The sequence below is a fragment of the Macrobrachium rosenbergii genome, chromosome 12, assembly GCF_040412425.1.
Source record: "Macrobrachium rosenbergii isolate ZJJX-2024 chromosome 12, ASM4041242v1, whole genome shotgun sequence".
Classification (NCBI taxonomy): domain Eukaryota; kingdom Metazoa; phylum Arthropoda; class Malacostraca; order Decapoda; family Palaemonidae; genus Macrobrachium; species Macrobrachium rosenbergii.
Window position 1 is genome coordinate 110,613,891 of NC_089752.1, and position 144,179 is coordinate 110,758,069.

The following is a 144,179-nucleotide window of genomic DNA, read 5'->3' on the forward strand; positions in this document are numbered from 1 at the left end:
ATTTTACCCCTTATCACTTTTTTTTACATTTTACAAAATTCAATGGCTTTATTTCAAAGATATTTACTACAGACTACCCACTCGTGCAGCACATTATTAGGTTCCCGATACTTTATTTCTAAAAGCCCCATATCTTGACTCTGTAAAGCCACACAATTTTACAATCATTCTTAACTGGCGTTCATAGAAAACAATGGTATTTCACTCAGGTTCATCGATGTCTTATCTTTAATTGCTGGGCATCTAGAAGACAGGTGGGTCTTGACACACTCAAGTATACAATGGGCACGGCCTATCATCCTTTAATTATTGTGTACTGGTTGTTATTCTCCAAAACAGTCTGCCTAAAAGAGGGAAACTTAATCAGGTCCTGATAACGTCACTTCAAGCCACTTAAGATATGAAAAGCCTTGAAATAAATGTACTTTTCAATGCACCTAAAGCTGCTGAGCCAACATCAAGTTGCTAGAAATGTGAACTAACTTCTAAATGATACCAACATTTCCAAATTAACATCCTTTCAAAGCATAACCATCTCTTCATATAAAAGTAATTCATATTTCAAAGGTGTATATCTCAACTAAATATGCTTCATTAAATTTTAAAAAAACAGCTGCAACGTAGCTAAGATCAATGTGGTAGCGACTACTTTCTTTAAAACCATCCTTTTCTATGAAGAGAAAATTCACTAAGTTCGGATTTTATTGCATTTAGTTCATAAGCCCTACCTGTAAAGGGTGGCTGGCTGTGCTATTTAGATTACATGTACATGCAATGAACTTTTACAGCATAGTTCTCTTAAGTCAAGAGTAGTTTATGCGGTTATCTTAACCTGGCAGTGACCTTAGATTTCTACACAGACTTTTCCGTAAAACTTTCTGAGTTCCTTCAGAGAGATGTTCGATCTAGTCATTTTCATCACCTGACTCTTTAGGCCTAACTTCTCTCCCTTCCTAAGTGATCTGGATATAAACCTATTCCTTTTCAGCAGTTCATTATTCCTGAAAATTTGGACTGTCTTGAATGAGTCTTCTTTGGTGTACAGAAATTCGACCCTTTTGAGGGAGAGAACGTTTGTTTTCCCCTACAAAAATGCTGGAAGTTACTATAACTGGGAATGAGCACCCTTACACATCATAAACTAAACGGCTTTTCCCTGCAGCAACTAAGGAATTGTTATTTTTTACTCTCTGAGCAGTCCATTCTCAGAGTCAAATTCCCATTGTATAAGTCTTGTACGGATAAACTTCATTCTCATGATTATCTTCAGTCTACATTCCTTTTAGCTACTCCGAAATCTCCATGTAGTACACTATGAGGAGCCTTTAAATTCTTGCTTCTTTTTATGCCACCTCTTGCGTTTACTTTAGATCCCTAATACCCTGTTCCCCCCAAAAATTAATTTAATGGTTCACCCTATTCGAACGTAAGTCTCCAAAGAAACTACGATAAGACTTAATATTAAATAATTACGCCAACACTCACCTAAGATAATGCAAGTTTCGATGGCATAACTGATAGGCAGGTCTGTCTCTTCCTGGTGTCGTATTTGTACGTCCCTCTATTTTGGCTTATCGGGCGATTATCTCCGTTTGTTTTGATTGACTGTATCCTTGTTCTCTTGAAGGAACCACCTCACCTTTTGTCATGAACACTTAAAATTTTTCTCATTTTCTTCAATATTATTGAACACCCTAGGTACCATGTCTTCAGAAGCTTTTGTTGAATATTTTCATTTCAACCTGATTCCGTTAACCCATACTCATCCATGCACCTATGTGTTACTGCTCTTAGTACTGGAATATTGTATTTCTTGATGGTTCCTTTATTATAAAATACTCTGAACAGCCACGTACATCAAAACAGTCTGATCTACTGAAATGTCTCACATTTCACTAGCCTCATATTCTTCCTCCACCGCAAGATATTTCTGCTCATCTAACTTAGGTACATGCTAAAATCATAGGCAATCCTTAAAGCTAATTTTCTCCTTACCTATAATTTGTATATCGTTACGTGAACGTGTTTCCTTATGCATTATTATACCAGTTCCAAGATCTAAAGGGTTACTCTTTAAATCTTGATCAGTTCAGGTGTTGACAATCTGTTTGTATATTTCTACAGTTTTGCTTAACCTTCGATGAATGGTCAAAAGAATATCGTGTAATTTGTATCTGTCTCGATGATCCGTTGTCGTTGAATACAGTTTCTTCAAAAGAGGCCAAGTTCTATTATCCCAGTGGAGGCAGCATTTTCCATGAATTAATCCATTGTTCCTTATTATCAATGGTGAGCGCGCGCACACAATTTTTCATCTGGCCTCGTTGAATACTTAAACTTTTCCGAAGTTTTTATGTATCAAAGTGTGCCGTTATTTCTTGTCTTGCTTGCACTCTATATTGTCTTCATGAGCAGCCTCTGTACAGTAGTTCTGAATTGTCTTCATCAGCAGCCTCTGTACAGTGGTTCTGAATTGTCTTCATCAGCAGCCTCTGTACAGTAGTTCTGAATTGTCTTCATCAGCAGCCTCTGTACAGTAGTTCTGAATTGTCTTCAGTCTGTACAGTAGTTCTGAATTGTCTTCATCAGCAGCCTCTGTACAGTAGTTCTGAATTGTCTTCATCAGCAGCCTCTGTACAGTAGTTCTGAATTGTCTTCATCAGCAGCCTCTGTACAGTAGTTCTGAATTGTCTTCATCAGCAGCCTCTGTACAGTAGTTCTGAATTGTCTTCATCAGCAGCCTCTGTACAGTACTTCTGGTTCATGGTTCCTCAGGGCTTACTCCACAAACTCATGTGTATCTGGGAGCAAATATACTTGATATAGTTCTTGCTGGGTGTGTATTTCACTTGTTACACATCTATCTCTTTCCCATAAACTAACCAGTTTCCCTCATGCAGTCATGAGTTTACCTTCAATGCCTTTCTTATAAGCCGTAGTTATTTATTAGTTTCTTGCAACTGAATAAACGTTCTGTTTTTGACTTCCTCTTCTTTCCATCAAGTCAGTCCTTACAGTTTCCCCTAATGTTTGCTTTCAGACTTGGCATATTTACCCTGCAAGTTTCATTTAGAGGCTGGCTCTTGCATTTTTCGGTAAACCTTTCTAACTATTTCTCTTCATTCCTCGGATTTTTCAATATAAGCCGCCTTATTTTACTTCTTAATTTTGTACCCCTTACAAATTTATATTGGGCCTTTCTTTACCTCCGATTTTCTTCTCTTTTTCATTGTTTCTTTTTCCAATGTATGTATTGCCGATCTGCATGGTTTATCGTATGATATCAATTTTAATTATATCTGATCTTCAAGTTCCAAGTGGTTATCTTTCAGAAATGCTATGTTCTCTTTGTCATCATCACCATCGCCACCATTTGGGACAATTGATATAATTGTAGCTGTTTCTTTTTATCATAACCATTTATCGTCTTCCCCTTCATTTTTCCCCCCATCTTGTAGCATTGTGTTGAATAATTCCATGAAAGAATGAGCGTCTAGGAGTAGCCAAAGTAATGAACCTGCAAATAAAAAAATTCTCTGTAGGAAGCAAAACATACTTAAATATTTGATAAACTACAAATTTCCTGGATGCAATTGACAATTTCACCGACATCCCTCCCTGAAAAAGTGTTGGGGCAGGGGGGGGGACATTGATTAAAATAAGGAAAATAATTCCCAGGACTATACGTAATGGAGTGTTATTTGCAAGAAAATATACTACAAGATCCAACGAACACAAACTCCTCTTCCGACACAGCATTCGAAGAATGTTTTTAATATATTGTTTTGCCCGACAAGACACTTACCGGCAAGATTATTCAGCTGCTGTTGTTATCAATAAACTTATAGTATTACATCAGCCAAAAGCTGTTCAGTTCGGATGTCACTTGGTACAAAAATTTTGAAACTAAATATCAAATTCCTATGAACTGTACACGATATTTAGACCTAATTTCCTCGATGAAACTTATTTTACTATTTCCCATGTGGTACTTACACAGGTAAGTCAGAAGAACACTATTATTTTGAGTTCCATCTTACAAAACATTATACTGTTAAAAGTTTTCATTGAGATTTTTTCAGAAAAAGTTTTGGTTGAAAAACTGAAAAGTAAAATGGTAAGGTTTTTCAACCTCATCCGTGAAAACTTTGAGGAACCTTACCACAGACCATTCTGTAATATCGCGCAATCCGTAAGTTTTAACAGTGACAAACCATCTTTAAAATACAGGTTTCCCTTTTCTCTTTTACCAACAACTAGGTCAGTTAACAAAAAATATTACTTCATTTGGTTGTCCCGCCCCATTTTCAGAAATGCAATATATAAACTATATGGTGTACTTCTTTTACATATTCAATGTAGGCTACCTGAGACGCGATCAGTCATCCGCAACAACCAGGCCCTAAGAATTCTACAGGTCTTTTGCAACGAAAAGATAAAACTATGAGCCTGTCCTTTCAGGAACCATCCATGCATACCAGTATGCATAACAATGAATTTAATTATAAGTTGCTAGTACCCATTTAATACCTCGGCTCTGTTTTAGGTTTGAGCTGAAGATTTTAGGCTATGCATATTGCATATAATGTAAGGACCGAGTATGATGGTTGTACAATACGGGTGTCAAACAGAGAGAGCACAGCATTCAGAAATGATAGACGTACCCAGAAAGTAGTTAGGGTCATTCAGTTATTTAAACGAGCACAGCTAACATAATAGTGAAAGGTGATGAGTTGTAAAATGAAATATGTAGCATAATTGAACAGGGGTTCCCTTTAGCAAAGACGATTTATCAAAAGAGACCAAATGATAGATGATGTCCCAAAGAGCCTTTGATTGTCTTCCATTAGCCCTGTTAGAAACCTCTCAGAGAGTAGAGAAGTGACTTCGTGTTGCATTTATGTCCTAAAATACACCCAAACACAGGTAACCAAAAGATTCAAATCATTTAGCAATTTCATAAGTTGAGTGAGGCAAACGGAGTCCATTTAATGAAACATTTGAATTGAATTCAATTCAAAACACTCTTGAAACTGGGTTAGAGTGCTTGCAAAGCTTGGTGAATCTTGTAGTTATCACCTCCTCCTAACTGATTTTCGTTCTAACTGGTTGTAAAACTATTCCGCCACATGTCCAGTTTTGCTTTTTTTGAAATTACGAAAACCCCTGAATGGAAGGGAGACGGTCAAAATGCAGAAGAAACACTAACATATGATACAGTAGGTTTACATTAAGGTTAAATATATTTCTATAAAGAGCAAACTGAAACCACTTTGCTTAAGAAAACCAGACTTTAAAAGGTAACCGTTTCCTAACGTTCGTGGACTGGCTAACCGACAACTACCGCTGACAACTAAGACAAACCTTGGCATTTGTGGTTGGTCCTACTGTTTGCCCTTCTCGGAGCATCGTGTACAGATGCAGTTGAAATCTTCTGAGGTTAAGGTAAATTGCTCCAAAGAAAATTATCCGTTATGTTGAGGATGACCGCCACAGACCTGTAAAAGAAATTCAGTCATTAATTACCTTCAGAAACCGGTCGAGATTTTATATTTATTTATTTATATATATATATATATATATATATATATATATATATATATATATATATATATATATATATATATATATATATATATATATATATATATATATATATATATATATATATATATATATTATATATTCATGATGCTTCAATGAGCTAGCTTTTAATTATTAGCTTTTGATACCATGGCTAAAAATAACCATTTTGATTCTACGCAATGTGTCATTCAGCACGAATAACGAACATCGAATCAGAATCGAAGGATGAACCTGGCTTACGAGAATTAATGTTCTGTGGAAAACATCAAGCTTGGCATTACCACTTTTTACAAACTACACAACAACACGTTCAAACAAAATCTAAACGGAGCCAGCTCCTGAAGGCAGTCACGTGTAAGTTATTTAATTTGACTTTCAGAGACTTTCCAGCGATTAACCTATTTAAATTCAGGCTCCATACTTGTAAATACGAGTAAAATAATGGCATTGAATAAGTGTTTTTTTTTAATAAACAAAACAGAAGAAAAAGTCAACTTCTTAGCACTGGTATCAACCATCCAGCCACACGAGTCGTGAAAAATACATATGCTTACCCATTTCATAATATCAGTTCTCTGTTCGCTGGTCAAGCTGAGAGAAGGAATGCCATTTTGAAGTGCCGGTAGTAATAGTTCCTGCGTCCGATAGTAGTTGTAGAGGTGGTAGTCGTAGTAGCAGTAGTAGTAATAGTGTTTTGGTATGTAACGGCTCCATGTCTCGTTCTAGTTTGCTTGTGCTCGTTTAAGTCGTTTTGATACATCTGAAACGTCGTTTTGATGCACCGTCACTTCGATACGACTCAAGTCGTTCCGATACTAGTAATCTAAAGAAGAAAACTTTTTTTACAGACATTACTGGATTTGCTTTCACATAACCGCAATTTTATACCAACAAACATTTAGCCATACGTTATAGTGTACAAACTTATTTCTTAAAACAAGGCCGAAGTACAGTAGTCTATATAAAATCTAATTATCGTGTACATTCCACAATTATCCTTGCTCAACAATTCCGTTCGCGATGACTTCATTATATATACTACACCAAAATCTCAATCAGTCTCAAGTGATAATTTCGTTACTGAATTCACTACAAAAAGCAAAGTAGGATTAAGTTTTTAACAGAGTAGTTGTAATGAATCTCGCTCTATGAATGAAATGGTAAGGAAAATGTTAACGCTAATAACAGACAAAATTCAAAATACCATTGACTAACAAAAACTCTTTGTAGGAAGGTTTTTTTGTGTTCTTTAAAGGAATTGGATTTGGTGGTTCAATCGTTTTATCTAAATTCAACGCAGTGAAAAAGAAAGCAGTATTGCGCTCCAGTAGTCGAAATTAACCCCATTTTCTTAGTAACCCTATTTTCTTTAGTTCTATTGAAGTGATCTAGACTCGACTGATGTATCGAAAGAGATGTATCGAATCGACATTATGGATGTATCGAGACGACTTGAATGGAAACGAAGTCTTGTCTGAAAAAAAAATTATTCTACATTAATTCCTGAATAGAAAAGAATGGTCAATACAATTGAATTGAGATGAACAAGCCAGTATTACAAAGAAATAGAGCTATTCAATTTCGAAGCTTTGGGGCACTGAAAAACTTACAATGCTTCATATTGCTGTAGGACATAATTCAGCCTTTATTCAAATCTGTTTCAAATCCAAACCCAGTTATAATGATTAAACGTTTAAATACCCTTCATTAATGTTCAATGAAGTGAAAAATTATCATTATTTTCTGATATTAAACACGATCTCGAAATTATGATAGTCCAAAAAAGTCTGCCCACATGAATTTACAATTCTGACCGAATGGGTGACAACGGCTGTCACTTCATCACTAAATACTGTTTGAAGACAAAAGTAATGGTCAGTGTATCCAGATTTAGTAGCCTTTGTTTCAACTCCCATTTAACGTAATGAAATGAAGTGCATTCAATTGATTAACCTACGTTAATGATCACGGGCATTTTGTGGGGGGTGATTTCTTCGTTTGGCCGATGGTACAGAGTGGTAATGTATGAGTTAAGCTGAATATGGACAATTTCAACGAAAACTGTAGCCTTCTCTGATTAATTTCAATTCCAAATGCAAGTTATATTTTCAGATATAAACAAGTTCCTCTGTCAAAAAGAAATTCTATATACACAAGCCTCATGATACATATATTTGTAGTGTTTTCCAGCTAGACTCAAATCATTAAAGTCTGCGCTCAGTCCAGCCCAGTTTAAAATAAACTGACGTCACTCTAAGTCCAATTGAGCTAAATTGAATATAGGATTTAGGCCACAGGCCAAGCACTGGGACCTATGAGGTCATTCGGAGCAGAAACGTTAATCGACAGTAAAAGGTCTGAAAGGTGTAACAGGAGGAAAACCTCGCAGGTGAGCTGTGAATCAATTGTTAGGAGAGGGTGGAAAGTAAGATGGAAGAAAGAGAATTTGAAAAGAGGTACAGTAAAAGGAGTGAAAGGGGTTGCAGCTAGGGGCCGAAGGCACGCTGCAAAGAACCTTAAGTAATGCCTACGATGCACCGTATGAGGTGCACTGACGGCATTACTCCCCTACGGAGCACTCAAGTCCAAAGATCAGTAACTTTTGAATACCTAAAATATCAAGTGTCTTATTAATGCTGCGTATGTTTATAAAGGTACTCGTAGCCTTGAAGTAAATAATTTCCCTTGGTGTTGCTGTATGTCAGTTTTAAGTCGCAACGATCCGACAAAACTAACTAAACCGGGCAATTGAGGCATCTACAGTATAATTGAGAGGGGAGGGGAGGTAGGGGGCGCGTTTCGCTATAGGGTAATATATCACTTTTGAAATACAGATTTTGACTAATTTATTTACGTTGAGGGAAATTATCTCCAGCGATATTCTCATCACTAACTACGACTACTTCCTATTCAGGTTTTCAAAACTTATAGATTTGCCCAAATATTGCATGTTCCTGTAATTATTATTTGCACTGAGGCAACAAAAAGTTTAAGAGAATGTGGAAAAAGAATAACAAAAAAAACCTTGATAAGTTTACAACTATGATTCATAATGCTTTAAAATAAGTTTAGAATAAACTGCTATCCCCTTTGGAAAGCTTAGAAAACAACTCGTGAAGATAAGGCCTTTTAAATATTTTGAAAATCCTGTTCAACTTCTTGTAATTCAGTCAGCAACTAGAATATGTTAATAAATACATAAACTAAAATTAGAATTGTCAACTAACACTGGAAAAGTCAAATGACACTGGAAAAGACAATGAATGATAAAAATTTAGACATAGCTCTTTTGAATATATAAAGTCTCATCAGTAAATGGCGGATGAAACAATCCTACCAAGTAGCTGATAAGGTTTATGATCACCACCACAGGCAGATGACCCTAGGTAGAGACTTCGGTCCTGCATAAATATTTTGCTTAAACATCCATGAATGATCAAATCAATCCAGTAAACCATATTTCTTACATTTTCCTAAACGTTACTTTCTGTAACTAAAATCGGCCCCCCCCCAAAAAAAAACAGCAAACAGCACTAACGTCTATAATAGTCATTTCAAAGATTTCGCAGGCAGTCTTCAGTCAACTGGGAGCAACTTTTGTCAGTGATATTTAAGATACCCATTTGCTTTTTGTTCGCTATTTCGGCGGAATCACAAAGTATATTCTTTGCCTCTGAGGTATAAGACTAAATACTGTGTAACATACCACTCCTGCCAGGAAGTGCCCCATACACAAATTCATGTGGAGAAAACCTGTAATCTTCATAACTGGCTTTGCAAGTCATTGTCTTACTAGTCACTGTATTACCATTGAAAAAAACTCAGCAGTTAACAAAAAAAATTGTTTGCATTATTTTGACCAAGAAATCCATTGCGAAATTTTACGGGAAAAAATTATTAGGTCCTCATTTATAATATTCTAGGTGTTTAACGCTGTTGCTTCATTGCAACTTTTTATTTAAGCAGGGTTGACCATGTACAAATACTCGAATCTTCAAAAAAAAAAAAGCCAACTGAACTAATTACTGCGCATAGTTGACGATTCAATGGTCTAGGGCAATTTAATTTAGCAATTTATTAAAGTAAACAAATCTTCATTCCACACCCGGTATAACTAGAGACCTACGCACGTTTCACAGACTGCTCAGGAACCAAGAGCCTGTGTCAGAATAAACAAACACTCACTGCTCTCAAAAGGTAAGCCGTACAACAAATACGAGACGAGAGTTCCTCGCGAAATTTGCGTTCTAAATGACCTTTTACTTATCCCTGTACTTAACAATGAGTTCTCTCAAGAATATAATAAAATCTGTTGCCTTCATTGCAGACATGAATTATTTCATGTGTTTAAAATTGAAATAAACCTATTATTAAACAATAACAAGAACAATATTGCCACTAACATAACCCTATTCCTCGTTGGTAAAAGTATGGGAAGTTTGCGAAATACACATTTGATGAAGTAAAGCAACCGCAAGGTTTTCTAGTATTGTCTCCATTTAAAAAATAGGTGTCATTATTGGTTGAAATAACCATCTTCATACAAAAAAAGAGAAAAATTATCTCAATGCAGTGGAATAGGCTACTGTTGACATACCTTTAACATATACAAGTAAACAATGGCCGTTTTGTTCCTTTCATTTGTGAGTTTTCCAACGTACGGTCCTAATATTGCTTAACCATAAGTGTCTTAAAATAAAAGGCCCATAATTGTTTAAAGTTACCAAATGTCATTTTTTATCAGATTATTAGGAAGGGTCTTCGTTTTCTGGGCCATTAGTTTTTCAAATTCAAATTGTTCTACAACTAGTCCTCTTAAAAAATGTAGACTATTGCTGAACTATGAATCTACAAATACATTACCTACGTATACATCCTAAAGGGTAATGTAATAAAGACCACTGAATTCCACTTGTTAATGGCCTTATAAATAGTCGCTGGATTCCGTTAGAAAAAATAACACGAAACACAAGACAATTTTGACGTACAGTGAGAACCACTCCTTTATAGTACAGCCTCATATACCCGTACAAGTTATTCTTTGTCACCTAAAAAAAAAAAAAAATTACAGTTTAACCCCCAGCTACGTTCTATAAATTCAGATCCCAAAAGACCAAAAATTTCAAGTACAAGGTTTAAGCTAAAATGAAGATTAAATGCCTACATTCTAGTTTCGAAGCAGAAGCAACTTTTGTTATGGACGAATGTCTGTTCACCTAACTAGAATTGCACTTAATTGTTTAATAATACCGAGCTCTACTTTCCTGCATTCTACGCTGCATAGGCTACAAAGCCAAACTTAGTCCCCCACCCCTTTCAGCAGATTTACTTGTAACACAAGTTACTGGAAGCACACTTAAGAAACCATTTTGCATATACTTGCAACAAAAGCAAGCTAATCATCCATAGCACAACTTGGTTTTATTTGTTACTGTTAAATGTATTAGTTCGAATATAATCGCCATATTAACTAAGATATAATAGCTATAAAACAATATATGAACTTTAATAGTACCGTCATTTGCAATGTTTCCAAGGCTGCCATTTTAAACTGTCAGAATATGAAGAGTTACCCAACGAAGTAAAATATCCAATTTGCGGTTTACTTTCATTAAGTATACCTTGACATGGGCTAGGATGTCTTAGGTTTTTTTCTAACTTTAGCACTTCGTAGTTTTAACACCGTAATTTACATACAGACCGTCAACGTAAACAGTGACAATTTCTAACTACTTCAGAAATAGTCTGTCTTTTTCTCCTGCTGAATGTCCTCTTAGGATAATATTCAAGCAAGCATGCTTATTTATCAGTCCCTTACCACAGAAATGACCTATAAAAGGTTCAACAGCACCAGCAAATTTTACAGATTTCCAAAGAACGGCGTCTCGCCCTTTTTGAAAGCAAATACTAAGAGGTTTCTTTAAAAAAATGCTAAAACAATGGCATAAACTTCAAGTAAAACTGCAGCATATACTTCCTCATTTGATGCCACACTTCAACAACGGATTCAAAATTCACAGCTTTACCTCTTTCACAAAACACTTATGTATCACTCCAAGACTAGCCACAGGAACTATTGATCTCACCACAGCATAACTGGCACCCACAACTAGTTAGTAGATACACTGGAGGCTATTGTTAGAAATAATTGTAGACTGTGCGTTTCAATATCAGAACACCGGCTCTTCCAGTGCAAAATCAAACACGTTGTAAGTGGCTAATACCTTGCTGGAGACTACCACACCTGGCCGATTGACAGAGAAACCTGTTACGTCATAGGTCAGGCGGTGGAGCGAGCTACCAAAAAGGGAATGAGGTTATTAAAAGCCACCAGCTCGGTATAGAAATCACATCTCACAGCTGTAGTCCAATAATGGTTCGTCGATCAACTACGCAGGAGGAAATGAAAGATAGATCAAAGGAGAAACGGTATACAAGACTAGCAAATAAGGATTTAGCGTGTATGCGCGGATGAAGTAAAAGGAAAAACATATTTAATGACGGGGCAATATTACTCCAGTCCGAAAATCTTTGAGGAGCACAAATAGAATAATCTCTCTCTCTCTCTCTCTCTCTCTCATAGGGTACCATCAGCTTCAACAACTATTTACCCGAGACCACTTAGGGCAGTGGTTCTCAAACTAGGGGTACTTACCCCTGTGGGGGTAATGAAGCCGTTTCTGGGGGTAACGAGGCACTTTCTAAAAGTAATAGTTCTTTGGAGGAAAATTCAGTAAATACCATGTTTCCCATTAATAATGCAGCAATAATTCTTTATTTTCTATTAATTACCAAAGAAATAATGCTTTAATTCCAATCTGTAATAAAAGGAACAATGCTTTAATCTTAATTTTTTGTCAAATGAATAATGTCTAAAATCTAAAATCTTTATTTCTTAAGACTGCAGTAAAAGTAAAATTAATTTCTCACATATAAAATACATTAGAGAAGAAATTTTTTTTTCTTTATATTATAACTTCACGTAACTGAAGAGGAATGGGGTAGGAGTAATGGTGATCTATCACGCCACTGCACTGCCGGGGTAGGTAACGATACCAACAAATTTGAGAACCACTGACTTAGGGAATTGTGCAGATGATTCACTCCAGAGATAATCGTCGAAATAAGCGAAGGTCATACGGTATAGATAGCTTAGCTTTCCATATAAACTGGCTACCAAAGATTAAATTGATAATTTACACAACTACGGCTTCATCGACCAATACTAGTCACGACGCGCATGCAGGTTATGCTTAAGGCTGATTCACATTATACCATCACGTCAAAGACACATCACGTCACGGTCCCATCAGCCGTGCCTTGTATTCACACAATCCTTTAGCCTACATTCCCGTTCAGTTCGTGCCCAACATCAGCGACTCAGATTTAGCGTTAAGAAACTTGCATAAGCACCGTCACGTCACGTCAAAATATTCTTTCCAAGAAAACGTGTCGTGATGTAACGGTGGCCGCCGTGTGCTTGATGGTGTGAACAAGTCCATTTGATTACATGTAAGAAATTCTCACGTACTTTGACGTGACGTAATGTGTCAGTGACGTGATGTCATAATGTGAATCAGCCTAACACGCCTCTCCTATACTTGCGCTACGTGAGAGAATGTCGGTCTACAGAGAGAGAGAGAGAGAGAGAGAGAGAGAGAGAGAGAGAGAGAGAGAGAGAGGACGCGAATGAATGAAAACGCTCTCAATTCCTAATTTATTTACGGTTAGAAGCGAGAAATTCCTGATTTTTCCTTCAAACCCTTGACTAATGAAATATATTACTGGCGGGTGAGGCTGCGGATTCCAGCTGTCACGGGTAGTCGTAAATTATGATTAAAAGCAATTTGGAAAGCTTTGCTTTAATTACTGACAGATGATACAGAGTTTTACGAATGTAAATAGTTTGTTCATGGTCCAGTATGTGTATAAATTTGCTGTATGCACAGTTCCAATTCGTGTTAGAGTTCCGCGTATTTCCCCCCAGAGAAAATGGCAAAAAATCTACACAATGGCCTTCCGTGACTTGGATGACCCTGTTTACAGTAAGTCATTCCGTTAATAAAGACAATTTCCTTTTCGTACTAAAACCTTAAACATTTTAGTTAAAAACCGTCCCGAACTGGGATATATAAAGATCTTGATCACACATTTAAATGAATTTTGAAAAAAGTGGTCCCATCCACGAAAATCCGTTTCTTATATTTCAACAAGCAATTTACCTTTGATCATGACTGTTCCTCTTCTTACCGTTTATAGCAAATTCAACAGGTAATTAGTCCTTGTTACCTTAGTCACTGATTTTATTATGCGAAGTCGAGACACCTGCTCGGTAAATACTTAGCCTTTGGTTGCCACTTTACAGTAAATAGGAAAATAGTAAGACTAAAACTTAATTCATTGTCGTCATCGATTCTGAATTTATCGGTCGAATTGTCTCGTCTATCCATCATTTTCTATGCCTCATTTAAACATTAAATGTTTATTTTTAAACACTCTTAGCAATTCGAGACGAAACATATTTAATCACAATGTAACTGACAACCTGTGGTAAGCGCCGTTATCAAGATACAGTGTATTACTTAGCTGTACTCTAACTCCACATAACCGGAGAACGGAAAAGACTGTCGGAAGTCATAGCTGTTGAATTCAAGTCCAACGGTCCACTTCAGGCCTCTCATGCCAGTCACCGCCCACTCCGATCATGATGAATGATTTAGCCTGGACTCACAACACGCCTACGTATAAGACCTCCAGAATTTTCACCAGAATTTGGAATCTCAAAATACTGAAGGGTACATCAATGGCCATGAAGCTTCGAAGGGCATCAGCCCACACAGAACTTTGAAAATGTGCGAGATATCTTAAATTTTACCTACACAACACTCCTTTCGGTGGAAGTTTTTACTAGTCAGTGGCTAGTCCAACCTTCATCGTTTCCAAAGGTAAGAATAAGACCCAAGAGTGTAAGAAAAATGAACTTGAAATGCATTGTCCTCACCCAGGCCTTGTCATTTAGTTCACATTTTCTTGCGGACACCATTCTCCTTGGTGTTTACAACTGCACTCACGCTGGTTCTTTGAACTGCCGGCAGGGATAGTGGGTCTGTCAAAGAATGGCCCTGGCCAATCCGAGGCCTTCACGACAACCAATATTTGTATTGCTCACTTTCATTGGCCGAAACTTTTAGCTTTTGGAAAAGCAATTATAAGCTACTTTCCCATTGGTTGGTGAAACCAGACCCAACTTTCTGAAGTATTTCTATAGGGACCATTGTCCTTTGATAATGAAAGTATGTATGAATAATTTATGTACATTCAAGTACATAAGTGCACAAGTCAAAAGAATTTATTGATGAATATATAAATACTGAAAGAAAATATAGAATAACAAGGAAATTGCGAGGTAGAAATGTGAAGAAACGAAATCCGAACTATTTTCAAAAATATTCTCATATATATAAGTATATATCATTACACTAAAATGCAAAAGTACATAACTATATATTCAATGTTATCATGCTTGTACATGCCACGTTTCTATATCTATCAGCATATACGCATTTTGGAATACACACACACATTATATATATATATATATATATATATATATATATATATATATATATATATATATATATATATATATATATATATATATATATATATATATATACTCCCATTCATCAGATTATGGGGACATCATGGATTTTGGCATATGGTGCCAAAGCAAATGGTTTTCAGTTGCCTGACATAGGTTCATGAGCACAAAAGCTAACGCATTGATACCAACGTTTTCATGGAAGTGTTTATTGTTAAAACTACTCGACTATTTTCTGATAATAGTATACAAGAGTAAAAATCTATGGTGCCTACATATTTCCATTTGTCAATGCCCTCATTATTTTGATATTAAGCTTCCTTCTCTGATTGATTGCGTGTTGGGTCGACAAGTATTTTTTTTTTTTTTTTTTACTCTTGTCCTTTACTTCCTCGACAGGTCTCTGTCAGATACAGCTCTCGGACTATGAAGTCTAGTTCGTATTACACTGTGTCAACCTTCTGCTTAATTGAAAAATACACATGGAAATTAAAATTCTGTATAGATTTCAGTATTACCATTAAAGCGTCAAAGAAAACGTAATATCATTTGAATGACATGAAATATTTCACAGCAAACTAACCCGAGTTGTTCGTCTGGTATATTTACACTTTTAAAATGAACGATAGTTCTGATATGCTAATTAATTTATGTTTACATAACTGACTGACTGACTTTCGACAGTACGACCAAAAGGAATGACATGAAATGAAACGTCCATTTTATTAGTGATTGTATTTTATGCAAAATAATTTCGGACAACTTCAGTCCTACACAAAATTAAAAGCTTGATAAAACTTTTGCAGCAATACAGTATACCTCTTCGGTTATGGTGACTTTTCTCTCACAAAGACCCAAGTAGTTCTTCATCACCAATCTTACTAATAAAATTTCGTAGTATACTACACATTTATGTCCTCCATTATAACCAAACTGACCCTAACTTAGATCTTGTGTGCTAAATTTTTATCATACTAAAATTCTTAACACTTATCTTTCTTTTAATTAACACTTAACTTTTTTTTTAATTGCACACTTAACTTATTGTCCCAAACACTTCCTAGGACAAAACTCTAGGCTTCTATTACCTGTATAACTCAACTGCAAAAGTAAGCATTTATCAAGGCTTTTACACTTGTATACATAAATACAAAAGTCACTATAGTGAAAAGAAATTAACTTTTATATAACCACAGTAAGGAGGCGTATGGAAGGCAACATGCTTGTGGAAGGTTACTGTAGCATACTTTGCAAACAAAAGCCAGATTCTGCTTCCAAAATTTCATCCATTTGAAGACAGCAATTAAAAATGAATTAAAAATGAATTTTATTTAGGAAGGAAAAATTTACAAAATATAGATACAGTATGCAGGGCACACCTCAAAAAATTACTTTAAGTACAGTAGTTGCATAATCGAATATATAAAAGTATTATAAAGAAAAAATATCAGAGATAAACTGACTTGTGTCACAAATAGGAGACTCTTGGTGGGCAGCATTCTCACTGCTGGCTACAATAACGTCTACATTATTACAAAACATGAAAAGGACATTACAGTCTTTACCCATTACAATACAGCAATTTAAGTTTTTTTTTACCACTGTGTTCTTAAATTCCCATAGCAATGATACAAAATTAAGGAAACAAATTGTACTACATTTTTTCCCTAATTTCACAGAAGATAAACACAGGAGTACTGCAAAAGAAAACTGTAAGTTAAGACTCCTACCAATAGGGAAACCACCATCACGCCTCTATTTCATTTTCTGACTACTTGCCACACTAAGTAAATCAAACTTTGCCATACTCAGTAAATTAAACTATGTTTTTATAGAAAAGTTATTTAAAGTTTTGTTTCAAGGCATCACACCACCTTGTACAGAAGAGTTGCTTAAAATTCTGTGTCATTGTATCATAATGTACAGGTGTCCTCCATTTTTCCTATGAAAGAAAAATATTCAGTTGAAGACTCAAGTTGGTTATAATCACCTACAATTGTAATGAAAAGGACTTGATATCCTGGGAGTTGAATATCTGGATTTAGTACTTATTAAAATATATGCAGGTTAGATTTGATCTGCATGGAATACACGGGACAACTGCACAAAGGTAATTAATTATTAGCATCAGTGTACAAATATATGTGAGGAAATGGTTAAGAATGTGATGAAGCCAGTAAATAATCACATCCCAAATCCAATACTCATGGCTCTGTCATCCATGTAGAAATGAACTGATAAAAAACATCCCACAATGTGACATAAGTAAATTAACATTTATAACAAAGCTTTAAATTTACGAGGAAAGAATAAACTCCAGAGGAAAAGAATAATCCATTACAGTAGATCTTTCAACTCAAGGCAAGCTGTAAACTTTCAAGATTACCCTCAACAGACAATGATAAGGCTCTCTTGGTTATCACAGTACAGTACGTACTACCAAATATATTTATTGGCTTTCTTGGATAGTGAATAATACCTAGTCTATTTATTAGTTTTGGATGGCAAAGTTACAGGATATTTAACCCCCAAAATACTTATGAAACTGAATTTCAAATCATCCATTGCCTCAACTCTTTCTAGTTTTCATTTGCCTTGTAACTTTATCCTTGCCATTTAATACCAACTCTCTTTGGCTTGCAAACACACCAACTCTCTCTGGCTTGTAAATATTTAAAAACATGCTTGATTCGCCCCTGCAGTTTCTCTCCCCAAAAAATTGCACCTTTACCTATTTTACTTTCTCTGATTTGTCACATCATCCAATAATATTTTTACAAGTCATGGAGACATATCACACCATTGTCTGACCAAATTTTTCACCAACCCAGTTATTTTCCCATCTGCTTTTTTCCAATATACTGTGCTGTAATTTTCAGAGCATGCATCATCAGCACCCTTCACATTTTCTCTAACCTACTCATTTAGATCATTTCCCTCGTCCATATTCACCTTAGACATGTTTGGCAAGCATCTACAATCACATTTTCATCATTGTCCTGCAGGCAGTTAACTGTAATGGTTGACATCTACTTTAATTTTTTTTTTTTTCACTCACTCAATTGTTCTCCTGACATCTACAATAGTCACCTATTAGCATTTTTAGCATTCTAAATCTTACAATGACCACTGGCTTGTAAAGATGCAGTGATATCTGAAGATACTGGCTGAGGTTCCCAGATATCTCTGTTCAAAACCACATCGTTTAACATTTTATCAACTGGGATGACATGTCTTTTCAATGAATAAATGAACATTATTTATAAAACTGATGATACCTGGAGAATGAAATGCAGTAACTGGCTATACTTCTACCTTTCCCACAGCAGATCAAGCAATTAGTGAAATAAAAACAGGCAAGATGGCAGACTCTAGGGGTAGGACATCCACCTTAAAATATTGACTCTGTTGTGCTAATCTGCAAGTAGACATTCAGCACTAGGCTCCTCTATCCCTTTCAGGCATTAAGGCACATGTAAAGTACAAGATTTACTTGTTGCATGGTTGCAAATCAATATTCCTAGTTTAAGCATTTATACGCATCTTGGAGATCATGAAATGATAAGGATGTCGATACAAATATAAAAACCTTAAATATGAAATAGCAAATAAAAATGCTGCGAATATATGGATTCCTCCTTACCCACTCACAATAACATATTGGCCATGAACATGAAATTACAGGAACACTTAGTATGGTATGATAAGATGTATTTGGTATAATATACTGACACTTTAATGTTTTATTCCTTTTTTTTGTTCCTTTGCATTTTAAAATATGATTTGGCAACAATTCTTAATGTCAGATGACTATGTGCAAATGCATCTTCCCAACATGTAAATAAAATCAGCATGGAACTTCATGAGATTCCTGCAAAAGCTGGCTCAAGTCAGGGAGTTATTCAATACAATTTTCCAAGTAGGCTACATAACACAAAATGAAGAGGCCCTTGTCCCACGATCAGTCTTCCAAAGAGTACTTTTGTTATCAGCGCTACTTATAATTTTCTGAGTAATTATGCTCAAGATACCACTGAAGCTGTAGTTACATTATACATTTCCACAAGGATAGGTTACATATTGGCTTGTCTTTCTGTTACCACAACAATGCAACTCCCTTTCACTATTGCATGAAGCAAACTATCCCTCATATGTACTACTTTCTACACTTATGGTACTAAAATATCAAAAAGCTTTTTTTGTAAAATATACATACAAATAATGAAAGCTAGTTCACATTTTTTTCCTACCCAGTGTGTACACCATAACTCAGATTTTCTTATAATACAAAAGAACGACCAGAGACAGCAGAAACAAAAAGGACTTAGAAAACATGAATCTCTGTTGAAGGTGTTCTTGCCACATCATCATCCAAAGTTAGGAGACCCTGAAACAAAAATTCAAAAAAGGAAAAATAAAATTAACTACTTTCTAAATTTCATTACTACTACTTTACCTAATATGTTATTCTGTGGTTATAACTTGCCCCCAAATATTTCAACTATAGATAGTATTTATGATGTCTAAACACTGTCAGTAAGACTGATTTTGTAGCATTTCTTCATAAGCATAATGATTGACGTTGGTAAATATATACTATATATATATACTGCACTGACATTTTTTGTCTAAAGTTTCAACCAATACTCATTTAGAAAGCTGAGAGATAAAAGGGGGAACATCTACGAGTACATACATTTTAAAAGCTTATCTTCAGTAAGTTAATGTGGTGTTTACCTTACTGCTAAGATCCAATTCTCATGAATCTGTTGAACTATTTTCTTGAAATTCATTGCAACTTTGTCCTTATTCGACACACCAAACACCTAAATCTTTGCAAAACTCTTCATGTGATCCTTGTTTCCCCATTACTGAACACATTTACTGGTAGTGGGTTAATGTGGCTTTTCTTAGCAATATTCACTTCAGGGTGTGACATCCCTGCCTACAAAAGTTTGGGAAGAAAAAGGCTCTTTAGGCTTGGCAGGCAACTCTTCTAGGAAAAAGACACTCCGAAATCAAGCCAGTGGGAAGAAGGGACTCTTTAGCCTTGGTAGGCAATCCTTCTAACAGAAGGTTTCTGAATACATTGTTCTCCAACCATAGCCATTGTACCATGGTCTTCCGTTTGAGTTCCCTAGCCTGAGGGTAAAATCAGGAATTTATCCTCTTTTTTGTTCACAGGCTGATGAGAAAGCAAAAGATGCTTGGTGGATTATCAAGAAGGTGCCTTTGTCTTTACCTAATCTTTTCCTTCTGAGCGTTTTATTTCTAAATCCACCCCAACTGTCCTTCCCAAGGTTGTAGTGGCAAACCTGGTGGATTTCTTTTGCCTTACAAGGTGTGCCAGCCCAGGTTGTGACTAGTTGCTTCTGGCGCTTTTTTTAAATACCCTTCATTACTGTACTGAGTTATCACAATAAAAAATGTATACACGTGCAAGAACTCTCCTCAAATTAAAGCATTGTGTAACCACCAAAACAACTAAACATACTTACAATGAAAAATGTGTAAAGAGCAAGTGATGAAAAAAGGTGCCAAACGTCATGAGTATCAAACACCCCTAAGAATGCACATGACGAATTCAACCCTCGAGAGTCAGATGCAGACGCCTGAAAAGATTACAGAAGACTACTGTACATGTTTTCTTTTATCTACAACTACTGGTATCATACAGTCCTAATACTACCATTAAAAACAACTCTTCAAAGCAAGCAGTACATGTCGCAAAAATATATACAGCAAACATTGAAACCTGAATTATTAATCTGGTCTCTTTTCTTAGTTTACATTCCAGTTGGAGTGTTAAAGAAAGCCAAGGAACAACTTTTTTTCCCTAATTAAAATAACCATAAGTTTCCTTACCCCAAAGTTTGAAAACCATTTCCATCATATTCATGATGAAGGAGTTTGAATGAAATGCAACCTAACTGACTTGCTGCTGGGTCAGGAAGTTGGGTAAAACTTGCTGGTAAGGAAACTCAGTCAAGAATTCTTCAGCCTGCCCGGAAAAGACCTTAGGTACAGAGTATTTAGGTTCCAACTTCTTTTATGACCTGAGAGGGTTAATTAGTAATGCCCTGGCCTCCCATATGGAAGACCAGGGTCATTCCTGATGTGTCAGATATTTACATACATACATACATACATACATACATACATATATATATACATATATATACATACATATATATATATATATATATATATATATATATATATATATATATATATATATATATATATATACATATATATATATATATATATATATATATATATATATATATATATATATATATATATATATATATACATACATACATACATACATACATACATACATACATACATACATACATATTTACATACATACATATATATATATATATATATATATATATATATATATATATATATATATATATATATATATATATATATATATATATATATATATATATATATATATATATATATATATATATATATATATATATATATATATATATTAGAGAGAGAGAATATCACAAAATTTGGTTCAGAGAGCAATCCTCACACATTGAACAAGCACCTGACCATACAAGGCATGGTATATTTGAAATTTTCCCTTGACAGAAAATAAGCTCAAATTTTTCAAAAGGAACCAACAAACAAGGTAATCTCAACAACACTATGATCATTCACCAGCCAACCATCTTCATTCACCTCTCAATTAATTAGCAACTGAAGAATTCTTGACCGGATTTCCTTTAGCTCATTTTCATGTTACTTGGTTATATGAGTCAAAGGCAAATTTTAAAATAAAACTAACCTCAGAGTCTGTGTTATGAAAGCCAAATGCTGACAAAGCTAGAGTCCACAAAATGAAGGACAGTGTAAGACATATCCATGCCAAAGGCGCTCCCTTCTCTTTGTATTGGAGCCTCTGAAAAACAAAGAATAACAAATTTAAAACTATAAGTTCATTGGATGATTCTCAATTCAGACATTACAGAACCTACTTTTATGCAGTCACCAGCGTTTATTCAAAACCCAATACTTGAAATAAATACTATAGTATTTTCCAGGACAAGATATTCAAATAGTACGGAAGAGCTTCTTTTTTATAGTAACTCAGATATTTAAGTACTAGCCTTGGTTATGATGTAGTTTCCAAAATAAAGGCCTAGGTTTGTCAGGCAAACGGATAAAATGTATCCGTACACATTGGGGTCTGCAATAGCACCATAGAGGATGAGGCTACCATTTGCGATGAAGCCAGAGACTATTCTCAGAACATGAATTGGCGTAGAAGTAAGATCTTCATTTCTTATGACCTGAGCTAACTTATCACGTACTGGTTTCCATCCTTTCCATACTTGTAACATCTTCATGGGGGCTATTATAGGGGGAAAAAGAATCTCAAGATTACAAAGTTATTGATAGTTCAGTTCATATAAAGAATGTTGTAAATACTGTTAAAATTTGCACTGCATCAACAAAGAGTAAATTTGATCTTTAACACTTGCCTTTATAATTGGTAAAGAGAAAAAAAAAACAAACCCACAGGTGGTCTCTGTCCACCTGGCCTTGGTGCTGGCAATCCACTGATAGTTATACAAAATATTTCAGGACATATTTCAGTAACTATTTCTCACACTGTTGTGGACTACTGCCTCATGTTATTCTGTCAATGCAATAACTATTCATAATGCTGCCAACTCATCATGTTATGGGTACTGCCCATGATGTTTCATAATATATACATTATTTGAAAGCTGTGTAACAGCAACAACTTTCACTTGATTTCATAATTACCATGCTGTGTAAAACAGACCTATTGATGTTTTACTTGACAATCACTGATGTCACCCTCCCATACATATTCTACGGGTGCCAATGAGTTATCTATTCCACAGATTTGATATTCAGTAGCAAAGGTAAACATTTGTTCAGTAAATTCATGGGTGGAACTTTAGTGGTAAGCTGACTGATATCGGTAATGGTTCTACATACAATGACAGTTGTATATTTTCATATCAATACTTTCACTCACTTGACATTTGCAAAACATGTTTGTCAATGTCAAGATATTTGTCAAATGTACTATATATATTACTCTGTCATGATTTACAGTAGGACAATGGTTTTACACCATTAAAGAAACATCACTGTAATATTATTAATATTTTTCGAGTAATAAGTATTTGGAGGCCGGCACTTCAGTGACGTGCTGTAGTAGATTTAATGAACAACACGCCAATCGGCACAGGTTCGTTATCACAGCCAAAATAGGATGGTACAGAGATGGAAACACCTCTGATGACTTAAAAGGGATTTTTCCATTCAAGAACTATCAGTGTGCCAAGTGAGCTGATGCCTGCAATGTCCTATTTGGAGCAAGTGTCCTCATACCTTGACAAGCAGCAGTGTTTAATGAAGAAAATATATCATACATGATAACAAACTATTAAGTGAAGCAAGAAAATCAAAACAGCAACTCCTCTGTACCTGATAAAACATAAAATCTTGGTGCCACCACTGCTTATGACCATTCTTATATTACAGATTAATGGTCAAGACATCTAAGTCTAAACTTAGACTAATTTTTTTAATAAAAACCTGTAAAATAAAAAAAATTCTTCTAAAAACTATCAATTATATGCTATACTAACACAAATGCCTTTTATATCAAGTGGGTGGATAGTTCAGAGGTCTGGTTAAACAAATCATTTATAACGAATAACTAACCTACTTATTTACGAATAAAACTGTAAAGCTAAAAGGTGCAAGTAAATTTTTCCCTCAAATTCATGTTACAACTGCAAAAACCTGGAACTTACAGAAGGACCACACGCCGTAACGACTCATCAGTACAGTTGTGGTTAACAGTAGGACTAAATACAGCAAGCTCATGCACAACCAGAATGCCAGCCTACTGACCCATTCACGACCTTCTGCCAGCAACAACATTGTTCCAATTAGGCCCATGGTTGGGTACACATGATGTGTGACATCTCCATGTCTAAGACCCCAAACACAGATGACTGCTGCTACCGCCATCACATACATGAACATCATATCTGTTTCAGAAAAGGGGTAAAAATTCAAAATCAGTACCAGAATATTTTTCATATCTTTGATTAGAAGATAAATATTTTTTAAATATAAACTGTTAAACCGTGTTGCACTGCCTAAAGATTTCATTTCACCCATTTCTAATTAGTCTTTACCAAGAAAATTCTAGAAAATTTTTGCTGGTTAATAGAATCTAATACTGACAGAAGTACCATATCTTTGCCTTTTATGGGAATGTTTACCAAATCGATCTTTTTTTACTTCTTAACGATGTTGCATGACTGACTGGTTCCAAGATGTTACATGACTTATTGGTTTCAAGATGTCCACTTTGAATATAAGTTTTCAGATGGTTGATTCAAGTTTTCAAATGTCTGACTATTCCTCTACTGTATCAAACTGGTACTGGCAGTACACACAGGAAGTCTGTGATGACTTGGCCCTTCATCCTGCTGGCCCACTTCATGAAGAACTCCATGTACAATATATAATCTTTCATTAACATTTCCATATCCCTTCAGGCAATATTTTCCAAGTATACTGTATACATTTCTAAGTTAATAATACAAAATTTCCTGTGGTAATTACTGTAGCACCTCAACATTCATGAGGGTTGCATTCAAAATTCTGGCAAATACTGGACATTCTTGCATTTCAGTGTCAAACTGATAATCTTTCATTACGTATATGTTTATGTATCCTGTGCAACACTAGGGAAAACAATATCATTAAAGAAGCTTGTACATATTTTATATTACATCCACTCGTCACTAATATAAATATCTTGTTTTACAATGTTCCTCATGTACTATAATTCTTCAGTAAATTTTCAAAATGTTATTTGTGTTTATAACATAAGAATAGCCATAATGAATGTCGAGGTTTGAGAATGTCTTGTTATCAAACATAGAAAAGCTATCATCTGAAGGTTTTATATCTGCTCTGCACCGTAATGCCCTGTACTATGCTAATGTCGATATGAAATGCTTAATTTTATATATATTGATGCACATAACAATAAACTACTTTATGCATCAAGTTTCTGCTGAACACTGAAATGAACAATATTAAACTTAATTCAAGAGTCAGTCAGGAATCATACAATCAGGGTAAAGTCATTCACTTTTAGATCATTGCTCAAGGATTTCGTCTTCTTGTTACCATTTATATCGATAATATACCCTATACAGTAGTACATCTACATATAAGCATTACTCATTGTTAAATGAGAACTGCAGTGCTGTAGTTCAAAATTAATTCTTTGGAACAGCAGACAAACCTTTCCCATGTACATGTTCTCAACTTGACCAACATGTGGTCACACCTCTCATGATGTGTAAAAAGAGAACTATATCAAAAAGCAAAAGAATAAAAAAGAACTTACCAAACCGTATGGTGACACTATTTGGGCAAGTGTGATATAATGATGACATCAGACCCTGTATGACAAGACCATAACCCAAGGACATGAAGAGACCATAATGCCTGCTGACACCAACACCCTGAAAAAAATTCATGCAAGTTTACACATTTATACTAAACCACACACCTCTCGGTGAAATTACTTGAAATTTGAAAAACTTATTTCAAAGAACAAAATTAATCATTCCATAGATGCATTACTGAAAAGTAGCCCAACTTTGCTGGGAATAACTCTCAAGACACTTCAGTGCTTGTTAAAAAGAATGATACAGGGTACCTAATAACCAAGCAAATATCTTCAGACATCTGGGCCTCCTACAGCTAACTACCTAACAAATTAGCAGTGAAGGATTAGCAGGGCTGGGTAGTGCAAATGGAATTTTTGGACCTTTTCTTAAAGCAAAACAAACAGGCATTGAATCTTGTCTTGAAGTAAAACAATCAGGTACAACCTGAGACAGTTCCTATATTATTCTTCCTCTGAGAGTGTCGAACTATCAGTAAAGCAGCAGCAGGGGCAGAATGGCATTGGATATCACTGCAGAAGACTCTGGAAGTCTAGCTAAAGCTTTTTATGTTGAGGGAAGCCCTTAAACCCTTCTGACAGTGAAAACTTTGCTGTCAGCCGAGAGACTGAGGCTGGAAGGTAATTGCTCCACTAGGTAGGTAACCCATCTCAACAAGTAAGATATGGGAGACTAGGTCCAAAAAACAAAAAATCTGGTCTTGATGACAACTGCACAACTATTGAGGGTCTCTGCCCAATCATGATATGTACTCATGATGTGATTCACCACCCAAGTAATTATGTACATCTTCCTTAAAGAATCTTTGTGCTTAACATTGCCAAAAATTATAAAATGAAAAGTATAAGTACAAAAATACCAAAGTAGACATTAGTGGAAAAGTCAGCTTGCAAGCAAACAAAATACAAATATATGTGTATAAAAGATAAGAATAATGTAGACGGTAATACGAGTATAATTTATTTACAAGACTGGTGAAATTTAAATTAAGAAAATGCAAAAAAATAAAAGGTATAAAAATATAAATGGAAATATATAAAGTAGGAAGTAATATACACTCAGTACAGAAAAAACAACTACTACTACACAAGGAAATGTACATACAGTATTATGATAAGGAAATTTATTATGACAAGGCCAACCAAACAGAACTGGTTCATTGTTACCAATGCAAAAGTCTGCATCGCCATCCTCTCACACATGCAAGAAAATGGCACTTACAGCAATAGTCCTTTCCTAACTACCGTCCTTAATGGTGGTAAAACCTTCTCATTGCAATGCTGATTTTCTACTCGGCAAACAATAAGTTTCACTAAAATTCATTTAGTGCATGAGCATGAGCAAGAGAGAAAGGTGGATGTATAAAGTAAATCAACACAATTATTGAATACATTCAACAATTTTAATAAATTAGACATCAGAAAATGTAGGAATTCCCTGAGAGCTGCAAATTGTTTCAGAGATGCACATGAGTAAGGCAATTAAGTCATTACAGGCCCAGGGATCTGTAAAGATATGTATTGGGTTACTACCAAATTACTTTTTTCTTTCAAGCAAGCACTAACATGCCTAATAATCTGGTAACTTTGAAATTGGGCTAACTGTATATAATGAGTTTGAAATTATAAAAATTGTTTTCACCTTACAAAATAATTTATAAATGTTATAGGAAATTCTACCCATACATACTGTTTCAAAATAAAACAAGCACTTTTCCTACACCAGGACTCACGTTCTTTATTGTAGACCGACTGGGATTCCTGCAGGTCAGCTGCCTGTGTCTCAAAACTATACGTGAGAAGGCAATTCCACCACAAATGTACCCAATATTTGTGAATACCCGTGCAAAATCATGAAATATCCAAACTCCTGTGAGGCAGCGAGAATTGAAAAAACACTGATCTTCATCACCATTGTAAGACAACACCTGAAAATAAGAGGGACCTGTCAACTACATGCTGGTGTACAGTTATGACTGAAAAGTTCTTAAAACTTTTGTCAGGCCAACACTATATCATCAACTATTCACTCAAATAAAATGTAATTTTTTAAAACGGGAAAAGCTTATTAAGTTTCTGCTACAGTTAAGAATGATAAAAACACCTATAACAGGAATCTTACAAGATAATCTTACAAGATCAAGAACTTTGTTAATTGAAGATATACAAAATTTAACAAGTTGGCAGATGCAATAGTTAAGTTTTGTACAGTATTAATAGACTATTGAAACATTATACTTGTTTACCCAAAGAGGGAGTTCTCCATCGTAACAGAGAACCACAGCCCGATTACAAAAGTAAATACTGTACTTCCCAGGTGGGAAGACCGAAAATGACAAGTTTAATGAACATTAAAGTCAAAATTTCATAATTAAAATGCCTTTCTGATAATGGCCATAAAAATGGCAAGGAAACAATGTCCAAAGTTGCAATAACTAACATAAAATATGATGCACAGCATTAATATAAAAGTACTTTAAATTATAATGAAGTCAATTAAAACTGGGAAGCTACCAGTTCAAGCTCACATATCTAGTGAGATTTCCTAGTGGTAATACCTAAAGATTTAACATAATGATCTCTAACAACCAGCAGAGCTTCGATGTATAAGACATGGGGCAGTCTGGGATGACGAACGAAATCCACAAGTCAAAGTTTTGCATGGACCTAATAAACCAAAACCAACTTTCTGACTTTCTCTTATTTATGAATAAAGCAGTTGTAAGTATGACGCTTTGCCTGTGGCACCTTGGTCCCCGACTCCTTTGATGTAATGTCAATGCCTATTTATTATGTTTGTGATACTACAGTTGATTTTAGCTTTTTGGTTTCATTTTACCTGTGATTTCGAATTCTGTTCATCATGTCACTTACTAGTACCTTTTTGGCACCACTGTACAGTTTAAATACTGTTTATGTGGGCTTCTTAGCTTTCTTTATAAGCCAAGTTTTATGAAAAGTGGAAACAAACAATCTTCGGTTCTTTTGGAACATAATGAAGGTGATCCGAAGTTATAAATGTAGTATAATGAGGAAAATGTCTGTCGCAAGATGTATTGCATTATGATCTGACATCATGTGTAGGGATGCATTTTTTATGTACATGTATACAATATGATCATAAGAGGTTGCATTCATTTCAGTTTTCCTTATGCTCCAAGATAATAATTATCAAATTTTCCTCATGCTCAAGACAATAATTATTACTGTAATGTTAATTTACCAATTCCTGTCGCACAGAATTCTGAACGTGTGACCAATAAGCATGACTACATACATGTTCAAATACACATCCCACACTTCTCCCTCCCTTATTAACCCAGAAGCTTGTCTTGTGAACGACTGCCAATTCTTGAAGATCATTAAGGCTTCGAGTAGTGCCCTGAAGAATGTGGAGAGGGTTATGGAATTGTCATTATCATTACTGCATCTGCATCCAATTCTATATGCCTTCAGTTGCTTTTGCACAGTTTTAATTATGTCCTATGCTAATAATCATGTCAATTTTCTCCTGTTTTGATAATGGTCTTACATTCAGACAAAGGCAAAGGTGGTTTAGTGTGTACAGTTTATCATACCTTTCCTGGCTACTTGAAGTTTGCAAGCAGTTTTCTGTTTCACTATGCTGTAGACTTCTGCCATTCAGGGGCAAAAGATCTGGCATTAGGTGATACTCAGGAATGATAAGATTTCCTTAAGAATTTAGGTGGACATCTCCCATCAGGCCTTGGAGTGCTGTGGATTTCAAGGAGTTCAAGATGAAGTGTATTGTTGGGGTACAAGTCACCTTTGGGTGCAGTCTTCATGATGAGATGTCTTGCTGCCTTTATTGCTGATTATGTTTGCCCACTGGACAGACGGTAATGGGGACTGATACATCAGGGTGGACAACCCAACACTTTGGGAAGTAATTTCATTTTTTGTGAAGTGTGGTCCTCCATCTGTTCCAAGTCAAACATGGACACAAAATACAGATGAAACAGGTGGTTAAAAGTGGCTTTGGTGTCATTACCACACAAGAGCTACTACAGGCTAACCAGAGAATGTCTGCATAATCCAAAATAGATTCATGAAATGCTGAAAAAGTAATCACACAGATTCAAAGGCCTTGTTGGCCAGTCCTCACTGATGAGGTAGAGTTCCTCTTGTTGGGTGAGTAGCAGAGAATGGCACGGTTCACATGCCCATACAGTTGAAATACCAGAGTTAATTTCAAGCCACTAGACAGTCTGATGGGCTACCAACATATTTGCAGTTATGCTGTCATGGCTACCATGGTAACTTGTTAAAACTTGACAATGGAGAGTTTGTGGTGCCAAGACTCTTCCACCATTAAGTTGCAGGTTACTCTTTGAGATTGAGATTACAGTAGTTTACCTGTGCCTGGTAAGGTAGGTTGCTGTTTGGGCATAGCTTATCTGTACACCTCCAATTACGATGCAAGTTGTCACTGACACATTCACTTGGCCCTGGGAATCCTTCCTCATCATACGTGAGAAATTGTTGATAGGTAATATTTATCACTGCTGCTCAAGGAACCACTGAGCACTGAATCAGTGGTTATAGTATGCATTGTCGTCACATTTCTATCAATTGCACTGTGGATAAAAACAGCTAAAGCTCTCATTATCCAAAGCAAAGGCCAAGTCTTCATGAGTCTATCATGACTGGCAAGGGAGACAGAGCATCCGGGATGCACAGTTATGATCCTTTATGCCATGCAGTGCCTGGCTAAAATGTACGTACTCTGACACTTTCTTTCCAAGGCATTGTAGGCTCAGATTTTCAATACAGTCCAGCATATATGAGCTCAATATGGGTACCAAAACAACAATAATCTGTAATATAAGTGGATTTTGGAAGACCTAGTAGGAAATAACTTTGCATGACCCATAATGAGGCTAAGCATCTAAAGTTCAACTCTGCTAAACCAGGTCTAAAAATCTTGGAGAAATGAGAACAGCCCTGCACTAAATGTAATATGCCATTATTGTTCTAGATCATTGCATCGTCTAGACTCTAGGCCACTATCCTGATGCATTCATTTGCAAAACAGTGGGTAATGAGATGTCTGCTTGCTGACACAGGTTTGAGAAGGACTTCCTCTGCCTTAAGATAAAATAATGGAAACCCTGTAATTTTCATCATAATTTATACATACTCGAAGACAAGAGTGTATCTCACCTTTCACTGAACATTCATTTCAAGTGGTTGCTCATTTTCATGTTACTCCCTTAAATTTGAGATGGTATTTTAATTCATAACTTTTCTCTCTAATTTCACCTTCAATAACATTTTCTTCTGCGATGCCACTTTACTCTGTCACCAAATCAATGAGCATATTCTATACAGTAATCAATTTTACTATATGATCACCTATCCTTCTGTATGGAGATAATTAACTTCTGAAGACTAGATAGCATTGCTTCATGAATGGTAATTAAAGCGCTCCTGCAATGATCCTTGCTTGTTCAATTAGCCTGGAGTTTTGCCTCTATTTACTAGCCCCTTGTCAAGGGCAAACATCCAAAACTATTATAAATAATGGCATATCTTTCCTAGTTCAATTTTGGAGGATCTTATACACCCTCAATTAAACTTTCCCATAAACCTTTCTACGAATGTGCAAGAGATTTTCTCTTTCATGCAGCTTTAATATTAACTGCATTACTCCTTGTAGGAATTTTATGACTAATTGTCTACTGGCGTAGAGAACTCATCACTGTTTCAGTAGTGCATAGTCCACAAAGTGATGTGTCTATTGCTGGTTCAAAAGGAAGACTTATTTTCAGCTGGTGTGCTATTGTTCATTATCAAAAAAATTACAATTGTCATATAATGAATTCTCATGAAGCTCTCTACGGTACTTGGCGCCACCTGCCAAGGATCATCATGGTCTGTCTTTTTTTTTCTACATTAGTTTTATGTTCAGTATTTGGCTTTTAGCGTTGTGTTTTACCCACTGGGAATGCATTTCAGATAGTAGTAGTGCTAGCAGTACTGGTAGTAGTAATTGTAATTGTTGTTGTTGTTGTTGTTGTCATATAATTTTGAAGATCTGGACTGACACTTTCAAAGTCATCAAATACATCAGTCTGCTATAAAATTCATCATATTTTATCACATACTTTTAAAATACAGTGTCTGCACACAACTGAATAAATGACAAATCACATCATTCACTTTTTTTTTGTCCTGTAAACTGATGGTTCATTCAGGTTTAATTCAAGACTCTCACCGTGGGTTCACTTTCCTAAATGTCATGACTTCCACAAATTAACCCAATGCTACGTGGATGTCGTGCAATTGGAACTTTAGAAGTTCAAGCGAAGATGCAATGCATTACTACCCTAATATACTATTCTTCTTGCATTTTAATATATTTTATCTACAGTGTTTATTAATTTATTAATTTATTTTTTTCATTTTTAATAAGTGGGACCTCTTCTTTATGTATTTCCCTTTACTTCCCCCTCCTAATGAACACCATACTCTTTGGAAGCTTGAATTTTAAGTCAATGGCCCCTGTGGGCTTGTTCCATATGAATAGTTCCATATGAATAGGTTTCATCTCCTGAATAATAATAATAATAATAATAATAATAATAATAATAATAATAATAATAATAATAATAATAATAATAATAATATCTGGTTGTATTATTATAATCTAAGAATGAATCTATCCATAATAGTATGGTACAAGCACCACACTGAGTTCCATTTGTTCAGATGTTATAAGCTGGATTTATTTTCTGGCCTAACTCTCACCAAAAGTTAATGGATCTTGAAACAAAATGAACACATACTGGATTTTGATAGACAACAGTGAACATACACTATCTATGAACACTATGTCAAAAAATGCATGATACCATTAAATCCTGTACATACTGTACAAATGTACACTACCTTCAAATATGACCTGATGAGTTCCGCAGTTGGTAGTACAGCATATACAGCCATGATTAGAATATTATTTTGGAATCCCATTTCAGAGACCTGAGCTCCAGCAGTCTTTGACTGAAAATATGCATACCTCTTCCACCATACCACGTACCTATATAAGATGTACAGAATTAGTAGGACGAAATCACTCAACTTTCTACGTTTTGAAAAAAAAATCTTTGAAGCTCTTTTCCTCTACAGTACTTGTATTAAAGTGATACATCATAATTACTGATTAACTGCAGAACATCTCTATAATTTATTTACTAATTACAGATAAAAGTTGAATCAGCTTTTCAGCTTTTTTTTTTCAGAAATTTTCAAAATTATACCCCAAGATTAAAAGTGGTACAAAAAAATTTGTTACTCTTAATTCATCTTTTATACAAAAAAATTTGTTACTCTTAATTCATCTTTTAAACTAGTAATAAAATGAAAGGCTTACACAGGATTGACTGAATCGGTCATTGCTTCTATTACTGCATCATGAGGAACAACTGTTGTTGGTGGATAGTATGGCTGCTGTATGATTTCTGAAAAATATGCCATCCAAGAATTACCATTAACATTTATATAAAAAAATACTGGAATGCTATTTATTAAGCTTAATTTTTCTAATCATGTTACACCCTTATAAATAAAACTCAAATTAAGCAACATGAATTTTATCAACTTGCAAAGGAACAAACTCCAAATAAGCTTCTTTTATGGGATACTAGCACAATTAAATAGTATGACCGAAAGGTTTCAAAGATGAGTAAGGACGAAGTTAGAGATGTTAGCAGACAATCAAAAAACCAACTTGCTGGTAGGTTTTACCTACAAACAATCAGGCTGTGATTTTACTACTCCCCATTTAAGAGTTCTCTTAAGATATAGAACATCAGTGATAATACGACTGAATGTTGGTTTATATTCACATTGTTCAATTGAGGGCTATATCATGAAAACACAGTAAATGTTACAAATACTACTTTCCTGTACCTTTCCCCTTACACGACTTTGAAAGGAACAACTAATTAACCTGGAAATGTGGATCATGGCCACACTACTCTCATACTCAAAATGCTTTGTTCATCATGTTTACATATTTTTTCTGGAGATTTCTAAATAACTAGATAATAACTAGTATAACTCATTCTACATTTCACTGCAAATATCCATACAGCATTTCCTTCAGCATTATTTTGTAAAACAATTACAGATTACAATCTATGTGGATCTCTTTAAATTTTTCTCCAGATGCTGTGCTCAACACAGCCTTCTGTGTTATTAATTCATTGTGTATACATAGAGGTAGAGTGAGAAGGCACTACTGAAAATCCCTCCAATTACACCAGCACAAGGCATGGGGATTTAATATGGTTCACAAAATGAGTACTAGTCACACACTAACAAAACAAAGACAAGATCATAAACTAAGAAAACAAATAAAGGAAAATGAATCCCTGCAGAAAATTATGCCAAGATTTGACTACAGAGAACAAAAGTTTACTTGTCACTGCAAAATGGCCAAGTAAAACAGCTGTGGAATATACAATATTACTACTAAATTACCACTGAAGGAATCCCACGACTACAGTAACAAAATCCAACCCAAATAGGAACATTTAACAAGCAACACAAAGGAATAATGGAAATTACTCTTGGAAACATATGAAAACAGAAATCGTAGGAACAAATTAGTGGCCAGTGAGCCACCAGCCAAGAAGACAAAAACACACACACAAAAAAAATAGAAATTCACAATCATTAAAAGCTATCATCATAATGAAGAACATACCAGTAATAACAAGAAGTGGGAATGAAAATGAATGGTACATCATAACAACTCATAGCAAACACAAAAAAATGCTAATCCTAGAATGAATCTTAGAGGATGATAATGCATGGTTTGAGCAAACACAGTAAGGCCTTTGTCTTTCAAGACTGAACAAACTGGTGTGACCAGGGAACCACTCACACAAAAGGCTATTCATGACTAATGTTGGGAATGACTAAAAATGACATCTGCCACCCCTTTGGAAGCAACAAATGACAAAATATCCATGAAAACATGAACATGATCTTTCCATGTAACAAAGTGACGAACACCTAAAGGGATAAGTACAACAAAGCCATGCACTGAAATCCTTTCCATCAAAACAAAGATATGTCCAGTAAATGAGTGAGTGTATTATTAGAATTATAACATGGTAAAAAAAAAAGAAATACCAAACCACATTTGCAAATATCCAAGTGGATAAAAATATTTACCTCCTGAAGCTGGTTCATTAGACGTAGAGGATTCACTGTGAAAGCTCAGAGCAAAACCCCTACCTGCTGATGGAACTCCTCCTGATCCCGGTGACCCTATAACTTGTGAATATCCAGATCCAGATCCAGATCTTGGTATCTGCTGTAGTGGAAGGACAACTTATGATTCCAGGACACATATATTTTTTGCTCATCTGTTTTCAAGTGCTTATAAGCATTTCCAGGCAATATTAATGTACCGTAGTAACTTTTTACGTTTTAAGAATTCCATAAGCATTAGCTACTGTACAACAGTAAGTTCAATATAAATATACTTACACCATTGTCAACACCAGGAAGAACTGCAACTCCAGCTACTGCATATTCTCTCCTTGTAGTTTCAGAAAACTCATCGTCTGGTAGTAATTCACGTTGATCATCTTCATCCGCTAAAACTGCATGTCCAGTTTTATTAAGAGTTCTGAAATCATTCCTTCTTTCTAACTGCCAAATCTTAACTCAAAAGTACTCTTAAAAATATTAGCAAACCATAGTTTATAAAATATTCAAAAGAGGAAAATCATCATTAATTACATCCAAGGAAATCTTTCAGAGAAAATTATTTCAAACATGACCTACCTTGAAAGGCTTGATTTGATCATTCTTAATGATGAAAGCAAATTTAATAAAAAGTATGTACAGTATATAAATAAATTAACTCCAGTACAAAGAAATGGTCACTCGCACAGGCTTACCTATCAATGCACTTAAGAGTCACTATAGCAATGCCAAAAATCATCCCAACAGTCAAGCTTCCCGTAGCAAAGAAAATGTACCATGTGGCCCCAATGGAGGAGTGATTAAAAACTTCAAACTGGACAGTCTTGGAACGTGAAGAATGGTTGCTCACATCTGTGAAACATCAATGAGTTTTCTCAATACTTAGGCAAACAGTACAACAGTATCAGTCAACAGCTAAATCTGTAAGGTTCCACAGCGTATGTCTTTCAATTAATGCCCAAAACAACATGAACTGTACAGTACAGTACTCACTTTCGAGTGTCAGAGTGCAGCGATCATCATCAGGCAGAGGCCACATAATCATATGAATGCCATCAGGAAAGTCAATTCTACTTGCTACCATTGCTGCTCTGGTAGTGAATGTCTGAAACCGACCACCACCAGCCCGCAGACCAGATTCATCCGTGATCACAGGACACTGAGGAATTGTAATCGTAACTAACATTTATTTCATAATTACACTGCACATACCTTAGTTAGTGTGTATATTCTCCATCCATTCTTGTTAATTTACTGAACACACCTTACAGCAATTTAGCACTAATTTGCGTGGAACAGCAGGTAATATGAAAGGTAAATGGTCATAAGGGTGAGAAGAATGTACTACGTGACATGACTTTCACCTAAATACGATTCAGGTTACGTGCGGAGTGTTGGGAACAGTCATGGGTGGGATAAAAGCAGTGTTGCCAAACCATTTACTTACATTTATTATTATTATTATTATTATTATTATTATTATTATTATTATTATTATTATTAATTTCTTTGGATTGTTCTGATTTTTCACTCGAAGTACCAACTGACATACTATCTCAATCTTCACTGGTGTGTGTGTGTCACTACATCAATAAAATTCTCCTTTCTCAAGAATGTATGACTCTAGATTTATCACATTCACTTCATCGTTCATAAAATCAATTTTCATCTTTTTGATAGCATGGCTGCTGCTCGTCCTCAAAGGAATTGCTCTTACAGTCCCACGACGCTTCATAAGACAGACTAAACAATATCGAAAATTCTCTCATAGCTGGTCGTAGCCAGAATAGGCCTTTGATTTAACACAATGATTGAATATAAAAGGACTCAAGGGCAAGAGGGTTCTTTCCATTGCCTACAGTGATTAACTGATTTTCCCTTCATCCTTCTCACACACGTGACAACAGCATGGGAGTTGGCCAAAATACCCATTACTCAGTGGCAGTAAGCAGATGCCAAACAGGTCACTCCCGAAGAATTTTACTTTCGAGTTGCTGTTTTGGCAAAATTTGTGGATATCATTGCAGTACGATGGAGCTTTCAGAATGTTCTAGGACTATTTTGGCTGCAGTTGCAGAGCCCTTTATGCAAATCCTGTGGAGAAGATATGCAATTTCATGAAGTAGCACCCCAGGGAGTTGCATGCTGCAATTTCCAGATGACTGCTACTATCCAATTATACTGACTCGTTCCGTGTGAGAGTTACAGTGCCCCTTCTGAAAGAAACATAACAACATATCCCTATAACTGTTCATTTCAACCAGTCCTAAGGTTTCGGATAGGGAAGGGCAGGTAAAGAGAATCTACACAAAATTAGGAGCAATTGTTGTCCAGGAACTCAAAAATGAAGGTATTCAACTGGTAGCTTACCTAGATGACTGGCTTATTAAGGAAGTTACCAAAGAAGAGTGCCTACAAAACCTGAGAGTAGTAGCCAACATACTCCAGTCAAATAGTTTCCTGATAAACTGGAACAAGTCCCACCTCACACACAATGGGTGTTTTGTGTGGTTGGGGCTTTGTCAGGATATCCCTTGTGGTTGGTTGTCTTCCTTGTCAGACGCAGACCAGAATTAGGACCTGTAAAGGTTCCTTACTCAATCTGGGCTTTTCTGGTAAAGTTAGGTAGAAGGGAACTGCACAACAGGTTAAATTGACTCCACTGGCTGTGTGGGTAGCAATACAAACGGATGTCTCCTTTGTAGGTTAGGGGAGGTCATTGGGAGGATCATCAGGTAGTGAGAACATGTTCACCTGTTTTACAAAGATGTCTCATCAATTTTCCCAGAGCTGAGGCTCTCTTCCTGCCTTTCAGAAAGTGAAGCCTCCAAAGAGGACCCACATTGTGTTGGTTCTAGACAATATGATAATAATGACATGTATCAATAGGTTGGGCTCCCCTTCACCCCTTCTCTGTGTAGTCATGCTGTTTCTCCAAAGGATGGCTCGGGCAAGGAAGTGGCATTTGTCAGCATTCCACCTCACAGGATAGCTTATTGTAATAGAAGACTCCCTGTCAAGACAAACAGCAGCCTCAACTGGGTGGTTGTTAGACAAACCCTCCTGTCAAATAACTGCTAAAGTGTTTCCACATCCAGAAGTGAACCTCTCTGCCAAACACAAAAACTATCAACTTCTAGTGTATGTCTTCAAACCTGGACAGTCCAGCAATAGTGAGAGATGCATTGCTACAAAACTGGAACAAATGGAGGACATTCTACGTTCTTCCTCCATTGTTCCATATTCCATGGCATCAAGAAGGCCCTTTGCTTTCCACTAAGGCGCCTATTGGGCAGAGACTTACCATAGCACCTACCAACATAGTGTAGCCAAATTCAGTTGATGTCATTGCAGCAGTGTTCGAGGAGCATTGCCTCTGATGACTACCTTGCACACTTTGAGACCTCGCTGAAAGGAATACATCCAAAAAAGGCCAAGGATGCACATATTCCCTGGACACAATGTGAACCAGGAAGGAGGTGGGGTTCTGCTTTCTAATTGGGGTCACTAATACAATTCTCATAGTCATCAGAGGCAATGCTCCTCGAACACTGATGCAATGACATCAACTGATTTTGGCTACACTATGTTAGTAGGTGCTATGGTAAGTCCCTGCCCAACAGGAAGCCTTAGTGGAAAGCAAAGGGCCTTCTTGATGCCAAGGTAATTCCGAGATACTGCTGGGGAGGGGGACACAATAACCCTGTATCCTAATCCAGCATAACTGGGTAGGTCACTTTAGAACCACAGAGAATAACACACATATATAGGTTTATGTTTTTTTCATATCCATCATTGTTAAACCCTAATGGGTATCCTGTGTAACATGAGGTAGGTAATAACTTGTGTAACTTTACCATGGACCATTTTTTGTCTGGGTTGTTGGGCTCTCTTAATCAGGAGCTATGACATTTTGCCACTGGTCAATTTCTTTTGTATGCTCCTTTGAGGACAAACAATGGTTACACTATCAAAAAACCCAATTTTAACAAAGGAAAACCTTAATTTCGGTGGCCGCTGTGAGTCCTCAAACCCACCCACTTTCCCCGACAGAAAGGCATGAGAACTTGTGGTGTGTTTTTCTTTCACAAACCTGGCGAGTAATGGGTATTCTGGCCAACTTACTTACTGCTGTCACATCTGAGGAGGTGAAGGGAAAACCGGGTAATTGATGTAGGCAAGGGAAAGAACCAACTTGCCTTGAGTTATCTTATACTCTATTACTGTGGCAAATCAAAGGCACTATTCTGGCCAAGACCAACTGCAAGAGAATTCTTTGATACTGGTTGGTCAGCTTTATGGAGCCCTCAGAGACTATAAGAGTAATTCCTTTACAGACTAACAGCGGCTACCAAAGATACGTTTTTCCAAACCTGTTTTTTGTTGCATGTTGATCATTTAACAGCAATCTATTTTCTACTGACAGTGCTAGGCTGGTAGCACTGAAAAAATACTGGATATTAATCACTCAGTTATCTGTATTCACATTATCCAGAACTTGACATTATCCAGATGCATCCAGCCCCGGGGGACCAAGGATATAGTATATAATGCTGTACTGTGAAGTTAAATTTCATCAAAATTGAAAAACCCACTCCTCAAGTTAGCAACACTGGGTGGGTCTAAGGAAGTGTTGGGAACACTCCTACACTCCTAAACAGATTGACAAAGGCTTTTGGTGGGGTGGAAGGCCTGGGAAAGTTTCTTGGGGTTCAGGGAGGGGAGCAGTTGGCAAAAATGCGTGGGAAAGAGAATTATGTTAATAATGCTGCTCACAGGAATAAGCAGGCAGAGAGAGAGAGAGAGAGAGAGAGAGAGAGAGAGAGAGAGAGAGAGAGAGAGAGAGAGTTATTGGGGGTAACTGGCTGAGAGAGGAGTTTCCTGGGTGGAGAGAGGGTGGGAAGGCCTTGCAGGATGGGTGGAGAGGGGTAAGGAGTATAGAGGATGAATGAATTTTTACTTAGCATTTCCCAACGTTCTGTGTGAGAGAGAGAGAGAGAGAGAGAGAGAGAGAGAGAGAGAGAGAGAGAGAGAGAGAGAGAGAGTTTTAGTTTGCCATTTCAGATGGTTTGTAAAGTAACGTAAGTTTTGAGAGAGAGAGAGAGAGAGAGAGAGAGAGAGAGAGAGAGAGAGAGAGAGAGTGTAATTGTCGTTAGTGAGTGTTTCGGTTGCTGGAAGAGGGATAAGGGTCGTTAGTTGGAGTTTGTTTACGGCGCTGTCTGTCTGTGAAAATGTGAAGGAGATTTCGGTTTTGGGGGAGTCTTAGTCAGAGCTAGTGCCGGTCAGTGGTTTCGTGTTGGACAGTTTTTTGTATGTTTTTCCGAGAGTTGTTAGTTTTCTTGTTGGTGTGCTATTTTATTGTGTGTATATGGTTCTATTTCCTTTTTTTTTATTTATATTTCCTTGTTGTGTAGAGTCTGTTTTCAGTTTTGTTTGTGTGGTTTTGTGTGCTGTGTTGGCGACCGTGGACACCTTAATCCATCTCCCAGCAACTGAGGATCAGGGTGAGTGTTGTGTGTGGTTATATGTTCTATGTATCTGTGTTGTGTGTTGTTTTTGTGTTTTTGAATTCCGCCACATTATATTGGCGCCGCCCAACGTGGGGCAACTGGTGTTGCAGTTGCAATTAAGATTGGTGGCGGGTAGTGTGACTGGAGGAAAGGATGGAAGAGGAACTGGTGAGGTTGAGAGAGGAGTTGCGGCTGTCAAGAGAGGAGAATGCATGGTTAAAGAGTGAGAATGAGAAATTGAGGCTTCAGTTGGAAGAGATGGGATCATTGGTAAAAGGAGCGAAAGAGGAAATAAAAGGAGAGATGAAAGAGTCAGAAGAGAGAATGGAAGAGAGGGTGGATAAAAAGTTGGAGGGAATGATGAAAGGTGTGGAAGAAATGGTGAAAGGTATGTTCAAGGGTGTTTTTGGAGAAGGGGCTGTTGGAGGCTGGTCCTCTGGAACGTGTGAAGGGGCAAGAGAGAAAGAAAAGGAGGAAGAAGTGAATGGAAGCGTGAGTGATGAAAGTGATGTGGGAATAGGAAGTAAGAAACGAGAGAATGAGAGGCAGGGTAAGGAAAAGGGGAATGAAAAGCAAGGGAAGGAACAGAGGGAAAGTAAGGATAAGTCAGGGGAAGAAAAAGGGAAGAAGGGAAAAGGAAAGGAAACTGGTATGAAGGGTAAGGAAGTGGGAAAGGCAGGAAAGAAGGGAGAGGGTAAAGATAGTAGTGATAGTTAGGTGGATGGAGGTGAATGGATAAAAGTGGATAAAAAGAAGGGGAAGAAGAGTGTAATGAGAAAGATGAATGTAAGTGCGGAAGTGGACTCTTTGTATTCGGAAGAGAGTATGAAAGGACATAGTGAAAGTAGCGAAAGTGAGAGTGAAAGTGAGAAAGAAGTGAGAAAGGCTATGTATGTGAGGGAGGTACCCCAGTGTGAAAGGTATAATGAAGTAGGGATGTGCATGATTTCTTTAGGGAGTATGAAAGGTTTTGTCAGGATAAGTATGGGGAGAGTAAGAGAGTGTGGGCACGAGAATTAGGAGAGTATTTGACTGGGTTTTTGCTTGATATGTATAGGGTTATTATGAGTGTGGGAGATGCTGAGTATGACAAGGTGAAAGCTAGACTAGTTGAGCAAGCGAGGCGTATGAAGGCGAGTGTTGCGAGGCGTATGAAAGCGAGTGTTAAGTATAAGAGGAAGAATGGATTTGATGAGGCAAGAATGAAAGCTGGGGAAACCTTGTCACTGTATGCTTGTAGGCTGGAGACGTTGGCGAGGAAGAAGTTTGGGGATGATGGGATAGATGAATGTAAGGAGTTAGTAAGAAAGTTGTTAGAGACAGTGCCAGATGGAGTGAGAGAGAATTTGTGAACTTGAAGCGGAAGGAGAAGAAAAGATGGACGAGTGAAAGGTTGACTTGGGGAGAAATTTTGGAAATTGTAGAAGATTATGAGCTTGACAGGGTTATAAAAGAGAGCAGAAGTGTGAGTGTAAGGGCTGGGGTAGATGAGAGAGTGCCAGAGTTTGGAAGCTTTAGGGATGCAGTGTTGAGGGGGGCCCAATGAGAATGGCAGATAGTGTAATAGATAGGAGTGTAAGAGCAAGTAATGTGGAGGTGCCAGTGAGGATGAATGGTGGGTTTGTAAAGGGAACAACAGGTTGGACGGGTTAGGGATAGTAGTGTACAAAGGGGAAGGTCGCTGAGTGGAAGTCGAGCAAGTGTTTTAGATGTGGAAAGGAAGGACATACAAAGAATGAGTGTAGGTGGGCTTTAGGAACGTGTTTCGGGTGTGGGCAATCAGGACATTTGGTAAGTGAGTGTACGAAAGATAGGGGGGTTAAATGCTACAGGTGCGGACAGGTGGGTCATATTGCTAATGGTTGTAAGGGTACCCGAGTGAATGTAATATGTGGCAACTGTGGTAAGAATGGGCATTATGTGAGAATGTGTTCAGAACCGAGAGCGAAGTGTGTCGAATGTGGAATTGAAGGGCATGTATCAAGTGTATGTAGACAAAAGAGGGTGACTGTGACAGAGAATTCGGGAAACTGAGTGTGAAGGGGGTTCAAATGGGTGGATCCTCCAGGATGCAAGCGGTGCGTGTAATGCATGTACGTGAGGGGTTGTTGCATAAGGGTATTGGTATGTCTCCGTGTAAATATGTGTTAAATTTTGAAAAGATAGTGACACCGAGATTGGGTATATCTGAGAATGATAGGGAGGTATGGAAGAAGGCGCATGAGAGGTTTGAAAGTTACAAGGTGGGCAAGAAAGTGTTGAAAGAAGTAATCGAGAAAGGGCGGTTGAATGTAAATAAAGTCATGCGTGAAAAATTTGAGGGTCCGTATGAAGTGTTGGAAGTTGGTCCAAGTGGGCTTAGTTATGTTGTAGGGGAAGTATGTGTAGATGGTAGTGTGAGAGAAATACGAACGCATCATAACCAATTGCGTAGATGGAAGGATGTGCCGGATTATGTGAGAGAGAATGGGGTGTATAAATGGTTGAAATTGAATGTGGGTGAACCAAGTATGCATGAGAGCTTGTGTATGGAGGATCAGCAATTGGTTTTGATAGAGTATGGTAGGAAACGTAAGAAAGGGAAGAATGTAAGTGAACGGAATGATCGTAAGTTGTGTGATACGGGTGTGAGTGCCAAAGTGAAAATGAGTGATAAAGCGTGTAATACGGATGAATGGGATGGTATGAATAGAACGTATAGCATATGCGGGTTTGATATAACTGAGTTGACTGAACGTGTAGGGGTGAGTGAACGGTTGGAGATGAGCAAAAGTGTAAGAGTAAGAGAGCGTAGCAGTAATAGACGAGTGATTGAAAGCATGAATGAATCATTGCAAGAATTGGAAAGGTCAATGAGCGAATGGGATGGGTTAGTTGAAGAATTGGGGGAGGTATTTGGGAACGAGTTAGAGGGTATAGATGAGACTGTGGATGAAATTGAGAGTGGTAATAGTGAAGAAGATAGCGTGAATCTGAGAGAGAATGGAGGAGAAAATGTAAGTCTGAATGTTGCTGGAAGAGAGAGCGAGTCTGAGAGAATGATTGCGTGCCCGCGAACGCGTTCTAAAGGACCTGCTAGTGAGCATCCGTGGGTGTTGCGTAAGGCAATTTGAATGCAGTGTGAAAAATGTTGGTTGGAAAATGCTAAAAGGGGGAGAATTATAGAGGGATGAATGAATTTTTACTTAGCATTTCCCAACGTTCTGTGAGAGAGAGAGAGAGAGAGAGAGAGAGAGAGAGAGAGAGAGAGAGAGAGAGAGAGAGAGAGAGAGAGAGAGAGAGAGAATTTGCTGTTTGAGATGGTTTTGTAAAGTAACGTAAGTTTTGAGGAGAGAGAAGAGAGAGAGAGAGAGAGAGAGAGAGAGAGAGAGAGAGAGAGTGTAATTGTCGTTAGTGAGTGTTTCGGTTGTTGGAAGAGGGATAAGGGTCGTTAGTTGGAGTTTGTTTACGGCGCTGTCTGTCTGTGAAAATGTGAAGGAGATTTCGGTTTTGGGGGAGTCTTTAGTCAGAGCTAGTGCCGGTCAGTGGTTTCGTGTTGGACAGTTTTTTGTATGCTTTTCCGAGAGTTGTTAGTTTTCTTGTTGGTGTGCTATTTTATTGTGTGTATATGGTTCTATTTCCTTTTTTTTTTATTTACATTTCCTTGTTGTGTAGAGTGTTTTCAGTTTTGTTTGTGTGGTTTTGTGTGCTGTGTTGGCGACCGTGGACACCTTAATCCATCTCCCAGCAACTGAGGATCAGGGTGTGTTGTGTGTGGTTATATGTTCTATGTATCTGTGTTGTGTGTTGTTTTTGTGTTTTTGAATTCCGCCACAGGAGGTGTTTTGACTTCTTTAGAACTTTTACTTTGTTTAATGTTTTTTTTTTGTTTATGTTTTTTCACATTTAATTAAATGATATTACTGTAAATATAATAAAATAATGATGCATAACAAGAGAGAGAGAGAGAGAGATTCTATGCTATTCTAAGATATTCCATTATATTAGTAGAGCCCTTAACAGACACACAAACGTGCACACAAATACACACACTTGCTATCCTTTTCTCCAATATCATTTCTCATTTTTCTTTGGTACTTTTTTCATACAGTAATTTTCACTGTATAATATCGGCACCTCTCTCGTTGGGACTTTTGACATTGGGAATCTTTATAGGGCAGGGTCCCGTGATTGTGACAATCTCACCCTTTACCATACACAACTCCATTTCTTGGAGCTCGCTCTGGGGGTAGTAACCCCAGCTTTACATTTAGTTTTTCTCTGGTACCTAGCAACGGAATTACCTAGAAATAAGTGCTGAATGGACTATTTCACCGGGTGACACGGGACCCCGATCCAGAAATACTTTTAAAACCAAAAAAATTAAGAAGACAATAAAAATGACAAAAGCAAGAGAGGGAGAGAGTGGCAGAGAGAACAGAGAGCAAGCTTTTGCAATTGCTACTAGCTTAAAAGCACAATATCACTTAACATGCCCTGTTGTAGGTGGAAACACGTACACCATTACACATCATTGTGATTTTTTGGCTTTTTAAAAGCTGATAGGCATGTGTGTCATAAATATACCTTTCTCTTATCGGTTACATCCTGAAAGTATTAATGCACTCGGTAAAAAAGGGATTTTGACAAAGGAAAAATCTATTTCTGAGGAAGGTCCCGTGTCACCCGGTGAAATTCCATTACAGCACGAATTTCTAGGTATAACCTTGCTAGATATACCAGAGAAAAAGAGCTTTCAGGAAAGCTGGGGTTACTACCCCAGTCGAGCGTCTTCTAGGAAGACGTCGGTATAAGGAGGGGGTGAGTGAATACCACTACTACCACGGAAACCTACTCGAAAGATCTCTCCCTATCAAAACCCCGGAACAGAACGGTGAGCCGTTACAGCCCCCACACCAAACACCCGCCAGGACGGCGACACCAGCGCCACCTACCTCATTCCATGCTAGCACTAACCCCAGACTTGGCATGTGCAAGAGGGGGGAGAGTACTAGGTGATTCAGGGAGGGTCACCAGACACGGGACCTTCCTCAGAAATAGATTTTTCCTTTGTCAAAATCCCTTTTCTGAGTCCAGTCCCGTGTCAGCCGGTGAAATCGTGATAGAGAATCATGCCAAGGCTGCAACTACCAGGAAAAAGAAATGGGGGGTAATCTGAAGAAAAGGCAAAAGTTTACCAAAATAATTTTAATTAAGCAATCTCTTCCGTGTAGCAAGAATATTAAGACTAAGGCATACTAAATCTAAGGCACATCAAAAAACTTAATACTATGAAACGTGGGGAGGTCCCCGGCACGACGGAGAAGAGGCTCCAAAAACCTTAAAATTACTTAAGCAAGGTGAAACATGAAAAGCGCACAAAATAACTGCAAATATAACCTTAATACTATACACGTAAACTTAGTCTAAACACGTAAGAGACAAAATCAATGAGCATTAACATATACATATATCTGGGGTACGTGGAGCCAAATAAAAACTGTCCAGTACCCCATAAGAAAAACAATCATGGCATGTCAGATTACACTTTTTCCATCAACAGGTACAAGAAACGTCAATATGAGGAGCCAGGCAGTGAGGTATAATCAACCAGGAGAATAAGCAGAAAAGCAAATGAGGCAGGCGGGCGGGGGAAAGGAAAGGACAAGGATATGATTAATTAAGGTGGGGAGATGACACTTCCCACAGCTATGGTAGAAAAATTTCAGGGCTTCGAGCGATTTTAAATAGTGGCGTTTAAACACTAGAGGTGATTTCCAACCCATAAATTTAGATAACTCTGAAAAGTCCATATTATGAAAGTAATTAATGGAAGTAGCAACTGCTCGAATATCATGAACCTTGGGAACTGAATCTGGGTTGGCCTGTTTAATGAAATATAGAATTTGTTGTCTTATAGCATTTAGTGAAAGAGTACCACCTTTCTCCCTGATAAAAAGAGGACCCGACTTACTCTGTGGAGTTCTTAAAAGGTAAGATTTAAGTGTATAAACTGGACATAAAGACTGGTCTTGAGGAAGGGGCACCACCTTCCAAGGAGACCACCTGTCCTGTGGGTCTTCGTTCTTAGCTAAAAATCTAGGGTCAGGGGAAAGGAGGACCTCTCCAGACGGGAGGAAGTTCACATAATTATCACCTCTAGTGAGAGCCGACAGCTCTGAGATTCTAGCACCTGAAGCCAAGCTAATCAAAAATAAAGTCTTCCTTAACAGATCCTGATAAGAGCAATGAAAGTTATCCATCTCTGATGCTAACTTGAGGACGTCATTGAGAAACCACGTAACAGACTGTGGGCGTGATACTGGTCTCAGACGAGCGCATGCTCTGGGGATAGATGAAAAGTAGGAATCTGTAAGGTCGATTTTAAAGCCGTAAAGAAATACTTTCTTTAATGCTGATTTGATTGTGGTAATAGTGGCCGGAGCAAGGCCTTTCTCAAACAATGATCTAAAGAAGGAAACTCCTAAATTAGCTGTCATGATTTTGGCTTCAGATGCTTTTAGGAAGGAGGCTAATTTTTTGACTGCTGAGTCATACTGTCTAATAGTAGAATCTCTTTTATCTGATTCTAAAAACAGAGTGTTGACAGGGTCAATGTTCGCTCCTTTTTGGGCTGCGAATTTTATAAAGTCCATAAAACTAGGGCATTCTGAATTCTTGAGGAAGCTGACACAGTCTTGGTTTGTACTGTCTGAGTCAGAATGGGCTTGGGAATCCGAAGACTCCAGTAATCCCAGTTCCTGAAGAAGAGGGAACCAATTGCTCTTCGGCCAATAGGGGCTACTAGGGCTAATTGACCTTTGAATGTCCTGAGTTTGTGTAAAACTTTCAGCAGTAAATTTATTGGGGGGAAAAGATAAATCTTCTCCCAATTGTTCCAATCTACTGTCATTGCGTCTATGGCGTACGCCTGAGGGTCCAGGTTGGGGGCCACATAACAGGAGCTTGAAGTTGCTCTCCGTTGTGAACAGATCCACTTGGAGGCCCGGAACCCGGCGGCAAATCCATTTGAAAGATTCCACGTCCAGGGACCACTCCGTCTCCAACGGAGTAGTCCTGGACAGGGAATCCGCCACCACGTTCCGTACCCCCGCTAGGTGGGTGGCTGACAGGTGCCAGCCGTGCTTGTTCGCCAGGGAGAAGATAGCAACCATTACTTGGTTTACTCGGCCTGATTTGGAGCCGCCCCTGTTGATGCAATGAACTACCACTGCGCTGTCCAATACCAACCTGATATGAATCCGGTTGGGGGGGCGGATTTTCTTCAGAGTTAGAAAGACCGCCATAGCTTCCAGGGTATTTATATGGAACTGCTGAAACATTGTGGACCACGTTCCTTGTACTTTTGTTTTGGTGAATATCCCCAGCCGCTTAGGGAAGCGTCTGTGTGAACAACTAGTGCCGGAGGGGGAAATTGAAGCGGAACTGTATTGGACAGGCCTCTGACCGAGGTCCAAGGTCGCAATCTTGTCTTTAAGATTTGAGGAATGGAGGAGACCTTGTCTCTGAGCTTGACATTGGCTCGACTCCGCCACACTCTGTTTATGTCTTTTAATTTCGCTTTTAATAGCAGGTCTGTCACTGAGGCAAACTGAAGAGATCCAAGGACCCTTTCTTGGGACCGGCGGGATGCTGATGGATTTTTGAGGAATCTCCTGGTGAGAGATGCTATCTCTTTCCTCTTGGGAGGCGGAAGGGACAGCGTGTGAGATGACAGATCCCACTGGAGACCCAACCATTGAAACCGGGACTCCGAGTCAGACGGGACTTCTCTGTTCAGTTGAAAACCTAGCGACTCCAGGAAATTGATGACTATGGACGTAGCTTTCTGACACTCCGAACTGTTGGTGCCCAAATTATCCAATCGTCCAAATATGCTGCTAGGGATATCCCTTGAGACCGGAGTTGTTGTACTACCGTGTCCGCCAGCTTTGTGAATATCCTGGGCGCAATGTTCAGACCGAAGGGCATGACCCTGAAGGAGTAGGCCTGATTCCCGAGTCTGAAACCGAGGAACTGAGAGAAGTTCCGCGCAACCGGGACGTGATAATAAGCGTCTGAAAGATCGATAGAGGTGGTGACGGCTCCACGCGGAAGTAGAGTCCGTACTTGAGCTACCGTAAGCATGCGAAATTTGTCGCATTTTATGTAGAGATTTAGACGCGACAGATCCAGGATCACTCTTTGCTGATCGGAGTCTTTTTTGGGAACAGTGAATAACCTGCCTTGAAACTTTAGGTGCCTTACTTTCTTTATTGCTCGTTTGTTGAGCAATTCTGTCACGTAATCCTTTAGGATTGATGTGGGTGGCTGGTAAAACCTGGTTAGAGGAGGAGGGTTTTTGATCCAGCTCCATCCTAGTCCTTTGGACACAATGCTGTGTGCCCAAGGGCTGAAGGTCCATTGGTCCCTGAACCAAAACAGGCGACCGCCTACCTGTGTTCTCTCAGTGGGAGGGAGCGGGTTTATTCCCCCTACCACGTCCAGGTCTTCCCCTTGGGGTGGTGTTGGGCTTCCCTCTATGAGGGGCTTTGCCTCTTCCTCCCCTTGCAACCCTATTAAGGCCGTGAAAGTAACCACGGCCCTCATATGTGGGGTTGTACGCCGGTGAGGCCACATAGGAGGGTGCAGCTGGTTGGACCAGCACATACTGTTGGGGGTGAGCCTTGGAAGTAGAAGGCTGCGCTACTGCCGAGACCGGGACGGCTTGGACTACCGCCTGATGGTGGGGCCTCTTATGCCTCCTGAAGCGTTTACCTCCTCTCGATTGGGGGCCGGCCGATTCTGGGGTCTTACGCTTATAGGCCGAAATGCCCCAGCGAGAACGAAGACTCTGGTTGGCCCGTGTAGCCTCGGCCATAACATTCGTGACCTCCTCTTCAGGGAAGAGGTTAGGTCCCCAGATCGAGCTTTTCACGAGCTTGTTAGGCTCGTGGCGGATAGTCGCATCGGCAAAGATGAACTTCCTACATTCCAGTCTGGCCATGATAAATTCAAATAAGTCAGACTGGAAGCCTGCCAGCAAGGATTTAGCCAAAACTTGGAAGAAAGGCTCATCCGAGCAGGAGACGGCAGTAGCTTCAGTAAGGCATACGGAGTTCAAGGACCGCTAACTTAACCCGAGCATCAAACTCCGCTTTCAAAAGAGCTTCCGGCAGCTTGGGGAGCTGCTCACTGAATTGCGTGGAAGCGCAGAAGGGGTCCAGCTTCCCGACCGTGAAAGTGGACGGGGCTTCTAACCAGAACTCATTACTTCCTGGGAATACCAGGGAAGTAGGGGTCTGTCTCCTTAGCTGTGGTAATGGATTACCATCAAAACGCTCGGGCCGTAGCCAGAGCGACTTTGTCCAAGCAAGGGTGGGGTAGGTTGTCTCCCAGGGCAAACATAGTAAAGTTGCCCTTGAAAGGAGTCAACTTCGTATTGTCTGCCTGCCACTCCGTCAGAGTGCGCAGAAGAGCCGACTGAGCTTGGTCCCTAGGGACGATGACAGTCTCCCTAGGAACCTTGTCTGACCGAATCCAAGCTTCCTCCGTAAGCCTCACGAAGCCTGGGTAAGGGGGCAGGAGATCGGGGGGGAAGAACTCCAATTCCTCCAACCGTCTCGTGCCAAGACCATCAAGTGTCAGTTTGCCATCATGTTGGATGGCCCGGAGTGCAAATCGCCAAGGGTTACCGACATCGAACGGCGGGAGGTCCGCAGTGTCGGGGATAACATACTGTGGTTCGGCTGGGGGTGGGTGAGCCATTCCCGCCAGTATGTTATCATGACTGGCCAACTTCTCGGAGATTTTGTTAAATCTCGAATCTAGGTCCTCCGTAAAACGCTTATAGAGCTGATTGGCAAAGGCCTCTGCGTCGAAAGCAGGTTGGCGAGGAGGGCTTGGTTTTGCAGCCCTCTTACTCGCGCCTTTGCTGGAGGAACCAGACTTGCTCCCGGAGGCTACAGGTCCTGAAACCTTAGCCTTCGACGGGGGGAAGGGCGATGCCTTCTTGGAAGTCGAGGACTTGTAGCCCTTCGCCTTCCATGAAGTCTTCAACTTCAACTTGGGGATAGCAGACGGAGCTCTATCACCCAAGGAGGAAGACTTCACAAAACCTGCGAAAGAAGATATGGATGAAGCAGGGGAGTCAAATAAAGGGGGGCCCGCCCCAACAACCTCACTTACCTCACCACTTACCACCTGGTCCTGCTCTATGTTCATTGGTTCCAGGTTGAGATCCATGGCGGCTACGTCCTCCGAGACCTCAGCGTAGAGGATATCCACTTGGGGTGGCTGGGTCTCATCCCGGATTTGCTGGATGATAGGGGTGGCAAGGTCTTCAGGCACTGCGGCCGCCACCCGTGCGCCGGGGTAGAGCAAGTCCCTCAACCTGGCGTCGAGGACGTAGGGCTTCCCCGACGGAACGTTCCTGCCAAACCCAGCCACCCAGGCCCGGAGGGATTCCAAGGCAGACTTCTTGGAAGCTTCGTCCGCCTGTAAGAAAGCCAACAATTAGCTAAGGACGAAAACCATTCCGGGAACCTCATAAACAATATACCATATATAATATGAGGAGCATAAAGCAGGAGTAATGTAAAGACTGTTACTTACCGACTCATCCTGGACAGTTGTGCAGAGAGCGAAGCAAACCTCACAACCATCAGGGTGCCAGACAACCAGGTCATCCAGTCGGACCGCACAACCAGCGTGGGTCCGACAAACTACGTGACCGTAAAGGTTGTTGGAGGGAGGCGGTGCACCCGGCTCCTCACAGCGAACAGTCTGTAAGTAGAAAAGTACATGAACCTCCCACCCTAAGCAAACTAAAGCTGGCAGGCCGGGAAACTCAACTGCAACTGGAATACTCGGCGGAGAAGAACTCCCTAATCATAAACTGGGCCAATAAGCTCTAAATTACCTAGAGTGGAAGGTAAGGTTTTTCAGACCCCGGAGTACTCTGGGAATGAAGAAAGAGAGACCAGGAACTAACCATAAGGGCTGCCAGTAAAATAACGGCGGAGCCCCCGGGTATAGGACCGGACTCACTTATATAATATATATAATGAATTAAGGAGAGTACTCCTGTAGATAAACAGACTTATCTAAAAACAAAAACAAAAATAATAACAGTAATAAGTGATGGTAAGAACTCAAGAGGACGGAAGGATCCGCTCCTCTATAAAATGAACAACCTTCCGCCCTTACTTCCCCGCCGGAGAAACAAGACGGGTAAAATGCTCGTATGTTCATAACATAGGCTGAAGCAATATTGTTACCGTATCAACGTAACCCGACGGGGAGACGAAAGTAATGGATAGTGACTCGAACACGTTCGAGTAAACAAACCACCAACCCCAATACAGCGATGCTAGGGACGATATGGGAGGGAGCGAATCCCTCAACCAACAGGAGAAGTCCCTGAACTCGGAGAAAACGCCATCTAGCGTCACCCGCACGAGTAGAGCAAGGCTGGAGAGAGGAGGAGGGGGGAGGAGGAGGAGTAGGCTACCAGGAAGGAACAGGAGACGGGGAGAAGCTCACCCGCTCAACTGCACCATACCTCCCAGACAATGAATCTTGGAAGGGTAGTATGACTGGAAGCAACGCAACCCGAAGCCCGACTTCTACCTAGGCGAAGCCTAATATGGACCTAACCTAAATATAGGCTAGGAAAAGGAGGGCAGAAGGAGAAGGAAGCAACAGGGAGAGAAATTTTGTGCTGAGAACCAACCAGGATCGAGAATGGCGGGCAAGGGGGCGACTAGCCTAGAGGAAACACATCCCAAGAACTCGATTCCCCCAAATGGAGGAAGAGAACTAAGGGGCTCACTCTGCCCACCGAAAAAACGATCCCGGAGGAAACCGCAACAAAACTCCCTCAACCTGAACTCCACCCAGGGCAAGGGATGGAAGCAATCAAGCCTACTCCACAAAATAACCATCACTCATAAAAACTAAAATGTGCTCAACAGAGAGCGTAGCCTACCACGGGGAAGCGGTTAGATCTGAGGCTGCCACCAGCACCCGAGGTAAAACCACCCAATAAAATAATAAAATAAAACTAAAACTAAAAGAGAGCACCATCTTCAAGCAAAAATTAATTAGCCTAGTAAGACCAAAAATAACAGGAACCCAACCTGGAGGGGGGGAACCTAGACGGGGCATCACTCCCACAAAGGCCCGTAGGCCAATGAACGTAATTCATAAGGCCACCTGAGGAACCACCAGGAAGGGAACCAAGGGGCAAAACTATCTATAACGACGAGAGACAACTCCAACTGAAAAGAACAGAAGGAGTCGCCTCGCGGTCGACATGGCTGGCGGGGGACGCCGTGGCGACATAATAAGATCTCAATATTTATGAAAATACGAGACCGTAACAGCCAAAAAATAGAACAAAACCCCACAAGAAGATGGTACTTAACTTGGAAATGGTAAAGCTGCTCGACGCCATCGCAGAAAGCAGAAAATTCCAAAATAATGGAGACGAGCACACAAAAGAAACAGCGATTTCACGTGCTAGAAAATGGAATGAGGTAGGTGGCGCTGGTGTCGCCGTCCTGGCGGGTGTTTGGTGTGGGGGCTGTAACGGCTCACCGCTCTGTTCCGGGGGTTTTGATAGGGAGAGATCTTTCAGTAGGTTTCCGTGGTAGTGGTATTCACTCACCCCTCCTTATACCGACGTCTTCCTAGAAGACGCTCGACTGGGGTAGTAACCCCAGCTTTCCTGAAAAGCTCTTTTTCTCTGGTATATCTAGCAAGGTTATACCTAGAAATTCGTGCTGTAATGGAATTTCACCGAAGCTGACACGGGACTGGACTCAGAAAAGAGCATTTTTCCCATTTGTCCAGTCATGCATGATGTCTCTTTATTGAACGGTTCATGAGTGTTTGCTGTACTGGAGAATCTTCGAAGGTACAGTACAGTACACTACCAAAGACAGTAACATGGGAATTACTTTCTTTTTCCTCTTTTCACTAAACATGGTCAACATTAATATACTGTACAAAAAAAACCCAACAAACACTCATTCTTTACATGAATTGGGTATGGAGTTGTCCACTTCCATACCGAATTCATGTAAAGAATGAATGTTTGTAGGTTTTTTTGTACAGTACATTAATGTTGACCATGTTTAGTGAAAATAGGAAAAAGAAAGTAATTCCCATGTTACTGTCTTTGGTAGTGTACTGTACTGTACTGTACACAGTACACCCACCATACTGTGCATTACACACTAAAGAAAATGAAGGGGTTCACTTCTTTTGTGTACAATGTATTTTAAAGTTTTATACTGTATTGCATTGTTTAATGGTTTTAGGCGTACTGTATTAGAAACAAAAGATACTGTATTCGGTAGTGTACTGAATGTAGTACACCTACTGTATTGTGTATTGCAAAGAGAGAAAAGTACTGTAGTTTTTTTTTTTTTAATAAAATATATTTATACAGTATATTTCATTACAAATATGGGAAAATAAGCTAATAACTGCCTCTGCCATCAAGATTTGTTTAAAGTGTGACGACTGCTGTTTATAAACATATTTAGTGTTTAGAAGTGCTTTGTGGTTAAGTTTACCGATGTGATTAGAGTCAAGATTGAGTTGGTGTGTGCATGTGGTAAGGATGAATGAGGACAAAGGCTCAAAGAGGGCTTGGGTGGAGCCCTTTAAGGGCTAAAGATCAAAAGGGCGGCAAAGGACTAGTTGGAATAATAAAGTGATGAGGATTTGGAGAAGAAAGGTTTTAAAGAGGAAAATGCTTTCCGTAAGAATAGTTGGAAAAGATGCATCAAGGTAATCCAGCCCTTAACTAGTGGATAACAGCGGGGCTTAAGAAGACAGATACATGATAAGAGTATAGACAGCCTACAAAACACATTTGTGTGCAATAAATATGCTATAACTCATAGGTTGATTTTCATGAGAAATGTTAAGGTGTGGACATCTAATAAAATACTAAACTTTCTGAGAAAAACTGAAATAGATCAATGAGTAAAACATAAAATTTAGGCTATACAGTAAAACTAGACCCTGGAGCATTTACAGCCATTCAGCACAGACACTAAAATGAAGAAGTTGGTGTGGCTGGACAGCAGGATAAGAGAACTAAACAATAAATGAGTAAGATACAAGGTTCTAAAGGTAAAACTGGGTGAAAAACCCATACGCCACAGTTGCACAAGAAAGTTAAGTCTGCAAGATGTAAGAAAGCAGGAATAGATGTAAAGTAGAAGGCTAAAGTAGGTGAGGCTAGAAGCCAAAGGGAAGCTGTAAACAACCTCTAGTAATGCCTACAGTGCACCATATGAGGTGTAATGACAGCACTATCATCCTCTGAGGTAAAGTTACTTTACATATGGTCTAGGGTAGACTCTCGGAAGTTGATTTCCTTACCTTTGCATTTTGAAGAGCAAAAATAGCACATACTGTGTTACTATTATTTTTGCTCTCAGCTGATATTAGAACAGATGTCTGATCTCCAGTCCACTGATACAGTCTATAATCTGGTGAAATTGGTGTTGCTTTCAAAACAGCAAAGTTACCCATCCTGAAAAATACAACTCATAATCATGAAAAACATTGAAGAGTACAGCTGTCATTACTACAGTAATGTAAGGTATATTCAAATGAATATGACACAGGCTAAGAGTTATAACAGAAACTAAAAGGACCAAGTGCTCATGTGAATAGTTGTCATCATAAGACTCATAAGGAAATGACTCAATCCAGTGAATCACAAGTTGACTGCAGTGATAGTTAACTTAGACAGCCTCTCCTTAAGGGCACTTCCTCTCTGTCACTGAAGGTCTTCATAATCCTTAAGTTTGAATAAGAGTGAAAGATGCACCATACCTCTATGGAACATCAATTCAGGTTTCAAATGAAGTGTGTTTCCATCACTTACTGATGATGTCTGGTTTTATTTTCATTCCAACTTTTACATAAACCTTATTTCCTACAGTAATCTCTTGATAATCTACACTTCCTTGTCAACACTAGAATCTTGACCATCCCTTTCTCAATGCAACAGCATGTTATCACTAACACAGTAAAAACTGCACAGAAAGGTGTGATGGGATGCTCAAAGTGAAGATCACACTGTTTGGAAAGGAGCATAAAAAAAAAAAATCTATCCAGTGAAGCAAACTAGCTAACCATTGTATGTTAACTAACTGGCTCAATGAGAATGTTTTACTGCATTGTCGCACTGCATGACCGTTACTTTCAATCTTTACATGGCAAACTGTACAACTTGTACAATACAGTAACTAGGACAGCTCAATAATGTAAGTGCAGTAGTATCGCACTTGAATATGCACTATTATTCAACATTAATAGTAATTTGGACATTGTATTATCACCTTTCTGTTATGCTTATCAATCAACAACAGTCTTTATAGAGCACATTCATTCTGCACAGTACCTTTGGAAGTCTTGCGTCTGGTGATACTTGGCATGAATATGTAGGGTAGGCTAGCTTGCTGTGACAAATGTTTTGAATTTGCTTGCTAAAGTGTTATATTATTATGTAATGACAGAAGTAATTCTTACCTACTTGAATGTCATACAGTTTTCAAGTTAGCATATATTTTCACAAGCTAGTCAGGTTTGGGTAGCACACCCTAAGCTAGCCTAGTCATGATAACTTTTCCTGCATTTTGGATGAATTCACACATCCCTTGGATGTATTAATGCAAATAGTAGGGGGTCACTGTACCCTGACCTCACTTCATTGATCTAGGTGTAGAATTTTTATGTAATAGGCAGCTCCCAGGCCCTCTGCTGACAAATAGTACCTTCTCAAATTAATCTTCTATTTCCTTCATGACAGTTGTATGTTTACTCTCAGCTTCAATTTAGCATCTGCCAGATGTGACTGTTACATTTAATCTTGAAAGAGTAGTTTTAGTTTTCTGTAGAAGAAAACTACTGTGGTGGATTTGTCTGTCTGTCTGGCCTCAGATCTTAAAAACCACTGAGGCTAGAGGGCTGCAAATTAGTGTGTTGATCATCCACCCTCCAATCATCTACCATAACAATTTGCAGGCTTCTAGCCTCAGTAGTTTTTATTTCATTTAAGGCTAAAGTTAGCCATAATTGTACTTTCTGCAGCGCTATAGGTACCAACATAGGCCACCACCGGACCATGGCTGAGTTTTATGGGCTGTGGCTGAGGCCACCAACGAACAGAAAACTTGACTGCACCGAAAAAACTTCGGCACATTTTTTACTTGTTTTTATATAGGAATTGCTACCTATGTACAATATAATGTTTATGTGGTACACCCTATTATCAGTTTAAGAGAAACATATACTGTACTGATTATGAAATGACACCAGTTAATCATCTGGCATTAACATTATTTGTCTATGATCTGACTGACCTTTTAGGTTACATCACCTTATTACAATATTTATGTACCTATATTACTTGTCTCTCTGTCCATCTACAGCTACCTAGTCTTCCCTTCATTCTGAGTTTGAATGACATGAATGAATACAATTATAATGGACGAAACGTTTTGCATTCAGGTTAAAAAGGTGTCACGATACCTTACGACCTATGCAAGTCAAGGAAATAATGAGCAGGTACATCAGGTTGAGCTGGCTACATTCCTGAGCAGATCATAGATGCTGGCACAAGCGAGTCTTGATGATCAAGGGGTGGTGGTTGCTGTTCCCTTGGGTACATATTCTGGTCATATACAGTTTGGGAAAGTGAAAAATGATCAAGGGCTGGTAATTGCTGCTATCTCTGATATATATTCTGGGCATCTACAGTGTGAGACAAGAGTTGGTACTTTTTGATTAGGTCTGTAACTGGACAGCACACTGCTAAGTGTATAAATGAGGCAGGCAACAGGGAGTGAGCATTCTCTATATTTAATGTTACTACCTGATGCCTGAACTGTATGAGATCATCTTCACCTGTGTGAATTCTCAGCATAGTGGTGAGAACATCCTAAAATTTATTTGTTTTTAGTGTGGTCACACTTTACACTAGTTGCAAGCCAAAAAAAAAAACAAAATGGGAGTAAGTGGTTTTTCTTCAAAAGCATCCATTGAAGTTAGAAACAATTATCATGAAAAATGTGGAAAAGACATAAGAATATGATGTGAAGTTACTAAAGACATAAGAATATGATGTGAAGTTACTCGCATAAAACAAAGACGTATACTCTGGCTATGCATTTATTGCTAAGTGTTAAATATTGCTTAGTGCTAGTGCATGAGTAGCATCAAAAGAAATAATTCATAATGATAGTATATGGAGGGATAATGGTGTTCACACCTTGCTTGCAAAACTTGACGGTTAATGTTTACGAGACAAGGATGACATTTTACTGCTCTTCATAATCTATACAACTCCTTTCAACATAATCAAAATAAGAACACCTACAAATTTCAGTAAATCTGAAAGTGTGTGTCACAGATTTATGCACAAGGTTTTAAATTACCAGATCTGCAATGGAGTTTATGTTTTTGGCTACTTGTAACCTATCATAACTTGAGATGCAACTGGTTGTCTACAATCACAACACCTTTGAAATGTTTTTTTGCTTAGTGGACCATTAACTTCAACCACTATCACTATTCAAAACTGTAGAAATTAAGACAGAGTCCACTTCTTATGGTGGGGAACAGGGTCATGTGCACCAACGTTTATAAACAACTCACGGCAACCACTCTGCGCGTGGAAAACTGTTCTCTAGAAGACAGTAGCACATCACAAGGTAACAGTAACTGGCAAGTTTTCTTCTGGTGCAAATACGTATGAATTGGTTAGCAGTAAATAGCTACACCCTACTAGTAACAATGATCAACATTATGTGCTTCATATACCAATGGGGCCTATAATTGCCATCAACTGAATGAAAATTTTGATGGCAATCAAAATGAAGTTGATGAAATCCATATCACATGAACATAACCTCTTCACATTATTGAACTAATCCAAAACAGGATGCTCAACTGCTTTTTAAGGTAAAGTTTGGCTGAGAGAATTACTGGAACCATTTTTGCCATTCTGAATTGTCGTAATTGTCGAAGAACTATTCTACAACTGCTTACCTTAGGCAACAGTTACTAAGTCTTCTTTAAAGCATTTCAGCTATTTCTTGTTGGACTGTGGGAGTGTTAACGTTACTCCTGATATTGTTGAATGTAAAAAAATACTATATTTGATAAAAAAAAAAAAAAAAAAAAGCACAAAGAAAGCAAAAATGATTGTCAATTCATGCATCTTCTTGGACTGGAGATGTTATGCATGTTTTGTATATTAAAAGCAAGACATTCCATGTAACTCCTGCGCATAAGACATCTTATGAAACCAGACCAGTTAGTTAACAGTGATTTGTTCTGGTACAGTAAAGTGAACATGTTCAGCTCTAAGTACTCATACGTGCAAGTACTGCAATATTATTCTCATGTTCAGTATTGAATATTATTTGAACTATGTCAAGGACTAGGTTTTGTTAGTTCTACCTCATGCAAAAGGATACGATTCCATATTGAATGCTTAACTCTGATGTTCATGTGTTTTGTACTGTATCACTAATATTTATGCATGTTTGTATCTCTCTCTATTTCTTGTTTCTAGATACAATGTCCTCTTACCAATAATGAAGAAAGAGGGAAAATTATCTTTCTTTACCCAACAACACCAAAGATATTCTGACAACTTTACCCAACAACACCAAAGATATTCTGACAAAGATGGGATTTAACAGTAACATCTCATTTCTATCATTTCATGTAAATACTGGTGGCAGTAAATGGCAACACTAATATACAACTGGCATCAACATACAGTAATAGATGCACATGTGAAGCAAGAAAACTGCAAACACAAGGAAGTGTCTCGGTGAAACTGCCTCATTTCCTAGTTAACCTCCACAACACAAATCTGAAGAGCAGTCTGTGCCCATGAAAGAACAAAATCATGGCGATTTTCAGACTTAAATTTATCAAGATACAAAGTTGATAAAGAGAGTCAGAAGATACACAACCACATAGGCACGTAAGGGAGTGAATGCAAAAGTAATGTTATGAACACAAGCACAACTGGACTTGGGACCAGGTTGTGACTTATGGAGTTTTGTGTCTTCACCTTCATCATTCCAACAAATTTCAAGAGAGCAACAAATTTCAAGAGAGCAATTCATTCAGATACAAACATGGTTAGAGGTAAAGAGCACCATATGTAATAGAGGAATGAAGCTATTAAAACGTGTCAAAACACACATTGATTTAGACCCAGAACCAGACTGTGGCTTAAGGTCTCTACAGCTCTTATACTTTCTTCAAATATGTTAACTGTTTTGATGTTTTAGCAGGGTTTGAATTATTTTCTTTTTATTGCATTCACAACAGGAAACCTGAATGATACAGTACTTTACTGCTATAATGTCAAGATAGCTGACTTCAATATTTGCCAGCAAATTAAAAATTAGAAGCAAATACTGTATACCCAGTATGTATAATCCTACTTTCCTCATTTCTTTTCTATTATGTCTGAACCTCCTAAAACAATTGGCATTTTTTCTTAATACACATTTTGTAGTTCTGATCAACACATTTTAATTTTGAAAATGAAAGTATGGTATATGAGAAAATTGCAAAGCTGATGTTCTACTTATTATGATATAACTTTCAGTATAACCAAAAAATTTCACTATACTCTGATAGTATGTTATGAGCTTTAGTTTTCAACTCCAAGACCTATCAATGATGAGAAAGGAATCATTTTTAGCTTGTTTTATTGAATTTCCCTTATTTGAATGAAACATTCAATCAGCTTCCTTAATACAGTAATAGCATTCACCCAGAATGAAAACTATTTTCTGCCTGAGTTCCCCATAAGGCCAGAGGTTATGTGACATTTTACAAACAAAAGACTGAATGATCTTAAGTATTCATTATCCCAAGTTAGTTATCATCTACAGTTGTATAGACACCAGTGAAAGCAAATCTAGCACCAGTATGTGTCCAAATTCTTCATGCATATATAATGACGGAGCTATGACATAAAATTTTTTGTGGACAAAAGGTTATAGGATTTATACCTGAATTTTGTGATGTGGTACAATACTTTTGGGCAGGCAGTAAAGGTGAACAGCATTTCAAAGACTGTATTACTGTACCACTTACAGTACTTGGTGTTGGGGAGCTCCCATAACAATACTGACAAACATCTTTGAAAAACAGGATGCTGTCTACCATAAATATCACCAATGTCCATTAAAGAAAACTAATAATTTCCGAGAAACTTACTTCAATGCATAACTTTGATTGTAGAGCCTTACATTCATGGTTATATTGTCTGGGCTGGATGTTGTAATTCTGACCTCGACTGTTTCTTCCTGCTGCTGTATAGGAGGGCACAAGAGGCTTGCTACCGATGTGTATATCTGACTGGTGGAAAGAAAGACCAATATGATTAAGTGAATGCAGCCATCTTTGACCAATTCTTTCCTTGCATTTCTTGAAAATAGTTAACCAGAGAGGTTCTAAGTGATTTTGCTGTGAAATACTGTTTCAAACTCAAAATATAGGCTAGGTAGCTTCAAATTTCAAATACAAGCTTTCTAAATTCCAAACATTTTCCTTGAAGAAAAAAACAAAAGGGGCTTCATTGTCAATACAAATGACATGGAGGAAAGCTTATAAGCATTTCAACAATTATCCCTACAATTCCAAGAGCAAGAAAAGGGTACCATTATTCACTGTAATGCAAAACCTGCATTATACACTATTACCATTTCAGCTTTCAAAAACTAGTCAGTACAGAACCCTTTGGTTTTTACTGCTCCAGAAATAATTATCCACAAGATGTTGGCAACTGAATACCTGTAGTATTATTGATTAACTAACCAACTGGGTATATTTATAAAGCTTAGCATCATTATCAATGACTACTGACTGCCTAGTAACTGAAAGCCATTTACGTACAGATGAATAAGATGTTCTATTTCTTTAAAAGGCTTTATTTCCTCACAGCAATGTTCATCTTGATTCATGATAGAGAAATTCTTTTCATCAAAATTCCCATCCTAATTAAGCTGGTTACAAAGGTTTCCTCTCAAGATGAAACATGACACCTGGAAAATTTTATTTTGTGCTTTGTCACGATTCTAGTTATTTACAGTCGTAGAGTTTCATTCATCCCCATTACTGTGTTATGAGGTAACGTGCTAGATTATCTTACCTTCAGGATGCATATAGTCACTGCATCAGAATGCTTGTCATTGCCCTCTGTCCAACCAATTCTAGGTATTCCTGTCTCCTAACCAATAACACCTCTGAATTATACGCTCCATTCACCAACCTATTACCATCCATTCTCTTCACATGACCAAACCAAATCAAAAACAACTTTCTCATCTATGCTTTCACCTATGATGGAATTTTCACTAGTTTGAAGTATTTCCACGTTCCTCATCCTTACAATATTTCTTGTGCCATTTACATATGCACCACACAGAGTTCATATCAATAGCTTCACCTTATTTTCTTGCATTCCAATTCAACATTCACACTTTCCCTCCATTTAGGAGAGCTGATTCTACAACCCCTTCACTTTATAAACAACACTGTACATGTCTCTTCCAAATGTTCAGCACACATCCCTCTACATTTCTTGCTTTCCCTGTTACGTCATTCTTCCACCATCGATATTAAGATTCACTGATTCGGTTTCCTGGTTGTCATTTTCCTTCATATCTATACTCATTTACAATTACTCTCAACTTCCTCGTCTTGTAAGTTCATTCTGTTACTAACTTTTGCAGTTTCTCTTCACTGTCCCCAATCAGTACTACATAATCTACTGTCCCTTTCCTGACTTCTCACATCACTCCACCCATAAATAGACTATACGGTACATCAAAGAGCCTTGGAGATTAACAGCTAGATAAATAAATATACATATCTGCTATTAAAACCCAAGATATATACAGTATTTTTATACTATACTGTATAGTCAAACCTTGACTAATGGGTAAGAGAAAATTGGTGTCAATATTTATGTCATAAATACCTGTCACTGGTTTACTGAAATATGTTGATTAAATGACACTGGTTTTCATGGCTATAGTTGTGTTAAAATAACTTTGTAAAAATCCTTTTAAAACTCCCAGCTTTTTATCTCAAAGGCTAACTATTATTCTAATACTTTCTACTTCTTCAATAGCAGGCTGCTTGACCTTAAGTTAAAAACAGCTTGGTATAAATTGGTTCTAAGTCATATGTACAAAGGTTCATCTCCATATAAAAGTGTACATCAATATAAGGGGAAATGTGTACAACAGAAGAACATTATGCTAATAACAGAGACATCCATTCATCGTCCTTACAATTCTCCATGATTAGGGAAGGACTTCGGAAGTGTCCAAGAATTCAGGAAGAAATTCTGTTGGGCCGCAACGAAAGTTGGGTATCGGTCTGGATGCGTATAGCTCAAATGGACATCTAGTTGCAGTGGAGAAAGCTGGAAAAAAATCATTAAAAAATAGCAACCTACATTTTATTTAAGTACTTCACGCACAACTTCAACAAACTTATTTAACGTCAAGAAGTAAGAGTAAGTTTTATTTCTACTTATTGAGCAGAGTCTAAAAAGGTTACAATTATGACACACTGTCATCTTAAACAAATAATATGCTAACTTATGAACTGTCAGTAGGGGAAATGTCTACATTACCAAATTATCCTAATATCATGTATCTTTAAAGAAAATTCTAATATAGTAATACGGTGACTATTAAGCAATAAATGGAGGCTGTTAAGAATCAGTCATTAACAGTCTACATGTGACAAAGGAATTTCTTCAAATGACAGATTTTAGCCTTCAAAAAGTATATGCTTTTGTAACCTAGAAAATGACTCGCAAAATACAATATTTTGAACAGCCTGATAAGGAAACTGTAAACTACACTGTAATATGTTGATGGACATACAAAACTGAAGATTTTGCATTACCATTTAGTGTGTTTAATGAAAATGTAAAAAGGCATTTTCCCAACTTACCAGCATAGGATTATAGGTGCAATTGAAAATGCATGGCCTTGTCGAGTTAATGATCACATTATAATTGAATTTGCATGAATTAAGGGTTGCGTTGAAGGCTGCACAATCAATCACAGAATTATTTGTGCTCTGAGTAATGTCTGGGAGTGCAGTTGCCGTGGACATTCCTGCAGCTATACATACAAGGGAAAATATCTTCAAGTGCACCAACATCTTGAGAACCATTTAGTTGTTGTCACCTGGAAAAAATATAATAAAAGATAATGTTCCTTTCTGATACCAAGCTACAAAATTTCAACGTACACAGGTCTACATTATAAACAAGCCTAACATGAAGAGTGATCAGGTAAACTGCAGCAACTAATAATTATTGTATTATTGCTTATGTGATTACAATCTTGCAGCTGAATGGCCTTCACGGTCCTAGCACTGGGCCAGGTGTCCCGAATTTCAACCATTATTCATTATATCTAATCAACTGATGGGCAACCACGTGTCAAGACTTGACACATGGTTGACACTGTCAACCTGGGCCAAACTTCATTGGACAGTCAGCCAAGTGTCAACCCAGAACTAATTTCAACAAAAGTCAACAAAAATAATTTTTTTTTTTTTTTGCCATCATAGGCTATTAGGAATGATCTTGAAAATAAATACAATATTTCATTAACAATAGTAATACTGCTAAAGACTCATATACATATTTTCATATTGTAAAGATCCAGTATGACACAAAGACATAGAGGAAAAAATCATAGTATGAAAATACACTTAGTATTTTAATCACACTGACGTACTCGAGGAATTCTTACTCGGGATGCAACATTCTCGCCAAATTCCTTACACTGATATACTATACTTATTGTAGCCTATATGCGACAGTGTTTTAAGAACTAGTATTGTACTTAATCGTTCAATTATATAAAAAAAAAGCAACGATATTCATAATCAGCAAAATTCAGGAACACTATTTTAATCTCAGAAAAAATGGCTAAATGAACGTCATCTAGGCATGAAAATTTTGATATATTGTAACACATTCCTGAATCACATTTAATGTTCATGTGTTTTTTTTAAATAAGCTAATTTACCTTCATTTTTTTAAACGATCTAATGAATCTTATCAAAAACAATTTGTCTTTTGTGCTACTGTGTTACAACATTGTACATAACCCTAATAAATATATATGTAATAAGTTTTATTTCATTTTAGGAAGAAAGGAAAGATTATAAACATAAAATGGCAGCAGCTTTAGTCCCTCCAAAAAACTTTGTATATTTTGTGATGGGTGATTTTAAACTTTTGATTCTCTGGAAGGTGTAAAAAAATTGAAAGCTTTTAATTTTTGAACAGTGTAATAAAGTTGAAACTTCACACTCTTTGGACAATATAATAAAATTGAAACTTCTTCTTTTGCCAATGTAATAAAATTGAAACTTTCTAGTTTTTGGACAGTGTAATAAAACTGAAACTTTCTAGTTTTGGAACAATGCAATAACACTGAAACTTTCTATTTTTTTGACAATATAATAAAATTGAAACTTTCAAGTTTTTGGATAATGTAATAAAACTGAAACTTTCTATTTTTTAGACAATATAATAAAACTGAAACTTTCTAGTTTTTGGACAAGTAATAAAACTGAAACTTTATACTCTTTGGGCAATGTAATAAAATTGAAATTTTCCAGTTTTTGGACAATACAAAAATTGATACTTTCTATTTTTGACAATACAATCAAACAAAGTTTCTAGTTTTTGGACAATGTAATAAAATTGAAACTTTTTCTTATGACAGTGTGATAAAAGTGTCCTTTGGACACTGTAATAAAATTGAAACTTTCTAGTTTTTTGCCATTAATAAAATAAAACTTTCTAGTTTTAAGACACTGTAATAAAACTGAAACTTTCTGTTCTTAAGGCAATGTATTAAAATTGAAACTTTCTATTCTTAAGACAACATAAAATTGAAACTTTCTATTCTTAAGACAACGTAATAAAACTGAAACTTTATACTCTTTTGACAATGTGCTAAATTTGCAACTTTTCTTTGGACAATGTGATAAAATTGAAACTTTTTCTTTGGGCAATGTGATAAAATTGAAACTTTTTCTTTGGGCAATGTGATAAAATTGAAACTTTTTCTTTGGACAATGTGATAAATTTGAAACTTTTTCTTTGGGCAATGTGATAAAATTGAAACTTTTTCTTTGGGCAATGTGATAAAATTGAAACTTTTTCTTTGGACAATGTGATAAAATTGAAACTTTTTCTTTGGACAATGCAATAAAACTGAAACTATACTCTCTGCACAATGCAATAAAACTGAAACTTTTTCTTAGGACAATGTAATAAAATTGAACATTTTCTTTGGACAATGTGATAAAACTGAAATTTTCTTTCCTTTGGACAATGTAATTAAGTCAAACTTTTTTTTTGGACTGTAATAAAATTTAAACTTTATATTCTTTGAACGCTGTAACAACAGACTAAGAGTTAATACTCTGGAAAAATATTACATAACATCTTAAGACATCAGTATGCGTGAAATTCGGTACAGAATGTATTGCATTTTCCAAATATTGGACTAGAAGCTCTGGACAAGGTGACAGGTTTTGCAAAATACAAAATCGATAATAATATGGTATTCTCAAAATTAATAAAGCATACTACACTCGACATCAAAACGAACTTTTAAACCCTTTGTCAAAATGTACTTTTAAACCTCTTGTCAAAATGTGACAGTAACTCAAAATTTACCAACATAACTTCTAGAAATTCGCCTGGTTCCAACAGAAGCAAAAAAGCAAACGACAGGTGTTCTGCACTGTGTGTGTGTGTGAGAGAGAGAGAGAGAGAGAGAGAGAGAGAGAGAGAGAGAGAGAGAGAGAGAGAGAGAGTGTGTGTGTGTGTGTGTGTGTGTGTGTGTGTGTGTGTGTGTGTGTGTGTGTGTGTGTGTGTGAGAGAGAGAGAGAGAGAGAGAGAGAGAGAGAGAGAGAGAGAGAGAGATTTCGTAAAATCACTTGAAGTAAAATGCAAATAACACTAAAGTTCAATGTGATTAACAAACAACTGAAACAGCCGCATTCGATTACACTGCAAAATATTCAATAAACAAACATTAGGGAGAAATAAGAAAATATGCGGGTATCGACTGCTTCCCAAAAATTCATGATTTCATCTGAATAATGCTTGTGCTGGAAGCTACATAAGAAACGAGGTTCATCTAATATACTACACACACACACACACACACACACACACACACACACACACACACACACACACACACACACACACACACACACATATATATATATATAATAATATATATATATATATATATATATATATATATATATATATATATATATATATAAATTGAAATGTTCTACACGACAATTACTCAATTATGGGTCATGACGACAAAAAGTGGGTAACTTTAATAGTAGCCTATATTAAAGAACAGCAAAATATCAGCGTCAGCATCCGTTAGTTTCAGAATAAGTACGGGTCCACTTTGCGTACAATGTAAACATCCGTTTGTTAATCCTACGTATTACAGTGATAATGGATGCGTAAGCCTCACAAGACAGGAAGTCTCGGAAACAGGTTTCCGCATCAGTTGCATTAAATTCTGTCTTTGTATTGTTCTGGAATTTCGAAAGCTATTGTACAGTACATGTTGCGAGCGAATTCATCGCTGGGCTATGACAGCGCCGAGCAACACTAATCTGTTACTAAATATTTAAATATCATTAACAAGCATGCACTATATACTGTATGTATGTATGTATGTATGTATGTATGTATGTATGTATGTATGCATGTATGTATGTATGTATGTATGTATGTATGTATGTATATGTGTGTATATATATATTATATATATATATATATAAATTAGATATATTTACACACACACACACACACACACACACATATATATATATATATATATATATATATATATATATATATATATATATATATATGTATATATATATGGTCAGTCACTTCGTTGTTTCCCGACCAGGCGGCAGTTCGAATCCCACAGGTGATGAAGCACTAGTCACTTATAATTCCCCTTTGGTGCAAGTTATTCCCCCGAGGTGTTGTGAATTGGGCACTAAATTAAATTTTGTGGCTAAATATTTGTGAATAAAAAAAATATCCTTGAGTATATATGTATATATGTATATATATATGTATATATATATATATATATATATATATGTGTGTGTGTGTGTGTGTGTGTGTGTGTGCATAATATACATACACACATATACATAAACCTGTATATACATGGATGCATAATCAGGGTTTCATCGCTGAACGACTTCTCGCTGTGACATTTAAATCAATATATCAAGCACACGTGATTTTGAGCGAGCTTGCAAGTTGCCAGCTTACCTGGTTAGGTTCATATACTGCGGTCACTACGGTCACTAAACACAAACGATTGCTGGCCAACTAAAATTGGAACTAGCAAGGTTAAGGTCTAACTTATGCCAAAAATATGTGGCCATAAGCAGTAGCCTAGTTGAAGGCAGTTTCCCGGAGATCCAACTGAAATCCGAGTCATTCCGAGTCAAATTCGGACTCGTTGCTACACGTGCGTCGTTGCCATTTCTCCTAGACAGCAAAGCGTTGTTATGCCTCTATTTTTGATCGATATTATGCACAAGTAAACAAATGACACTTATGGCAGTATCATGCAGTGATTAAATCATACTTTCATCTTTGACATGCGACGGAACTCCGAAGAAATACAAGATTCAAAAGCCTAAAATACTCATTTTGATTTCTTCAAGTTTCATCAATCACCGTAAGGAAAGTAATTCGCTTTAGTATCAATCTGTTGGACTAAACACTAGAAATACACTTTTTCTACCTTATTTTATTTCACGAATATAGGAGGTAGGCTAATTTATACACCACTACTCTCGTATTGATTCGCCAGATTCATCTTACGCCATTTTGCCAGAACAAACCTGTGGTACGTGCATTTGGGGGAGAAAGCCTGCAGTACCTGTTCCGACAGCTTTAGTGGATGGCTTTGTTTGCAAGTTGTAATCTCTGTCTTTCTCTACTTCACCTTTCGAATCTCTGTCTTTCTCTACTTCACCTTTCGAACAACGAGGTATAAATCCCGATTTAGGCAAAAATACTCAAATGCTAGAATGTGGGCCTGGCCTGCACTGATACTATTCACCAACACACTCAGCCTACTCACCTCTGGCCTTAAGGATTATCCAAACTAGCGTATAAAAAATGTATTAATTATACTTACTTCAAAGCAAACTCAACACTACCCTGTATTTCGTAGGTGTCTGTTAAGTTGTAACTGATCACTGAAGAACAGATCAACTAGGCATATATTTCCGAAGTCCATTTAGAGCTAGCATTTATTTTCACCTGGCTGGTGCCAAAAATCACACACATTTAGCAACGGATCGTCTCTGTTTTTTTTAAATCATTAATGAATGCACAATCCCGGCAAACTCGGGTATAGTTCACATATGGCCTTCTCACAGGCTGATGTACGTTTATGTACGCCAAAACAAAGTTACCTAAAGGTAACACCTACCGCTGAGACAGACGTTCACAAAAAATTTCGTATGAATCTTTAACCACAAAAGCAATGTCTAGAAGTGCAGCGACTTCACTCAACGTCTGCGAACCGCGAGCCCGCGCCGTCGCAGTCGGACTTGCACGCCGTGAAACGTTATCGGCAAATGCACTTCTCGTATCTCGTTTTATGTATTGGTAGGTAATTATCAGCTTCGACTTTTTATTGCTTACAATAATCCTCAATCCTTTTGATTACCTCTTTCTGTAGATTTAGGAACGTCCGTTATTTTACACGTGAAAAAACAAATGTGCAGATAATGTCGTACTTGGCACGTTCGCTGGTTGCATCATGACTCGTCACCGGGGCGGTGGGATTCCCGCCCTCCCTTATTACAGGGTCCCCGCCCAAGGACCCCCAACACATACGCGTCGGCGAATGGCGCCCGTCCTTTACCCCCAGCAAAGTCAATGCAAAATCTCTGTCAACTTTTTTACTGACGTCATAATAAAATAGTTTGTGCATATTTCAGCGTAAAATAAATCCTAATTTCCTACAAGACGTTCTGTTTCGCAGACGCGGAATGGAAATGTAACCTGTACGTACGTGGTATAAACGTGTCCTGCATAGCTTCAGATTTCTGCATGTCTGCAATAGCTATGATACACGACGATTGCTTACGTTTCGGTCAACCGGTCATGAAAGAAAATCACTGAAAGACTCTGTTACCATGTTCGTATACATTTATTTAATTCAAATGTGTATGTAAATTTGTGAAGCACAAACATCAATTCAATTATCGCGCGAAAACATTTGTTAGAATAATTATTTCTTACGATTAATGTAAGAGTAATTCATCACCGCAAATTATAGATAGATTACTGGACAGTAATAATAAATGCAAAACTCACGAAATATTATATTTACTGTTGAATCGTGGGTGAACTCCTTGTGCAGGAAACTACTGTACTACCATAGGCCTCAGGTACTGTGCAGTCAGTTATTCATCCCAGCTGATTCAACGTTTTCTTCTTTCAGCGTCTGATTTTCACCTCCGTAAAGGTGTCGTCTCAACAGTCACTTCACACGTTCCAACCTTGCCTTCCACAGTCGCGAATTCTCTTCCAAATTGTTTGCACTTAACCTGAAAACTTCCTTGCTTACCGAGTGAACGAAACTGTTTATTTGGAAAGCTTTCAAGTGAATCCATCTACTGTTTGTATGTCTATTGGATTCCTCACTCACCATCATAGAATTGATAACTTGCATATACTGTCATCATTTAAGCACTGTGAAGGGTGCTTGGATATTTTCAAATGTGAAAGATTTCTCGCTCCTTCCTTCCCAGATACGTCAGTTTATTGTCACTACCAGCTGCAAGTGAGTTGAGAGACTGCTGAGACACGTAACCGCGCTCTCGTATCGAGGGGGTAAGCTCTTGTGTTTCCGGAGAACTCTTCGATAACACAGGTTTCAAGCTTGGATTAAACTCTCTCATCCCCGAGGGGGGGGAGCCAGCTCCCTTAGCCCCCTAGTTGCACTTACTCTTAAGCCTTTTACTTTATCTCCATTCTCTTTTCCTTCCTTCAAGTCTTGCTCTCAGCCTCTCTATTACTTATCGGTGCGGCTGTCCAACCACTCCAACTCCCTCTCTTTTCATTGAAGGGCCTAAAATGCCCCAGTGCGTGGCATGACAATTTCCATTTATTACTTGTAAATTCAACGGAAAGATGTACTGTTAAGTACTATGATTACATTCTCTCCTACTATCTTAAGAAAAAAAATTATATATATATATATATATATATATATATATATATATATATATATATATATATATATATATATATAGGCTATATATGTGTGTGTGTGTGTGTGTATATATGTACACTCTGTGTGCAACATATGTGCTTATGTGGGCAGCTCCTCCGTAAAACACAAAATGACAGTTACTACTGCCACATTCATCCTTTTAAACTACTGGATCCAGGATTAATCCGAAATGCAGAAAATCTCTCTCTCTCTCTCTCTCTCTCTCTCTCTCTCTCTCTCTCTCTCTCTATATATATATATATATATATATATATATATATATATATATATATATATATATATATATATATATATATATATATATATATATATATATTTTTATATATACATATATCAGTTATGTATATATATGTAATCATATATGTGATATATAATTTATATATGTGTGTGTGTGGTTTCTATACGTTGAGGCGTGCAAATAAATAAATATAAATGTGTGCAGGTGGGTTTTACATGAGTAGCCATTAAAAGATTTGTCTGAATAATGAATGGATAGCAAAACGGAAGAGATTTTCCGCATTTAGTCTTCTGTTATACAAGTGACGCTAGTCAGAAGAAACCCTTCGCTATCTTTCAAGGAATTAACCCAAATTCTAGTGACTGCTTTAGCATCAAAATGATCAAACGTCATTCTAGGGTACGACCATCCGTTGCTTTTGCCCCGCCCTCAGGAGTCCGAAAAGAATGTGGACACGAGTTCATGTGATCGATGATCGGTCTGATAACCTTGATTATCCAGTCACGTTGCAAGAACACACTGTTTTCGTGAGGCTTTTATTTTTATTTGCTGAACACGAGAGCAAGTTCCGGTGATTATTCTTGCATAATAATAATATAATAATAATAATGTCTGATGCTGATGTCCAGTTTGCATACTACATAGCGTACGAAGTCAGTAATTATTATTATAGCATTAATAACCTAACCGCTTCTTTTCGATCCTCCGAGGAACTTCGGAAAGTTGGATTCCAAACCAGCTGTCGGCGCTAGCAACGGTTTAGAAAATACGCTTATCTAATCTCAGTTTTTTTTTTCGTCGTGTCGCGTGACGAACCATTCGTGTTTACGACAAACGCCTAAGAGTGATTCTAGGAATTATAGAACTTCCCACTGAGCGATTATCCATTTTTTTTTTTTTTAATTTCCGTCCCTATTCGAACGAAGTGTTGAAAGAAGCAGAATGACGGCAGTATAATGAGCCGTGTATTGTCCAATTATGCAGTATCGTAATATAATTAAAAGTGTACGTACAGTGCAAATGTGTGTACACATATTCAGTGGATGATAGAAGTACCCAGTATTTATAATCTCACGTGCAGTCCAAAGCTTAAAGTCGAACTCATTAGTTAAAAAAAAGTCGTTTATAAAAAAAGTTGTTCACCTCTCTCTCTCTCTCTCTCTCTCTCTCTCTCTCTCTCTCTCTCTCTCTCTCTCTCTCTCTCTCTCTCTCTCTCAGGTAGATCAGTATACCGACATTTTCTGATCTAAAGATGAAGTGAATTATGCTGTTTTGTTTGCACCATGAAATTTTGGCACATTCTATATTTTTACGTTTTGCCTTTTACCTAAATTCGTTAGCCAGTGGGACCGGTAGACTGGGTGGAAGAAATAAACCGCTTCTTCAAAAATGGAAGTTTATAAGAATCATGGAAAAATCAGTAATATTACATATATATATATATATATATATATATATATATATATATATATATATATGTGTGTGTGTGTGTGTAGTGTACGCTTGTCAGTACAAACCCAGAGGCCAACTGCAAGAAATATAAAGTAATTCTTGCATTTGGATCTATGGCTTTGTAGTGACAAACGTTTCCGAAAATGTGAAGAATTCGAGAAGTTAAGAGGGCTTTGTGGCTATTACAATTACACTTGTATCTGGTAAAAGTTACCAGTAGATACTACATTATATATATATATATATATATATATATATATATATATATATATATATATATATATATATATAAATTCTGCCTTCATCGTGTTGCATTGATAATTACTACTTCACTTTCACCTAATGCTGGAAGAATCATTAAAATCAGCAGTACGTATCTCCATGCTTTTATCATAAACGCAGAAGACATTCATGCTACCTCATGCACAGTTTAGCAATCGTTCTTTCACAAAATTTCTCCATCTCAAGAACTTCAGAATTATTATTCGTCTTTTACTGAGATACGTTCTTCTCTGAAATTTCACCCCGAGTACCTTCATATACAGAGCTTTGAAAAGTGGTTAGAATCACGAGGAGGGAAGCATAATTCAAAGTGAAATGCGCGACACTGCAGCATCCCCTGCATAAGAGTAAAGAAGAAGAAGTAAATCAGTCTTGTCTTGTTTCTCAGCTCAATCCCTAGTTGGGGACACTGTTTTTAATGAGCTTCATCCAACTGGGTCTACCCTGTTTTCAGTGAGCTTCATCCAACTGGGTCTACCCTGTTTTCAGTGAGCTTCATCCAACTGGGTCTACCCTGAATGGCGCTCTCCATAATTGCTTTAGGGAGGTGTTTCATGGAAGGATGCTCTTCCTTGCTCCGACCGTCCCTATTCATCTGGGTTTGTGATTTTTCTTTAATGAAAAATAGATCTGTTTGGCATTTTCACGTCGTCTTCACTCTCGCTGATGTCAATGAAAATGTTGCTGGCTGAAGATTCAAAAATAATTTTCCAGATAATATGATGTATCTTACATAAACTGGACAATAACTGAATCTGGACCACCCAGATCCAGGCCTCCCTACATCACACCAGAGGCTGCCTTTCTTTTCTTTTTTTTTTTAACACAAAGGCATTAACTTGAGTGTATTTGTTTTGCACCAGAAGTTCCTTTTTTTTTCACAGATTGGTTGTGTTGTGAGTGGCAAACTTTTATCAATGATGTTTGTCTGAAGCTTATGATATACATATCAGAAGCTCTGATATCAATGCAAATAAACCAAAAAGTATCGAAATCAACTGTTGGTACTTGAATCAAACAGGATCTGTATGGACATCCGGTATCCAATGACAATATTCTGTTTATGTAAGGATGTGAAAAAAATATCGTTGACAAAAACATCTTGGTGTATCTGATACAGGATACAAAATATGAAGTGTAAACACACAGCAACAAGATTACCACTACCACTGCTACTACTTTACCAATACTAATAGTAATAGATGACATTTTAACTGCTTAAACGATTCTCATAACACTGCGCTCATATTTTCTATATGAAAATCAACCAATAGTTTTATGTATATTTAAATTGTTTTGTTTTAAATATTTTAACAGTTAACTAAGCTGCTCGATATGTTGAAACCTCATGTCCCAATTTTCATAATAAAATATTGAAATAATGAGAGTAACCTGTTCATTTCTTTATGTTGAACTTTTCTTGCTTTATTTATTTACTTTTCGTTGGAATCAACAAATATAAAATTTCCTCCAATAAACAGAAGCAATTTCTTGGATAAGATGCAAACTGGCACACACTCAAAATACTTATCTAAAATCTGTACGGATAACCCAGAACATCTTAAACAGCATACAATAGAAAATATGACAAACAGGTTCACACTACGCAATATACACTGATAGGTCCAGATCTTCGGCAAGTGTAAGTTTGCAGCCATATTCCCCAACAAAACATACCAACATTCCTTTCCTAAAAATGCTTCCATTTTCACCCCAGCATTATATGCCACAGCATCTGCCATTATCCATTATAATAGTTAAAGATTTACAGGTACCAGTAAAGAAATTTTGTTTCTCAGCAACTCTAAAAGGGCTACAGAAACCATTCAAAATTATAATCTGAAAAATTCTTTATCATAAGATTAAATTATCATATGAAGATTAAATCATATAAAAAATTCTTTATCATAAGATTAAATTATCATATGAAGATTAAATCATATAAAAAATTCTTTATCATAAGATTAAATTATCATATGAAGATTAAATCATATGAAGACTGTAAAATGTTGGATTCTTGCCCATCTGGGTATTAAAGGCGACGAAGAAGTCTATAAAGCAGCCAAAACTGCAACTAATATGGCAAGAACACATGAAGATATTCCTATTACTGACTATAACATCACTAAAACCCATTATAATCAATAAATAGCAAAATATATAGAATAATGAACCTGATATAAAACAAATAAAAATAAGGTATATCAGGCCTAATTTTGGAGTATGGAATTCACATCAGAATGAATGACACACAAGTTATTTTGACTCTTCCTTGAATTGGCCACTCTTGGTTGACGCCTGGATATGTGATGAATTACCCACATGATCCAATCTGTACATGTACAGAATGTAGAGTAACACTAACAGATAAACATTTGTTTCAAGTTTTGGAAATAATTTAAAAAATGTTGTTGCGATCTCCATCATTTTCAGTAAACCCAATTATAAAATTTTCAAAACGCTGTAATTTAATAAAATACAAAATTTATTGTTAACCCTTAATGGGCAGGCATCATCATATGAGTATCTATGACGTGTTTTGAGGATTAATCATCATATGAGTATTAATATTACATGCCATACAATATGGATGAATTTAACGGGAAAGATGTTTATATCAATTCAATGGTCGATAAATGACTTATGGCAACTTTAGCAGCTCAGGCTCAACACAGGAGTTGAACTTGACAGAAGGGGGGATCAGTTTGCCTTGAGACTTGAAAGCCGGATGTATTGCACATCTCTATCCCATGACATCTTTTTATTTGTTTGCTCATAAATATATCCAGGGATTGCTGTTGGTTTTAGTTCTTATCTTTTATGATAGTATGTCAGCTATAATTGTAATTTTGCAAATAAAAGCGCAAAGAAATGTTAGAAAAACATGTATACCTCAGAAAAAGTTACTGCATCTCTCCATCTCAGTAAATCTCATAAATATTTTACAACAAATATACTCAGAATTTGTTACTGATTTTAGTTCGTATCTGTTATGATACCGTGTGGGCTGTAACTATAATTTTACAAAATAAAATAAAATAAATTATTAGAAAAAATATGTATAACTTGGTAAAATTAGCATATTTTTACATGTCTTGTAAAAGAGGCCCCGCACAGGGTTGTAAATAATCACTTTCAACTTTCCATAGAAGACAGAGAAAAACTTTTAAAATTTTTTTGTATTGCACCATGTGCATTTGCATATCTTCCACTTTTCACTGATGTGTTATTTTTTTTTTCTTAAACTGGCCAGCCTTAAAGTTTGCCCACTCTGAGGGTGTGTTTAATATGTATTTAGCCCGTCCCTTAAGGGTTAATAAAGACAAATCCTTCAGGCCAGCCCTGTGAGAACTAACTGAACCTCTCCAATTTTTATGTTCTCAGTTGGTTCTTCTGCTGTGGCTATGTCCTCTACTTCATTTTGTTCATTCAGAAGGTATTCAAATACTGCATCCATCATTCCAGTATTTCTTGTATTTACAAGTTTAATTTCTTCATTTTCATTATTATGTACTTTCCCCCACTTACATTTCTCCAGCTTTCCTATGGCATTTTCCTGTTCTAAATACTTTCTCTTTCCCCTTTGCTGTGTTGATATTGTATTCTGATTCCATTCCTCCCAACTCCTATTTGTTCTTGACACCTGACTTTTTAACCGCCCTTCTCTTTTCCCTGTATACATTCTATCGCCTTCAATGCAAGTCCTCTGCAAGAGTGTGAAGGCTCTCTTCTGTTCAACTGTCCTTTGTACGTATTCATTCAACAACAACAACACCATCCTCTCAAAAAGAAAGGAAGAAAAGTAGTTAAAAAAAATCCTTAGTAAACTACTGTATATTAACATACATATCACTGTCCAAGAAAACCAGCAATGACCAAAACTACCAGGCAAAGAGTACGGTGATACACAGCATTTAATTGATCCTGGAAAAATTTATATCCTGGGAAATCAGCGACCTGTTTACAGCTTTGCAGACACACAGGAGGGAGACTGCAGTAGGAGGCAGCAGCATGGTATGCCTACAAATAACTTTTTTTTCAGATTCTGAGCAGTGGATAGTATGTGGTATATCCAAGTTCTACTCTTAGAACTATTTGAATGTTTTTTATACTGTATATAATTCCAATCTGCATGTCTGAAATCCTTGTATGTCACAGGCTGACTGCAGACAGATGATGTACAACTTAAGAGTTACTTTTGCATATCAAGGTTTCTGCCTCATAACAAAACTCCCGTGTGTCTTTGAAAAAGACAGGTTCTAATTTTTAAAATCAACCCCCAGAAAGCTTTCAGGCACATCCTACAATTCTGACTGACCTAAATTCAATATAGTAAGAAATAGAACTTTCTCTTATTTATTTGATGAATTTAAGTCTCTGAGCTGAAGTTGCTGCAAATTTATTGATAACATTTGACACAGAAGGTGTTTCAGCTCTATGCACCTGAAGAAGAATAAGTGCTTCCAAACAATTTTCCTCCATGGCTGATCATATCACAGGTAAAATTTGCTCAAGTTTTGAAAACAACTGTCCAGCCTTTGCAGTGGTTATTGGCAGTGTTGCTAGGAGCTGAAGAAGCAAATGTATATTTGGAAAAATGAAGTACACTCATTTAGAGCAGATATAGCTGTTCTTGGTCTTTCATCTTTTCAACTTTTTCCCATTTCTGCTTCCACATTTCAAATTCACTTTTTATAACACTTTTTGGATCTAAAAATATATCAAAATATAATTCTAATGCTGACTCCAATTGTTTCCACTGCTCTTGAACTGAAAGGCTTGTTAATGAGTATAAGATACTTGGCCATTTTTTCCCCGAAAAAATATTGACAATCTTGAAAAACTGCTTATAATTTTATTGTAATTAATACAACTATTTAATGTCAATTGGGGGGGTCATGGCGCCCCCCCCTGGCCCACCCCCTGGCTACGCCACTGCAATCAGCCATTTTGGCCTAATGGGTTTGTGAGACAAATTTAAATTTTAAAGTCCGATTACCTGTTTCACACAAGCCATTATTTATATTGAGATTTCCACCTCCAAGCCCTACTATTTCTTTCAGCGCATGGATCAGGAAGCAATAATAACAATTTGAGAGTAGTCCACAGAGAATATTAGGTAAAAAGAAAAACTCTGCAACTTATAGAGACAAGGATTTTTTATGAGACCTATTATTCCACCAGTGAGACCAGGAGGAGAAGAACTGGCATCAGCATAATTACCGAGGCCCCCATATAGGTCAAACACACTTGCTGAGAATGAAAGCATTGCAAGCATATATACATTCTTCAGAAAACCTCAATAACAATTAAATACTTTTTCATAATTACCTTTCCAGCAAACTTGATGAATGGAAATTTCCAAGCCAGATGTAACAAAAATTTATGAATACAGAAAACCCCCTGTATTCGCGGGGGATGCGTACCACACCCCTCCGCGAATAGCTAAAATCCGCGAACACTTGAAACCCCTCTAAAAACACTTAAAACTGCCTATTTTGATAGTTTAGAAACAAATAAAACCTCTAAAAATGCTTATACCTTAGTATTTTAATAGTTTTATCATAAAAGTGCATTTAGTCATGAAAATGATATGAAAATATAATAATCAGTGAATATTTCTCTTTGAAAAATACCTTGAATGGGTGAATTTTCCACAGAGAAATCCGCAAATACGTGAGTCCACGAATAGTGAGACCGCTAATATAGGGGGTTTACTGTACTATTTTGTGCTACCTGGGAACAAATTGACAAAGGAACAGTGCAATGGGTACCACCTACAGTGTGTCTTGCACAGCTCAATGCAGACAGCACTAAAGATTCTCTGCAGCATCCCCTCAATCCCCAGCTCCATTGGTTTCACTAGCAGATCCAGTTGGGGGCACCTGGGCACATGCCCCCATGAAAAATAACAACAAAATAATAATATTGAAGAGTTACATAAAAATAACATAAATGAGAAATATAAAAATAGGAAAAAATAATAAATTTATTATTGAAATATATATATATATATATATATATATATATATATATATATATATATATATATATATATATATATATATATATATATACAGGCAGTCCCCAGTTATCGGTGGGGTTCCATTCTGACGGAGTGATAACTGAAAATTGCCGATTTTCGCACTTATCGGCAACAAAAACGCCAATTTTCAGCTATCAGCGCCTCTGTTAGGTATGTCTCGGCACCAGTGCCTAATTATCAGAACCGATAAGCGGAAATTGGCAATTTTGTTGCCAAAAATTGCGATTTTCGTTGCTAGACAAGCGCTGTAAAACCGGATCGCTGATAACCAGGGACTGCCTGTACTGTACATATATATACAGTAAACCTCCCGTATTCGCATTCTCACGATTCGCGGACTCACATATTTGCGGATTTCTCTGTGGAACGTATCTACCCATTATTCGTGGAAAATTTGCCTATTTGCAGTATTTTTCACTGAGAAATATTCACTAATTACTGTATTTTCATATAATTTTCATGGCTAAATGCACTTTTGTGATAAACTATTAAAATACTCAGGTATAACATTTTTAGAGGTTTTCTTCTGTTTAAACTATCAAAATAGACAGTTCTAATTGTTTTTAGAGGGGTTTTAACTATTCGTGGACGTTAGCTATTTGCAGGGGGTGTGTACACATCCCCTACTAATCTGAGGGTTTACTGCATATATATATATATATATATATATATATATATATATATATATATATATATATATATATATATATATATATATATATATATATATATATATATATATATATATATATATATATATATATATATATATATATATATATATATATATATATATATATATATATATATATATATATATATATATATATATATATATATATATATATATATATATATATATATATATATATATATATATATATATATATATATATATATATATATATATATATATATAATATACATATATATGTATGTATGTATGTATGTATGTATGTATGTATGTATGTATGTATAATATGAACATTGGTGGCCCCTATGAAATTTTTCTGGATCCGCTAGTGATTGGTTTCTACCTTTAAATGTTTATCTGATTCCTTCAACCTTTTCCTACCAAGCTACCCAACTTCTTTAACTTTGCTCCAATTTTCATTATCATTCAACAACAAATCCTTCAGATGAGTTATATGAGTCACGGTTCATTCTCAATATGATAAACTTCATTTAAGATTTCCATCTTAAGTCTGACCCTGACTGGCTTCTTTCATGAGGAATGGGCCAGTGGTTTAAATTATATAATAATATAAAAATGTATAACTTGTACAGCTCCTTCTTAAGGTGAATTTCACACTGGATATTATGCTACTGTGATTATGACAGAGTTAACGCCCTCTGGGATACCGGAATGTGGTCCAAGTATACATAATGAGGTCTTTTGTCTTGCAAGATCAATCAAGTAGGTGCACCAAAGAGTTAACTGCAGTGAATAAGGCTATTCGTAATTATGGGTTTGAAGAAAAATGTTTTATTGTAAAGGCACTGCTAATAGCTATGGCTGCAAGAAAAAAGGAATATGCTGACATTTTCATTTATTCATATAAAAATCTAAAGCATTAATTAGAAAACATTATTTCAAATAAATGGCATGATATACCTGGTTTGTAATTGTGTGTAAAACATTAAACAGTTTTATAAGACAAAGATAAAAACAATAAAAATGTTCTGAAGCACATACACAGTTCATCAATGTTAAATACAGTTTTAAAAATCTCAGTAGAATCAACAAAACTGAATAACTCGCAAAGTAGTCATCAAATTCAGTTATCAACCAAATATAATTGATACAAAGAAATTTCCAACTAAACTAAACACTTCCTTTACACACATCCAGGTGGTGCAAGTCTGTCAACAGCATAACCAATGGCTTAAGGCACTCTAAATATTACATGCATATCTTATCTAAAACCAAAAAATAATTACGAGAAATTGTAAGGAATGTTAAAGCCTATGCAATGAAATGTTTAGAGAAGTATATGTACTATCACAGTAAAAGTAGTTACAAGAAATTGCATAGCATTTGCAAAGTAAAAATTCTATTCATGAGTGCCATGGGATTTTATTATGCTAAAAACCTACTGTTTCTACATCCTGAATCTAACATATGGCTTGTCAAGCATGTTAATGACACATATATACAATAATATATATAAAGTATATATTATATATATATATATATATATATATATATATATATATATATATATATATATATATATATATATATATATATATATATATATATATATATATATATATATATATACTTGTGTGTATATAACATATACTGTATATATGTATATATATAAAACTAATTCTGTACTTTTAAGCCATGCACTACCGTCTTTGGTCCCTTACTTCCTCTCAGGCAGAACTAAAACAAACTGTTATTTTTGTATGTTGTACTGGAACATAATTAAATTATAGTATCACTGTAAATGGGTGAAATTAATAGATAATTTATTTATCATAGAAGGGACAAGATTATTCCCTTTGATAAACAAATGACTGATTAAGCTTCAATATTTGAATAAAGTACCTAGCCAACATTGTTGTTAAGTACTTAAAAGATATCACTAATATCAGTGATTAGGGTCACATTTCATACGATGTGTGACTTATTAACAAGATATTAAGCTATTCTCTCCCTCTCTCTCTCTAAAAAAAAAGTGTTAAATTTTCAACTGATTAAAATTTCAAACAAAACTTTCATCTCCTTAAATATTACACCCTCTATCCTAACCAATAGTGCCGTGTCACATAAAACTACATAAATTAGAAACAAGGTTACTTATATATTAAAAAAATATCTTAATACTTGTCTTGTTAAAATCATGTCTTTAATGCTCAAAAGTAATGTGCATTTTTTTAAAGGAACCTGAGGATTAAGGAACACTAGTCTTTCTTCTCCATCCCAAATGCCATCTCTAAGCTAAGGGGGTCAGTTGTTTTGACGAGTCTTCTCCAACTATTTGCTTAAACCCTTCTTCCCCAAATCCCTCCACACTGAATCACACCATCTAATCCCTTGCCTCCCACTCAAACTTCTACTCCCAACAAGTTCCACCCAAGCCCTTTTCCCCTCCTTCCTTCTCACCACGTGCCCAGATCATCTCATAATCGACTATCATATCAGTAATCATTACCATTCCTGCTCTTCTCCTAATTTCTTCATTTCTTAGCCTCTTATGCAGCAAGGTCTCCTTAACCACTTCTTGGGTTTTCTACTTCTCATCTTGATATCTATCACTGGCAACCTATGTTGTTTCACACATGCTGACCCAGAGATTATCTTATCCCACACTGCCTCCAAAAGTCAGAACTGATGGATGCTGTTGTCAAAATCATAAGTGGCATGAATGGAAGAACTAACGTCTCTGTATGAATGTTAATGCATGCATGATTTAATCAGATAATGTATCTGGGAGTGTTCAAATCATTATATAACCTTAGTGGAAGTTATGGCCAATTTAATGATGCTAATACTCAGTAAAGAAATTTTTTACGCAAGATTCCTTTGCATACAGGTTGGGCAACTCTATTTTTACTTTTTTAACATTCTTAATCATTTTCATCCTCTCATTTCCTTACGCTTCAAAATTTAATGAATGACGTACATTACCAATTTATTAAATACAAATGTCATATTCAGCTTTTAATATTAATTCCTTTGAATTCCTTTGGAGTTTTGAAAATCACTCTGGATTTGAAGAGGTCAGAATGATGGAGGCTGATTACTGCCCAAACTATGCATAATCAGTAATGGACCTGTAACGTGAGGCCAATGGTATGGATGTAGCATTAACTCTACTAAGCATTGCAGGTCAAGTCTTTGAAGTGTTTAGATAATCAATTACAATCTAATTACAATATAAGAAGTCATTTACTTCAAAAATAATTTTGGGGTTCTGAAAGAATTATTCCTCACAACACCATCTATCACATTTCATGCAAAATCACAGAGAGCCACCTGCACAAAAGAAAATATTCTAACGTAAGTGCAGGATTCATACAAACACAAATTACATATATTACAGGGATCATCTTTTCATGGGAAACTATACCTTTACCAAACTTTGGACACTGAGAGACCAAGATCTGTATTATTCTTGAAAATGCACTTAATTCATTGTTAAGTATATGTGGAATTCTATAAAAAAAAATATTCAAATATAATTTTTCTCATTGATCACATTACCTTTTGATATTCTGAATGGAGTGCCTTCCTTAACAAGAGTTATAAAGAATCATAACAGAATCGATGTTATTTTTATTTTGTCGAGGCATATTTGGTAAAAATATTAGCAATATATGGGTAGAACAGCTTAGTGTTAAAAGCATTAGACTCACATTTGCAAGATCCATTGTTCAATGGCAACTTAACCCAACCTGTCGAACGACCTGTGAACTGGCATTTACCAGCATCTCCTGGGAGCCCAACATGGAGCAGATCAGGGGCTAACCACTTGACTCTGTTACTCTGAGGCCTAGCAATGCACATCACTCTACGTGTCCCTAACACCATTCAATGGCATGGGACTGACTTTGAGTAGCAATATGTTACATTTATTTATTTATTTATTTAAAAGAAAATCATGGAGCATGTGGATCCAGTTACAAAGCATCAGTAGCTTTATGAATAAAAAACCTCACATTTACCGTCAAAATCAAATCCGCAGTAAGCAATATGGACAATGTGACACACTAATTGTTTTAAAAACAGTTTCTGGTGCATTTTCTGTTTTCTACATGAATCATAGAGAGTCCAGTTCCTATCTGTCACTCTTGACAACTTCTACTCTTAAAAATCTAGGTGTTTCAGCAAACCCTTAACAGCTAAACCATGTACTAACTTGAGAAAAAATAAAATCTCCATCTTAAGGAAAATACATATCCCCATTTTCTCTTACTAATAGGAAAGTTATCACCCTAAGGTAAAGAAGATATATTATCTTTTCAAATAACTCTTACATAAAAAGGTAAATTTAAAAACAGACACTCTGCAAAGTACACCCGAAATGCCCATACAAAAAAAATTGCCAATGAAAGTATGAGAAAATGGCAAAAATTTTCAGTGGGAAAATATCATACCTGTAACCAGAGAATTAAAACAAATACTTTATAAGCAAAATTGGGAAATAAATTTAGATAATGTTTTTTTCTATTTCAGAATGAATAAATTAAACCAGTACTCTAAGCCCCTGTTCAACATGCAAGAACCTACTGATTTTCTATATACAAAACATAAAATACATCCTAACTACTATGATTAGTCAAATTCATTTTATGCATATTACAAAATGCCCTTAAACTATTTTCCGTTTTACACACCCGCAGGTTGTACTGCAATAACTTACATTGTTTACAATGAACTAAGTTTGCAATGAAAATACAACTTCACACATTCACATAACAGCTTAGCACAATCATGAACATCACAGTAAACAATGTATTTTGTGATCTTAGTACACCATTTGCAAGGTAATTTGGTCTACATGAAGTGCCTCAATCATGCCTTTATTAACAACAAACTTCCAGAAAACTGAAGCTGTCAATAAAATGAAACTGAGAGCACAAATCTCAAAGTAAAAGACTTATTTTCATTCTGCATAATATGCACTAATAGGAAAAATAATGACTAGTTAAGATACAAAATGCTATGACCCTTGTGCAATGTGTTTGTAAATCTTTATAATTGTTGCATTTCTAAATTTACTTATGACTATAAACTACAAAAGATGTTGTTACTAAATGATCAGTCCATATTCCCATCCGCTGAAGTCCAACAGTACCTACAACACTTTAGATGGACATACCCATCCTCCAAATGCTTTCTCCAATTCAGCAGCAACAGCTAGACTCAGGTGATCATGATAATGATTAGAAACAACCTGAAATGTTGGTACTGAGCATTAGTAAGCAAATTTGCATAAAAAGAAACTAACAAACTATTTAATTGATACAACACATTACTTCTTATGCATTCATCAGCACTTTCACACCCTTAGGGTATACCTGCACATTTTAGACAGCACTAAAGGTTCTTTGCATCATTTGTTTATGCCTCAGCAGCATCACTGTCTGTTTTGTTCTTTTCATCCATTCCCCTTAGGTCTCTTTCCACTGAGCTGTTTAATTTCTTCAACTTTACCCTGCTCTCCTTTCAATTTTCTTTTAAGAACAAATCTTTTGGGCAATTCCAATATGAATCTACCACTCAGGACAGGATTTGAACCTTTTTGGGTTGGTACTAGTGACAGTACTTACAACTCAGCCATCAAGCAATCACTGGACTCTAATCATCACATTAAAATTTTATCATAGCTATAACCTGATATTATCCATTTTTTTTTACAAAAATAAATCACAACTAATTTTTTAAATATCTATAACTTACTGAGCCATTTTATGAAAAACAAAAGGCTCCATAGTTATAGGCCTGTTATATATCAAATCTCAAATATGAAGTAACAGAAAATATACCAGACCTGAATTCCCAAAGGCACGCCATCAGAACCAAGTCCTAGGGGGCACTGAGTTGAAGGGAAGTACAACACATTAATGACTGCCGTGTACACAAAATTGAAGGCCCTAAACAGTGGCTGACCATGGTAAGGTGCTGGAGTTGCATGACTTGGGAAAAGTAACACGCCATCTTCTCCAAGAAGTTCCTGTAGGGACAGTAATAAAATAATGAGTATCATAAAAAGAGTAAACCTAAAAACAATTAAATAAAATTTAGATTCATGGATACAAACCAGTCGCTTAAAATGTTACATTTTCATATATATGGGCAGCTAGAACAAGTCCTGAGTTACAAACTAGTTATTATCTTACTCTCTTGCTTGCCAAATCTTGTTAGTATTTTCTTGCGGCTGCAGAGCAATGTGGAGTCAGTAATAATCAGTGATAAGGGAGGAGTTTTGGTCATGTTTTTTTTTAGTTTTAAGGATTCCAAGCATAGTTCACCATCTTGATGGAATGTTAAAGGGCATTTTCAGAACCTAGTAAAGTTATTTATGAAATTTCGGGTTATATTTTCATTTTTGTTAGGTAAACGATTGTACGTTATGATGAAACACTCTTGACATCCGCAAGATAAATCATGTTCCGAGTGTTGAAGGAATGGTTCTGATCTCTGGGTCCCAATTATATTTCCATTACTGGATGTTGAAATATTTCTGTTAGGAATTTCTGTTATAGGTATATTGGATCTCCGATGTGCTGGTATAAAATTTTTATTTGAATTTTTAGGTTTATTATTATTATTATTCTTTGGTCTTGTTGAGGGTTGATTTGATGTGGTTGTGATTTGATGAATTTTATGGGTTTCTGATTCTTCAGTGGGATGTTTAATTAAAGGTTTCTGCGTTGATTTTGGTGATGAGAGTACAGAAGAGTTAGTTGATTTATCCATATTTGGGGAATCGTTATTTATATTTGTCTTGGATTGTGGGACACTGGATTTCCAAAGTGTCCATAGTGATGCAGTTAATGTAATCTGTTTCTGATTAATGGGCGAGACTGGGGTTTTGCTAGATCAATCTGTGAATGGAATGTTAGGTTTTTTACCCTTAGGGAGAGTTCTGTCAATTACTTTCCTTTTTTTATTATGATTATTTTTGTCAATTAAGTTTTCTGTGGATGGTGTTAGTGCATTATGAGTATTCAGATCTGGATTATTAACCTCAGCTGATTTTTCCATATCACTGGAATTTGTTTCTGAACGATTAACTGGGCTTGTTACTGGGGAGGTCTGTTGCGATGTAAGAGAGGTCTGTTGCAACTGTACTCTTGGGCTTTTGTGAGTAGTAGAGGAGGGGGAGGGGTGTGTCTCAGCTATTCTGTGTTGAGACTCTTTATGTTTATTATGAGTTGTTACAGCACTTGAATATGAATGGCATTTTACTGGATCACCGATTCCTCTCACCTAGAGGTTTGAGTTTGGCTTCGTTAACAGGCATACCAGTTCGGTCCATTATCATCTGTAATTCTGTATAATATTGATAAAATATACAGTCTTTAGATTTTGCATGATGATTTAATTTGCAATTTACACATTTGAAACTTTTGCATTTCCAATTTGTTGTGTGGTCTTCAGAACATACAGCACATATAGCGTTATTTCTACATCTTTTTGTTGAATGGCCATATTTTAGACAGAACACTGGAGAGGTTTAGGGACAAAGGGGTGAACTTCTCTATTTAGTCCTAGAATTTTTATTTTTCGTGGTAGTTCCCGGTTTGTAAATTTTATTTTGACTATTTTAATATGTTTATTTGCATCTGTTCTACTTGGGACAATATATAATTCCAAGTCATGTATGTTGTTGTACCTTAACTTAACAGAGTCAATTAAGTTTTGTTTTGATGGTAGTTCTTTTTCATCATTGTCTGTGAGCATTACTGTTCCTTGTGTATAGTTTAGTGTTTCATGGCTGGTTACTGTTACTTTTATTTCATTTATGTTGGTTATTTGTAGAAAGGTTGTTGACTGGGCTTTGGTTGTTGTTTGTATTAGCCATTCATTGTTTTTGATATGTCTACATTCCATATCTTGTGTGGGGTGTATATTTAATAATTTGTTCTCTAATATGGCTGGTGAGATCTGCTTTTCTGCTTTTAATATTAAAAATCTAGACCAATTGTCTGGTCCAAAAATATGTTCAAAATGAACTAGCGTTGGATTGAGTCGATAGTTATTTCTTTTTAATTTTTTCACATTCATCAGTGATGAGCTGTCTTGTCTTGATGGGGTTTTAGGAGGATTACTTGTCTCTATTTTAGAGTTATTGTCCTTTATGTATGGTTCCAGTGTCATGAAACTGGAGTTTACCAATTTGTTTTTATTTGTTTCTTTTTGACTTTTTAAACTCTCAGAGTCTTTAGGAATTGATATTTTACTTGGAACAGGATGTTCTGTTGTAACGTTTATATCTATGCTAAGGAGATTCGGGAGTGACATTCCAATAGTCATCAACTGTGCCAGAATTTTACCATCATGGGGTCCAGGGGTACTGAAATCTTCATGACTACTTTGCATACAGGATAAAAAAAAAAAAAATTAATAAATCTTGAAAAGATATCACTGGCTTTTTATGAAGCTGAATGTTCCACTAATCGCACAAGTGGGAACTGACTCCCAAATGTCTGCGTCCCTACCCTACCCCAAAAGGGGGATGGCATATCATGATTAGTATGGCCCAGGTGTAAGCAAAACCCGCATGCTAGGACTGAGTATATTGTAATAATACAGTCATCCCCATCCTAATCACAATATGAGCTAACCGGACAGAAAGCCGAGAATCCTATTTCCGCCTGAAAAAAACAGGTCTGAACATTATCAGGTAGATAATGGTTCTACCACAGTTCCCACTATTTAGCTTCAAATTCAACTTCACTCCATGCTATGTGGTGTTTTCCTATTTAATAATTTTGGTAATTTTGACAAAAGTGGAAAAATCCACAAAATTACTCCTAAAGTGTATTATTACAGTATATATGTGTGACACTTGGGATCAAACTTAAGAGGAAAAAAAAAAAATAGATCCCTAGGTTCGAGAGTCCCCTCACCAAGTCAAGGTGGTCCCAATTTGAGGGGGGTAAATCTAAGGTGACTTACCTAATTATGTTGGGTCTGGCCGCAGGAGTATTTTGCCTTCCCGGTTCAGGAATCCTGCCTCTAATAACCTCCCGAAACGCTAGGAATTAGCCAGAACACAACAGTAAACGACAACTACGTTTATGAGTGTTGAAACGCTGTCCCCATCTGACAGAATCCAGTTTGCTAACCCAAGCTCCTGATGCCAAAGCAGTCAAGAAGACTGCCTTTTGGAGCATATGAGTTAAAGCATACAAGTTACATATACTTGTAAGGGGCCCACTGAACTGTTAGGATGACAGGCGTCTAAGAACCTTATCCAGAGACAAGGTAATGGGAGGCCTTGCATGAGCTGGCCTTTGCAGTGCAAAAGACTGGAGAAGGAAATTAACAATTTCTATATTAGAATCAATTCCAAAACCATAAAGCCAGGTGTTCCAACAATGCTGCCTTGTATGCCATGACTGTTGGAACAGCAAGGCACTTGTCCTCAAAAGATATACAATACAATGTAAAACTGTTTTAACAAATTTCAACTTCGCTCAGCTTGGAGGTAATCTAACCACATACAGGCTGGTATGTCGGATACATGAAGTTCCTAGTTTTTGCACTAGGTACTTAGCAATGTTAGGTAAATAATCTTCATGCTAGACTGGATTTAAAAAACCCACACATGAAGGTCATGGCTCAGAAAGGAGGATGCATAGATGACTTTCCCTCTTTCTGTCTTGTATAAAACAGCAGATGGCACTGGACTCTATTCTTTCGCCCATTGTGGAGCAAAAGGAACCAATGACTGTTCGACACTTTCACGGCCACTAGGTAAGTGGTTCCATTCAGAGTTAGTTCTGTAGACTGTTCAAAGCCTTCGAAATCTGGGACAATGGAAGAAAGAGGTATGTAAATGTCCTGCATTCATTCCAGTCTTGTAGGAATGCATCTCTTGCTATTGTCTGAATGTTCAGGTTCAGAAACACACACACCCTGGAAGTTGATAGTTCTCCCAGGTGGCAAACAGGTCCATTCTGGATGTGGAAGCATGTTGGCAGTTACAAAATGTGAGCCCCTTTTGGTGGTTTCAATTTCTTGAGATGGAAAGACAGCCAACAGCTCCAAGAAGCTGATGATACCCCCTTAGAACAGGTGACCATCTTCCTGCTACCTGATGATCCTCCCAGTGGCCTGAGGGGACCATGAGAGTGTAACTCCTCCTTTAAGGATGAACAGTGGCTACGCTATCAAAAAGGATAAACTGGATAATATGAATAAAATATCACAAACTTTACTACAAGAATACCTTCCAGTAAATAAGAGAGAATGATGATTTTCTCAATATCAGTACCTCAATACCATAAAAAATTAATATAAAAATTTACATGTGGACAATAACGAAAATTTCATGGAATAGTGGATACACACAATCCAGTAACTTTGTGTTATCCCTATTAATGTCCCATACCTTTATTTCATTACGAAGATCTGTGCACATTGTAAGCATTTTTGGAAAATCCTCTGAAGTCTTGCCAAGGTTATTCAACTTCTCTAGCACACCCAAAAGTAACCCAGGTAATGTGTGGTGGGAGATCCTGAATATCCATTTAATCAATTCAAACCATACGTTAACACTTCCCTGCAAAAAATTATCATCAGTGATCAAATTCAAATAAAATATATTATACATTCTACATAAACAGAAAGACATTTTAAGCAAAAAGTATTGCTGATTTAAAATTAGGAAGTCATTCTTACATTCCACTAGCACAATTAAACTGAGATTTCTGATGCATTTACAGAACAATGGTAACACTAAAGATACTAACCTATTTCTTTATAAATGAATGTGATGTAAAGAGGCATCATCAAGACTAAATGCATCTCTGACTTTCTTCTAGAACAGGGTTGAAAAGGAGATTACACCACAATACTGTAACGCTACAATAACATCCATACTCTCATAAATGTCCAACAAGACAGATTCTACCATTCTTAACACAACTAACAATATAGTAGTAAGAACATCAAATGAGCCCCAAGATCAAAAGAGTTAAAAACCAGATGATATTCTTTATCTAAACTAACATGTTACAATCAGAATTGTTAGTCACTTCCAAAAGAACCCCATCAGCCAGTCCTCCAGACATATAAAGAGCAAATCTCCAACTGCAAAAAGAAAAAACTGACATTAACTGTAAGTCAGAGGTGTCCTGATGGAGAAGTCTAATAAAACTAGAGCTAGTTTTATTCGACTTCTCCATCAAGACACCGCTGGCTCACAGTTGATGTCAGATTTTTTAATTCTGCTGCTCTTACCTTTCAATCAAGCATGCTATTGTCTTGACTTATGTTATATTTAATGTGTTCAAAACTATTCAAATACCACTTTCTCATTCAATTTCTGTCTAACTCTTCTTTCATCATCAGTACAGTTCTTGCAAAGCAAAATCAACTTGGGACATTTCTAATCTCAAATGTTCAGAAATAATATCTGATCAGAATCAAGACCAGATACAGAACTGGTTTTTAAGGAAGAAGAAGAAACCTTGGCATTTTACTAAATTTTATGGGCCATCAGTTAGCAGGAGGAAAAGTTTTAAGAGGGGAAGGGGCATATGGTTTAATATACTCGTACTGTACTCTGAGTTCAGCAATCAAATTTAAAGACACAACCCCACAAGTGGCGAATCAAAGAGAAATTCTCAAATGGTGGCCATTTTGTGGAAGAAATGGATGGCATTTTGTAAAAGGGACTGTAAAAGTTGCAAACATGCAATTTTTCTCTTAAGTGAAGATACATTTTAAATATAACAAAAAAATTATCATTTACTGGGAGAAAAATTACATAGGCAAACATTAGCAACAAATCACAATAGAAAACAAACGGTTACAGAACATGTACTGATGAAAAATGCACAGATAAATTATCTGCTAATATCAAGGGTGCCTACATTATCTTTAATCAGTGCAGTGCTGGTACCAGTTCAAGTCATAGTACATATATAGAGAATTTTCATTATGAAATTAACCATTTCAGTCTGATGGCTTCCTGCTAACTGCTTTTCAGTTAACGATATTTTTCTTTAATCAGTCTGCGGACATCTTTCAATTTTCATTGTAACATACTGTTCTTTGTGTATTTTAAACTTTGTTTTGCTTGCACTGTATTTATGAAATGAAAATAACATAAACAAAAAGTTGAAACACCATGCTGAAGCTAGCTGATAACAAAAATGTTTAGTTTGCCAAAAAAGAATATTCCCTAAAAATATATTAACAGACTCACACCTTTTACACCACACATAACTACAAGATTTTATCTTTTAATTATGCTTCACTGATGTTTATGCCAGCTATTGCACAATAAAGCAAAAGATAAAGTTGTAAACAATTTTATGAATCTCGACCACACCTTCACTTGACAATAATTTTCTTAGATTGGTCTGTATAACATTATTTTCCATGGTATGATACTAATTTTAGTGTTATTTTAAGATGAACATGGTAATTTACCTCAGTATATTTAAATAATGAAAAAAAAAATAAAAACTAAATGATTACAGGTGCTCCCTTGGTTAAGATGGTCCTTTTAATATATTCTGCCTTCATGATAGTGATAGCAATAGTACACATTCAGCAAAAACCCTATTCACTTTTGAACTTCAATTTGCTCTCATGTAAGCAATACACAGATGACATCTTCTCATGTACTCTAGGCATCCAAGCAGCAGCAGTGCTCCTCATCTCACAGTCTGCCCTGTGGTTACTTAGACTACTTAGACTTTCAAAATCAACAATCTCAACCATCTTAAAGGATAAGTGAATTAGTGATATTGTGAAATCTTTGGCTTCAGTAAAGTCCAATGTATCAGGAAGAAAAGAGCTGTGCCAATGGATGAGATGGAAAAATCACATGCTATGTGGATGGAAGATCAGATACAGAAGAGTATGCAGGTTAACCTATTTACAATCCAGGCTAAGACTCTTTTCCGAACTACTGAATCTCATATTAAATATTCCCTATTTTAATTACCATTCCCTTACAATAATATACTGGTTGCAAGAAGACACTGATTAGATCTGTAGTGTTAAAAGAGCTAGAAGCTATAAAATCAAAGAAACTTATCATACCTTTTTGAGAGCTAATTCCTGGCAGAAAGTGTGGGCTTCTTCTACGCTCGCTAATTTAGCAAAGTACATTGGAACACCAAGCTTTAGTTTCTTCAGCGTAATCTGAAAACAATAAAATCAAATTCATTTCTCCCGTGCTACTATCCAAATAAAAGGACCAATACATAACATAAAAGAGTAACTACAAAGAAACACTCATTTTATTATACAATGAAAGGTGAAAATCATGAAAATATGATGATTTTATATCAATACATGTTTTTCTACAAACTATTAATCTTAAATGACCTTAATCAAATAAACAGTTTCAAATCACATCAATTTGATAGATCTTTTGGAAAGAGGAAAGTCCAAGTGCACTAGGCCAACAGCTGTTTTTAATCTCTCCTACATTTCAATCCAAATACAAGGACCAACGCATAACATAAATAGTAAATAGGATATCTGATGTGGTGTAAAATAAAAAATTGTGAGGATTTCTATTTTTGAAGTGTAAGAGACAGGCACCCTAAATCCATGTGAACTGTGAAACCTGATAACTACAATATACATAGACTGAAAGTGGGAAGAGGTGGCTGGGCAGGTGTTAAATGACTGCCTGAATGGCAGGGGAATTCTCCCTTGAACTCAATAGAATCTAGAAAACACAGACAGAAGCAACCTTCTTACAAAAAGGGAACTGAGAGATGAAGTGGGAGTGGTATCAGTGATTACATCAATGACCTTAAATTGTCTTATCCATAGGTAGACGACAAAAGATGCCAAAAATAACTATTCAAACTTAGATTTTTAGCATGAAGTAATTCATCAGAAGGTAGACAAATGCATATATGTATATATATATATATTTAACTAGCCCAGCAAGTTGGGCATTTTGACTCAGCATTATGGTTAAACTACTACTACTGTATAATGAATAAAAAAGGTTGGAAAACTTGAATGGAGCCTTACGCAAGATTCTGTCGACTTCTTTACAGATGCCAGAATATTATTCCTGCAGACAAGATGACTACACATTGGTAATGAAGGGAATGCCCTCAATGGATCTTGCCTTGTTCAAACTATCAATAGTGATCGAGAGTAGAGAGTTGGCTTCAAGTGTCTGATGCAGTGGTAGTTGTATAGTTCTAAATATTTTACTGATACTAGATGCTGAAGCAATACAATGATAGTTCTTCGATATATGATGAAGCAGTGAATGTATCAAAAAACTAGGCACCAATATTATCAAGGAGGCAAAACAGACGATAAGGCATAGCTAACATTTCATCTGTGAAGTCCATAAAGACTTGTGTTGAAATAAAATCCACACCAGATATGCTACTGTCTTCAATTTTCAATTCAACTGACTATACACATAATATATGGGAGAGAAGAATACATTTTTAAATGTGGAGAGTATTAGGATCAAGAACACTGGAATCATAGTGGAGAATTTGCTATGAGATAAGGCACAGAATAGCTTTTTCCCATGAAAAGCAAACTATATTTCCATGAAGGTGAAATAAATGAGAAACATTGTTGTCAAATACCAAGAAATTTTTGGGTAGAGATAAGATCTGAATTCATTGTGTGGAAAAGGTTTCTCAACATATTACAGATTAAAGGCAACTCCAAACACATTTAAAATCTGGGAGAAAGATTTGTATGTCAGTCATACCGGAAAATTTAGACTCATACTGGTGTATGGCGGTAGTAAGTAAAAGACAGGCTATAATATGAATCATAAAAATAAGACAGTGAATAATGAAATATGCTGAATTTGGCTGGAAACACCTGCACATAATGAATAAGACAAACCATTCAGCACTTAAGACTGCGAAAAGAAGAGTCAGAGTGGTTGAACAGCAAGAAAAGATATCCGAAAAATAAATAAATGGAGTACCAAGGTTCTAATTGTGAAACAGAAGAAATCCCACGATTGCACAAAAAATGGTTGGATAGAATGATGAAAGAAAGGCAGTAGGAATGGAGGTCAAGTACAAGGCTATAAAGTGAATGCAGCTAGGGGCCGAGGTGACACTGCAAACACTAAGTGAGGTACACCCAAGGTACTAACTCCCTACAGGGTCAACAAGCAAAAAATCATGTGGATTATGATCATCAAAAAAATCAGACTGTAGGGTCTCTAAACCCTCTTTTACCAGCAGACATACTGCTGCTGCTTGTTCCCCTCCTCAGGTATATAATGCTTGTGAATAGTACTTCCCTGTGACATACACCAATATCTTTTTGCATAGACCAGAAAACTTCAGATGACATTAGAGGGAGTAATCCAACAATTAGGATACCAAGGAAATTGGCAGGTTAATTACAGGAAAAATATGGATTTCCTGAAATTGTTCTTACTTTCCAATTGAAAGCTACTGAGATTATTTATCTTCTGTGACCACTGAGTTATTTTCTTCAGAATTCTTATATCATTAGGGGTCCTAGCTAAAAATGATACTGTACTTAGAACACTAAAAAATGCAAGCAATAGTTTTATTGAATGACTTTGTATATCTATTTAAAAGTTTGTTTTGTAAACTTAGTGAATGAATTTGTAATACATTACATAAACACTGTGGCTTCTTATTTCTTTTTGTGCTACACATATGAATCAAATAGTAAAGGGATAAATCAGAACAGCAGGGAAAAGGGCAGAACACAGATAAGATAAAATGTGTAATATTCAGAGAACTGGTTAGTTTGACATATGACTTTAAAGTAAGCAAAAAGAGTAAAATCTCTTTAAATATTGTAAATTATGCATACAAAATAAGAACCAGAAACAAATCAATCTGGAAAAAACTGTGACCCTCCAAAAGTTACATGCTACAGCATCCAATAAATCCAAGAAGACAAATGGTCATTTGACCAAATTGGGTTCTCACCTTTTTAGCCTTAATACCATACGCTTTCTCCAAATGCAAGACAATATTTCTTTGTGCTGCTCTAAGCTCTGGATGCACAGGAGTTACAAGAGAAGAGCCACCATCATCCTCAATGTAGAAGTACCGGAGTTTCCTAACATCCACCTATAAAATAAAAACAATATGAAAACAATATTTACTACACTTTACAGACTTGGATAAGCTACGAGATGAAATGTACCCAAAATCCTTTTACATATTTGGAACAATAAGTAATACTGAATATTCATACCAAAAGCACCAAAAATCCATTCAGACTATCAAGCATGAACACCTTTCATTGTCTTTCTATAGCCATAAATGAGTTCAGGTGGAATTCATGATAAACAAATGTGGAATTCTTAAAGAAAGTGTACCAATGATATAACTGCAAGAAGACATAAGAAAAACTACCTATTTTTACTTAAAAGGAAATTGAAGGCTTACCTTCTCATCTAATTTGAGCATGTGAACATTACTGGCAGCCAAAACTTTTAACATAGGTTTGAGGTCTTGGACATACCGACTCATTGGACCAGTCACTAAAAACTGTTTAGCCTCACCAGTGGCCACAGGTTCTTGACCAAGATTGCTGACAATTCCTGGAATATAAAGTAGTCTATTGAACAAAAAGTAAAATATTGAATATACATTTTCAAATCAATGCACAACTACAAAAAGATAAAGTCATATTCAGTGGGGTACCATTTTGATTTACACACAATAGTACTGAGTGTTTCCATCCTTATAAACTAAGCAATTATGATGTTTCAAAGAACTAAGATAACCAGTGACATTAGCCATTCCAAAGTGAATCCCAGTTCTTTGGAAATCTGTTGCCTCAAAGCATCTTCTCCAGGGAAAAGAATAATTGTACCCTCTGACAAGCAGGCGATAAAATAAAATAAAATAAGGATAGTGTCTTTGCTCTGCCAGAAAATGAATAGTAGTAACAAAAGGAAAGCCCTAAGCCAATTTCACACCCCACACCTCCATTCCCTGCCCAACCCTCTCTCTTTCCCTAACATTCCTAAGGCCAAGTCAAAGGAAGTACCTGACCCCTATTCAGCATCCCTAGATTTCCTCATTGAAATCAATTAAAATACATATAAACAAAATGCAGTGAAATTTTTCAAAAACATTTGTCTAACTGTAAGCTATATGGAGAGCATCATTAACACCACTTAACAGAGATGTAATTCTCAAAATCCTAGCGTTTGCAACAAAAACCTTGAGATTTTCCCCAAAGCAACTGTTGAATGTAGAATATCATAATTATTTCAAGCTATACTAGGATGCTTTTCTCTGGTATGGATGTCTGCTCCTACCAGAGATTTATATCTTTTAGATAGAGTGGTTCATGGTGGTAGGTTTCTGTTACCAAACATTAGCACCTAGAACTTGGGCCATCAACAGATGGTCTCATATGTAAATTTTTCATGATTTACATATTTACAGAGATCTTTCACTTTCACACTTGATCCCTGACCCTCTTTTCCTACCGAGAACAACTAGATTTACTGAACAATAGCACCAATATGCAGGAAATGTTCCTTGCTGTCAAGCATCTCAGTTCCAGAGGTCCTTCATTCCTCACACTGTTGGATTGTGGAACAGCCTCTCTGAGGATGGTGTGCAATTGGAACCTCAAAAGTTCAATGAAGATGCAATGCATTACTACCCTAAAACAATTCTCCTTGTATTTTAATAATTTACTTACACTTTTATCTATTTATTTACTAATCTATTACTGAATTTTTTCTTTTCTAATAAAGATATCTTCTTTCTGTATTTCCTGTTACCATCTATTACTTCTTTGAAATGAACACCGTGTTCTTTGGAAGCCGAATTTCAAGTCAATGGCCCCTGTGAGCTTCCAAATGAATCGAGTTCATCTTCTGATTGCTGTAATACAGTAATTACATACATGTGCAAAATATCTTGGAAACTACTTGGTAACTGTTCAAAAAAGATCATTTTTAAAATATGAGCTTGGAATTAAAAATCTTCAGTTTAAAGTAATACAAGATATTTCTAAAAAATAAATAGCGTTCATAAACCTTCTTATAACTAATCCACAATAATCCAGAGTGCAATTCACCTACAAAATAATGAAATGGTACTTCTTAAAATCCTAGTTTTGCAAAAAAAAAAAATCTGATTAAAAAATATGAGAGATTTTCCCAAAAAATAACTGTCAAACCCCACTCCAGGATCATGCCCTTGCATCTGTTGTTCATGAGTGATCTTTCAACCTTTAAATTTTGGGAACAGTAGTATCTAGACTGTATTATTTTGCTTGTTACCATGTCCAAAATGTTCCCACTAGTGAAAAGTGTGATGCTGTTCTCACAGATTTTAATAAATCTCCAATTTAGTGTATCAAATAGCAACTAACTTTTGAAGTAAATCATCAACTGTCAGTTCTATAAAATTATCAATAACCTAAATCCATCTCTAGCATATAAAGAGCTTTCACAACTAGTTATTATTATTAGTATTCTTTTATCATGTTTTTAAGGAAATGTTAACGATAATATCAATATGACTGAAAGGTTATAAGACACGCTTCAGCAATTCCAATAATTCTCAAGTTCATTTGACACTTCTTTCTTTGGAAGGCTAGCATACAACAAAAACTATGGGATTGTTTTTAAAAGCTGATTCAAGAATGATAAAAGTACACTCATATTTTGATGACCGGTGGAAATCCTCAACCTCAATAATTATGTAGAAAATGAACAACAAATTAAACTAACCATTAGTTGGCTTGTGACCAAAAATCCCATTGAAAAAGCATGGCATTCTAATTGATCCTCCAATATCAGAGCCAATACCAAAGGGAGTACCACAAGCTGAATGAAGGCAAGCCTGTAAAGAGACATCAGATTTTAAGTATGGACCATTAGACTTATCACAGCTTCTCATTAGCTAAAACTTCTATCATAAATGTAAACTGCTAGTCATGACTATAAGTTTTTCAGTTCACTACTTGAATTGGTCACACTGTTTTTAAAACTCAAGTTGTCAAACTAAATGCTTTTCCACAAGCATTATCAAATCTACAGAAAATCTTCCACTCTTGCTTCATTCAAATCAAAGTCTCCTTTCTCTTCCATATTAAGTTGATATACAAATTTACAATGGAGGGGTACCACCCTGTGATAAGTCATAATCAGTATTTAGTTTAATGCACCTCAATAGAGTCCAGGTACAAGAAATACAAAAGTTTATTGTATAAAATAATAGAAACTGGGATTGAATTACAAAGCTTAACAGAAGACAAAGAATAAGCAAAGCCAATGCCTGGCAGTGTGTGTGTGTGAGAGAGAGAGAGAGAGAGAGAGAGAGAGAGAGAGAGAGAGAGAGAGAGAGAGAGAGAGAGAGAGAGAGAGAGAGAGAGAGAGAGAGAGAGCAAAATAAATATGCAAAATCAAGATGCAAGAGCAGACTGATGAATAATTATCATTTAATCAAAAGGTACATATTCACATGAAAAAATCACACAGAGCTAAGAATTTCCCTCTCAACAATACAAGGAATAAGATCAATTAGAACAAAGCCAAGATATGAGAAGCGAAGTTAAACACTGCTAAAAAATAATGAACACAAATAAATATGTAAAGATGGCAACAGTTATGAAATACATTAGCAAGGATGGACTACAGGTTTGGGGCTTAGATGTACACTTGCTCTAAAGTTATAAGCATCAATATCCACAGCAATGCCAAACATTTTTAAAAAATTATTGGAATGACTGACAAGCTTATATGAATGGTACATCTGTAGTTTTCTAAAATCTTGGCAATTATGGTTTTAAATCTGAATTTTTATTATTCTGAACATGAAAACTTCCTTTCATATCCTATTCTGTGGCTATCAAACAGAGCAGTGAAATGCACTTGCAAAAATAATGTTGCATAAAACAACACAAATAATTACTGAAGGAAACCTACTTTTTTTGGGGAAAACCAACATATTTAAATACCCACCCTTGCCACAGTACTACTACTACTCACACACAAAATTTAAGAGATTAACAATCAACCATGGTGCTTACTCCTTTAAAACCTCATAAGGCTGCGCTGTACTGAATGTGTTATGCATTATGAAAACAAACTCGTTTGCTGCAAACTTTTAATTGCAAGTCACATCTCAAAAACACATGATATAATACAGTACAGTTACTGTACATAAACCAATTTTAATCTGGGGAAAACTAGTTAAGTCTACTAATGATTACTGGAATTTTACAAGAATTCTTAGATATGTTTACTGTCTGCAAGGTTACCAGGTTACTGGGACTGTTAAAGAAGTCTTGTGTAGACAAGTATTACACAGGCTATCTAGAGAAGCAAAAATAAAGACCAGAGCCAGCAATAATGTATTCTGTTTATAGCAACACCAGACATACTGCTAAGACTCACACAAGCAACAGTGTGCCAGCACACTCTTCCTATGAGTGATGTGGCTGTCAGCTGTATCAGATGACTGAATAAAATTAATGCTCATGCAAAATTAAATCTATAAACACATTACAAACAGGTCATTACCTCACCACCAGACGACCCACCAACAATCCTGCTGGTCTGGTAGGGATTATTTGTTCGCCCATATATTGTATTTGAACTCTCCCACCACATACAAAGTTCAGACACGTTGGTAACACAAAGAGGTATAGCACCAGTCCCTCGCATCACACGGACAACATCAGCATCCTCTTCCGCAACCATGTTCCTTCTAATCCAGAGACCAGCTGTCTGGCGCAGCCCTGAAAAATAGGTTGTGCTCTTACTGTTAATATGGAGTATTGATAAGGGATAGAAAATACACTGCATAATAATGATTTCGGACAACCAACCATAATTACCAGAGTAGCTTTCCCTCACCTTGGACTACTAACAGCATTTAGCTATGTTCAACTTCCACCAGGTTTACAATGAAAGGGAAAATGAAGTTGAAGCAAAAATTCTTCAACATGATATTAACATTGTCTATAGTTAACACCTGTAACTAAAGGCTGTAAAAACAAATTACTGTGAATTCAGTTCATTTTGGTATCCTAAGCAGAAACTTCTTTACTTCTTGTATACTGCTTTGGTAAGAAATCTAAAGGCTTACAGCTATTATATAATATCCCCAAAAGAACAATGCATGTACTGTAGCAACCTATAGAAAAGCACAAAATGTTTGTGATCAACTTTTATTTCACAGGTTTAATATTTGCTGAGTACTGTAATTTAAGAGATTTGTTTTACACTGATAAAGATCACATTTCAAATCAAATATCTCCCAACAGTAGGCATTAGCAGATTTAATGAAGCGTGTGCCACTCAGCACCCTGCACAGATGAAACATGGGCACTGACAAAGAAAACTGAGGTGCTTTTGCAAATGTGAGACTAGAAAATATTAAGATTCAAGACCAGGGTGTGGTGGGAAGATCATTTCATAAATGCAGAAGTGTTCGAGTGATGTCATGTCTAGTACTTAAAAACTGGGCTGAGATCTCAAGAAAGACTGAGATGGTTTGGACATATGAAGAGATGGAATGAGGAAAAGTTGGTCAGAAATGCAGTGCACAGAGAAGTAGGAGAACATAGAGCTCTAGGATGACCAGGGAAATAAAAAAAAAATGGGAGATCCATGAAGACCTAGATATGATGGGAGTTCAAGCAAAACCAGCATAGGGCAGAGGAGAGTGGAGAGAACTCATTTCACACCTAACTCCAAAAAGGGTAATGCTAATATAAAAAATGTACGTTAATTATATCATCATCACATTTCACAAGGTTAACTACTGGATATAAAAGGCCTAAGCTACATTTAATGTGAAATCTTTTTACAATCCATACAGGTTTTCATCAACTTGATAAAAATTTAGTTTTTCTTTCTTCCCGTTATTTAGAATGTGACCTTTTGTGGTCACAAAAACATCTCACTTGGGGGGGAGGGTGGGGGCAGGTCTCATTATCTGTGCTGTCTGATCCATCAACTTACAGAAATTAGTGTGAATAAGAATGAACTCACATTATAAGTAACAAGCTTGTGTGAAAAATTAATTGCTTAAAAAATCTATAACAGTTTCACAGTAATTACTGTAATTATGATTAGCCTGACTCTCTATTTAGTTGGGAAGGATCATGCTGCCTCTGCCTAAGAGGCCCTACTGGATGCATCTGAGGAGTCTGTGAAGAATGGGTGGTTCAGAAGCTTCCCCAACTTTGGGAGCCTTCTAGGGAGAACTGTCTGGACAAATGGGGGGACGCTAGGATCTTAGACAGATCTTTGAACCCAAGATCTTAGTCATTAACAGCCTGATCATGCTGAATGGCAAGGTATAAACTTCCAAATCAATCCCAGAAGTGCATTAGAGCATCTGCCTTTCAAGCTTCTGGATTCAAAAGAATGGAGCAAAATGCTGGAAGCTTGTGACTGAGGATGGTTGTGAACAGATCCAGCAACAGGATGCCCAACAGGGCCACGATCCAAACAAATTTGAATCTACAGCACACAAGGAACTTTACTGTAAATTTAGTCATTTCTGAACCAGTAGTTCTACAGAGGTGATTTTTTAATGACCACCCCATTTACACTTTTCTTAATTGTCTCCACCCGGAAGGGGTCATGGCCACCCATCTGAACAAACTTGAATTCCCTTTACTAAATGATATTTTGTGCCAAGTCTAGCTGCATTTAATCCACAGCCTCTGGAGGCAAGGTCAAAAACATCAAAGGTTCATGGCAGGAACATACTTACAGTACATAAATATATACAGTAAATATATTCAACCACACACAAATATTAACAAAAGTGGGCAAAATACAATAGAGCAGTTTAAAGATGGTTAGCATCCTTACTTCCTAACCAATCATACCAACCCTTTCCCATGCCAAATTTTAATTAAAAGTACAAAGAACTACACTGCAGCTGCATATCCAGTCAATGTATCAAGTACAAAATCATTGTACTCATTTTATAAAGTAAAACAAAGTAAGTATAAACAATAGGTCTCACACATATATCAAAAACTAGCAAGGTTAAGTACTGTACTGACATTCATGACATAAGTAGGAAAGCTCACTTAAGTAAGACATTCAATGGAGATTATACTCAAAATTTTTCCACCTATCAATGACTTGACTCTAAGATACTGAACAACCATACAATACTGCACTAGCCCTTATATAACATGAAATGTTGATGCACTGTGTAATTACACATTTATCAAATGTAAGCATATACTGTATATCTTTAATGTAACATACCTTTAACAGAAAAACTGTCTTTAATAGTAAATGGGACACCAAGAAAAGGCTTTTTTGCTGCTAATTCTTCCTCACTCATATGTCCCGATCTGTTGAAAAGTAACAGGAATAAATTTATAGTTACACATAAGTTGTTCTAAATAGTAACATTACATCGTGGCCGTGTCTAACATCTTTTTTCAATGTTTAGCCCTCAACATAGAGTAAACCCTTTGAGCGGGTGCTAAGACTAAACTACTCAGTAATAGTAACTAGTACTGTACTGTATAGCTGGTATGCCAGCAAAGCAAGGCTCCTCAGTGAACATCAGTTTTATCACGGCTGCCAAATCCTTTTCTGCAGACTGATAACAATTAACATTTATCATAGCCCTTCATATCCACATGAAACATGAATATTACACAGGAATTCTATACGGCTTTCTGGAGATCACATTGTTATTACAGTACACACACTACCACCTGACAAGACTCTGTTCGAAATGTATGGCACCCTCTGCGTTCATAGTTGGCTCTGGATACACAAAAACTGCAAAAGACTCTGAACATAAGGATGAAATCCTTATCCTTCCCTCAGTCATCTTACAGTCACCCATCAACAAATTAATACCTGACAACAAAAACATATTTCTTTCTTTTCCTCTCCTTATAATGATGACAAAAGAGGATGAAGCCCCATCCCGCTCAGGCCAAGCCAATGCACTAAAACCATCTCAAAAGTTGCCTGCAAAGCAAGTTTAGTTGGCTAAAGTGGCAATCAATTAAAAATATACCTACTAATACAATTCTGTCGACATAAAGTATTAATAAACAGTGTGCTCTTTCTATGTGAATTATTATAAGTTGAGGATGGGTAGAGATGTATCCTACCTGAAATGTTCTTATAAAATAAACAAATGAACATTTAATATTTGATGTGCCTTGACATAAAAATAAAATCACAAAAAAATAGGAAAAAGAAAGAAAAAACTCAATGATACTGAAACCGCTATTTCTTTTAGCATTACTGCAACAAGAACCTCTTCTTCCTAAATAATAATAATATTAATAATAAAACTGTTACAATTACTACTGTAGCATATTTCTAAACTCATACAGATCTCTCCTAAACAATTTGTTCTTTGGTCAAAGGTGGAAACTGAAGCAAGGTAGAATTAAAGAAATTGAACAAGGAAATTCCAATTGGAATGAACAAAAAATTAAAGAGAGAAAGTAATGTAACTGGGGATTAAAGAGACTACAATACAGTAATATGTATCGAATGTAACAGATTGAAAAATATAAATTGAATAAGAGATTTTTGAAGCTGTGAAGAAATGGAGGAGGTGGAGAACCCTATACAGGCAGTCCCCGGTTTACTGACGGTTTCCGATCGAAATTATTTCTGGCTTACGACGATGTTCAGATCCGATCGTTATGGCCCCAAAACGGCAGAATAATCATAATTTGAAGGTTTTTTGATGTAAAACTCAATAATAATGAGTTTACATCGTCTTCAATGCACCCAGAGCATTAAAAAGTAAGGTTTTCTTATGATTTTTGACGATTTTCGACGATTTTCTGGAGATGATTTTCGGTTACGACGCTGAGAACCCCGTCAAACCGTAACGGGGACCGCCTGTAATGTAAAAACAACTTGGATGATGTGGAGAGAGAGACTGCTGTACTATTGGTCAATAAAAGCATCCTACTTGTAAACAAGAGTAAAAGTCTATATAGGCAGTTTGCATGTTACAAAGGTCCAGTAGTTAATCAGAAAAACGACATCGAAGTAGCAGAACTAAGCCTATAATGAGGGGTCCATAAAATCAAGAAAATCATATAAAAAGATCTGGACCAGATAATAATTCAGGCAGAAAGTGAACAAGACAAAAAATTCAGGCAGAAAGTGAACGAGACAAAAGAGTGCAAATAAATCACTTCATATACAAACTTGACATAAAACTGCTAACCATGGTGGTGGTGATAATCTTGCTTTCAAGAGTGAGCTAAAGTTGGTAAAATGATGAATAATATCAACAATACCTGATAAGTTCATCCACGGCCTTGGCTTCTTTAATGGCATCATCAAAGCGGTTATCAACCACGCAGTTTAATATCGGATTGATTTCATTAATTCGAGCGATAAACGATCGGACAACTTCTTCGCTTGTTAGCTGGAACAAAAATGCATACACAGTAAGCACACTGTATTTACAACACAGTGATGATTCATTTTATAAAGCACATGCCAACAAAGAAGACTGGACTCCAAAGACAGCAACACACAATTCGAACATAAATAAAACTCTTTCGGAGCCCTGAAAAAGTATTACCAACTACATTACATGAAAGTAATTAAAGATCATAGTTCTCTGTGTACAGTGCTATATGGCTAAAAATTATTTTCTTGCAAAAACAAATTCTCTCTTTTGTAGATATAAACTAGCTACCTTACCAGAACTTATCACTTTATTATAACTGAATAACCAACTACGAATTTACTATAGAAGAAAAAGATATTAGTCTCACAATGGTGAAAGATACTCCTCAAGAGAAATGAGACCCATAACCTATCATGCCAGGTATCTCACGCAAGTCGGTGTCTTTCATATGAAAAACAAAAATAATTCTTTCAATATATATTTCAGGTTAATGAATAAAACCACTGAATTATATATCCTGCCCCCAGTAGATGGAATATCCACTCTAATGAATAAAGGAACATAGTGAAATCATAATCCACACTCACTGTGGAGCATCAATCCTGCACCTAGTTCAGGATGAAGCTTTGTTCTCAAATAAATTAAGGAAAAATTGTTATTTCAGAGACAAATCACTAACTGAAGACTGATTATCATTTGACTGGGATGACACTATTACCTATAATGGTGCCTTTCTTGAATGAAAAGTTTGAAAAGGGCAAAGGGTATGGGTGGTTTGGATGAAAAGATTGGTGAAATGGGAAAAATTGGAAAGACAATTCAGATATGACAAGCAAAAAATTTGTGACCAGATTGCGCGAGAGAAAACCTGCTGGAAAATTTGTGAGAGGCATCCCCAAAGTAGAAAGGTTGTGGACTGGCATCCACAACATGCCACTTTAGCTGATACTCATTTTAGAACAGGAGGTGGCATTATGAACCAGCCAAAAACAAATTAAGAGAGACAGCTTCTAAAAGCACACAAGTTTCCTAATTGAATATGATTTAAGGTCAATAAAAAGTTTGAGGTTTGGAATAATGTCTAATCTCCAAAATACAATTGCCATCTCTTTTCTATTTGTTTTCAATGAAGTCAGTGAAATGTCAAGGGTTGTTGACACTGGTTCCTGTCTCACATTAAACAAACCTATCCTATCCGTCCATAATGCTTGTAGTTAATCCAATCTGTCCTACAGCATAAACTGGACATTCAAACCAGAATGAAATTATCTATTTCTTTTCCTACAGTTATCATGGTAACTTCTTTTCTGACACATCACTGGAGAAAGTTTGGATGAAGAGTTAGATCACATATTTTCTATTCCGCACACAGATTCCCCTTGATGATTTTGAAGTTGGTTAATATAATGCAAAGTTTATGCATGGTGAAATGAGGAATAATTAAACGTACAGAGCAAAAAAATGATATACGGTAAAGATAAATATGCTAACCTAAGTCTATACTAAAGACATTCAAATGGCATGTGAACAAGTTATGTTAAAGCTCTGGTAACTTTAGCTGAAACTCACAAGATGCTAAGAAGGAAATCAATAATAATTTAATACAGGTGCTATGTGGTTTAAAAGGCAGAGAGTAACCACAGGAAAAATCCAAGTCTACACAAGAATATGAACAGCACCACAACTGGAGAAAAAGAGAAAGGGTAACACAAAACAGCACATTCGAAAAGTGTCCATCTCACGAGGTTGAAGGTTCATACTAAGAAGGGTAGGTGAGCAAAGAACCCTCTTACCATGTGGGGTAACATGATCTCCAGTCTTTTGATAAGTACAGCACATTTATAGTAATAGACTTTGAACTGAGGTATAAGGCTATCAAAGACAATAAACAAAAATATACAATGCTAAAATCTATATGAGATATGTATGTACTTTTTATATATACAGTACTGTATATAATACTAACTTTTCTAGTCCTAATCTTCACGGCAAGGGTTGATGCAGAATCTAGAAGGATGAGATTCGTAATTGGTGGGAGAGGAGTATGCTGATTCCCTCGATATACAATCCAAAACACCAATCTTGAAATAATCTCCATTGATATGCGGACAGTTCGCAGAAAAAGGTCCAGCCACTTCATTCTGTTAACTGAAATGTCACATATAAAAATGAGGGCATGTAAAACTGACAATTTTTTAAAAATAAATAGTACCTGATATTTCCTCTTTATATAAATGAGTTTGTAAATGTCTGTCATTATTATCACCAGGTCAAATGACCATTGTAGGCAAAGATTCAGTTCCTCTTCTTAAAAAGTTACTCTTCTTAAAAATTCCTTTAGTTATTTGTACTGTAATTAATTTTATATATCAAAGTCTTTAAATGTACTAATACAGTACTAACAAGCGAGTACAACTAACTGTATAAATGAACAACAAGATACAGTATACACATGTGCAAACAGCATTAACATTGAATAAAAAATATATTTGGTACAAATTTACATATTCTTTAGCATACACAATCCTGCTCAGGAACCACAACTTGAAAGATAAAATGTAAAACCTATTGATTATGGCAAGCAAGCCATTAATCAGCATCAAAAAAGAGAAATTAACAGAATGCTTTGAAGCGTAAATGGCTTTTTGAATACTACATTTTACAATATTGGAACCCTTGAAAATTGGGCCTATGACTATAACTACTATCATGCATTTAAACGAAATTATAGTATTTCACTTGACTATTGCAATAACAATATTAATACTTATTATTATTACATAATTATCATTATTAACAATACTATTATACAATCTCACATAATGGACAATTATGGAGTTTAGGATCACAGGATATTCAGTAATGGCAAAGACCAATAACTTAGTTTATGTCCTAACCTAACATAGGCTCTAACAAACGGATTTCAAAAACAACTTTAAAACCATAATCTATGTAAGAACATGTAAAACAACAGCAAGGAATAAAAAAAATTCAATGGTATTACATGTACTGTATTGTGCTCTGTCATAAACCTTCATTTTCATCACATCAAAGGCAGCAGTTTTCCATGCTGATGCTCAGTCCAAATCAACATCACTTTCCTTCAATGTTATAAAGGGAGGAGAGGCAGGGAGCAAAGGTCAGTGGGTGACATATTTGTTGAGAAGGTATATGTGGGACCTGTTTGTGGGAAAGGGGTCCAACTACAATAATCTGAGAAAAAACAACGCTGTTCTGTATGGGCTGTCCTTAGTGGCAGTAGAGCACTTCTGTTGCCTCAGGGGAACACTGGACTAGGGGGTGGCGGGAGGGACAGTGACAGTAGCCACTGGTGGGTAAGGAATATATAAGCATGTTGTATGTGTGGGATTCGTGCTGCTCCATGCAGTGAAGACATAAAAACAATGAACTGGAAAATGGAGGATGTTTTGGGGGGTTGTAGCTGCAAGGTGCTGGGATTTAAGACTGGAGTGCAGTGGGAGGATGAAGTTAAAGGTGAGCATGTAGAAGAATGTGATGTCTGGAAGGACAGAATGCATATGTAGTTAAGGCAGTTGGAATCAGGAACTTTGGTTGGATTGGCAGGTGTAGAAGGGGCTGAATGAAGACCAATAGAAAGCCTGGAAAATCATAGAAGGGGGAATGGGAGGGAGCCTAGAACACGGGTTCAGAGGTCTGGTTAAACAAATCATTTATAACTAACTAGAACACAAGGGAATTAGGACAGAGAAGTGCACAGAGCATTACAGAATGAAGAAAAAAAAAGAACTCTCCTCATATCTAACCTTGTATAAGAAAATTATTTACTGTTAGTTACATACAATTCCCTGACCTAAAGGAAAACTGAGGGGTTACCTGACATTTACAACCATGCCTCTGATGAATCTTGGAGTGATTGGGAGACTGAAATGAAATTTTGCATACAGTATTTCCCACTTTGTTGTCTGCAGATTTGCTCTACCTTTACAAATAGTCAGGCATAAGCTGTAGAGGTACTGTAATGGCACCAGTAATTAGGTTTTATTTAAGCAAAAATGTTTTATCTTTATATTTATAATTTGTTATTATATTCTTCCCTTTTTATATTAGTTTTTTTTGTTTTTCATTGTCACTCCCCCTCCATTAACATAAGGAACCTATCTCATTTCAGGAACAGATGTTGAAAGAGTACCCCCCCTTCCCCCAAAGGAAATACTGTATGCCTGGATTGAGGCTTGCCTGTAATTTGTTCAGTTTTGTCATGCAATGGTGAGACAGGTAAACAGAGAACCATTTCAGAGAGTGCTAAAGCTCCAAGTGAAAAGAAGCTGTTGGGTACTTGTGCTCATAAACCATGATGTAAAGGCAATCCCTGAAAGTGTTATGATATGAATGAACACTAATTGGGATCCTTTACCTGTGTTCTCAATGCTTTGTACCTGCAGAGGACACACAGATTTAAAAAAGGATAACCGGACTGGTTGCTACAGTAGTATTTTTGCCCTTTCCGCATATAACTTTGTGGTGTAAGTATAAGAGAAAAATATAAATGACTGTATATTTCTAAGTGTAATTTATGGACCCACTGAATTTGGTTGTAGTGACAAATCAGCTACAACTATGCTTTTTCTCCCTCTCACATCTCTCCCTTCCTTTCCAGTCCCCTCTTCTCAAGATTGAAACTACACTGCTGTTGCTAAGCCTTCAGTTTATGCGTTACACTTTATCTAAAGGGAACTTTAATTCCCCTCCTTTTTCTCTGACACAAATTTTATCCCTTCCTCCCCAGGCCCTCCTACTCACTGGGACTTGCTGCTATAACACTCTCTCTCCCACTAACCCTTTTCATTTCTGGCCCAATGGTCAGATTAAGCACCAGTGAGGGCATTTTTCACACCATAAACTGCCTTGCACAACCTTTTAATTATCCTTTTCTCAGCAGAATCTCAATCATCAGTTATGGGCTGCTGAAGAGCAAGGGCCCATGTCAGCACAAGGCTGGCTGAATCCGGGTAGTAGTAGTAAGGTAGGTTGTTGTGGGTTGATTTATCCACATTTAATGAAAATTGCATTTTGGATGAAGATGATAGTTTACCTGTGTTGTGGTTTATTTTGGAAAATCAGAACTGATAAGGAAAAATTTACTATACAGTACTTGGTGTACTTACTAGAATATGGAAAAACTGAATATATTTCAGCATGTTACTAGGTTAAGAAACCCTATTTAGATTAAGATTTCTTAGTGTTATATTATTTAAGTTAGGACAATTAGGTTATGGAAGATTTTATTGTATTTAATTTTATTTTCATGGATGGCCATCAAAATTTAAAAAGATTGGAGTACCATATTTTGATTTGTGTATGCTATCCAGTTAAGTCATCAAAGCTTAAATAAAAGAAAAAGGTTAAAGCAACATATTTTATTTATGTGTATGTTACTGGGTTTAAGTTAGCTAATTGGTTAGGTAGATTTGTACCGTCACAAAAATTTAATTGTCTAACATGCATGAGTTTTTAAAATAAAGTATTATAATGCTTGTGTTCTTTTTTTATAATCTTTCATGTCCTGACATTTACCAAAAACAACCCTATTGCATGCAAGCCTCACTGGCAGTAGCTTGCCCTTGGAAGAGCTCCACTTGAACCTACATCAGTACAAGGATGAAGCTTAACTTTAAGTGCATTTTTTGGCTCCTAAGCAAAGCAGGGAGGAGTTCAGCAAACAGACATTATTTAATCAAAATAAAAATTCCAAAAAATAAAAAAGCAAATTTCCCCATTGCTAAAACTTTTTCCTGTTCCAGTTTTGAACCCTAATTCACAAAAAAAAAAAAAAAATAGCTGGGCCATTGTGAACCTCTAAAACTATATCACACTGTAAATGAAGCACCTCCAATTTTTATGCTTTTAAAGATAACAGATTCTAAACATATTTAATAAAAAAAAAAAACTGGTAATTTCAAGAAAGTTTCTGTGAAGTACCTCTCAGGGAACAAGATGAGAGCACTACAGTCACACGATAGCCCGCCAAACACAATAATCAGAACAGCTACAATATTAGCTACAATCATTCTGCAGTACCAGAGTTCAAAGTCTCTTTGCTTATCATCTGCAGTACAGTACTCGAGCTCAAAGTCTCTTTAATCAGCGTGATCCCATTATCTATTCAATCATCAAGTTATCTGTAGATACAGAACTCATTATCAAAATTATAATGACTATCAGGGGTAATGCTTTTAATAATTAACAGATATTTTATCTTGTGGTTCTCAACATACAACTGGTTTAATGTACTTACTGCTGTATTTTATAGTACTACAGTAAAGTTACAATTACTGCAACACAAAAGAAGAAACTTTCAATATGCTCACAATGTAAAGAAGTACAAACATTACTAATTACCTTTTGTAGAAGAATAAAGGAAATAAAAACCCTATCTTATCTTACTGCTATGAAGTAAACAAGGTCACAGTACTTGTTTTTACATAATCTACGATAATTTACGTGCACTGTATCCCTAAACTGATTCAGCCCCAGAATTTTATATCCTTTAGAAATCTTCCATATACTGTAATGTATATAAACCTCAAAAAATTTATGAACACTAAAACATCACCAAATGAAAAACAGGAAAGTTATTTGGGTGCGTATGAAATTTTATTTACTACACAATAAAGTATAACACACACACACACACACAACACACATACACGCACACACCCTACCAAACTATAAAATAACAAAATATCAAGTTCCTATGCTACAGCCACTCATAGTGACTAACTTTCACTCAATTCAGCTAACCTTATACCTTACATTTTACACAAGATGTTAACTTATACATTAGTTTTAATGTAATCTATTTCATGAACAAACCATCACAAGCAATGGATATTACTGGATATTTCACAAAAAATTTTTATAAAGACAACTTTTTTAATATACTGTACCAGTTTTAACTGGGATAAATTTAAGAAGCTGTTAGAAATGGTGGTAAAGGACAACCACATTCTTTTAAAAGAGAAGATTTATCCAGTACACAATTTGATGAGGTCGCCATAATTCCCCATGAGGTTCCATTATGGATAATGCTTTCCAGTGCTCTCAAAAAGAACAGATGCTGGATGGTTGGTCCTTGGGACATTGTCATTTCTTATGTGCATTGCAATACAATTAACAAATGAACAAGAGCACTAAAACCAACTTCCTTTATTAGATATTTTAAATAACAGACCAGAGCTTTAATAATAGTGTTTTTGGAAAAAAGACATTTACAAGCTTTTATATTAGATGCACAAAATTTTAAAATATTAGCTGTCCCATCATCCTTTGATTTGAACCACAAAAAAATCAAATAATACTTAAAAAATATCTTCATTTGGCTAAATTCAGTTTCCAATTCATTATCCTTTTGGCTAAATTTAAATTCAGAATGGGAAGAGAGATAAACGTGCCATCTTGTTCTACTGTTTAAAATTACATTGGATCTGATGCACAGAGGAAGGGATACATGTTGGAATCATTTATATTTTTCATAGATAACAAACCTTCGGCATCAATTAAAAATGCCAGGGCTGCAAGGAATTGGTGGCATCAGGGTTTGATGAGGAAGAGGCAGGCAGCTGACCTCTTAACCACTTCATGCCATCTTGCTGTAGGATGTGCTGCTCAAAAGCCAGTGTGATGTGCTGCTTTTCCATGTTTCTCTTGGTTTGATTTTTGTGTTGTGATATAGTGCTATACAGTATTGTGTGTGTGTTCTGGCTTTTAGATATGCAAACCCAAAACTCATCTAAGCCTGCTCCTAAGCCTCAGAGGAAATGTCATGGGTTGCTAACGCCTCATTTCCTTGACAGATCCTCTCTACTTGCAGCAGATGCAGGTCCTGCTCATTCCCAGAGCATCAGGGTCTAGTGCTTCTCTCCTCCTTCAATGGATGCTTCTCAAGCTGTTTTGCTCCTCTTCCTCCAGTTGCTATTTCTTCTTTGACTCATCTGTCATCAGACTTACCAGTGCATCACTTCTTGTTCTATTGTCAATCTGATGCACAGAGGATGTCATGCTCAGGGCTACCAACATCTTCTCTCGATCCCAGCTCAGCCACCACAACAGTTTGCAGACCACTGGCATCATTTTGGGTCAACCAGCTCCCTCTCGATCCCTTCAGCCAGGACCTCAGTTCCTGTCACTCCTCAGCTGTTGTCAGTATACCCCGCTGTGATGACTTCTGCTCCTGCTCCATCTCCACTTGCTTGTTCAGTCTGTGGTTGACAGAGCCAACATCATTTTCCGAAAGGTATAGATATGTTGTGAAGAGGAGACATCGTAGACTACCTTCTCCGACCTTGTATCCTTCATCTTCTTTGTCCTCATCATCTTCATCTTCTTCGCCTGCACGGTCTCCAGGCAGACACTGGAGGATTAGGGACTTCATAGCTGCTCCTTGCCTGAGGAATCGTAGGACCATTTCTGTTTCTCTGTCTTCCGACCACATATGTAGCTCTCCCACTTGCAAACATGTTTCTGTTGCTGAAGTTCCACGTCCTTCCATCTCTCGGGCCCAAAGAGCCCTACCCAAGGGAAAGTCTACAGTAGTTTCATCTTAGCCCAATTGTCCTGTGTAGGTTTGAAGGAAAGATGACAAGGCTCCTATCAAGAAATCTCCTGTGAAGGAGTCTTCTAGAGTTCTGTCCATTCCCTCTTGGTCCCACAGTCCCCCATCACACATAAAGAAATCTTCAAGTCCGCTTATGTGCACTCAACGTTGGCCCTTGTCTCCTAGCTGATCTCCTTGTTCACGTTCACCTGCAAGGGACTTGGCATCACGTTTGGGTTCTCACGCAAATTCTGAAAGACTACGCCGTTCCAATAATAAACATCCATCTAGCCATCGCTCCTGTTCGCATTCTCCCAAGAGGTTTCATGATCATGGCTCTGATTCAGTCGACCATGTTAATAGGCATGTCCATGCAGAAAGGAACATCCATGCTATAAGTCCAGACAGACTGGGCTTGCAGATTCAGCCATCATGGTATCATTGTTGTTCTGAACTGCGGTCTTCTAGGAGAGACTGTGACCACAGCTTGGATTCGGTCAGCCGTGGACATGATGCTAGCCTTACTAGGCGGGAAATGGTACACGTCCATTGTACAGAAATATGAAATCTACATCTCGACCCAGAGAATGAGACAACTCTCAAGTTAGACTTCCCTCAACATCAATGGGCATCTTAGCCCCAAAAAGGTGTTAGGCCCAAATAGGGCTTATGCTCCAGTCTTGGGCCCTTCGGATTCAGAAGAAAGAACAGAAAAAATCCTTGTGGTCAGGAGGCTGAAGAGTTCGAGAACCAAGAATTTATCACTACTTATGCTGAGGTTATTGAGCTCATTCGTGAGTTTGATAACCTTTCTAATTTAGTTGTGGCAACTTCTTTGTGGAAGCTGTACCAGTTGATGGACAATGTGCACTCTCAATGAAATATTATAGAGATAAAAAAATTTTATTTAAATTTAAGGGGACGGCTAATATAAAATTTTGTGCCGTGACTTGTAAATGTCTTTTTTTCCAAAAAAAACTTATTAAAGCTCTGGTCTGTTATTTAAAATATCTAATAAAGGAAGGTGGTTATAGTGCCCTTGTTCTTCTGTGAATCATATTGCAGTGTACATAAGAAATGACAATATCCCAAAGACCAACCTTCCAGCTTTGTTCTTTTTGAGAGCAAATGAAAGCACTAGCCATAATGGAACCTCACAGGGAACCATGGACACCTCACCAAGTTGGTAGCTGTTCTTGGAACTGGGGGGACTCAACAATATGGGGGAGATGAAGTTCATGCAAATCTCTTAAAACCCTTTGCTCTTACCTCAATGACTTACAACCTCCTTCTACACTTGTATGTATTCACATACTGAACCTCATTAATATCTTAATATAATACATGACAAAACTTCATGCTACATACTTGTATGAATTAGAAAAAATTTCATAATAACCATAAACAAACATAATTTTATTATTTGTATAAATAACACCTTAATCAATGCAATTTCCCTAATGGGATACAAATCAATTAATAAATAAGTGGACAACAAATAAGGTAACACAGACTATGTTTACTCGCTAACATTTTCTTCCTACGTCTACAACAGTAAGAATAACACTGAAAAAGAATTTCAAACTTATGTGCGGAGAGAAAAGAAGATTAGTACAATTACAGTAAAACAAGTCTGCTCACAACAGCAAGATCCTACAATATATATTGTCAGGAAAGGGAAAACACAGGAATAAAAACACAACCTCACCTGTAGTTCAAGACAAAAGAGAATTAAATGTAAAATAAAACCAGCAAATTAAAAGAAGATGAATAAAATGGATTACTGTACTCAGCAGGTCTGTTACATGACTTGTTCTCTCTTGTCAAAGAAATTATGCCGACAGAAAGATTGAGGCTGGAGGTATATAAACAACCTGACAGTGGCTCCTCAACCTTCTGGAATCTTGAGTTTCTTCCTAAGTTAAATCTCAATTGTTCTGTCCTTCAAAACAGCAAAGATTTGGATTCTGGATTTTAGGTAATAACACATGACACACACACACACATATACAAAATAAAAGTGGAAGTATTACTACATACAGTCTTATACTATATACAGTATATCCTCAGGCTATGTAAACCACAAGACTTTTCATACATTTGAGTATGTATGAAAACTCAAAATACAGTAAAAAACTGAAGACAATATCAAAAACATGTAGTAAGAAATAAACATCACACAGATAAGAAGGAAAAAACTCAAGATGATGACGACTAATAATGATCCTATGTTTTTCACTTATCTTAAGATGCTTTACATCCAATCTACACAATTCACAGGGAGTAGCATGCAAAATTATCAACATCAGCACAATGCATAAAGTTTACCCAAAATATGTGTGTGTGTGTGTGTGGAATAAACCTACAGTGTATTACTTCAGTTTCTTTGCCATAATATCTGACTGCCTGACAGATGTGCTAAAATGTTTCAATGTTGCTGTAACAAAAACACTGATAAACAATACCGTAACCAGACTATGAAGGTCTGAAGGTTTTCTTAATGCATGTAAAAGCCTGCATTTTGTAATATTCCAAACATACATTTATCATATGATTTGCTTTTGTCATCCATTTTTTAATTTTAAGTGAGAACTGTAAAGAGATAAGCCAAAAGACTTGTTTAACTTTAAATAACCCCTCATTCGCAAGCACCTGTAGGTGAATTTATATATGCAAAGGATTCTCTTTAGCTTTGACATTATCAAAGATAAAAGCAAGCTAAGATCATTAACAAGAAAATTTAAAGGATTCAAGGCAGTGAATATTTATAAAATATGCTCTCACTTCTAAGAATAAGTAGATTTTTACATTTAAAAATATGCTGTGAGTATTTTAAAACTCACTTCAGATTGTTACAAGCAAAGGTCAAAAACACCAAAGCTACCAAAAGGCATAGGGATGTTAGACTTAGAGCTCTCACTCTACATATAAGAACTGCAACTTTAGGGAGTTCCCAAAATGCTTATTTCACTTTTATGGTTTGGTATCAAATTTGTGCATATTTTTGTGAATTTTATTTGCTTAGAGGTCTACAGTATTCAGAAATATACACAAAACAAAAACTAAAACATCTGTTTGGAGATTAACATTTTAAAAAATACACAGTAAAAAGAAGTCATTATAGCGGTTAAGTCAAGGCTTCTTCAATAACGGCTCTGGTTTATATTTCTGTACCAGTAAATACAGAAATGATATTGCATAAAGTTGTGGTAAAACAAAATGCAACAAAAACTGCTACAAGTAATCTTTTACCTTTGCATAACATTTTGAATAACTGTAGATACAGTTGGCCCTTTTTTTCCCAGATTTTTTGAATTTTTGTTTAAAACTGAAGAAAATAATACAATGAAAATTCCTAAAAAAAAAAAAACTGACAGCTGCACCCATGTCCTTACTTTATTAAAAAAAGAAATACTAGTATAATTTGGTGAACTAACAAAAAGAGTAAATTTAAGAAAATTACAAGTTATTGTTGCTGTTAATATTTCTTGAAATAAACTTTCAAATCAGTCTGAGAGAGAGAGAGAGAGAGAGAGAGAGAGAGAGAGAGAGAGAGAGAGAGAGAGAGAGAGAGAGAGAGAGACCTCCTTTATACAGTATTTTTATACTTTCAAACAAGTTATTGGGTACTCTGCATATTATCAGCATTTGTAGATGTCCAAGACTTGTACATATAGGTTGACCTATGACAGGACTTACTGGGTTACATTACCTAACCTACAGCAAGAGTTCACAAAACTTAGTAATTCACAGAGGCTTGAAACTTAACTTTTATAGACAAAATAAGGGCCAACTGTACTCTGATTACAAATAATGCTTTGTTTTAATTACAATAACTTAAAATTTAGTAACATAATTTTGTAAAAGGGTCCTCTTCAATTTCTCAACAGTAAAGAAAAAATCAGATGCAAGCCAGGTGCAACAAGCCACAAAGTTTTATTTGAAGCATGGCTAACCTGTAATTGGGGTCTCCACAATTTCAAGGGAACTTGTTCTGGAATGCTGCAGGTGGGAACGAAGACTTCCCACCCGCGTCTCCAATCTACTAATGGGCATTTTTGTCAGCCTCACCCTGTTGGCAGTGCATACGTATATTTGGAGACTGATCACCTAGGCGTCTAAAAATCACTTTGTAACATGAAGATGTTAAAATTGAACAATTCACAATACATAATCACATACTATTTAGACTGAATAGAAAATATGTTACAATATTAAATAACTAAATTTTTCACATTTCATAAACACAAATCTATTATTTTTCTCATGCTATATAATCAGGTATGGAAAGAAGTTTGGATAGGACTGAGTCACTTTACCTTAGGAATAACTTCCACCTAATACAACTTATCATATAGAAGTTCTCTAACTCTGGCCAAGATTCAGATCTACACCTTTTGTGTAGAAGGTAGAGCACCAGCTACCATAACCACCTAGCTACCATGAGAGATATAAGATGATTTTGTGTGTCTGCTGTACTTACTCCTGTCAAATTCATGGTCTTTATTTAGAATCCAAATCATATCTCCACCATAATAACTGATTAGTAGGTTTGTAACATGTGGCTTGTCAATTCTACACATGACATTTTTATACTTTCACCACTACCTCTTCTCTGAACGAACAAGACAAGCATGCTTACAGAATCCTTGCTAATTATACCAGACAGTACAACACCAGTCAGAAGATAATAATTCATTCTGTGACTGAAACCAGTAATTATCCTCTTTATCCAACAATAAAAAGGGTTACAATGCTCACTTGATTACACTGACCACTTTATCACACAAGCAAAATACAGTAGAGTATGAGGTATGAAAAGAATTCAAGAGACTGAAACATCTTTAACAGAGAAACAGCAAAGAAACGTACAGTAGCGCAGGTCAGTAGTGCAGGCCTAAAGGCATAAGCAGTTCTCACCGCTTAAAATGCACAAATACTGACAATGAACGCTGCTAGGAACCATAGGATCCACCTTCTCATGCACAGTGGTGACTGCCAATGTCTTTTCACTGTTGCTCTTGCAACCAGACAATTCCACAACCACAAACATATGGGTTAATTATAAGTATTGTGGTATGCTGTGACATAAAAACATATTGTACCAAATTTGGTATAACTGACAGAATACTGCAATACCTAGATCTATAATACAGTGTCAACAAATCATTGCAATGTACGTTCCATGCTGGACAGTTTTAGCACAAAATGTCAGGTAATGGTATCTATCATCCATATTCTGTCAAAAAGTCTTACAGGAACTGATGAAAAGAGAACAGCAATATTAAATCAATAAAAATATACATCATATTTCAATTCAAAAGTCAGAAAGAAAGAACTATCTAGAAAGACAAAAAAAATACAAAAATTTACTCGGCAGATGAAATCAGGTTATATATTTTTCATCAGCCTCTGCTCTATCACAACTCTCCATTAATGGAAAAGGATTTCTAAAAATGATCAGTGCAATCTTATGAACATGAAAACTCACGCCAAACTTTTCCGTATTTCCTGCAAAATATGTGCATAGTATTGTATACACAACTAGCTTCATCAATGATTAAATTTTTACACACAAAGCAAATGTTCATTTCATAATGTACACAAGCAACAAATTAAATTCACATGTATAATTCTGCATATAATCAATATACCTCATACATCAAATATATAAACACTTTAGTGCATCTTGGAGTATGCTCTTTTACCTAAACCAACACAAATGAACCAACTTTACAGAAACTATAAAAGTAACTACTGTACTGTACCTTGAACTAGTAATCTTACTGACCTTTGAATCTTGGATTTAGAGCAGTCTGTAGTAGATGACGTATGCCTGAGGCCTGTAAATGGGCCAAATTCAATAAATTAGGCATGATTAGATTTACTGTTTTTGAGTTCTAAGCAACAAACTGGAAGCTGGGAAAACCTCTATGCACAAATCACCATTCTAAGACAACCCATGTATTAAAACTTTCATTGGAGTGGATAAGGATGTTCCTCTCTCACTCTAACTTTTCCAGAGTGAGTAGTCTGTTACTACACAGCACCAGATCAACGCATTCAAGAAAGTGCCACTGAGACTTTGGTGTTGCTGATATCTCACTTTTGACGAACTTCCTACAGACACTTGCTAAACAAAAATTTCCTTTTTTCCTCATATTTCTACTTTATGAAATGGATGATAGTTTTGATATACTACTAAGAAAATCATGGCCTGAGTTTATCAAATCCCTATACATCTCAAGTTGCAAATAAGTAAATTAAAAAAACTCCAAACATAATAGTATACCTGGAATCTCCCATAACCCTTATATAATGGATCATCTTACTTCCACCTTGGAAAAAAAATTCCAAGAAGCCTTTCAATGGCTTCGCTAAAGCTGCTTTGCTTAATATATATCTATTTTCTGCTTTTCCTGGTCAAGTTACATCACAGGCTATTTATGTTCCATACAGGCACCCTTATGGGAATGAGACCATACAAGTGTCAGGAGTGTTTTGTAAACAGAGACATCAAACAAAATGTGTATAAGGTTAGGAAAACTACTAATTATTCATTTTAAAAAAAGGCAATATATACTTTGTCAGCTCAATTATCAAGAAGTGTTACTTATAAAAAAAAGTAGAGAACTCAGCTATTTACAAGTAGCAAAAGTAGCCTGAGTAAGATGAAGCCTTTCTTCCTACAGACAATCTCATGTAACACAGCAAAGGTGGATGATGCAACTTCTGTTCAACATTACATTGTTCCCTGAGGTAAAATGAGCAGTTTCTTATATACTGTAAAGTTAACTGCCACATAAATTTTAATCTTATCTGAACTGCACACATTAACAAATATTCAAAAAAATAACTCCTACTTTTAAGTGACACATCAAAATTACTTAAAACCCTCACTGTACATTTTCTTGTTTAAGGATGTATGGTACTGCTTCAGAAATACTATTGTGGCTAATTAAGCGAGTGTAGAAGTAATTAGATGAGCAGGAATTTTCATATCAGAAAGCCCCAGGATCATAATTCTTTCCAGCATATCGTAGACATACACTAATAAAACAGTGGGAGAGAAGCACACAAACCAGAATTAAAATGCAGTCATTCCTTGCTATTTGGGAGCACTGAGTTCTCTTGAAACAGTTGAACCCTCAATTATTTTTTATTTCTCATAAAAATTGCACCAAGTGATGTAGGTACAATAAATGCCTGATAAAGTATCTCGAATTTTATTTTAGTGTTTCTTGCATAATTTTTATACAGTATCGTACTGTATTTGGTAATCTTGTTGACACATTATGTATGAATAATTCTACAGTGTACCACAATTACAGAGGGAATATGTATTTCATATTACATACTACACAACCCTAATTCTTTCTGGTACAGTAGTAGTAACTGTGGATACTGTAGGAGAAGGGAATGGAAAATGGTTGAGTTCATTTGCAAGCATCTTACATCTTATTTTCCTGGGGTCAATGTTAGGGTTCTCCATGATCTTGAGAACCATATCAAAGATCATGCACATGTTCTTGTACAAGGGCCCACAGTGTGAAACAGTCTCGTCATCGTTGTCACCTTCTCCATGGGCTTGCTTGTAACTACCAACAACTGCAGCAGCTATCTCACTGTCAGACAAAAGTTGGAAGCCAGGGTCACTACCATTATTGTCTAGCCACTCCCATACATCACCCTCAGGAATGCTGTTGCCTCCCATAGTGAGTTGAGCATGGAAGTCGTCAACTTTGAACCTTTGAAAGTCCATCATGCCCTCTTCCCCCTTCAAGATATGGTTCCAAGCACTACCAAAGGTTTGTACAGTGATGTCCTTTCAAGCGTCTGTGAACTTGTAGATGGCACACTTCAGCAAATACAAAAAAAAGCTTCTCCAGTATCCATTCCCCAGTATATCCAAGCCTTGCTCTTACTCCTCCTATTCCTTGTACACTTTAATAAACACCTCTAGGAACCTCTTCCAGTATTTCATTGCAACAATAACACCTTGGTGCATTGGCTGAATGAGTGCAGCCATATTAGGAGGTATATACATGACCCAAATATGATCATCGTCACCAACCAACTGGGGTGCATAATGATGTGCATGTGCATTGTCCATAAGATGCAAAGCCTTCACCTGACATCCAGCAATGCCAAGGCGCTGTGGTGATTATGAACAACCTCCTTACAAAAGTGATTATGGAACCAATCGGTTATGATCTTGGAGCTGAACCAAGCCTTCACCAAAGGATACCAAATCACTGGGAGCCTATCCATCAACCGATGCAGGGCATGTGGTTGCTTTGCATGTCCAACTACAAGTAACATTTGCAATTAACAAAGCAGATGTATTGCTTGGAAAGCTTTCAAGAGGGTAAATTCTTTTCCTCCTCATAAGCCAAGGTGTTAGTGGGTAAGGAGCAGGAAAATAGACCAGTTTTGTCAATACTGTAGATTTGCCCCTAAAATAAGGCCTTCTTTTCTCATCAAGTCTTGCAAGATCTGGCAAAATTCCTCTATTCCCTTCTTGGAACCATCCAAAGTTTCAACATGAGTCTTCTTGTTAGAAATCCCATGTTGAATCTTGAACTGAAACATCCAACTTTCAGATGCCTTAAAGTCTGCAACCTTATGCAGGCCTGCAAACTTCATAGCTGCAGCCTTCAACTTGGATGCCAGCCACCCTTTGCTGATGAAACCAGATCAAAATCAATTGTTCTATGTCCTAATGCAGCCTTTTGCCATGACTTTCCAAACCTGACTATTGGACATCTTCCCAAAGTCCAGCACCTACTTCATCAGCTTGTCCTAGAAAGTCTTGATAACATGCAAGGTTGACCATGCAAAGCCATACTCATCCATGGTAAGTGACACAGACCATCCTGCCTCAATTCTCCCAAGGATTTCTGGTTTCCTCTGCAGGGTTAACACCTTCCACACCCTCTTAGGACAAGTTGGGGCCGTACACAGCACAAACACCACAACACACAGGAATAGCAAGACCTGCAATACTACAGGCACTGCAACAGAAGCCACATTTTTGGGGTAAAGCATCACATATCGCAAACACTCGCAATCAATTTGAACAAGCAACTTATCACCCACGACTGGACAAAGATAGAAAACTCTCCATTACAGAGTGCACTGATAAAATCTGGATGTAAGACATGTTTATGATGCTATGTCTATCAGCCATTAAAAAGCACATACTGTAATCACAATGACATGTAATGATGTACTGTATGCATTTCCACCAATACTGAAGTGGGAGAGCTTACAAAAAACTTGAGTCTTAGCCCACATACAATAAACAAAGTGACATATGACATGATAAGAGATGTCATGCTTTTAAGCCTCTGTTGCTTTGTCATTTTTATTGGTTTTTCATAATTTCTTTGGTTTTTTTCCCATTTTATGCACAGCAAATTAATGTTTGACAAAACACCATTAAATAAAAAATGAGAAATGATAAGGAAGAAAAGGAAGGTAGCCATATGTATTTGTGTGTGTGTGTGTGTGTGTGTGTGTTATAGGCTGTACATAAGGTGTGTTTCTTACATATCATTGTACAGTAAATGGTTTCTATTCAGTACAGTATACTAAATCTGAAATAATTTTTTGTCTCTTACATCAAAATATCTGGTTCTACTCCTGCTATAATATGCAATAGGAAGAAGAGAATGGAGCTGAATTCTAAATTGTAGATGGGATAAAGAAACCCTGTGCTGTAAGCAAGATACCAAAGACGAAAGCAGAGATAATCCTGAAAGGACAGCGTTCTTGGGACCACCAGTAAGAATTATATCTACTACAAATCCTTCTTGGGAAGAGCTATGCTAATCTGGCCTTTAGATCTTCTTTGATGCTGGCATATTCTCATATCTAATGTCGTGTTAAAATCAGACAACTTCCTACTGCGATTTCACAGCTACTGCCACCAGGAGCACTCACATGACTGCAGTCAGTAAAGAAGCAGATGGAAGATAGCAAAAATTCGGAGGGAGACAGTTCCTACCTATAAGAAGAAACAGAAATGGTAAAACTCCAGAAGCAGATTATTCTGCCTCTGGATATCTCACAACTTAGCTATCTAGATGAGCAGCTGGCATCCCAAAATCTGGATATAACAGATATTTAATATGCAATAAAATTCTGATAACAAAAGGCTGTGTGATGGCCTTCTCAGAATTCTCTGCCTTCCAGTTAACAAGCAAAAACTTGAAACAACCGAAGCCCCAAACACTGCCCTAAGGACATCTGATAAGATAGGTCTAAGTTCACTAAAATCAATAACGTCTTTTGGTTGCTGGTCACTAAAAGAACTGTGAATGAGATCAATTATGTGTTTTCCTATATCTAATTTAACAAGTTAATTTCATTCCAATGTAAAGGTTGTCTTGCATGTAACTATTCAGATCTGAAAGAATATTTTTAACTTTTTTTTTTTTTTGCTGATAAATCCTTCAATCTGTCATCTTTGAGATCACTAGTGTGGCTTCCACAAATCAAGATCTACTTGTAGCATTCTTTCCTCACCTAAAGATGTTTGGTCACCAATGCAACAAGAATCCAAAGAACCTTTAGTCAGTGCTCCTTAATACCTCTCAAAGCCTCTGATGCACTTCAGAATACAATCCTATCAACCACGTCTGTTGCTAATGATTAGTCTCTCACTGAACAGATTAGTTATTGCCTAAAATTCTTTCATCACTGTGAATTCTCTTCAGCAAGCTGAGAATATATATGAGTTGTATCTATTATGCTCTATTCCTCATTCCATGACATTCCTCAATTAATAACTTTTTTTAACAATACAGTCATGCATGTCATCTCTCATCTTTTCAATGACCATCTTAAAGTAATATTTTTTTCAAAAAATTACACTTTTAAAATGTTTTTTGTCCTATCAAACTCTTAAGGTTACTTATTTCTGTAAACACACACTGCTTCTGTAAATGAAAAGCAGCTGATAAAACAAAAAATAATCAATACAACAAATATCACCATCTTTGGTGCAATTTTTTAGTTTGCTTAGCCTCTGTCTTTTTTTTATTCTTGACTTGCAAATGAACTGAAAAACTATTACCACAAACACATGGGTCTCTAATTTATTCGGAGTTAAGAAACTCTGGTTATAATTCTGTAGTTCTGTGTTACCAAAAGCCCTACACTGTTACTGTCCATCATTTAGCTATTGTTTAAATATTCAACATGCAGTACATCACAAAAGTTCACTGCAGTAACCACCTACTTTTGATCCTCCTAAAATCTCAGTTGTTCCATTTTGCTGGCTACACATTCATGATCAACTGAATCACACAGTTCATTGCGAGCCGTAGTCGGTACATGGGATTACTGGTGACTCGCACTCCATGGGTCCCAAGTTCAAGCTTCACACAGTTCACAACACCCTTTCACTGGCACAAGCCGTGCAGTTCTTTGAACTAGGGATTGGGGTTTGAAAGGGAACGTGGGCTATCTGCTGAGACATCCACAACCATTACCTGCTTCCTGCAGCTATCACTTAAGTGAAGAGAGGGCTTGAGCCATGATTATGCATGTGTTTATTTTGGCCTCTATTCATATTTAGTAATCTTCAAACCTTCCAGTCATTTTCCAACCAAGGAAATTCCTTACTAGCTACTGTTAAACATCTGATAATTTTCTTCACATCTAAGCATACTAAATTACCTAGTATCTCTTGTCCCTGATCTAATGGTTTTGAATGTTCCCTTGACTAACCTCCAAAAGTTGAAAACCCTTCCTTGTAATTGTCATTCATCTTGGTACCTTCCAGTCCCCTGCTTGCTTTCAATAATCTCCTCCACAGCATTGTATGGCATGCATGGCTCTTCCCTGGATGAGTTCTGGCTAGTCTCATTGATCTTCCAGAACTCTTGGCTATTCATAAATCAAGATCACTGCCTCACCATTATGCATCATTCACCTGTTGTAGGTGAATATGTATCGTCCAAAAGCTCAACTGCCAATACTGTACAGTAGTTGATTATTTCAAGAGCATGCATTCCAACAACAAATAGCATGCACCACCAACATCATCTTAGTAAATTACTTGAAGTACATCTTAACCAGGTATCTTTTCCTAAACTGTCTAACTGCATCCAGTTGTCTCCAATCCTACACAATTAGTACCTAATTAAGACAATGCACTAAAGCAAATTCTTCCATCTCTCCCTCAAGTCTTTGACATTACAACTGTAGACAAGATAAAAAGAAAATAACCTCATTTTTTTATTAAAACACAGGATTAGGTCATTAAATAACATCAGTGCTGCTGAAATATTCATATATGAAGGCACATATTGGGACAACAAATACTGGCCCAATGGTCATCAAAAATTAGAAGAACTGAACGCATGCTAAAAACAACTGAAGACTGATACTAGAACAAAACTTGTAGCCTGCGTTACATCACAGAATGCTAAACCTGAAGTCATCTTCCCAATCACCCATACAGCAGTCTAATTTGCAATACATAAACAGATACAAATGCTGTTGGTCACACACAAACTCAGATACAAGACAATCTAATTCATGCAAGGAATAATTAAACACACATTCCATAAACAAACCATGGAAAGAACACAGAAACATATTGCACGGTCACATTCATACATCTACCTCTTCCCATAAGCACTAGTAAGACAACCACAATTCAAAATACAGTAATGCAACTGCAGACAAAAAGAACAAACACACCTACAGTACACAAACAAAAGGTCACACTCTTCTTTCTTGTAAAAGTATTCACAAGAAAATACAGTGTGCTCTCTTTCTCCTTGTTTGGGACACTTTTTGGGAGTACTGTAACTATAATCTAGCTGACTACATTCCTCACCATATGTAATTAACATCCGCAGTAGAGTTCAAGCAAAACTAAAGTTTGTGCTCAGCAAAGGGTAGACATCACTATGGGTTCTTTGTAAAATATCCTAAGCCCCACCTCTATCTCTTTCTGCCGTGTACTTTGCATCCATTCCATTTGGCCTCTTCCCAATTACTTTTAACATCTCTAACTTGAATCAATCTCATTTAAGAACAAATCCTTCAGATACAGTTTAAATGACTGGTGGCATAATGTATCTAAATAGCAGAGTCTTCTCTCTCTTCTGCAGAAGGCTCAATTTGCTTCACTGTTTGCCACTTAGAAATGTGTGCTTTTCAGTGGGGAAGAATTGGCAGTTGTATAGTAGTTAGGATCAAAGCCCAAGTACTAGGACTGACTGACTAATTTATGAAATTTAGGTTGCCATCCTAAGCACTAGGACCCAAGTATTAGGGCCAAGGTCACTCAGAACTATAAAATGAATACTCAAGAAATGGTTAGCATGTGACAGTTTACATTATAATGAGCATTAGGAGGAACATAGACAAAAATTACCTTAAAAAAATGAAAAGTTGAATAATAAATCCTAAATTATATTAAAAATTTAGACTATCCTTAGAAAGGTGATGAGAGTACTGTTCCAATATTACATACATCCAACAAAATATTGGCACCTGTGTTCCTTAACAAAATAGCTGGGGCACTACACAAGAGCATGCTCCTTTGTCAGCAATCTATCACAACAGATTACTGACTTTAGAAATAAATTGGTAGGTTAAGCATACATGTCAAATCTGGAATCTTGCTCCTCTATTCTAAATTCAATTTCAGGTTCATTAAAGTCAACAGGGACCTCTAATGGGTTGCTCTAAAAGCCCTCTTAGGTCCATCTGAATTAAATCTAATTCTTAAGAGTTTGGACTAACAAGTTTGTTGTTTGTAAGTACATCTTTGAAGGATGAATACAGAAACTTTACAAAGCCCAGTGCAGTAAAAGTTGCAGTTATATGCAAACTGCAGAAGAAAGCCTACAGCTCATCATATTAAGTCTCCATTCTTTTTATAGTAGTTCTACCTTAACCTTCATCTCCTCACCATAAAAACTTGCCCTTTACTACTGAATGTAATCTACAGTTATCAACAATGGATTATTGAGATGTTAAAAGCTAAAATTTGTCAACTATCAAATATGAAATTTTCCATGTATTCAAGATCATTTAGCTATGTAAACATTTCTGCTGCTGTGTATATATCAAGAGAGAAAATACTGTACTTCATACAATTGACACACGAAGCCTTTTAAATGATTACGACAACATACAACAAGGCAGAAAAATAGATGCATGGCAACCTTCAAAGCACTTTTTCATCAATACTTTTGTACTTTCATGGCATCCTAACATTAAACAACTGTAACTCAATAAGCAACTATCCTAATACAGAAATGAACAGTCCACAGAATATGCCACATTTATTACAGTTAACTACTCTACAAGCAATGTACTGAATGTTTCCTAGTTCACATTAGGTCTGACAACAACTACATTAACTGTATATAAGGTATTCTTATAGTCTTTGTAAAGTGTATACTGTAGCCATTTTGTACAATTCACAGGACATTTTCACAGCCATGTAAATCCTAGCAAACCTTTCTACAACTGCTTTACATTTCCAGAGTCTAGAATTCAACAAACTGTTATGCAAATCAAAGTGTTGCCTTGCATAAAATACAGTCTCTCTTACCATCTTCTAGTCCGGCATATTTTCAAGGAAAGAAATAATATATAAGAACAAATAATTTGCTGAAGTTCAAGCAGAACATGTGGGTGCATACTATTAGTGACAGCGAAAGCCTTAAATTGTAAATTAAATTTGCACTGATTTGCATGATGTACTTTGTACTCTAGAAATACTGTACACATAAAGATTTAACTGATCTCATTTTGCAAAGGAAAGTCAAGTCTGTACAATACTGTAATAATAAAAATTCCACTTACCAGTACTGTAGTTAAAAAGTTATATGCTGGTGGTGCAGCAATAACAGCAGCACTTTTAAAGGAGCTGAAGTTCAGTACTACTCTCTCTCACAAACATAAGCCAACTGATGCATCATACCTGCGAGAAAATTTCACCTGATAAAAGAACCAAAGTAGGTATATTGAACAAATTTAACTACAAGTCAGTCATCTTCATTCACCATTATACCTCAATCAGATTCACAGAAGGATACACTGGTCAAAATAAGATACATTAGTAATAAACGAATTAATGTACAGCTACAGTATGTAAATATAAATCACAGGTATCAAGAAACCATACAAAAAACTCCAGATCAATCTCGCACAATCCTTGCACTCTGGCAACTTTAAGGCTTCCCAGAGTTACGCAACAATATTGCCCATATAAAGAAAGTACAGCCTACCAACATTTTAGTTTTCTGTAAAAGAAAACTATTCAGATGCTTTGTCTGTCCATCACACTTTTTCTGTCCACCCTCGATCTTAAAACCTACTGAGGCTAGAAGGCTGCAAATTGGTATGTTGACTAACCACCCTCCAATCATCAAACATACAAAATTGCAGCCCTCTACCCTCAGTACTTTTTATTTTATTTAAGGTTAAAGTTAGCCATAATCATACTCCTGGCACCACTATAGGTACCAACACAGGCCACCACCAGACAGTGGCTGAGTTTCATGGGCAGCAGCTAAGAGTTTCATGGGCCGTGGCTAAGGCCACCACCGGACTGTGGCTGAGTTTCATGGCCCATGGCTGAAAGTTTCATACAGCATTATACACTGCACATAAAACTTGATTGCACCAAAGAAACTTTGGAGCATTTTTTACCTGTTTCTTCTAAAAAGCTTCATATGAACAAAGCAATAAATAAACTAATAATGGTTTTTCAATACTGGTAAAAAAAAGGTCTTTTACATATATGAAGTGATAATCTTGTCCTCTGAGAAGATACTATCACTTTAGCATTTCCTAAAACTATAACAATAATCAACTTCAGAATCATAAAATATATAAACAATGATTCAGTTCAATTTCATTTTGATTATAAATGACAAAAGTGTTTGTTATTTCACAAATGAAGGAGGAGCACTTGGGAAAATATGCTTATACCTGTATTTATGGAATATGACAATTTCAAATAAAAAAATTTCTTTCTTTAATGCAGACCCATCAATTTACAATTGCCTATCTTGGTCTCAGAAGAGCCTACAAACAGCCAAAGAAAAATAAGAATCCTCTCACCTGGCAATGCATACATCTAAGACCATAAGTGTCTCTGGTGGCAGTTTCAAGTAGTAATTCTCTCTGTTGATTTGATTTTTTAAAATCTGGCTGTAGGCACCTGTGGACATTTAATGCTTAAGACAGAGAAAAGACGGAGCTGGAGCAGCCGAGCAGCAAGACTAAAGAAAGGAGCAGAAATGGAGGTAAAAAAAGGCTCAAAAGTGGATGTGCCTAGAGACTGAAGGACAAGCAAACAAACTTTAGTAATGACTGCAGTGCAACACATGAGGTGCACTGATGGCACATCCCCCTGGAGGGAGAATTCTCTTTGTTGTCCAAACTTGCATAAAGAAATGAGGGGTTGCAAGGTGGGCATTTTCTGTATACTGACAGGTTTTTTCCAAAAAGATCAATCCTGCATTTGAAAAATTTCAATTCTTTAAAACATTCACATTAGTTTAAGATTGCCCGAATAGTTACTTAGGTGGGAAGGCTTCTTGTACCAATAAGGAGTCATAGAATGGATTGGAATCATGTAGCAGCAGTTGTATTAAGAGCCACAGTGTGTCCTCTAAGTCATATCTAGCTCATTTACAAAGTGACCAGTGCCACAATCTTGAAGGAAAGAAATTAATGTCCCCTTCCCTTTGAAGAACTTTGCCCACACCAGTTACAGGGTCAATATCTTAAGGGATAGATCCATTTAGGCTGATTAGTCCAAAACTTTATATGACTCTCCCATACAGTCCTTTAGAATGTTTAAGAGATCTCATTTCAGAGACGTAATTTTTAGTCGTTTATTTCTCTTGTGAGGTTTATGGAAAAGGTTCTTAAAGTCCCCTGACTTGGTTATTTACGTATCTCACTGTAAACATGACTCATGGAAGCTGACTTGTCACCATTAATAACAGCAAATATCTACAATTTACTTGTCTCTGGAAGGCAAAAGCAAAAAATTGCAGTTGCAATGGAACCTCTGTTAAAGGATATCTTCACTAGTGGAAAATTCAGTTAAAGAACATTTTGTCCAAGTAACATCTGCCTCTTTAGCAGACATTTGCTTGGCTTAAGATGGACAAAGGTGGCTGGCTAAAACACGTACAGGATTAGGCATGTCATGTAAGTGGTTCCCAGCTGATACAAAAGGAAGGGCTAAGTCTACGTAAGAGTCTTGCTCAGTGCACATCCCTGCTAAACTGTCTCCTGTGCCTTTGTGTGTTTTTTTGCAATTCTAGTGCATATACATAAGTAATCATGGCCCATAAGAAAGCTAGAGATGCCAGCAAAGCTGAGCCTGTTGCAAAGGATATTGTGTCTCTGGCCAAGTCCATGGGCTTGAAGGTCTGTGATGAAGATGTGGAGTGCAGGAGCAGAAAGCTGAGCTTACCAAGAAGAACTTCTGGACCTCCAGAGGAGGCAGAAACAGACAACAGGAGACAAATTCTCTTCAGAGGAGGAAAGGGAAGGGAGGATATCCATAGTTCATTAATAAGAGAAATGTGTGTAAAATGTTGTGAAGTGCAATGTGCAAAATGTTAAGTACAAAGTTTTGTTGAAAAATATTACCCTGGCAAAGCTGTAGCAAACAGTACTACTGTATATGCATGCTGAATAACAATTCTATTTCTCACTTCAGGAACATTGTAAAATTTAGGAAAACCAAACATCACTGGATAGGGTTTTAGTGAGAAACAAACATAGCGACTCACGAAGAACGCAGAAAGACAGAAAAGAGAAACAACCCTAAGAGTAAAATTTGTCTGTCATTTTTATAGAAGACTCCCCTTCCAAACAATAAATCTCTCCTTCTCTTCACCTTTCTTATCATCAACCACACACACACATCAACCCTTCCTATTACATGTCAAGTGAAAATAAATTTGCTTTCATTTCATCTCTTTTTTTTTTTTTTTTTATGATTTCTGAATACAGTACTGATGTTTTTTTTTGTATTTTTGTCTGGATGATTTCTGAAAAATACTAGGCTTTATTAAAACATTAAGTTAAAATTTCTGCAATTATCAGTGTCCTCAGCAGACTGGCTAATGCGAGAAGATCCCCGAGATCTGGTCCACCTTTTATGTGGTCAATTGCAATTACTGATTAAATGACACTAAAACCAACTGATTTTCTCATGTTTTGTGTCTTAGCCAATCACCTGTAACTCTGATCTTGTGATTTGATCTGAGTGGTAATCACATAACTTACTCAAATTCAATGCCTCTAAGAAATGGTTTCTTCCTATTTCTCTACCTCATCACACTTCCTGTTCATTATTTTTTTATGCAATAGAGCTCAACCTCTCACTTCTATCAATATCCTGGGTGTCCACATTTCTTGTAACATTTCTTGGAAAGGTCACACATAGCTCAGATTGCTAAACTGAGTACTGTATACCCTTTTCTTCATCTCATTTCAGATATTAAAGACCTGTTGTATACACTCATTCATGTCTAGAGTATTATTCTCATATTTGGGTTGCTGCTTCTCATACCTCCTTTCTTGATAAAACTGAATTTTTAATTAATGCAATGCTGGTGCACTGGTCTAAAATGCACTGCATATACTATATTACTCCAAATTAAGATAGGCCTGAAAGTTGCTTTGTGAAATGTTTTAGGGGTTGAAGTCATTGCCTCATTAAAGTCTCCCTCTCTGGCATTCTCAAAACTTAAAAGTTCCATCCTTCTCTGGCATTCTCAAGTCAATTTGAAAGGTCCACCCCTCTCTGACATTCTCAAAAGAAAACTTGAAAGGTCTGCCTGTCTCTTGCATTGTCAAAACTTGAGAAGTACAATTTTGCACTTTTGTCTTTTTTTTTAAATTTGTTCTATATGAATACAGTACATATAAAAATTTGTCTATTTCATATCTGAAATGCCCCTTTTGCTCTATAATGACTCATGTGCTCCATTTGACTGACTTATTTTTCTGCCTTTAGGCCTACTGCATTTGAATGAGTATCCTCTTTCCTGTACTCTGCATTTTATATCAATTTGATTGATATATAAAAATATATAAAAATAGGACCTCTTCAAATCTACAATGGCCCCTTTTGCTCATCCTTCTCTATTGCACACTTTAGTAGGATCCCTTCTTTTATGTAATATCTCCTAACTTGTCATGAAATCAGAGAGAAGTCTAGCTTAGGGTATACTAATGCTTGGTAAAAGAGGTTGGTCCCTTATTGAACAAAGTAACCAGTTTCATGTAAATGTTAATACTATGACACTTAAATTCCAAGAAAAATACATGAACCATATAGTATTACAGCTTTTTATCTTGTATATTGTGCATTTCTAATCATTATTGTTGGAAAAAATCTTCTGGTGCTGGATCTTTACCATGCCAATGGAGGCAAACCCCTAACTATGTGATACCTTATTGTCAGTTAGGACTAGTGTACAAGGCAGACTGAGATGAAATTTTGTATTTCACTTTTATGATTTATGCTGTTATAAGTCAGGTAAGGACCTGGTGGCTTAGGTTTGGGGAAGGTTAGTTTAGGATGCTTTCCTGTATTTTGCTCAGTGACTTTTTGGTGGCTTGGCCACCAGGTTCTCACCTGGTGGTGGGCGAACCCAATCCAAACCTGACTTACAACAGCATAAATCATAAAAGTAAAATAGAAAATTTCATCTCAACCTGCCTTGCACACTAGTCCTAACTGACAATAAGATATCACATATTTGCCTAACTCTTGTCCCATTTCCAATCGTGGTACTGATACTTTCTGCCATGTTTGATTAATGGAGAAGCATTTATCAGTTTGAGAGACTACCTTACTTGTTTTCTTCTATATCTATGATAGAACAAATCACTTAAGAATGCCACAAAAACCTTTTATGCACAAGGTAGCTATCGTTAAACTCATAAAATCTGGAAGGAGTCAGAAAATGTCTGGGCCCTCTAGCATAAGAATTTAAGAAGTTTTGATTGATTGAAAAAGTAGATAACTATAATTTAAGAAGTTTTGATTGGCTGAAAAATTAGATAACTATAATGTTACAATGATAACACTAGACATATAGAATGAAGCAAGCTGTCATATCTGCAATAGTAAATTTAGGACCTATCATTCACCTAGCCAGTGGAAAATCTTAAGTTGACCATCATTTGATCATTTCTGTTAAATTTGGTGATTGCTATGAATCAAAGCATCAGCGTATCACCATATTACAGGGCCTGGCTAGTTTGCAGAACGACGGGACTACCTCCGAATGGAAGATAAGTCCACTGTCTCCATTGTTACTGGAGTGGTCAAGGGGTGGCAAAGCCCCCTGGCCAGGTCAGGGTACAGCACCCTAGGTGAGGTGAGGAAGGCTGGTTAGGGCATGGCATTCTAGGAAAGGTTAGGTTCGTTTACGTATGTGGATTCTGTCCCGTCGTTCTACACTTGCCCCTAGGGCCTAAACCATCATAGGTTACCTTGTAACAATAGGGCATACTTTATTGTGGCCAACTATAAACTCAAGAGGTTTAGACTGGGGCTAGCCTATATCAAGGCCTAAATATCTGCTGAGGTTATAGCAAGCTACCCTACCAATGGGCTACCTAACCAGAACACACACTACTCTATGGCAAGCTACGACTGCTTAATAAATTCTGTTGGAAAAAATGAATCTCATAAATTAAACAAGTTCGAAGCTTACCACAGGGTAGCTACAGTAGCCGGTAAATTTTTAGAAAGAGGAACCAGCCCAAAATGACATGAAAATATGTTTTTCTAGGTGATTTTGATGTGTTTTGCACGAATATCACCTTCATTTTCCTCGGAAATTAACGGTTTTAGACTTTACTCAGAGCACCTACAGTTTCCCGGGCCCACTCGACCGCCGACCGAAATCGGCGGAAGAACACCAAAACCAACATGTTGTCCTGCTTGTGTGCTGTCAGTAAGGCCATGGCGGAACAGCGCTTCGCGCCTTATCCACATATTTAAAGATTCTTGGCAAGCACAACATTTTCTGGCAAGAGGTAATGTTGCGCTGCGCGCGCTAGCCACAGGGGTTACAGTAAGGCCGTGGCGGAACGGCGCTTCGCGCCTTATCCGCATATTTAAAGATTCTTGGCAAGCACGACATGTTTGTTTTGGTGTTCTTCCGCCGATTTCGGTCGGCGGTCGAGTGGGCCCGGGAAACTGTAGGTGCTCCGAGTAAAGTCTAAAACCGTTAATTTCCGAGGAAAATGAAGGTGATATTCGTGCAAAACACATCAAAATCACCTAGAAAAACATATTTTCATGTCATTTTGGGCTGGTTCCTCTTTCTAAAATAATACCCACTAGCCTATGTGAGTTAAAGTACCTCAGCTTGAGCTCGTCTCACCTTGCATGTTTTAATAGCCAAAACCCTCTGTATGTCCTCCTGGTGCCTAAGACACTTCAACACAGACGTGTTATCTCAGATAAAAGTGTTTAACGCAAAAATCTAAATACCTCTCAACTTCGGAATGGGCGGTGGCTCGAGGCAATTTACCGCAATGCAATTCGTCAGCTGTTTACGTTCTGAGGTCTTCATCACCTGGCGCTCGCGAATTTCACGGTCACTTCCGGCGTTTAGTCACGCTATCTATCTACCTGATCACTCTTTGGTAATGCTTCTCTACTGTTCACGACGAATGTCTATAGTCTAGTGGTTCTTAACCTTTGGGGGCCGTCAGCAATCTCCAAGGGGGACTCGAGTCCTATGGAAATATTAGAATTTCTTTAATTATATCCGATATTCTCTTAAGAAGAGTCGCTAAGAAACAGCGTCAAGTATCTCACTACTCATTCCCAAAAGAATAAAAAAAACCCTTCTCTCTCTCTTTTTTATCATTTTCCTTTAAACCTGATAGGGAATTTTACTCATAGATGTAAGGGGGTTGAGGGAAGGGAAGGACCAACTCTTAGAGGGGGCGTGGTAATAAAAATGTTAAGAAGCGCTGGTCTATAGTGTCAAACACAGTAAAAACAATTTTTGACAAAGTAAGCAGAAGAGCAGTACTGCTGAAAGCTTGTAACCTTGACTGACTTTAAAACTTATTATAATCCAACAAATAAGAGAACAATATGCAAAAATATAAGCTCGGAGAAACCGAAATAGTATTTTGTTGCATCGGGAAGAGAACTATAGTTATCAGAAAAAGAAAATCGTTAGGTTTTTGGACATAGCTTGTACTTTTTTGCGCGAGCTCCACACACTAACACACATACACACACACACACATCACACACACACACACACACACACACACACATACATATATATATATATATATATATATATATATATATATATATATATATATATATATATATATATATATATATATATATATATATATAGAGTATAAAATAAAATCCACAGAAGGAAACGGAAACACTGGAGTGTTGGCGAGGCCTTTCGACGCTAGTGTTTCCGTTTCCTTCGTGGATTTTATCTTTATTTATATATTCATCACGTTCCAAATTTTCATGATTCAGTTCGTGATTATAGTTATATATATATATATATATATATATATATATATATATATATATATATATATATATATATATATAATTCGTGTGGAGTGGCATAGCCGTTATATGCAACACTTATGCTGATGGACAATTATTAAAATTGCTCTTCTTGTACATATTTATTTAATTAGCATAAAACTCAAACTGAAAATTTTTTACACTTAAAACTATACATTTAAAAAAACAAGATATATTAAAATTCACAAACAATTGGACCAACCTTCTACCAGAGTAAAAGAAACATAAGTGGAAGGAATTAAAAAATAAAAAAGAAGAAAAGACAAGAAAAGGGGAGTGGCTGTTGACTGCGTGCTTAATGGGGGAACCAGTTGTTTGATCAATAAGGACTCTAAAATGGGAAATTCCTGAGTGTTGGGTGTTTGTCCGATGATTCTAAAATCTTTATTTTCAATGAATGCTTTACAGATTTTAGCATGAGCTCTTATACTGGAATGTTCCGGGTTTGTGAGTCTGCTGCCTGTCCGGAAACTGACTCCTCTATGACAGTCGATGCGCACCTTCAGGAGCCTCCGTGAGGATCTCACATAAATCCCCGAGTTACACCTGGGGCAAGTATATTTATATACCACACAAGAGGACATGAAAGGGCACAGACTGAAACAGAGAGCGGATGGTTAAGGGATTTTTAGGAATCAGGTTAACTTAACTTATATATATATATATATATATATATATATATATATATATATATATATATATATATATATATATATATATATATATAAATTCCCTTAGCATGGGGAGCTCTAGAAACAACACCAAAACGGTCACCGCCGCCGCATTCGGGTTGTGTTGTGGATGAACGCCCAATGCAGATAGAAAACTTCAAAACATTATCTCCTTCATACATAGACACAAAAAAGGTTCTTCATTGCAATGGCGAATTCCTCTACACACCTGGGTGATTCGCCACTATCATGCATGGACTCCCACACTTCCTTGATGGCGAGACTATTTCTTAACCAAACCTTTTTCCCAGCACTTTGTACGTCTTCCTCTCTTCCCTTCCCCTAACACTTCTAGATCATATTTTCGCATCGACCTACCATCTTAAGTTTTTCCACGTGACATAACCGTCTCAAAACTGTTTGATCATTTCATTCACCCAGGCTAATCTTTTTCACCGCTTCTCCTACCGATCTCCATGTTTCTTACCCTGTCAGCCGGTCTGCAATTGGCCAAATATGCCGTGGAAATAATTAATCTTAACAGCTCCAACTTTTTTATAAGTATTCAACATCCACTCTTCAGTTTCATAAAGGATCTTATGCCCCAACCTCGGCTTGCGAATGCACTCCAGATCCCTTACTGACTTTAGCAGACATCCTGCTACCTTTCTTGCTTCCCTTTTCCTATTAATCACCTCTCCTCTCATCCTACCACCATCTGTTATATTTACTGCCAAATACCTATGTGAGTCAACCGTACCAACATTCATGTGCTACATCCTGGTTTTCATTTATCCTCATAACCTTACTCTTGCTCATATTACTCCCAACTTTTTCTTCTTGCACATCCTTGCCAACTCTTTCACTAGTTTCTAAAGTTTTTCATCGCTATCCCCAATCAGTAATTTGTCATCTGTAAGCATCAGTCATTCCACAGTCCATTCACTACTTATTTTTTTTTTTAACCAACAACCTTGCACCTGCACTTCTTATCCTTCCTCTGACTTTTCATGTCACCCCATCTCTGGAGACAGACAAGGAGATATAATACACCTTTGTCTTAGATACATTTTTACACCAGACCAGGCACTCTCCTGTATACTATTATCAGAAATATTTTTAAATTACTCTCAATGACTTATATCCTATGCATTTATATACCATATAGAAGTATATGTATGTGTATATATATATATATATATATATATATATATATATATATATATATATATATATATATATATATGTATACTGTATATCAGCGCGAAGATGGACTATGGAAACGTACTAAATTTAGCATAATTCTTTATTTCCAACGTTACGTTATAACTTTATTACATCATCAGGGAATTCTCTGTTAAATAATGACTAAAATTACTCTAGAAATCAATAAAATTCATAAAATACAACACAGAATACCAGATAAAAAAAAACGACATAAAAGCAAGACCAAAGACCGATAACCAACCTTATACAAAGAAGGTAGAAGACAGAGTGCATAAATAAAGTTAACTCAGGCAGAGCTGTGTGGAGGTCTGGGTATTTAACTGGGAAGCCAGATGTTTAACAAATAATGATTCCAGGATGGGCAGTTCTTATGCATTGGTTGTTTGACTTATGACACAGAAATCATTTCTATCAATATATGTTACAATTTTTTGAGTGGTTTCTTATGTTGAATGTTCGGGAATGGAGAGCCTACAACCAGATAAGAAAACTTAATCCCCGATGAGAGTCGATTCTGACTCTCAGTAACCTCCTTGTGGACCCAACATATGTCCCAGAGTTACAATTAGGGCAAGTATACTTATATACTTATACATATACCACTTTAGAGGTCAAAAGCAGGTAGGAATCAATCGTTAGTGGATTTTTTTCATTAATTTTAGATTAATGGCACCATAATGTTTATGAACAATTTGTGCGAGCCTTTTTCGAAAAGAATCATGTAAAAAAAGGGAATTTGGCATAAAAAGCTAATTTTGGTACTGAACAATATTAATGATTTGGCGATATTAGTATATATTATATTTTATATATATATATATATATATATATATATATATATATATATATATATATATATATATATATATATATATATATATATATATATATATATATATATACACCACAGGGGAAAATGGAAAAGGATTGCAAATCCTGACTGTAGTCGGCTTTATTGCTAAGCCATTTTCAAATGACTGATACAAAGTGGTAAAAATCCACAATACATTTCCTAGCGAGACAGTGCATACGATACTGAAGATGGCTGGAAACCAAATATTCACACCTGACAGGTGCTTGTACGTGGAGTCACACCCTCACCAGTGATAGGTCAATTCTTACAAACTCAATTATTGAGCGTGTGCCCTGCTTGCCACTTCCCTTTTCTCAGTATATCAACTACCCTGCTTAAAATTTGTTCATCTTGCTTATTTCTTTTGGGATTAATGGACCAAGTTTATGCATGCCTTGAATGATATTCAGTTGCTTTCAAAAGTTTTCATTTATAAAACTAGACTCTGGTGTTTCTTTCCAGTGCAAGAAACAAGAAACTTATCTCCTTTGCCCCTGTTCAGTTGATTGTATGATAGTCTTCATTAACATACAAAAATTAGACTATTGTTTAATAATTACACAGACTTTTCAAATGTTCTTCCAATCTGGTTATACACTTAAATGGAATTGGTATACACTTCCTTCAGCATTGCCGGACGAGTTCTTTATACGATGATGCTACTACATTAACTCCAAAATCCTGGTTCCTGGGCATGACCAACTATGTTGACAAAAGAAACAAAGTGGCATTGCTAAGGCCAAGAAGTTGGTGGATTTTCTTGGCTGAGCATCATTTTTGTCTGTGTGTTACATTTTTTACTTGCTCTCCAATATTGTGAATTAGAGCGATACAGTGTTGGAGTCTTTCTACCTGATGCCATCCTCCAATTTAAATTAACTTTACTTGGCTAATATCAAGGATCCAAACTTATTCCCAGAGGATACGGTGAATGAGCTATCAGACAAGTTGGTCCCTGATGAACTAAGACAGACATGAAAAACCTTGGAAGGTCTTCAAATACTGGAAGATCCTAGTACCAGTTGCCAGCTCAGAGGACTAGGAGAGACTCTGAGACCCACCCAGTCCCATTTCCTCAGAGGTTTCCCACTACTTTTGTCTAAAATGTCCACCCAAAAAGTCATAAGCAGTCACCATGTCCTCCTGGGAGAGAAATCTACTCGACTATCAAGTACAGAATTTGGGCCACAAGAAGGCACTGAAGCTGGTCCTCTCCAAGTGACCAATCTTAAACCAGTGGGGGTTTGTCAACATAAATCCTGGCAGCAGAAAGGAGAATGTTGGGTAGAGTCTTGAGGAACTGTTAACAGGTTCCCTTTCTAGAATATCTCCCTGAGAGAGCATTAAAATTTGGCAGTGACGATGAAGTCATATGTGCTTCAGAGAAATATGTATTTGCAGTAGTATCTTTGAGACAACAAAGATTGGGAACAATGCAAAGCCAGTATTGTCTAGTATGTGTAGCATGAGGCATTAATCCTCTTTATGGGGAGAAAACAATGAAAACCAAAATTGCAGCTCATTAACAAAAGCTCCATCTTGAAAAGACAAGAGATAAATGGAGAGGGAAAAACAACAGTAATTCTACCTCATCTATTTTATTGCTAATACTGTATATCTGAAGAAGAAACATTCTTTGATCGGGTATGCTATAAGTTTTACTTACGGTACGGCTAACACTTTGGTAAATATAAATATATGAAAATTTTAAGCCTTTATTAAAATATGAATATAAATCCTGTTTTACAAAATTATTACAACATACAAGTTTATATTTATACAAAATATGTTACACAACATTGTTCAGGAGTACAGTAATTTATACATCAAACTGACTAAGTGCCCCAGCGTACCATTATACAGGTCCTCTACCCCTTGTGCATGCATAGAAAATGAACACTGACAAAACAATTTATTACTGGAAAAAGCTGTCATAATTGTTGTGGCTGCAGGTAGCCAGGAAGGTTAAACATTAACTAATACCCATTCCTAATATCTGGTCCTTTCACAATCTAGTTTTTTGACTGCTTTGCTCTTTTTATATAAATGTGTACTGTACCTAAAATGATATGTTTGATTATTTTAAGAATGTAATATTATTCTACTTTTGGTCCTTTCCTCCTTTCCCTTATATACTGCTGTGTTCCTCTTTCCTGTATGTATTTTCCTATTCTCCTCCCAACTCAAAATGCCTACATAAGGCAGAAAGGGAACATTTCAGCAATCCATATTCATTCTATTTTACCTGCAACACAATGCTTATTTATTAACCATTCATAATCATTAATTACTTAATGGTAACCTAAATGTGCAACACATTGTAATGCCTCAAGCTAAAATATTTATTATAATGCCAAGTGTTTTGTCTCCACAGAGAAACAAAACTATCTCCCACTTTGAAAAAAAAAAGTGTAAAGTCTGTAATGTATGAAATATATCCAGCTGTAATATAAATCACACATTATATAAAGCTAGGGAGATGTATATTTAACAATTATAAGAAGATATGCCAGTAAAAGAAATTGCCACTGCACAAAATGTAGATACTGTATAAAGGTACTGTACTTATCACATGCCACAATAAATAGAATATACACTGTCAGATCATCATAAAGGCACATGCATGGATCATTTTCTAAAGTACAAACACAACTAGGAAAGAACTCTCCTATTACTGTACTTACAGGATTACAGATACATCTCAGGTTACAGGCTCGATGCCTTTATGACTAGTGGTAAAGCACTTTGGGACTAACAGTTACTGGTGGCCAAAACCTAATGACAATAAAGTTAACTAGAACTGTAACAATGGTATATTTATATTAATAGAATGCTATAATATGATGAAATATACGTCCATTTCACTGTACTTTTTCCCCAGAGAAACGAGAAACAACCCTTCAGTTTCTCTTATTATAAATTTCTGACTTGAGCCACTGAAGGACTAAAGTTACCTAATACTTCTATGAAATTTCAATAACCAGATCTTTCATTCATACCATTTCTACCTTTTTAAATGATTCTCTACCAGTATAAGCTCAAGTAACATTCACATCTTTTACCCAAGATGAAATCATGCACATACACATTACTTTTTAAATAAGAGCATGCATTAAAATAAAAAAAAAAATACATTTGCATTTAAACGTTGTACAGTTTGCATAGCATGTTTACTTAAAATGTCAATCCTCATTATCCTTTGCTTCTTTTGAAAGCTATAAATATACTTGGTAACTGAAGTGAATCATTACTTTTATCAGGTGATTAAACTACACCATTATGCAAAATGCATGAAACACTTGCACAGCCACACACACACATAAGTAATAATAACTTAGGGTGACAGAATACCGTGTTCACAAAAACAATTGGTGACAGAATACTGTGTTCATGAACAACAAGTGACAATTCCACAGAAAAAAACAGCAGAAATACTAGATACATCACATACCGTGTACAGTAATTACAGAGCTGGGAAACAACCAATCACCTTGCAAAACACCATATTTAAAAGCAAGATGTAACTCCTGATCATAAATATTATGCCAGTACATGGGTAACTAATGATAAAGAAACTGGACTCTCCAAAGATGTTATAGTACTTGTGTACTGCATATGGTATTCTCGTAGCCTTAGGAGGGATGCAGTTTTGAGATGTCAAGCTTTTCATTATAATCTGATTAACATAATAACTGATTCTTTTTGCTTAACCTTAAAAAGATAATGTACAAGGAAAAATTTTAAAAATTTTCAAGCGCTTCATGACTGATTAACACAAGACATTCCAATTTTTTACACGCATATCAAGAATATTACCTTTAGGATACAGTATACCCTTTGTCCTTGAAACTTATTGGAATTCATGTAGTTTTCTATGACACTTCTGTACAATATAAAAACTTCATTACCAATCTATCAATAAACAATTTACCTATTAACAGTGTCTGCAATATGAAAATTTTCATTATTGATTTCTCACCTTTCCAATATTACCGATAACAAAAGTTGTCTATTCCCACTTCCAAAGAACATCAGCAAAAACATTTACACATTATAACTTTGATGCCTTTAATTACTTATATCATAATTATTATTGTAAAGTACTTCTACAAACCACTCAGTCACATTTTTGAACTCTCACAGGCCTGGCACAAAGGATGTGTTCTTAAGTAAAGCGACAATAAAAATTGTTAAAGTTGGATAGAGAATTACGAAGAGACCAAATGAAAACTAAAAGATAGTAAGATTGCATTGTAAGTGGAATATACAACTTTGGCCAAAGGCCAAGTGCTGGGACCTACGAAGTCATTCATTGCTGAAAGGGAAATTGACAGTAAGAAAGTTTGAAAGGTGGAACAGGAGAAAAACCTTACAGTTCTGCTATGAAACAATTGTTAGGAGAGGGCGGAAAGTAAGATGGAAAAAAGAAAATATGAATGGAGGTACAGTAAAAGGAATGAAAGGGCCGAAGGGCACTGCACTGGGGACAGGAGTGATACAAAAAAAAAAAAAAAAGTCACCTACAGGAACAAATAGGGGAAAATATTTACAAAAAAGGTTGTATTTGAAAAGTGTATATACATCTCTACTTGCATACAAAATAATATAATGTATACTAATATTACTATGAAACTGAAATTTTATTTTAACAAAATAATTTAAAGCACAGTACAGTAGTAGTACTATGAAACCAACATTTAGTTTTTAGTTTAATGAACAGTATCATTTATCATTACAGTAATACGATGATTGCATTTATCATCACAATGAAAATAGTGAACATCATGTTTAACTAAAGCAATCAAACAAAATATACCTTAATGTGCACTGGAATATTTGGTATCCCTTGAAAAAAGTTTGAAAAACTGAACAAAACTGGATTTAACTTTTACCCTTCATGCTCTTAATAATGGCGAGAGCTGATCTACTGATGCAAGAGAGAGAGAGAGAGAGAGAGAGAGAGAGAGAGAGAGTGTGTGTGTGTGTGTGTGTGTGTGTGTGTGTGTAATTTTAGTTTAAATACTTCAGGTGTATAATTCTAGTATAATGCCAGTTGTGTTTTTGTGAAAAATCGATGATTCATTAAATAAAATATTCAAACTGAAATTCTCATCTAAATACAAACAATTTAATACAAAAATCCCATATTACAATGGGCAGAACCTGTTAAACCACTACCAGAAGTAATGGCTGAACTGCAAAATAAAATTGTTGGTAAGGTGACAAAATAATCAGACCTAATGTGCTTACAGACAGATTCAAAATTAGGACAACCCCATTTACATAATTAATTTTGCAATCTGAATTACAGTGAAGA

General features: G+C 36.5%; 3 protein-coding genes and 2 long non-coding RNA genes across 22 annotated transcripts in view; all 5 read right to left on the reverse strand.

Moving 5' to 3' along the window:
• Positions 1-2,518, reverse strand: part of LOC136843865 (uncharacterized) — a 6,017-nt gene extending 3,499 nt beyond the window's left edge. Inside the window, exon 1 of the long non-coding RNA XR_010854704.1 lies at positions 1,486-2,518. This is a non-coding gene — a long non-coding RNA (uncharacterized lncRNA). The remainder of the gene's footprint in view (positions 1-1,485) is intronic.
• Positions 2,519-2,785: 267 nt separating this feature from the next.
• Positions 2,786-14,701, reverse strand: LOC136843866 (uncharacterized). 2 transcript variants are annotated; one of them, XR_010854705.1, is made up of 4 exons: positions 14,588-14,701; positions 6,141-7,060; positions 5,365-5,498; positions 2,786-3,517 (listed from the first exon to the last, which is right to left on the reverse strand). It is a non-coding gene; the product is annotated as an uncharacterized lncRNA (long non-coding RNA). The 2 variants fall into 2 exon arrangements; XR_010854706.1 differs by lacking the exon at positions 14,588-14,701 and adding an exon at positions 11,613-11,823.
• Positions 14,702-15,907: 1,206 nt separating this feature from the next.
• LOC136843868 (SID1 transmembrane family member 2-like) lies at positions 15,908-70,496 on the reverse strand. Of its 11 annotated transcripts, none has more exons than XM_067112713.1 (18): positions 69,958-70,496; positions 63,461-63,699; positions 62,788-62,921; positions 60,707-60,847; positions 54,827-54,980; positions 35,931-36,096; positions 35,633-35,789; positions 35,217-35,358; positions 34,899-35,040; positions 33,088-33,175; positions 32,607-32,754; positions 27,428-27,622; positions 25,632-25,749; positions 24,013-24,252; positions 22,324-22,568; positions 22,002-22,115; positions 20,686-20,799; positions 15,908-19,574 (listed from the first exon to the last, which is right to left on the reverse strand). In XM_067112713.1, the coding sequence occupies exons 2-18, from the start codon at positions 63,683-63,685 to the stop codon at positions 19,512-19,514; spliced, it is 2,586 nt and encodes an 861-aa protein (XP_066968814.1). In that variant the 5' UTR covers positions 63,686-63,699; positions 69,958-70,496; the 3' UTR covers positions 15,908-19,511. The 11 variants fall into 11 exon arrangements, with proteins under 11 accessions (XP_066968814.1, XP_066968817.1, XP_066968815.1 ...); XM_067112716.1 differs by having other exon boundaries at positions 34,899-35,037; positions 69,958-70,495; XM_067112714.1 differs by having other exon boundaries at positions 69,942-70,495.
• LOC136843867 (uncharacterized) lies at positions 47,809-51,206 on the reverse strand. The gene is made up of 2 exons (XM_067112707.1): positions 51,041-51,206; positions 47,809-50,923 (listed from the first exon to the last, which is right to left on the reverse strand). The coding sequence occupies exon 2, from the start codon at positions 50,669-50,671 to the stop codon at positions 49,760-49,762; it is 912 nt and encodes a 303-aa protein (XP_066968808.1). The 5' UTR covers positions 50,672-50,923; positions 51,041-51,206; the 3' UTR covers positions 47,809-49,759.
• An 11,944-nt stretch (positions 70,497-82,440) lies between the features above and the next one.
• On the reverse strand, positions 82,441-135,273 carry LOC136843870 (fatty-acid amide hydrolase 2). 7 transcript variants are annotated; one of them, XM_067112720.1, is made up of 15 exons: positions 135,026-135,161; positions 128,344-128,461; positions 119,297-119,348; positions 117,462-117,577; positions 106,897-107,078; positions 104,812-104,942; positions 102,788-102,876; positions 100,073-100,290; positions 98,279-98,390; positions 95,967-96,121; positions 95,502-95,645; positions 92,626-92,727; positions 89,960-90,130; positions 85,388-85,570; positions 82,441-84,790 (listed from the first exon to the last, which is right to left on the reverse strand). In XM_067112720.1, the coding sequence occupies exons 4-15, from the start codon at positions 117,559-117,561 to the stop codon at positions 84,692-84,694; spliced, it is 1,686 nt and encodes a 561-aa protein (XP_066968821.1). In that variant the 5' UTR covers positions 117,562-117,577; positions 119,297-119,348; positions 128,344-128,461; positions 135,026-135,161; the 3' UTR covers positions 82,441-84,691. The 7 variants fall into 7 exon arrangements, with proteins under 7 accessions (XP_066968821.1, XP_066968822.1, XP_066968823.1 ...); XM_067112721.1 differs by having other exon boundaries at positions 134,916-135,054; XM_067112722.1 differs by lacking the exon at positions 117,462-117,577 and having other exon boundaries at positions 135,026-135,273.
• Between the last annotated feature and the right edge of the window lie 8,906 nt (positions 135,274-144,179).

Bases quoted from the DNA above. Each gene is read 5' to 3' on its own strand.
- LOC136843867 (XM_067112707.1), bottom strand. From the start codon at position 50,671: ATGGATCTCAACCTGGAACCAATGAACATAGAGCAGGACCAGGTGGTA.
- LOC136843868 (XM_067112713.1), bottom strand. From the start codon at position 63,685: ATGGTTCTCAAGATGTTGGTGCACTTGAAGATATTTTCCCTTGTATGT. The intron at 54,981-60,706 runs GTAAGTTTCTCG...TGTATTTTTCAG, and splicing joins AATCAAAGTTATGCATTGAA to GATGGGTAACTTTGCTGTTT. The intron at 24,253-25,631 runs GTAAGTTCTTTT...TTTCTGAAACAG, and splicing joins TAGTGTCACCATACGGTTTG to ATATGATGTTCATGTATGTG.
- LOC136843870 (XM_067112720.1), bottom strand. From the start codon at position 117,561: ATGCCCATTAGTAGATTGGAGACGCGGGTGGGAAGTCTTCGTTCCCAC. The intron at 90,131-92,625 runs GTATGATAAGTT...AATTTTTTGCAG, and splicing joins AGGAATTAGCTCTCAAAAAG to GGAAGTGTTAACGTATGGTT. The intron at 84,791-85,387 runs GTCTGGTATATT...CCAACATTTCAG, and splicing joins GCGTGCCTTTGGGAATTCAG to GTTGTTTCTAATCATTATCA.